Genomic DNA, 113,370 nt, shown 5'->3' with positions numbered 1-113,370 from the left:
GGGTTTTCAGAGTGTCTCACTGACTTCTCGCTGACAGTGGGCTTCCTTTCTCTATAGGTTCAATATCTCCACTGGCTTTCCCTCCCTCTGTGCGGTATAGCTGGTTACTCTACAAGTCCCAGGCCAGCACGGCTCTGGCAAGCTGTTCTCCTCTTTGCTTAGCGGCGCTCGCTAATTTACTGAGACGCTACACTGTGTTGGGTCGGCGGTGCATTTCCCACGTTCCAGCTGAGAAAATATATCATTAGTCCCTCATCGTGTAATGCTTGCCACGTTACGTTATAAAAGCTGGGTGTAAAGCGACCTGGAGAAAACAGGAGCGATTTCCAGTGTGCCTCATTTTCACCGCCTGCGCGGAATAAGTGGTGGGTGTTAAGAATTTGAAAAGGGGACAAGATGCGGTGTTGAAAAGGACATTTTGCTTACTAACTACTCCTGGGTGGCTGGAAGACTAAGCATTTCCATTGCAAGTGTCTCCACTAACATATTACAGCCATATGAGTGAAGGTCTTTATGGGCCTGCCTTGAAAGTTATATAGATTAATTAAGTTTCCAGGCTAATTAAGATGCCATGCTAATTGTAGTCTAGGTAAGTTTTATGAGATCTAGACAGAAGATGGGTACTACACAAAAAAAGTCTCTTTCAGCGCTCAATTAATGCATAAAAGAGGTTTGTTTACTTGAAAGGCAGAGTGAGTAACTTCACAGTAAAACAACATCTGCAGGACTGTCACAGAGTGCGACCTACGTGTTGCTCTGTCATTACCGCGCCGAGAGCGACTGAAGACCCTTTTTTGGCACAAGACCACACTTTTCTGGGTCCTTCTCTTCACAAACATTTTTACAGGCGTGACAGGCCGCGACCGAGCGGGCCGCAACAGACAGCTCTGTCACCTCAAAACAACCACTGTGCAGGGCCACACGAGACGGCTAAATATATCGCCTCCCAGGAAGCAGAGTGAAGAAGAAGGAGAAAGAAAAAAAAAGGAAACCTTTCGGGTCTGACCGGCTATCTTGTGGCTTAATTAACTCACACAGGACACAGTCATGGAAAATTAGAGGCCGATGGAAGCTCTTTGACTGGGTGCTTTGTAGGCTTCACCACATGGCAGCCACAATGCAAATGGCCTCTTATTTCACTCATTATTTCACCATTTCATTTCATCCAAACAGCAGACTTTTCCACTCGCTACACATGTTCATGTTTACTTTCTGTTTACCTTTTCTTACTGTCAGGATTACTCACTGATCATCCTCTACCACTGCATCTCTACATTTCCTTAATCACAACTTAATGTTTGTGTTAGCAGTTTGGGTCGTCTGAAACCCAGACATTCAGCTCCTGCTGTCACCTTCACCCTGCAGAAAACCACATCTATTACAGATGCAGAGCACATAGCTGGACTCTCCGTTTCTGCGTCTACATCTTTAAATTTGAGGTATTTCAAATTGCAAAATGTGTAAGGCACAAGTAATGACGACACTTAGCATCTTGTGACTTGTATTGTCCCTTTTTGTGCTTTTATTGTGTTTCGTCCCTGGTTTGTGGTGTGTGGAACAATGTTTGTGTGTATATATGTATCAGGATATGTAACGTATGATGTAAAAAAAAAAGGAAAACCTCAAGTTATCCTTCCTTATCCTTACATCCTCACATAAAAAGCACTTTTTTTCATCTGAAGCAGCAACACACACTTTTTTAATGCGAGGGCTCCTGTTAAATTGTTTCATTACCACAGGAAAGCAGTGGCCTTTGACTCTGCGCAGAAGACATCATCCGCTTACAAGCTCCAACAATAAAACCCACGGTTGCTGTAATAAGCCCCACTTTGTTGCGCATACATCCAAGTGAAAACATTTATTGGACTAATTACAATGAGCTGCTATTGGATTTTCTTCCTGTGTTACACATGCTTTGGCAAAGTTCCCAGCATTGTGCCGCCTGTCTCTCTCTCTGACTGGTGGACTAAAGGACACACATGAGGCAGAGATGGAGGGAAGAACGGGGGCAAAAAATTGGGATACTGCCAGAAAGTTCAATAACACATAAGAGAACAAATAATGTGTTTTTCTGTCTGTAAATAATGTCAAAGAAAAAACAGTGCCTGAAAGACAAGCTGGTTCCCGTTTGATTTATTTGTTTAGATAAGACACTATGAGGGCCATGGTCTAGAGAAAGTCACCTCATATCTCTGCTAGAAATCCTTTATGGAGCAAGTTGAACAGTAATAAGGAAGCAGTAAACCTGCTGGGAATAAAAAACATTGATGCAGGCATTTCTTCAACTAAACAGTATCAAACCAGCTTTGATATCACATACCAAAATCATCCATTTGCTTAGACACATTAATAAAGTCATTTCTGACATCAAGTTTTCATTGAAGTACTGTGTCAATAACATCACCAAAATCTCTCCTTTCACTTCACTTCACTTAACTTAAAAAAAAGAAAAGAAAAAAAAAAAGATAGTGTTGCTCTTATCAGAGGCTTCAAGATTGGACTCTTTTATTATCATTTATCACTTTGTCCATACAATAAAAGCGTTTTGGAGTTGAAGGAAAGTTGTTTGATGCCACAAGTATGCTTGAAACCACTTTAAGACGCTCAGACATCAGGATAAATTTTTTTAGACGTGATTTTTTTAGGGTTTGACATCTATAAACTCTGCCTCAGCTGAAACCTTTCTTTTTAATTTGTCAATTCTATTTTTTAATGTAATGATTGTGGTTGTGACAATTTCTGCTGCTGCTGGAAAAAAAAATCATTCATCCATTCATTCATTCATTCATTCATTCATAGTAAAGTGCTTCCAAAAATCTTGTGGGAGGATGGGGCTTGAATTGAAGGGAAATGTAATATCATGAAGCCAAGCTAACTCTGAGGAATCATTACCCATGGTGCTGTCTGGCTGTGTTCTGGTGGCCAACCTGCAGCTCATGAGCCACATGTGGCCCTTTGCCTTCCGATGTGCTGCTCTTCTGTCCACTATATACATACTGTGTGATTGATGGTGTGCCGATCAATCTAAAATGTTGATATACTGATGCCAAAGTTGGGCTCAGTATTGATCTGATTGATACTTGAGGAATGAGATTAATACTTAAGTCTCAGTTTCTCTTCTCTACACGTGCTCCTCTCAATAGCTCATAGATAGATAGATAGATAGATAGATAGATAGATAGATAGATAGATAGATAGATAGATAGATAGATAGATAGATAGATAGATAGATAGATAGATAGATAGATAGATAGATTGATTGATAGATTGATAGATTGATGGAACTTTGTCTCATGTGCAGTAAAACAGACATTTGTCTTTGACATGACTCCAAATACGAATTTAAACACGCTTATCTGTCCCTAAAACTGCCTCTGCTTGGGGGTGTAGCACTATCAAAAGGTCCCATACTTTAGGTGCAGGGCCTGCAATGCTACTTGTTTTTATTTCACCTGCTTTTTACAATAACCTAATGCAAAACTATGATTCATTTGATTAAAGATAGTAACTCAATCCCATGGTATACAGAGTAAGGAGCCAAAACAAGTACAGCAACTTTGTGTTCATGACTCTTGGCTGGATTTGATCTTGTGTGTTTAGTACAAACACTTTATTTTATCATTTCAACAAATGCAAAGCAGAAATTTGTTTTATACACCCATAGTATACTACTGGGCTCAAGACACTTACACTAGTTCAAATCTGATCTGTTTCACAGGTTATTTTTTAAAGGTGTTCTGTGACATATTTCTGCAGCCGTCTGGTTCTGATTTAAGATTCATTTTCATCATTTATTTCTTGTATATGTGCTGTTCTGCCAGCCCACAGTTACGCACCAGAAAGGTGTTATAATATAGTTAATCAGTTGGTACTGGGTGTGGCTAAGACAGCTTGAGGTGAGTAAAGGAAAGTTTCAGCAAGTTTTCAGGAGCATTCCCCAATAACAAAAAGTCACTAATTTCATTGACAGACCTTACTCTGTAGGCCGAGTTAGTGGTCATGAGATAACTTCTGTTATATGTAATATGCAAATAAAAAATGTATGTGCATAAAAACAATTGACTAACTGTGGTCAGTTGTCTATATTTATAGTTAACATTAATTTGATATTTTGTTTTTATCAAAAATAAAAAAACTTGCTCACAAAACAGCATGTTAAAGACTACAGCATGGGTGCTATTGCAATTATTTTTCATAGAAAAGTTTGTTTCTCATCCACTCAGTTAATTGCAGCCTTCAGTAACTTCTCTTACAGTTGTGTGTTGTAAAAGAAAGCTGTAAATGCTGTAGATCATATAATGTTTGGAAGATAAGATAGTCCATGGGTATTCAGTCTAAGGTCAACAATGGAAATAAAAACAGCATCATATTAGACATCAGTAAAGGTGAAAAACATTTTCAATAAGTAAATTATCCTGTTCACAACTGCCCTGATAAACTTTGACCCATAGTCTACAACTCTCTGGTTTCGCATCAGCATGTTGTCATATATTTTGAAGTTCTCACTAATGTTCATGGATTAAACACTGTGTCTTGATGAATAATCATTTACTGTGTGTTGTGAAATGGATTTTTACCTCTATTAATTCTACATTGTAGTTGTACTGCTTCACATTAATATCCCTGTGTGTTATCAGGCAAAGGCAAGTAACGTTCCAAAATAAGGTGTTTATCTTTCCTCAATGTTACGCTCCAAATCAAATAGTATTCGAAAGATAAGTAAGTTCGCAGCCAAAGGGCAAAAGATGCAATTCTAAACTTTTCCTGTAAGTTGATATTTTTGTCAGGGATGAGTAAGTAACAGAGTCTCAGGGGGTATAACAGCCTTTTTCTTACTCTGTTAATTTTCTAAGAGTTAAGAGCTCAAATCAGATACATTATGAAAATATGTATAAACAACATTAAACCTTTTTCTTGGTACAGGATGTCACCTTTTTTCAGGCTCATCTTCCTTCCTGCTCTCTTTGTGCTTTCTAAACAAACACTTGACATTTTATCAGAAGGATATTAGATAGAGAGATTATTCAAGAAAAGCTGAATCCTTCTTGGTCAAAGACACCTCACACTGAAACATGCACTTTGTGACATTATCAAAAATGTTTTTGAGCCCATCAGTAACAATTGAGGCATTAAACATTTGGTACTGGAAATAAATTCATGCTTCAACTTTTACCCCCCAAAAATATTATTTGCATGGTAGTATATATGCCTTTTATATCATTTTTTAAAATTGTATCTATGAATTAAGCCATGGATAAGTTGTGCAGCAGCTCCTGTTTCGTCATGAACTCCTGCTCCTCATCTGCAGCATCTTTCTTCAGTAACAGAGCTAGAAGCATGTCCGTTTTTTTTTTTTTTTTTTTTAATTTATTGTTTTTGCTTTTTTGTTTGTTTATTGTTTTTTGTTTTGATTTTTTTTTTCTTTTTCTTAGCTCCCCATTTGTTTCAGTTTTTTTGAACTGGTCGCCACTTACTGCAGATGCAATAAATAAAACATTGATAAAACACTGACACATAATTAACCAATATTATACAAGTTTATTATCTTATGGCATTACAAAACATTTTCTTTACAAGTATTTAAGTCACTGAGAGAAGAGATACAGAGCATACACAAAATTCAACAAAAGTATTTCTCTTTCTTTGTGTGAGTAAAAATCTTCAGAATCTGCAGCAAATTCCACAGAAATTAGAAAGTCCGCAGCAGTTACAGCAAAGTAGACACCTGATGCCACGGTCCTGTTTGCTGTCATACAGCATCTGTTTAGGGACAAAAGACATGAAAAGCCAAACCAACTTTTATCTAGATTATCTCAGAGGTATTAAATGGACTGAACATACCAACAATGAATCCACTGCGGTTTCAGTCTGCTGTGCAGGTTGGATGTCATTGCTCAGTGCCTCCCCTTCTCCCACTTCCTCCACTTCCTTCACTTCCTCTGCTTTTTGAACCTGTGAGGATAAAATCCAGTTTAACGTCTCTGTAAGACACAGCAGAAAAAGAAGATATCTTAGAGAGTAAAAGTGACATTTTTACCTCAGTGAGTGGGACAGCAGAGCTCTTCTGGATGAACATGAACGTGAGCAAGACGGCTACAACAACTGTCACTCTGAACGTCTTCATCTTGGTCTGAGAGGTTTCAGTTTTCAGATCCTTGGACTGGTTTAGTGGCTGATGTGAGCTCCTATGGTTTCTGCTCCTGTTTGATAGTTGAGGTGGAAAATGTCCCGATATTTATACTCAAGGGACCAGTGTTTCCATATCGTATAAACACTGAACCAATAAATTTTTTTACTCTCCTTTGTTTTGATTTTTAGTGGCTTGCTTTATTAATTTACAGCAGCTATAGTATATGCTGTCAGGAATGGGCGAGCATCTATCAATGAGGGATGCTGGGAAAATCAAGAAGAATTTCCTCAAGAGTATGGCCTTGAAAATCCCTTGTTTCTGTTTGGTACACTTATCAATTACCTTTATCTTCACACGTGACTGATTTGTGTGAAGAACTTTAATCCCAGAGCTCATCAGCACTCTCACTTAACTTTGTGAGTACACTCTTTAGCTTGGTAACATGCTAAACCTTCACAACAAAATCGGGAAAGCAGAGTCTGTAAGACTTTTGTTGTGATTCTAGCTACAGTTTAAGTGACAACCTGATGATTTGTGTCAACAACACACTGACGCACAGATCAAAAGGTGATACTGATCTTATCCTAAATCACAGTCAATAAATGCAAACAATTATTTCAGGTGCATATGAATTTGCAGGATTTCCAAATTTGTTTCATGCTCATATTCCTTCATTTACTCACTTTATTAAGGGAAAACAAACCCTCTGCTTTATGAAACTTGCTTAAATAATCAGCACTCCTTTAATGGATTCTTCTGCATGAAAAAGTGGTTCATCTGCATTTTGTGCAAAAATTACTGAGCACAGTAAGGACATTATTTTTCCAGTTTAAAGTTAACTTTCAAAGGACTTGTGCATATCACAAACTGCAGCGGCTGGGCTCTGTTTATCTCAGTGGGTCAGGTGTCTGTCAGGTCACTGCCTGATGAAACAGAGTCACGTGACATAAAAAAAAGGGATTCATTTTATTGTGCAAGCTTTTTGGAAAGAGTCCAGTTAACCAAATCTTTGATTCTCCTGTCTTTATCAGTGTTAACTGCACACATTGAGTCTTTCATGTTTGCCTCTGTTTTTTTTTTTTAACATCATGAGGGATGAAAAAACTTAGTGAAATAATTTGAAGACAAATCTGGGAGTCCACTGAAGCAAAAGTTTGTTTCATGAAGGAACAACTAGATGCTTATGGTCATGTTTTAAGTATGAAAAACAATAGGCTGATTGTGTTTATTCCGCTGTATTTATCATCAATATTTATTTGGTATTTGTTTTTACTTAAAGAAACAAAAAAACAAAACAAAACCCTAAAATCATCATGTAAAAGAGTATAGCATAGGAGCTTTAGCATTTTTTATTTTAAAAGAATTCATTGTAAAGTTTTTTTTTCAGTCACTCAGTTAGCAGCAGCCTTCAGTAACTTCTCTTCCAGTTGTTTGTTGAAGACGGAAGCTGGTGTCCTCAGTAAATGCTGCAGATCATATAATGTTTGGAAGATAAGATAGTCCATGGGTGTTCAGTCCAAGGTCAACAATGAAAAAAAACAGCACCATGTTAGACATCAGAAGGGGTGAAAAAAACATTTTCAATAAGTAAACAATCCTGTTCAGAACTGTCCTGATAAACTTCAGCCCATGGTCTAAAACTCTCTGGTTTTGCATTGGCATGTAGTCATATTCCTTTTAATGTTCATACATCTGTGTCCCCGGTTTCATGGTCTGAATGCAAATTCTTCTTGATTTGTTATATATATTGTGAAATGTGTTTTTTTAAAATCTGTCGATTCACTCCTCACAAACATTGGATCAGCACAGCATCACATCATTAATCTTCTGTTTAATCAGATAATAAGGCAAGTCACATTTTAAAGTTAGGTGTTTATTTTTAATGAGAATTACGCTCCAAATCAAAAAGTTTTGAAACCGAGATAGTTCAAGGTCAGTCCAAGGACCAAAGATGCATCTCTTTGCTTTTTCTGTAAGTTGATAAATCTGTCAGTATTGAGTCTGTCACAGAGTCTCAGGGGGTATAACTGCATTTCTTACTGATAAAGCTCAACCAACAGACACACAGAGCACGTTTAAAACAGCTGCAGTGATCCTCATGCTCAGCTTATTGATATTTATAAACCTCTGCAACTCAGAAAGTGAAGCTGGTCAGTGCTGAATATATGAACCTTGTTTTAATTGAAACGTGAACATTTTATTTCATCGTTGCTTTGCTTTGAGTTATTTCAATGCCAGTTTTCATTCTCTGTTGATTTTTTTGAGAGTTAAGAGCTTAAATCAGATACATTATGATAAATGTAAAAACAACTTTACTTTTGTTCTTGGTACAGGATGTCACCTTGTTTTCTGGCTCATCTCCTTTCTGCTCTCTTTGTGCTTTCTAACCAAACACTTGAAATTTTATCAGAGGGATATGAGAAACTGAGATTATTCAAGAAAAGCTGAATCCTTCTTTTATGGTCAAAAATACCTCACACTGAAACATGCACTTTGTGACATTATTAATAATGTTTTTGTGATTAGCATTAACACTTGAGTTATGAACTGCTCCTCATCTGCAGCACATTTCATAAGCAACAAAGCGAGAAGCATGCCCTGCTTTTTTTTTTTTTTTTTCAACAGTTTATTGTTTTTGTTTTGATGTTTTTTTTTTTTTTTTGCTTTCCATTTGCCTGATTTTTCTTTAGCTTGGTGGTTGACAATTGCTGCAGATGCAATAAATAAAACATTGATAAAACACTGACACATAATTAACCATTATTATACAAGTTTATTATCTTATGGCATTACAAAACATTTTCTTTACAAGTATTTAAGTCACTGAGAACAGAGATACAGAGCATACACAAAATTCAACAAAAGTATTTCTCTTTCTTTGTGTGAGTAAAAATCTTCAGAATCTGCAGCAAATTCCACAGAAATTAGAAAGTCCGCAGCAGTTACAGCAAAGTCGACACCTGATGCCACGGTCCTGTTTGCTGTCATACAGCATCTGTTTAGGGACAAAAGACATGAAAAGCCAAACCAACTTTTATCTAGATTATCTCAGAGGTATTAAATGGACTGAACATACCAACAATGAATCCACTGCGGTTTCAGTCTGCTGTGCAGGTTGGATGTCATTGCTCAGTGCCTCCCCTTCTCCCACTTCCTCCACTTCCTCCACTTCCTTCACTTCCTCTGCTTTTTGAACCTGTGAGGATAAAATCCAGTTTAACGTCTCTGTAAGACACAGCAGAAAAAGAAGATATCTTAGAGAGTAAAAGTGACATTTTTACCTCAGTGAGTGGGACAGCAGAGCTCTCCTGGATGAACATGAACGTGAGCGCGACGGCTACAACAACTGTAACTCTGAACGTCTTCATCTTGGTCTGAGAGGTTTCAGTTTTCAGATCCTTGGACTGGTTAAGTGGCTGATGTGAGCACCTTTGGTTTCTGCTCCTGTTTGATAGTTGAGGTGGAAAAGGTGCTGGTATTTATACTCATGGGACCAATGTTTCCTCATCATATTTACAGTGTACCAATAAATCTTTTCAACTCCCTTTGTTTTGATTTTCAGTGGCTTGCTTTATTAATTTACAGCAGCTATAGTATATGCTGTCAGGAATGGGCGTGCATCACTCACTGAGAGATGCTGGGAAAATCAAGAAGAATTTCCTCAAGAGTTTGGCCTTGAAAATCCCTGGTTTCTGTTTGTTACACTTATCAATTACCTTTATCTTCACACGTGACTGATTTGTGTGAAGAACTTTAATCCCAGAGCTCATCAGCAGTCTCACTTAACTTTGTGAGTAAACTCTTCAGCTTGGTAACGTGCTAAACCTTCACAACAGAAAAAAGAAAGCAGAGTCTGTAAGACTTTTGTTGTGATTCTAGCTACAGTTTAAGTGACAACCTGATGATTTGTGTCAACAACACACTGACGCACAGATCAAAAGGTGATACTGATCTCAACTAAAAATTAAAGTCAACAAATACAATGATTTGAAGTGCATATGAATTTGCAGTATTTCCAAATATGTTTCATGCTCATATTCCTTCATTTACTCACTTTATTAAAGGAGAACAAACCCTCTGCTTTCTGAAACTTGCTGAAATAATCAGCACTCCTTTTATGGATTCTTCTGCATGAAAAAGTGGTTCATCTGCACTTTGTGCAAAAATTACTGAGCACAGTAAGGATATTATTTATCCAGTTTAATGTTGACTTTCAAAGAACTTGTGCATATCACAAACTGCAGCAGCTGTGCTCTGTTTATTCCAGTGGGTCAGGTGTCTGTCAGGTCACTGCCTGATGAAACAGAGTCACGTGACTTGAGTCCCCTGTCTTTATCAGTGTTAACTGCACACACTGAGTCTTTCATGTTTGCCTCTGTTTTTTTTTAACCACCATGAGGGGTGAAAAAACTTCCAGAAATGATTTAAAGACAAAGCGTGAATCCACTGAGGCAAAAGTTTGTATCATGAAGGAACAACAGGATGCTTATGCTCATGATTTAAGTCCTGAAAGACTTGGAGAGCTGGATGAGCTGAGACTGGACAAAAAGGAGAACTTCATTCACACATAGGAGTTAATATCGACTGAATACTGTCACAGCAAGCACTACAGGCTTTCATGCTGATTCTCAGCGAAGATGATCAGCATCTATTATGGCTAATGCAACAACTAGTGTCGTACCTCAAAGTCAAAAAGGGTTTATATCCCTTTAACAGAGATGAGTGCTTCAAAAAGAGAATCAACAATCAGTAAGTGAATGTTTGTGTGATTGGGTTAACAGGACATAAAACGTAAGAGCATGTAAAGTGATAATAAGAAAAGCCAACTAAACACACAATATTCTGTTTTCTGACTTAGAACTATGGTTCAATAAATTATGTCTTTCTCTTCTTCAAAAACAACTAAATCATGGTTATTAAAACCTATTTTACAAGGAATCTTAATTCATCACAATTTTCTTATAAGCTGAACCAATGAATCGTTCATTTTCAGTGCATTTGAAAATATGAAAACCTGAAAAAAAAAAGTAAAACATCTGTTGATGAATAACTTATTACCCCAACTTGGTTGAGGTCTTTTCAAATGCTGCTGCTCTTCTGTATCACAACAGTGTGGTATCAGTTTGACATGTGTGCATCCAGTCTTTAATTGAAAAGGTTTTTTTTTTTTTTTTTTTAACGGTCCATGACAGCCTACCGTACATTATGTTACATTTTGTATGTTGTTTTCTATGCATATGAGAACATTTTATGTAACCCAAAACTTACAGGGTTTCACCCCTGAGGAGTTTCCCATTCTTTTTCCCAGCATCCCTCAGAGTGATGAAAGCTTATTGATAGCAGCAGATACTGTGCAGTATAAGTATCGGTGAGTATAAATATCAGCACTTCTCCTGCCTCAACCATCAGTCAGAAGAAACAGAGAAAGGATTTGAGAAGAGTCACCAATAAACAGAGCATCTCAGAGATGAAGACTTTCAGAGTTGCTGTTGTTGTAGCCGTCGTGCTCACATTCATGCTCATTCAGGAGAGCTCTGCTGTCCCTCACACTGAGGTAAGAGCTTTACTTTTACTCCATTAAGAGAAGATATCTGCTTTAAATGTTTAGCAAAGCGATAAAATTGGGTTCTCATTCAACAGGTTCAGGAACCTGAAGGCATGATGATTATTGACAATCCAGTTGCTGAAGATCCAAAGACTTCCTGGGGCTCATGGACGGTACATTCAGCTAACTGAATGAGTTAAGACAAACATCAAAATTAACTCAGACACAAGTGGAAGTGTTGTTTACAGAAGAGCTTTGAGGCTCAGAGGGTAAAAAGCAGAGTGATTGATGCTTCTAATAAACTCTTTGTTTGTGTCTTTTGTCCTCTCACAGATGCCGTACAACAGCAGACAGAAGCGTGGCACCAAGTGTAAATTTTGCTGCAGATCTGGTGGCTGCGGGCTGTGCTGCAAGTTCTGAAGATTATTCGGAAAATCAATTAGTCCTCATTTGATTTGAAACCATTCAACAACCACTTTATGTTAAAATGAGTGTTTACTGTTGACCATCCCAAATAAATTGAAGTAACAAACAGGCTCGGTGTCACTGAGTCACTTCATCAGTGGTTTTCCAAACATTGTTAGACAAATAATGATCCCTTCTTATGTTTATTCAACACCTACTACAAATAAAGTTTTAATCTCTAAATGTCCTTCTTTTCTCTGCACAAACACTAACCATGAACATATTTAATGTTCTACAATGATAACTTATAAAGCAAAGACCACTAGGCTATCTGCGCTCCTGTTACAAAAGATATATATCACTGAAACTTAAACTTGTGAATACAGGGTGGGCCAGAAAGATTTACCCATCGTATATCTGTATTTTGTTCGCTTAGCTTTTTTCCTAGAAACGTACAATTTTTGGATGTTTTTTCTTAAAAGGCATAGCCATTTTGATGTACCTGAGTTACTACTTATGATTGTCGAGTCAAAGGGTAAGAGCGACCTGATTGTGGCCTTGAAGGAGGCTGGACTGACAACAATGCAAATCATGAAAAAAGTGAATGTTTGTTGTAAGACTGTCTACAATGTCATGAAACGAAACAAGGAGACTGGCAATACCACCAGCAAGCCAATCCCTGGAAGAAAACGTTCAGTCTGGACCAAAAGTGTTGTTGAGATGGTGAGGAAGAGAATCCGAAGGAATCCTCGCAGGAGCATGAGGGCAACAGCAAAGGAAGTGAACATCTCAAGACCTTCACTGAGAAGAATCGTCAAACAGGATCTCAGACTGAAAGCACTAAAAATGCAACACAGACAACTGATTTCAGCCGCTTATTTGAAAAAAAAAAAGGACTTGACAGGGGGAAAATGATGCTGCAGGAGATCCAGAGTGCCACAGACAAAGTCCTGGTTTGTTCTGATGAGAAGATCTTCACCGTTCAGGCAGTGGTCAGTTCCCAGAATGACAGGGTTTATGAACATAGTGCAGAGCATCTACCCGAAGACTGCAGAGCTCATTTTGGTCGTCAGAAGCCAGCTGGAGTCATGGTGTGGGCTGCTGTTGCATCCGATGGCTCAAAGTCTCCTGTGGTCTTCATTTAGGAGGGTGTGGAAGTGAAAATGAATAAAGCGTTGCCTTGGTGTACCAATGTGTTTGGAAACCAGTCTTCACACAGGATGGAGCACCAGCTCACACATCCAATGTTACACAGGCCTGGTTCGAGCAGCACTCTCCTGGCTTCTGGGACAAAAGCATGTGGCCTCCATCAAGTCCAGACATCAATCCAATGGACTTTGCGATCTGGTCTATCCTGGAGAGGGAGGTCTCAAGAGTATTTCACAGCAGTGTCACCGCTTTGAAGACAGCTCTGATGAAGTCATGGTCAAAACTTGATGCAGTGCGGCACTCATGCCAGGCAGTGCCAGGTTGTCCCCAGGCTATGATAAAGGCAAAGGGTGGCCATGTTGAGATGTTAATCTTTTTGGTGACAGAGAATACAGTATATAAACTGTGTTCAATGTTTGTTATGTTTGTCTGCAAGCGCTTTTGAATGGTAACACCCTGTGAAACAAAAGTGATTGTTTTTGCTTTGAATGCTACACTGCCTAAAACATGTGTGAGAAGTTTCTTCAGCTCTGTCACAAGAAATGTTCATGTTTGTGCAGAATCTAACATTATCCAAAAGAAGTATTGACTGACCCTGACTGTCAATACAACTGTGTGAGAGAAAGATACTAAGATGTAGACATCATAGAAAACTGCACCGGCGAGTGTCCTTTTTTTTTTTAAGAACACAGATTTCTGCTTTGCACTGTCAAAAGAGGAGCTCAGTGCACCCTTAATATTCAAAGACAAGCAATGTTTGCAAATCCAGTGATGAAGTGACTCAGAAACACTCAGTGTGTTTGTAACTTCACTTTAATAGGCTCAAAAATAAGAAGTTTTTAGATTAAGTTTTATTGCATCAGGAGCAAAAGACTGGACATTTTTAATTTTATTAATCCACAACTTTTTTTAAACTATAAAAGTTTGCCAGATCAGTTGTTCATGTGCAACTTGAAATGCATACAATGAAGAAATCACGATACATGATCAATAACATTTATATTCAACTTTTACACTTGTGGTTTTTCTGACCAACAATTCATTTCTGAGCAAACTAAGTTTCTTTTTTTAATTACATATTGAGCAACAACCAACTTTCTCCTACCCTTTTATCAACACAGTGTTTCAACATTATTTCCAGTCACACTGACCTGTCGTTGTATTGTGGCAGGTTGGTGAGTACAGTCAGGCTCAGAGTCAGAGATGGTTATTCACAGTTTCACAAAGGACAAGAGACATGAGATGAGTTTATCTGAAATAGCATCCACATTACTGGGTCAAATTTGTCACCTGGTTTTAAGTTCTGCCACACAATGAAAGTGTCACAAAACATGCAGACGTATAAAATATCTTAATTTTTTTAAACACGAAGAGACCCCACAGAGTAATTCACCTTTTAAGTTACCCAGCCATGAAGATCACACTTGTCTTTTCTTACTGTCTGACTATCCAGTACTTCCACTGCAACAACCCAGAACTTTACCTGTAACTACTGGTCAACATCTGGAACCAGGCTGGATTATAAAGTGAACACTTGTTGGCTTTACTTATTGTGTAAATACCCACTATTAGTGTGCGCTTTATAATTAAAAAATGCAAAACTATACAGAATAACTGTAATGATACAGGACTACACTGTAAAAAAAAAAGCAACGACAACAAGAACAACAACAAAACAAACAAACAAACAAAAAACGACAAAAGTGCCAACAGCAAAGTTTCCAGATGAATACCGTAAAAATTACAATCAAACACTCTAACATAGAACTATGTGAAATAACATACAGGACCAGATTTTACAGTCAACATAGATTAAAACATGGTATTTCACAGTTTTTAATTGTTCATTATACTGGAAAATAACATATCAATTTAGTCAAAATACATGTATTAATATTTAGTTTCAGAGAAAAATACCATTATTTAACAGATTTTTTCTGAATTATTACAAACACCTTCAATGTAGTGACATTGCAAAGAGTTCTGCAGGGTTCTTGCTGTATTTTACAGCAAAATACTTTTTGTTGTGGTGGTGTTTTGTAAACGTAAGTAAGGAGGGCTCACAGAGGATATAAGACTGCTGAACATATTAGTATTGCATTGGGGAAACAGGCTGCCTGTATAACACTGCATGGAGCGGCTGTGTAATCTTTATTACATTGTTATTAAAAACTGACCAACATAGCAAAGACAATCGACACTTCTGGTTTATTAACACAAAACACACTGTAGAAAATCCCTGGATACGTGGTCTGCACCATGAAACACAGACAGCTGATCTGCCCCCTGGTGCACAGATAGCGAGTCTGCCCCTTGGAGCACAGACAGCGAGTCTGCCCCTTGGAGCACAGACAGCGAGTCTGCCCCTTGGAGCACAGACAGCAGGTCGGCCCCATGGAACACAGACGGCCTGTCCAGCCCCTGGAGCGCAGACAACCAGTCCGCCTCTTGGAGGAGAGACAGCCAGTCCGCCCCTAGTAGCACAGATAGCTGCTTCTTGCCATGGAGCACAAACATGCTGTGCCCCTGCACAGCAGGGTTTCATAGCCACAGCCCCTCCCTCCTCACTCTGTGCTTTACTGTAAAATAACAGGGAAAAGTAAAATTTGGGACAAAAACTGGTGGAGGACAAAGTGACCAGTAGCGCATGAGAGGAAAATGTTTCCAGGAGAAGAGTAGTGTGTTCTGTTTGTAGGTTTTTGGTTTTAAAAACCTGTCACTGATCAAAGAACAATTCATTCATTTTTACAGATTTTTTTTTTTACTTTTTACAGTGAAGTCCTGTACTTTTACAGTAACTTCTGTAGTTCTGTGTTTTTCCAATGTTTGACTGTAATTTTACGGTATTCGTATTAAAACTTTGCTGCCAGTGCTTTTACTGTCTTTTTTGTTTGTTTTTGTTATTTTGTTGTTCTTATTGTTGTTGCTGTTTTTTTTTTACAGTGTAGTATCTTTACAGTAATTTTACGTAGTTCTGCATTGTAACAGTTTTTGAGTGTAATTTTATGTTTTTTGTCTTCAAACTTTTCTGACAGTGCTTTGACTTTTTTTTTTAATAGTGAATTGCAACCATGAGTAAGGAGGGTACAGAGGGCAGCAATACAGTTTTGTATCCTTTATTTTATTTATTTATTTATTTTTTGAAAAACAAAAAAATTACTTTAAAAAATTAAGAGTTAAGAACATACAATTAGTTTTTCTTTTTTTTACAGTGTAAAATTACTGAAAATATCTGTAAATCTGCTAGCATATTGTTGTTTCATAAGAAAACAGGAAAAATCTGTTAAAAATTACAGACCATTTCTTGTAAAATTGCATTTTTTAAACAGTGTTGTCTGGATCTGAAAGGACATTTGAAAAGACTTGGAATCTATTTTTGTCAAATGTCAAAAGCACTGACTTTCACTGTAAATTAGACCAAGAACCAAGACTGAAAAATCCTGAAACTCTAATTATTGTCTTTTGTTGTTGTTGATCAAAAAGCAGTTGCACACGCTACATAGATGTTTGCAATTGGAGCTGATAAGGGTAATATGTAATAGCAATGAAGAAAGAGTTTAAAAAAAAAAGCAAAGACAGAAAGAAAAAAGAAATGTGGACAGCAGGTTAAACATCGTCTTTTTACATGGTTTTATCTGGAATTCAACCCCTGTTTAATATTTTTATTGTAAAAACCCTAACTCTGGGGGACCTTTGGTCTAAACCAGAAACTGCCACATCCTGTTTACCAGAGCCTCACTTCTACTCTTCACAATGACAAACAGGAAAGCTTGAAGTTTGATCAAATATAAAACTCTATCACACTGATGACCTATGTTTGAGATAAAGGACAGACATTGACCGGCACTGGCACTGACTCATGTTGAAAGTGAAAGGATTAAACTCCTGCAGTCACACCCTGCACCAGATGCAGTGATGAAAAAATGGAAGATGGTTTCCCCCAATGGTTAAATCTTTATAAAAATCAAACCTGACCTTCTGATGTGAAGGAACATGAAGGTTGGAACTAGGGATGTACGTGACTAGTCGTTGAATCGTTTAACTGCCTACTCATTTATTAAACGTTTAGTATTTTATTAGTCGGTTAAACGCTGCACGCTTCTGCCTCGGCTGCTTTGTATTCAGACAGGGAGAGAACTGCTCCTTCTCCCCTCCCCCCATGCTCCCCCCACACGTCATGTAGGGGGCAGGGCATCAAAGTTTGGGGAAGAAAGTTGGGTGAAGTGGGGAAATGGCGGCGCTACCGCGCAAGAAAATCAGCACTATTTGGCAGTGTTTTGACGCAGCAGATGACAACAAGGTCGCCTGTCGGCTGTGTAAGCAGACACTCGCTTATAACCACTCTACCGGAGCGATGAGAAACCACATTCATAGTAGACACCTCGATGTTGACCTGCAAGGCGAAGATGGTGAGACCCGGCTCGGTCACACAAAAACACCGCTAAATAAGGCTCTAGTTCTCATTGTGTCGCTTCGTCCTGGCAGACTACCTTCGTTTGTTTATATCTGGCACGCTGCGCGCGCGGACTGATACACTAAGTAGCGAGAGCTTCGTAGCCAGCTGTGGCTCTGCAGCGGAGGTAGCGCCGTTTTACGACACGATGAGAACTAGAGCCTTATTTAGCAGTGTTTTTGTGTGAAAGTAACACGCTGAAAATTCTCTAAATAAAGCCTGAATGCAGACCGATATCAGATTTTTTCGGTGGGAGTCTGTTTACTTGTGTTTTTGGTCAAGTAAAATATGGCCCCGTCTGAGTGCAGAGGAAACCGGCAGACGAGCAGGGAGGGGGTGTTTGGTGCGAGTGCTCTGGGCTTCTGCTGCACAAAATCACTGCTGTAGGGGTCATTTCTGCCCTGAACCTTGTGATAGGACCCAACTTGTTCCATCCCGGAGTATGTGCCAGGGTTTTCAGGGAAATTCTATTCTAGGCTACTATGTTGTATGTTTGGAATTGTCATTCTGCTGCATCCAAGTTTCATACTGAAACAGAATTCATAATAAATGCCATGCATTGCATTAACAAACGCATCAGAAATGGATTTCTCTTTAATTTGTTCAACTTTATTCAGTCAGTTGTTGTTACATCAATAAGATTTAAATAAACAGTCTATCCTGAATGTTTGGGCTAAAATAGCTCCTAAATACACATTTGCGTTTAAAACTTTTAACTTAATATGTGTATTAAATTGCAAGTTTTCTTACTTATGTTTGCTTATAGACTAGTCGACTAGTCGCAAATAAAATTTGAGACTAGTCGGCTAGGAAATTAGTCGAAATTCCCATCCCTAGTTAGAACCAGACCTGTAGGTCCAACACAATAATAAAAATACTCAAAAGTTGATTGAAACCAAAGTTTATATCTAAAATCACCTGAACCCAGAGGCAAAGGTGAGGATCAGATTGCAGAGGGATGACCATTGGCTTCTGACTGAACTGCAGGGCTGATGGGAGGAGAGGACAGGCCAGGTGAGTAATGGGTAAAGGAGTAACTGGTGGGCAGGTGGACAATAATAGGAGGGTTAAAGACAGATGAGAAGACTGAGTATGAATTTCCTGAAGTAAACACACACACACCAAGTCAATAAATCAATCAACAGATAACTAACTAACTAACTAACTAACTTACTAAATAAATAAATAAGTATTGATGTATTTTCAGAAAAAAAAGTCTTCTTAGTCTTATTATGGGTCGCATATTGTTGCATGAATTATTTGTAATAAATGAAAAAAAAACGATCTTCCAAAGAGTGAGAAAAATTCACAGTTTACTGTCTCTAAATTAAAATAATGTCTTAATATAAGAAACTCAAGCCTCGAGTGGTCTGCTTGTAAGTCACATGACAAAACAGAAACTAAACTCTAAGTGAAAGTTACTCTTTAAACTCAGCACCCAGCTCTTGTGAAGACTCACTGAGACCGGAGCTCCTGAAGAAAAGGTAAGACTGACTTTAACTTCATCTCTGACATGACCTTTATCTTTTCAATTAGCAACACTTTTAGACATCAGCCCCCAATAGAACATGCTCTCTGCAGCTTCCTTTTCTTTCTTTATCAAACCCACTTCAAGTGAGAGTTAGATAGAACAGCTTGATAGAAACTGGATTAGGTTTTTAAAGAAAAAGTAGACTTGTTGGTTTCTGTTCTGCTGTGATATAAATGTGATCCATATTGCTGCATGTTGTGAGTCGCAGAGTCACCTGAACAGATTACTGTGCACGATTTCACTCAGTGATGTTAATGTTTCTTTACAGGCATGGGACAAAAAAAATCAAAACCATCCCCACCACCCCCACCACCTTCCCGTAAGACCCCTCTAAATTACAAACATGATTTCAGTCAGAGAAACATTTAGTGATGCTTCATGCTGTTTCTGTCTGTCCTTCAGCCTGTCTGAGGCAGCCATGGCGATGTCTGTCAGAGTGAGTCTTCTTCTCAGTAACACACTGGCTCTGTTAGCTTATCAACAACCTGCTTGTAACAATCATAGTGCTGCTTTAACAGGAACTCACAGGAACTCCTCAGCTTCATCAGATCTTACCGACCACGAAACAGAGACGTTTCACACCTCCGGATCCTGCTCCACGGCATGGTCGGTGCAGGAAAATCCAGCTTCATCAACTCTGTGGACAGTGCTCTCCGAGGTCACATCACCAACCGAGCTTTGACTGATGCAAACTCAGGGAGCAGCTTTACTCTGACGGTAAGATAGACAGTAGACTGATGGTTCAGAGCTAACATTGCTCTTTATGAAGCTTACATAGTCTCTAGTTTAAAACAAAGCATCTGACTGCAGGAGACACTGATGTTAGTTTTATCTGCAGCATTAATGATGTGATTTAACAAACCACTTCCGATAAATTATGTTGTAAACTCAGTTGATTGGACCTGATTTGGAAAGGCACACACCCTTCATGTAACATCTACCAGATTAAATTTTGTTCACATGAGGAATGTAATCTTATTGTGTTACATGAACTTATTTTATTTAAGTCAATTCAAAGACCCACCAAGAGCTGTTTTTTGATTATATCATACAGGAGAAAGTAACCTGTATTTTAAGCTGAACTGTTTATCTGATAATTTCGTTTTTGGTTAAAGACATTAAAAGAGACAACAGTGAAGCCTCTGGTGTGTTTCTGAGAGGAAGTCATGAAGATAGCTCTCCCTGCACTGTAAAAGGCAAATTTTTAATTAGTTGAAGTAATGTAATTTTTTTAAATAAATCAAACTCCACATGTATTTTTGTGTATCATATCAACTTGAAACTCTGCGTTGCCATAACTGAAAAAAGGACACAGTTAGACCAACATAATTGAGTTGTTTTAACTGTTAACACCTAAATGAATTAAGTTCTTTGTAAAGAAGTTAATAAGTTTAATTAACTAACTAACTAATTTACTAAACATTTTTAGCAAATTGAAAATTTACATCCGTCCAACTTAAAGTTTTCAATTGTTTCAACTCAATAATCTTCAAAACCCATGCTACGTGGAGACAGTGTGTCTATGCTCCAGGGCACAGACCAGCTGTGCTCAATGGCATTGATTGGCTGACTGTCCATGCTCTACTGTCAGTAATGGTAATTTAAATATAACTGAAAAAAAAGTTTATAATTTTTAATCATATTTTCAAAATAGCCCAACATAGCATAGCCCATCAACATATCAATTAACAATAAAACACCAAACATGCTGGGAAAAAAATCATTAGGTACATGGTTTATGCTACAGGACACAGACAGCAGATCCTGCCAAGCGGAGCACAGAAAGCATTTCAGTATAAAGCGGGGTCCAATATCAACTGCATTCCCTCCTCACTCACGGTTAGTATTAAGTCAATAAAATAGGCTGTAAAGTAAACTTTACAAGTAGACTTACAGTAAACTCAATTTAAAAGGGCATATTGAAGGTTAAATTTTTTTTTTAGTTAACGCTCAACATGGTCTAATAAAGGCAGTAGATTAAAGGTATAATTGGTAGTTTGATTTAGATACTCTTTTTGTTATGCTGGTCTCAAATGATCTATATGTCCCGATGGCAAGAAATACATGATGTGTTCTTAAAATAGAGCGGAAAATATCCGCTATCTACAGCAGGAGTAAAACAGGGAAAACACCAACCAATCGTCATCCAGGGACACCTTGTTTGTAAACCAATCAAATCCCGTCGCCGTTCTGCCCGCCTCCTGCACGTACACTTCACTGGCGTGCACATGATTCAGTGCGCGTGGCCAAGCTGAGAAGGAAGGAGCAGCGCTGCAGAATGGCGGAGAAGCTACCTATACCTCGATTGCCCGTTGCCGCTCCTCCAGCTAATCAGAGCAAGAAAAGAAAGAGGCTTTCTTTTCTTGGTCTGTTCCCCTGCCTCTAACTACTGCCCCTCTCGCTCGACCTCGGGCCTGTCCCCTCTGACCTGATAGGGTACTTAACTCTGGGCTGTAGTTCGGATCAGAGTCTAATAAACTCTCACCACAGGGGCTCTGACAAGCAAAAAAAAAAACAAAAAACTGTAATATTTGGTAAGTCCTAGAGAAAATGTACATATACTGTTTGTATTATAGCTTTACTCCTGATATCGTGTCACAGGTAAAAGTGGACGATTCTAGCATGACAGTCGCGAGTAATGACAAAAGTCAAGTTTGTTTATTGTTTTTTTAGCTTTACATTTTAACGTTTTGGTGTTTCCTTACCTCCAAATGAGACATGACTCCAAGTAGTGCAAAACATAAAATGATGTGCTGAGTCCGTCTTTCAGTCATTCACAATCATAGTTGTGAATCAGTGGCGCCCATGCATGTGAGCAGGGGCGTTGCTTTGAGGGAGCCCCAAGGGGAGGGGGAGGAGGGGCTGACGAGATGCTACATTCATATTCATGCTAGATTTTCAGGACTGTCAACCCTGCCTTTAAGTCAATCACTGATTTTGTGTGATATGCAACAAAAAATGCTCAAATTTAAAGGAAGAAGAGGCTCTTTTGGATGGATGGATGCAGAAATATTAGCTTATCAGGACATTGAGTCCACTTTTTCCAACTTGGTGAGTTAGCTTTCGTGCTAAGATTCGTTTTTGTGCAGCTGACGAGAGGGTACTTTATTGCTGCATTGGTTTCAAAAAATACCAGTCTTCCGTGCTGCCCGTTTCTCGACAGGAAGATTGATGTGATGGAGTCTATTTTATAAAGTCTATGGATGGAGTACATGATGGGATACCGAAGCCAGGTCCGGGTGAGACTGACGCGGCTGCTGTCCCATCAGACAACTACTGCTTCACCGGCAGCAGCAGCCTCTAGCCCGGCTCCTGGTGACAGACGTAAACAATGATTGCCATAGATTCAGCCCGAGGTTCAACCCAACGGGAACGTGAGCTAGGTCTTGGTTTTTTGACACTGGATCAGTTGATAGACTTCTGATAGACCTCTCTGTCTTTCTCTCTATGGGTTTTACCATGACGGTTCAAAGCACGTTGCTGTACGATCAGCTATGACACATACTACTTATTTTTTTAAGTCAGTGTATCTGATTTCAAACTTTAAATAAGCTGATGTGAACACAGCACTAGGCTACATGTCACTTGCTAACAGCTGTCACTCACAGACAGTCTGATCCATGTTTATTAATGTTAAACTGAGGCAGAAGCAGCGAGACTCCCGACTGTGACGTCACGTTCAAATGGTGTTTTTTTATGCGGAAGTACAAAAACTCATACTAAAATGTCCCCTGGAGACCCTGTGGTTTATTGATTTAGGAATTTCTTTCAGGATATTGTTTTTAAGTTATTTTCCTATCAATTTCTCAACAGTTGCCTTGAACTTGCAATATGCCCTTTAAGACTATTAGTTATATTTACTAACTGTTTTTAGTCTAATTGGTTTCCTAGATTTTTTTCAAGTAAGCTCAACTTGTCACATTTTTACAGTGCATAAAGTACATAAACACCTCTTCAGATTTTACTAAGGGGTTTTGCAGATTATTGAGTTGAAACAACGGAAAATGTTGATTTGAGAGCAATTAAATTATCAAGTTCATTTGACTTAATCATTTGTGTTGACTGAACTTATTAACTTCATTTCAAATAACTTAATTTATTTAGATGTTACCAAATGAAGCAATAAATTAAGTTGGTCCAACCATTTTCTTTTTTCATTGTTGGTTTGAGAAGAAATATCCTTCTTAAATTATATATATGACTCTCTCTCATTCCTCTTCTTTTAGTACAAAACTTACAAAATTGAAAAAGATGCACAGAGCTCTTACTCAGTGGTGTTTAACAACATCATGGGCTTTGAGGAAAACACCAACAATGGAGTCCAGGTGGAGGATGTCATACTGGCCATGAAAGGGCACGTGAAAGAAAATTACAAGGTGCTGTCCTTAAAAAAAGATTCATGCATGTTTTACTGATCCCTGAGTTGAGGGAAAAAAGGAATGATGTAAACACAGTGTCAATCTCCCAATAAAATAAAATATTTAAACAGAATATGTTTCTGCTCTGATCTCTGAAATGAAACAGTATTTATCTGTGTTTTGTTGTTTTACAGTTTAATCCTCTAAGCCCACTGACACAGGGGGATCCAAGCTTCAACTCAAACCCCTCTGTGGACGATAAAGCCCACGTCCTGGTCTGTGTGGTTCCTGCAGGCTCTGTCGCTCTGCTGAGCCAGGCCAAGGTGCAGAAGTTAAGACAGGTCAGAGTAGCAGCCAGTGAACTGGGTAAGTTATCTCTGTGGATTGATCCAGGTGTGTTTATGAAGATACCTCAATAGCTCATGTCGACTTACTGAAACCTGCAGGGATTCCTCAGGTGGCCATTCTCACCAAAGTGGATGAGGCCTGTCCTGAGGTGAAGAAAGATATCAACAACATTTACAAGAGCAAGTTTCTGAAGGAACAGGTGAGTCTGACTTTCTAAATATTATGATGTAATTTTGTTTAAAGCTTTGAGGATAACCTGACTGTGACCTGTAGGTGGAAAAGTTCAGCATGCTGCTGGTTATTCCAATAAACTGCATCTTTCTGATGAAGAACTCTGAGTCAGAAATCTACACGTCTGAAGAGATCAACAGACCCATCCTGACTGCACTGAAGCAGATGGTGACCTACGGAGATGACTTTACCGTGGACTTAAAGTGTGAAAGAAAACAACTAAAAAGAAAACACAGCAACAATGAAGGAAACGCAGAGACAAATAAGAAAACATAACAAAGGCGCAAGCGGCGGTAAGCCTGCCCCCACACCCACTGCTTTACCTGTAAGTACCGTATTTTCCGCACTACAAGGCGCTTCGGAATATAGGGCGCACCTTCAATGAATGGCCTATTTGTAAACTGTTTTTCATATATAGCGCGCACCGCATTATAAGGCGTGCACACTAGTAGTGGGTAGTTACACAACGAGTAAAGCCAACAAGTGTTCACTTTATAATCCAACTGTTAACCAGTAGTTACAGGTTAAGTGCTGGGTTGTTGCAGTGGAAGTACTGGACAGTTAGACAATCAAGATGTGTGATTTTAATGGCTGAGTTACTTAAAAGGTGAATTACTATGTGGGGTCTCTGGGTGTTTAAAAAAATAAAGATATTTTATACGTATGCATGTCTTGTCATTATTATGTGAAACACATACTCATCAATACATTACAGCATTTAAGTTTATCATTGGCCTATATAATCTGTATCCATGCTGATTCTTAAGAGGAAGTGACACATCAAGGTTTGCACAGTAAAATCATATGTCCAGGAAAATTACAGTTTTGATTGAAGTTCATGGTAACACAGTAAAACTACACTGTAAGACTCCAGAACTTACACTGTAAGACGCGAGTTTGACCACCCAATAGATACTGCAAAATGTCATGGTGTGTGTGAGAGTTACCCCAAGAGTTGAGGAAACTACAAATTAAGACACAGAAAACTACAATGTAAGACAACAGCACTTACGCTTTAAGACACAAGTGAAAGTACTACACAGGCTCTGCAAAATGATGTGTACATTTCAGAAAGTTATCCCAAAAGTTGAGGAAATTACACTGTAAGAAACGGAAAACTACACTAAGACGCCGGCCGTTTTATAAAGTGCTACCTAATATTTATGTATTTATGTCTAATTGATAGTAACACACATAGGTGAGTTGACCTATCCTCTAAACTTTCAAAGTAAAATCAATGAATCTTGAACAGTTTTCATTCAAATCTTTTCAATCTACAGGTGACCACATGAGTATGAACTCTATTGCTTTTGGAGGTAATATGACCTTTCCTGTAGCGCCACCATCAGGTCAAACTTTCATCTTTGGAGTCAGTGAATTTTGAAAATCTTTCATCCAAACTTTTATTCAGTTTAGTGTGCACATTTATGACTTTCACTGGGTGAGGTGTTGTGCTTAATCAATTCTACTAGATTTTTTCTGAATGATAAACATTAAATGGCGTAAAATTTACCCCAAGAATAAAAGGGGAGGGTTGAGATGCTACAGGTGACTGTTAGATAAATATTCTTCAATTAGAGTTATTCCAGTCCTGCTAACTAACTCTGGGTTAACAGGAGGATAGGGGGATGTTGGTTGTTGCTCGATAACTGAATTAAATCTCAGAAGTCAATGGTCAGTTAGCCAAACCATGAGAGTGAAAATAGAAAGTAAAAAAGTGCTTAAACAATCTGCTCCTGTGCAAACGTTGTTGCTTTATGAAGCATGACTTTGAAGTGCAATGTAATGATTGCACTCCCAGCTAACCAGATCAAAAATAGTTAATTCATGAACAGAATAACAAACAAAAACTCAAAACTTCCAGGCTTTCACTGCTGAGGAGTTTCCCGTTCCCATTCCCAGCATCCCTCAGGGTGATGTAAGCTGATCGATATCAGTAGATACTGCGCAGTTAGTGAGTACAGGTGAGTATAAATATCAGCACATCTCCCGTCTCAACCATTAGTCAGAGGAAACAGACAAAAGATTTGAAAAGAGTCACCAAAACTCTCCGTTTCAAAGATGAAGACTTTTGGAGTTGCAGTTGTTGTGGCAGTCGTGCTCACATTCATGTTCATCCAGGAGAGCTCTGCTGTCCCTCACACTGAGGTAAGAGCTTTACTTTTACTCCATTAACCCCTTGGTGCCTGTTGTTGCAAATTTGCATCATACCCTCTTGATGCAGCTGAGATGACCTTTGTATCCCACTAACACCTATGGATTCATATTCTACACACACCAAAGATCTTATCAGATTCACATTGTCGCAATATGTTGGTCAGGGGATGAACTTCTCATGTCCATATATGATATAATTAACATATGTAAGAATGCAAAACCATATAAAAACAATCTATTTTTTTGAATTGTTTATAAATTAAGGCAGTAAGGGGTTAAGAGAAGATATCTGCTTTAATGTTTTGAAAAGACAGTAAAATTAGGTTTCTTACTCAACAGGTTCAGGAACCTGAAGGCATGATAAGTATTGACAATCCAGTTGCTGAAGATCCAGAGACTTCATGGGGCTCATGGAAGGTATGTTCAGCTGATTTAAGACAATCATGAAAGAGAACCCAAAAACACAGCGGAAGTGTTGTTTTAAGTAAAGCTCTGAGGCTCAGAGGGTAAAAAGCAGAGTGGTTGATGCTGCTAATAAACTCTTTGTTCATGTCTTTTGTTCCCACACAGATGCCTTATGGCAGCAGACAGAAGCGTGGCATCGATTGTAAATTCTGCTGCGGCTGCTGTACACCTCATGTCTGTGAATTCTGCTGCAGATTCTGAAGAATTCAGCTTCAAATACTTTGTTGCTGAGTTCAGTGTAGATCCATTGAGATTTGGCGTTAGTGTGCACTCTGGGGTGTGAAAGTATCATCCATTATATCATCATATTATGTGCAATACTGCTCGTATTACAGAGTATGGCCAATAAATATCAATTGTTCCTTAAAACCTGAGTATTTGTCGACGACTTTTACTTCAATCCAGCACATCTCTCATTACAGTCTCCACAAATGACACAGTACAGCTCTCTGAAATATACAATGGTGACAATTAACCTGCATTACATTACAGCGGATTACTGTCATTAAAACTGTGTTTTCAAACACAAAAAAGAATTTGAACCTGTGTTCAAAAAAGCAAAACTCACCTTTTTGTAATACAAACCAATATGTAAACACCACTGACCTCCATGCTGGGACTTACCTACCACTGAGACCACACAAACTGATGTCAATAAAGTTCAGTTTGAAGATCAGAAAACAGAAGCCCGGCAGGTTAATCTTTGACTGAAAACCAAAGATGAACTTATGAGACTGGACAGAGAAAACTGAGGGTTCAACACCATTTCTTGAAAAACAAAAACAAAAACAACATGTAATCAAAAACTAGAATCATATTCCTGAATAAGAAGACACATGGCTGCAGTCTGCATTGCTCTTGGCCAAATCACACTAGATCTGTCTGTGGTTTATTGCCGTATTGGATGTGATAGGTTGCAAGTCGACGTGTCACCTCGTACTGGCTCGGCTCTGTTGCAGGTCAAAGCCCTCTGAGCTTCAAGACATCTTTTTGTCTTTGCCTGGTGCCACAGTTTTCAATCCATCAATTGCATGGAGCAGATTGAGTGGAACAGGAAGTTTGGCGCTAAATTATCTTACTTTCAAAATAAAATGCACTGTGGTGACAACAGATCATATATAGCTTTCATAAAACAAAAAACTGACATAATGAGTGCAGTCAGGCCAGACATCAACTGCTTTGGGGTTATACAGATCAACATGAATGAGAAGAGGCTCACCATTGGGCTTGGAGACCAGGGAAATCCTTGGTCTTAAGTCTTCAGGTGATTGTGGTCCTGCTACATGCCCGACTGAATACCAAGTGCGACTTGCTTTTCAATAGAGTAAAATAGAATACAACAAATTACAGTAGAATAGAATGTATTTCACCAATCCCCAAAAGGAAATTCAATCACAGCAGCAGCAATTCAAGAAAGTGTATAGTGCAAAAATGTCAAGGATATATCAATAGAATAATATAGAAACACCTAGAAAAAATGTCCATCTGAGACAACAGCATGGCCATAAAAGTCCTATCAGCCACCACCACCCTAGGGTCCAGGATGGAGCTAGTAGAAACACCATTGCAAATGCGACTAGTTTGGTGTTGATGGCCAACAAATGAACCAAATATGAAGATTCCTAAAAATATAAGAAAACAACATTGAGAGAGCTGTTATAACAAGCTGCCACTCAAGCGGCAGTGAGTAATCTAGGCTGTGTTGGGTATTGTATTTCCTAAATGTAACAGCATTGAGTACAGAGCTGCTTCAGCAAGTACACATGCACATGTGCAAGGTAGTGACTGGCATGTGCTTGTTGCTGCCAAGTTGGGAAGTTGAGAGGTCTGATGACACATATCCTACACTGTTCTTATGAACAAGCTTTTAAGTGGTATCAAGGTGATAAATCGGGAGTAATCACAAATCAAGAGTTCAGCTGAAGAACGGGTTTAATAGTGGGAGACTCCCATCGCAATCTGGAGTGTTGGCAGGTATGTTGTGTGGTGTACAGGAGCACTGATACTAATAAACTGATTATGAAGAAGTGCCAGAAACGCTTCAAACTAACTGAACTATCCCTTTGAGGCATTTGTTGAAAAATAAAAATATCTTATTTTACTGGAGTTGTCGTTCTGTGGACAGATAACAAAATGAAGTATTTTTTATATAGCGATAACCATAAAGATTAACACAAGGCCTGTTGGATAATAGATGAATGTGAAAACACTTCCACCAGCCATACACATAACAAAGTATCACAGTGTTAAGGATGTAATATCCTCTGCTGGCCTCAAACAAACAACACCTCCAGAGGCAAGTTCTTATTCCAAGGGTGGTCTGCTGTCCAAGTGCTAAGCAGGCCCGGCTCAGCTCTGTGTGCTCTGCTTGTTATCCTGTACAGCGAGGGGAGGTATGGCATCCAGCCACGGTGGTATGCATGCTATTGTGTTACTCTCAGGATGGCTGGATTGCACCTCACAATTATAATGACCGCAAAGGTCAAGTAAATGGTCCAGTGTTAATTCAATGCAGAAATGATTGGGGAACACACACGCACTCAGATAGACTGTGTGATAGTGTTCTGAATGTTGCAACAACATACAGAGAGGTCAACGTATTGCAAGTGACAAGCAGAACAATGGTGAAACTGTGGCTGCTATTTAAAATGATTTAATTACACCCCCTCCCCTCCACACGCTCACAGAAGTACATGTACACACCAAAACACTCACATATGCTCACAGTCACACACACGCACAGACTGGCAGTCTGGAGCCTGGCGGACTCCAGCTCTGATCCCACCCTCATGCAGCCTTGCAGGGGGCTGAGCGGCATGCCAGGCCTGCCTCGCGCCCAGACGGATGCCCGTTGCACGCCCCCATACCAACAGAGCTGCTGCCAAACCACACAAGGAGATAGTAAATGGGAGCAGAGGGTTCTGTTCAGCTTCCTCACACACAACCACACACCATGTGGTTTATTTTATCTGAGTCACACACACACACAAAACAGAAAGAAGGCAGGCTGCAATTAAGGGGCCTGTTCATCGTTGAACTTACAGTATACTGGGTACATAAATCTCCAAGCTAGCATTTGAAATTGACTTAACTGAAGAGGTTCTGAAGTAAGCAGAGGGTTCGTATGATGTTGTTGTTGAGTGGTGGGGTGGCATGGTGATTTCGTTAACCTTAGTTTATCTTAGTGGGAATACAGACTAAAAACAGCCCTGTGCGCACAGATGAAGGAGAGTCCACTGGCAATGAGACACTTTATGTGAAGGGATGTCAGATTCAAAACACTACAGGGTTTTATTTCTTTAAACTCAGAAGCATCAAAAAAAATGTGGATTAAATTTACAAAATCATCACTCAGTGTGTGTGTTTGCTTTTACATCATAGCTCAAACCAGTATTTTGGGTTGTTATGAGGGGTAAGCAGAGATTTCTGTCTGTTCAGCTGAAAAATCTGAACCTTCTTGCAACAGTTATCATAAAAGATGAGAAGAGACATAATGAAATTACGAGTGATTATTAGATTTAAGAAAGTCATGTTAATTCTGGATATGCAGTCTTGTGCTTTCAAAGCATCACATTTATTTACAATTGTCATTTAAATAATTAAGAAACACATCTCTTCCTCCTCATACAGTAATCTCATCTCTCTTTCATCATCATTTCTTCTTCTAAAACTTAAACTGACTTAATTTTTTTTGCACATATTTTTTTCTTTTGTTATTTTTGTACTGTGCCAAGTTTTAAAGCTAATGTGGGTTAGAACTGGGAGGCAAAACTAAAGAAAAACAGTTGTACAGACAAAAACAATTAACAGTGAGGAGTGGTTTCTCCAACAGTGCATTAACTTCTTTTAACCCTGTAAATCCTGACCCATCCAAATACAGCCAGACAACTATGATTTTTTAATCCACAATAAAAAATAACGCTTTGCCACTTTGTTTATAAATTATTATTTATCACACTTGATAAACTGGACAATTTTGAAAACTTTATCAGTAAAATTTTTAGTCAATATCCATCTTTTCAATGCAGAAGATACTTATCACAAAAAAATGTGTAACAATTTAGATGTCATTCTTACCAAACCTTTTTGAAAACTAGCCAGGATTTCCCTGAAGAAAAATAAAAAAAGAAATGTGTGGAGTCATTTTTGAAAAGAGCCAAAATGCAACTTCAGCTGCCTGTAGTGGTATGAGGATCCTCAAGGGGATAGAATACATGCTTTCAATTTTTGTCACAGGTTTTCAGGGAACTATTTATCATGTTAATGAGATTGGGGTCTTTGAATGTCATGTGTCAAAGATGATATGTTTGGAATTAAAGACCCTTACTCCAGGCTTTCATGAACTAGAACTTCTCTGTAATCAACGACATCTAACAGAGAGTTTCTACTGCATATAAGGGTGCATATAGATCATATGTTCCTCAATGCCAGGGTGAGTTTTCATGACAGTTAATGCATTTGGGGAGTTTAATAGTTGACAGTGATGATGGCAGCACCACAGATGTGCAGCCTGCTGCCTGGGAGCAAAGAGACAAGGTCCCCAATGTACAGGAAATGTCCTCAATAATGCGGACTAAATGACACAACTTTTGAACAGAGCTTTTTCAATTAGAGAAACCTGATAACAACTTATAGGGATGGGATACTTTATTCTGATTTATAATAGGGTTTGACTTAAATGAATCTACACCATCAGTGGATGACAGAGCAGGGAGGGATGAGGGAAATTGTCTGGAGTTGAAAGGCCTCAGGTGGCGCGTGCTTTGTCCGTGAAGTACATTACATAAAAGTTTACTTTTTTTTTAATTTCAAGATACTAATGAAATATTGGTGAGTTATTGATGTTTTGAATTAGAAATACATCATATGTCTATCCCATTACTGATGCTTTTAAAAAAGCTGTGAGGAGGAACTGTTTTATTTGTACTGCCTCGCCACCTTCTGGCCCAGGGTCTCACACACACATAAAGATGTGACTACTAACAAGGCGTGTGTTTGGTTTGGAAATAAATGGAAACATATTTTCTTTGTTCAAAACAACTTTTTACTTTATTGATAGACTCTCAAGTTTGAACAGACCACTGCAGAATAACTGCTGACTGTGGGTTGGATTGAACATTATCACAAACAGCTTAGCACCTGTTTTAGCCTTTAGCCCATGCACTATCACTCTCCCATTTATCTTTCTGCTGCTCTTCTGTCCTTTTTCTGTCTGACAGTTTGGCTCCTGTGTCCACCATCACTACAAAATTAATCACAGAAATCGTTTTCAGCAGAGAAAAACACAGATCTCTTATCTTACTTCTACACTTCGTCAGCTGGTGTGGTGTTGTCATAGAGACTTAGACGTGCCATAAATCAATTCAGTCCTGCTTGACCTGATCAGGAAGCTAGGAAGAAGCATTCAGAAATAACCAATATTGGTGCTGATAATCTCATTTTAAAGTGTGGATTACGATCAGACATGTATCTAGAAGGGAGACGTTTTCAGGATCACTTAGAAACTCCTCGCAGCCTCTTTAAATTAGGGCTCGGTCCTGGTTGATATGACTCTCGTGGATTAAAATGGTATTGACCTGCTTTTGAAGTTGTAGAACCTTCATCAAATACAACTCAAATGTGACACTTTGATCACTCCTATGTAAGGGAAAAAACAACAAAAAAACAGTCACTATGGAGAGCAAAAAGAGGCAGACCTCAGGAAGTCTTAGTCTTTCTAATCTTTAAAACCACTAGCTACACATCCGGGCATTGCTTTTTCTTTTAGCAACGATAGCACGAGTTAAATTGATCAGCTGGCCAAACTTCCTTTTAATGTAAATTGATGAACATATGATTTAATGTTTGACTTTAGACAACTCTGTGGTATTTTCTGTCAAAACATGTTCACTACTCCGTGGTCGGGGAAATGCAAAACATTTTCTGACTAATCTCAGCGGTGCATGATGAATTGTGACACTTCTAAAATGAAAATCTAACACATTGGAGAAGAACTCTGGATTTGTTTCTATAAATGTTCCTCTTGATTGGATCCAGAAGGCCACATTATATTCAATATTCCCTGTAATATGTCATTTCACTGCAATTGTTTCAGACTCACAACCAACAGATTAGTCATCACTTTCTGCAGTTAATCACTTAAAATAGCAACAGCGGAGAGCTGAGTGTGAACCAGAGGCTCCACCGCAGGTCACACTTCATGGCAAAGGCTGGGAGCCATTCACAGCTACACTCACACACACTCACACAAAACAAACAGAAACACACACACACACACACACACACACACACACACACACACACACACACACACACACACACACACACACACACACACACACACACACACACACACACAGCCAAGGCATGGAACCACTGACATGAGGTCAAGACCTCCCGACAGCTAAGTTGATTAAACACGTCTCTACAACCCACACATTGGCCAATAAAATGAGCAACATGCCGAGGATGATGGCTGCGTGGAACACACCGGGAGCATCGCCGGCTTCAGTCGTTCCAGAGCTCAGACCGAGCTACAACACCCTGCTGCCTTGGCTCCGCTTCCACCTACTCACCAAACCTGGAGGGAGCAATCAACCTGGCTTCTTATTAAGAAGATAATGCCTGTTTGTACATGTGTATGTGTATGAATGAATATTTCCTCCATAGACCCTCCAAGTGGAGGCAAAGGTTGCTCCAGAACCATGGCGCTGCATAATCCGTCCCTGAATGAAGGCAGGGGGTGAGATAAACATTCCTGGACAATGAGACCCTCCTTTACCCCCTGCTGCACGCAAACCCACTTAAAATCTGCCTACCCACAATGCAACGCTTGGCTCAAGTGAATAGCCCTCCCTGAAACCGGTGCAGTGGCACTACAGAATAACACAGCCCGCTCCTAGGAGCCACAAGTGTCAGCTATGGCTCAGATACAGTCCCTTTGGGCCCTTACTGGGCACATTATATCCACTTCAACTGGCCTTAATATACTTTAATAAGACCTGTTTCCGATTAATTCTCCCTTGAAACCGGTAGTAACACGGCTACTAGGCACATATAAAAATTGAATGAATGGAGTGGGCCTGCCAGAGTCAGGAGGGGGAAAATAGGAATCCTTGTGGATTTGTCCTCACCAGCTGGCTCCTGAGTCCAATATAATGGTTGTGCCCATGGCTCTGAAAAAGCACCAGTTAGAGGAAATATTTGCGCTGCCTGTAATGCATTTAAGGTGCACGGTATGATTCAGTAAAGTCATAAAGCCTTTGCGTGTCACATCCTGCAAGAAAGGATAGAGCAGCTCTGCCCATATTCCTCTCAGGAGATCAGGGACAAGGGCTTTGTGTTGGGTTTGAATCCCACTGCAGAGGAAAAAGCAGTATACTTTAGAGCAACGTGGGGAGGAATAAGCCAAAAAGTACTAACAGCACCCACAGGAAACACCACACCAGGTTGGTATAGAAGTGCCTGTCTGACATGTGATGGATGGCAGAATAAAGTCCAATGTCCCATGCTGCACCTGCTGCTACGAGGTCTAGCTGTAAAAACAGAACCACAGAGAATGAGTCATAAATACATCTCATTTGACTCAAAGAATGAAAATACTCATGCAACGTGAATGTATAAGTGAAGGGAAGTTGAAGGAATCTTTTCTGCTTCCTGTCCAGCAGGTGAGGCAGCTGTGGAAGAACTAAAAAAACAAGATCCCTGTGTTCTTCCCGCACAGCTGAGCTTTTTTCTTCTTCGTTTAACAGTTTCCCTTTTCAAACTTCCCTGCAGCAAAGCAAATAACTGTCACAGACAATTAGCTTTTATTGAGGTACTTATTTATTTTTGGGATTAACTTGTTACTTAGCAACTCCACATGGAGCCAAAATCTGCACTGAGAGTTGACTTTGGATTGCAATTTAGCAATTAAGAGCAAGTTTAGTAATAAAAGTCACTCATTAATGCCACCATTTGGTGGGCTTGTACACACCATGACGGCTAACATATGGCAAGCTTGTTCAAAATATTAAGATCTGCTCCCTCTTTGACACCACTATGTTCCTACTCATTGCTGTATCGGCCTGTGCCAAACACCATGGCTAACCCATTTAAAGATTAATGATTCCAGATTTCCCTCAACTCAAAGGGCAGGCGATGGCTCATTATAAAGTTATTAAAAACAGCACATTAGTGCAACATTTATTTTCCCGGGCAATCTTATTTGCCCCACCAAAGTCATAACTTCCATTTGGAAGGAACAAGCGTGTCACATGTGCCACAACTGCACACTAGAAGAAGGCTGCAGTTCATGAATGATAGCACAGAGCTTTACTCCATTCCCTTAACGTCCTGCTCTCGTGTTTGGTGTATAAAATGTGTACAATGGATGCAGTTACGCGCCGACATAACCTGCTTTAAAAGCCCAGATTGGGATCACCAATCCATACAGTTCAAAGCCCACTGGGTCATTTCCTGTTAGCGGTTTCACTTGTTGTGCTTTGAAGCAGTCTTTAATAATGGGACCCAACAGAACTAATGAAAATGCTCTCTGTCAGATTAAAAGGGAGCTTCAGTCTCAGCCACCTAACCACATTCAGCACAAACATTAAAACACGCGCAGACACAGGCATGTGTGCGCAGATACACACAGTTTACAGAAGTGGTTTACACAAGGAGGCCATTCTCTCTGATGTGTGGACGACTGCTAACCCTCTTAACAACACTGAGAATACCATCAGTGTCCCGTTTCTCAGAGCAGTAGAAAGAGAGCGGATTGATGGCGAATGCGAAAGGTGAGGGGAAATACGGAGTGACCTGTTCTCAACAAAAACTGCTGTGGTGTGAATATTTTACACACTTTTTTCCTGTTATGGATGCTGCAGTGTGTTGCTGCAGTGGTGGTCCTGAGCTTAATGAATCCACTTCAGTGCAGTTCCTCTTCGTGTAAGCCTTAAGGTTTAATCCTCCAGTCTGGAGCAGTGATAGTCTGGCCCAGGGGATGACATCTGTGAATCGTTCATTAACTCGTAACCAGCAGCAGATGTTTTTCGAAAAAACAACACGCTTCATACAACGTAGTGTTACTGTGATTTTTGCCTTTTTTCGTTCTCTGGTCGACCCGTTTGGCAAATGTTATCTGCGAATAATTTTTTGATGACAGTGTAGCACAAAATGTAACTTCAGGATTTCAACGACCAAAAAAGACAAATATGGGGAAAAGAGAGCAACAGTGCAAATAATGAATTCAGCCACATCTTAGATTAGATTTCCTGTGAGTCCTAGCTAGACTGCTTTAGCTGGTGAGGCGACTTTTCACTAACATTACATCAAACAGCATTTGTGCTCGTATTCATGCACCACTTCCAAATTAAAACTTAAATTTCAGGGACCTAAATTGATAAAAACGACCAGCTGAGAGGACAAACTACCTGAGTGTCACTGTATTTAACAAACCAAAAGCCTGGCCTGTACTTCTGTGAGGACTGACAAACGCGTAAGCGCAACATATTTTTGTGTTGATGTGTCTATCGCAGTGCTCTTCTAAAACACATGAGAGCAGTGTCATCTGGATGATTATCAGATCATCTGTTTCCAGTCCTACTAGATTTCCACTTGATATTTCAAAGCATTGGACCTATGGCTAAGTCCCACCCACAAACGCAAGGAGCCAATCACAGTGCGTATAGCCTTCCCATTCACTGGGACATTGTCTGCTTGCAAGTCTATTAAAAACATTGCACAAGGTCAGTTTTCGTTTGGTCTTGTAAGGTTTTCTGAGATTTTTACTTAAAAAATGGTCAAACTGTTCATGAGGTACATGCAACTCCAACACAAGGTATCCCGCAAGGCTCGGTGATGGGATGTAGTTTTTTACCCTTCCACAGAGAAAAGTGTCTGCTTTGGATAACGTTGTGTTGTTGACTCCAACATCAACTCAGCATAAATGACACTAACAAGGATGTCTACATCTGTTCTGAGGTAAGCTGACGTCATATTTAGGGCAGTTGTCACTCTGCTGGTAAGAAATGTAAAGTTATCTTTAACACTAAAACTGCCACTGCAGTTAGACAGTGATTTGGGATTCTCTCTGGCATTAGCTTAAGTTAGCCTACTTTTAGCTCCTAGCTGTGTTGTTCATCATGTCTCTTTGTTTGTTGGGGGTTCATTGACCTATTTTGTTCAAGTTTTTGTTCTTTAGTGATCGTACATCATTGTTAGCTCCTGTCCAAAAGGCTCTAGATAAACTAACGTTAGCTTCTGGAGCCTAGCTTCATTAGCTTATCTGTAATAGCAGAGATAACAAGGGCTGGCAAGCATTGTTCTGAATGATTCATTGTAAATACTGTAGCTCCAAACTAACATAAACACACTGGAAACACATACTTAAGCCAGCTTACTTTGGACAACACACACACACACACACACACACACACACACACACACACACACACACACACACACACACACACACACACACACACACACACACACACACACACACACACACACAAACATATTCATATATTAAACAACCAAACCCCAAATAAAAAGTGACAACCAACCCCAACCAAGATTTCTTGCTAGCATCAAGGGTAACAACTGTGCAACAACTCATAAGGTGGGTAATTACAATCTAAACTGTAGCTTACCCTTAACACTTTTTAAGGTTAACTGTATAAAAGCCTACAAGAAAAGCTCAGAGGAGCTGAATATTTACAATATGACATTAAAAAAACACATAAAAAGTCTTCTCACCTCAAGTTTAACTTTCCAGAAAAGTTTATGAAGTGAGTTCTGATCTAAAATTCCATAAATTTCCATACCACAATTTGAGAGACAGCGCCCTCTGGTGGCCAGACATAATGAGTATGACACCCTACCTGTGTAAAAACTGACCTAGTTCTCACCTGTGTATGCTTTTAGAAACTTTTACAAGCTTTCTCTTGAATAAACAAACTGAAAATTGATTAAAGAGAAAGAGAAGGAATGACTGCATAACTAAAAACCACTGCTATACACTTGCTGGCTACTAAGCTTTGCAGATATTTTATAATGAAACTCGAAGTGTTTATTCACAAAGCCAACAATCAGTAAGCCAGTAACAGTTCACAGACACGAGAGAGCCTATTTTTTTGTCCTTCGTTTAGTTGTTTTTGGTTTATTTAAACGTTGGGGTTCAGTGTTTCCTTTCCTATGATGCATACCCTGTTAATGTGTTGCTAAAAGTTGTCAGCCACCGAATGCAGTAATGCTACAGAGTGTGACACTTGATCACACTTCAGTAGAGTTTAATGAAGAGAGTTTATTAAACAGGCTTTAAAGTGTATATAAGTTTGTTTGAAAATGGAATTAATTTTAATTTTTCAAAACTTTTTCCAACTTTTTTCCAAGACCCTGTTGTGTAAATGTCAGAGGGGGAGCACTGCTGTGAAACACCTGTGAAAGATGTTCAGGCTCTTAAAACTGCAGTGTCTTACGCCTTAGGGTGGACGTGGAGAGTATAAAGAGTAAGATACTTCAAATCTGACAGATTCCCTATGGAAGTATCATGTGTGATTCCAGGGGAGTCGACCCCGAGCAGGAGGGCTGTGGTCTGCGTCTTTCAGGGTGATATATACGTGACAGAACGTGATTCATCTGCTACTGTGCATCCGTAAGCTGTCTAGCAGATTCTGCTCTTTTTTCTCTGCTGGGACAATGATTATACTGTGTGGATCTCAGGTTAAATTAGCCATGACCTGCATTACAACATTTCTCTCTGCCTATATGGAAGGAGGATTAAGCTGAAGGAAGCAGAAAAGAAACACTTTCAGATGTTGTGTATTTTCAGAGGAGAGTATTGAGGCCTATAGAGAAAAAAGGAAGATTCCAAAGTTAAAGTTTATTTTTGAGAACAGACTTTTTCAATTTTAGGTCAAACATGTATGAGAAATGACCTAACATTTTAGTTTCACATCTAGCTTCATGTTTTTTTGATGGGGCAGTTTTCAGAAGGGACATGATACCAGGCAGGCTATGCACGCTTCTACAACCACTGTTTGTCCTCTCCTGTTGTAAATGAGATCAGAAGATACTCCATGTTTTTAACACTCTTTTAGGGGCCATTTACACTACAACGGTTTTAGGGATGCGTTTCATCCATCCTAAAACGCAAACTTTTGGAAACGACCTCCAGAGTGGGATTTTTCTGAAAAGCTGTCGACACCGTTGCCGTGTAAACAGTAAGGCGGCGTTTTCAGTGGAAACGCTGACGTCACACTCTGCCTCGCGCACGCATACAACAGGACAACAGTACCGTTGTTACGATCATCACAAACTACCGTGTTGTGCTTGTGCTGCTCAATCTGCTGACTGTCTTTCAACAAAATGTGCATCTGTTGCTCCACTTTTGAACTTCGTATTCCCCAATACACCAGATGATCGGCTCAACTCTTGGTGGAGATCTCCCTAAAGCGGCTTCTGAACAAGACAGTTATAGCACCACCTACAGGCCTGGCATGCTTACTACAGCATTTTCAATCCCTCTGCATTTCTGTTTTAACGCAGATTTTTTTCACCGCATTTAAGCATTTTCAGATGAAACGTTGTCGTGTCAATGGGGCCTTAATCACGCTATATGTTAAGTCGACAGATAGATCAACAAAAGCCTGTGTTTACAACTTCTTACTCAAAAAAACTAAAACTTTATTGCCCTGATTACAATTTAATTTGAACATATAACCGTAATTATAAGACTCTCTCAAGATTGAAACTTCATTTTCATAGATTTACGAGTTTATCTGCAACATGTTACTATATTTAACTTAAAGATTCACAATTTTGTGTAGATGGCATACTGATTGAGGTTGTAATCCATGAGGTCTGTCCCTGCGGGTGGCCCAGCCCGTGGCCTCTGTTCCTCATGCAACCCCCCAATCTCGCCCTGTTTCCTGCTCTATCCACTGTCCTCTTCTCTCTCTGATTAAAGGCCTAAAAGCCCAAAAAGTCACTTCAAAAAGAATAATAACAACAGTAAATTTACAAAATATGACTTTGTTCTTGGGGATTTATGATTTTTCTTTTGAACTCCAGATTTATTTCCTGGCCCTAATTTGATGTTGTGAATTTCTCATTTGCGGATCCTTGGAGTGAAAAACACACAATAAAAAATGTCTGATTTAACGCCTGTGCTTGGAGAGAGAACCACAGCCAGTTACATGCAGCTAAAGAACCAGAGTATGGTGTTGGAAATGAGTGCGCCATTCAGGGATACGTCATTGTGAATTACAAACCCTTAACGGTGCAGTCATGCTGGTAAAGCCCAATTGACCATATCCAATCCTTTGGCTGAAGGTAGCACGTGTGTCATGCAGCGCCACATGATGGATTTCACAAATGGTTTAAAAATCACATAATTGCACGCTGAAGTGAGACGAGGAAGTGACAGTTTCAGAGTTTGGCCACTTAAATTAGTCTTAGACAAAAACGAAAGGCTTCATCGTACAGTCACATGAAATGTCTTTTAATAAAACACAATGTACACATATGCAGTCCTATGACCATACATTTGCTGGATCCTAATTATTTGACCTAGAGTGTGTTAAAGCATAGTTTTATTTGTCTTTTTTCTTCTTTAAAACATTGAAATCAGTAGATGAGGTCAAATGAACGTAACACGACACTGCGTGACATCAGACAAAAACCTTTTCCACGTGTTAAAGATATGCACTGTTATAAGAACTCAAAGAATATTTCAGCATATAAGAGTAACAGTATGAGGCAAAAAAATCTCACCCAACAAATAAAGTACAAAATAGAATTAATAAATAAATCAAATATATACCATATAAATGAAATAGCTATGTGGCGGCTATGTTTATTATTTGTTTTTAATCATTTTAATCTGTAGCTTGGTATTACGACCTTTTTATCTCTAAAACATTTAGAACGGTGAACGAGTCAATACTGAAAATACAGTAATAAGCTTTCTTAATTAGATAAACTATGTACACATGAGTCTTTTGCCATGCTAGTCGAACAACTAAATTTCTTCTTTTTTATCCACACTATACAGTTAGAGCATAAAGCGGTCTAAACGTAAACAGTTTGTGCTGAGAATAAAATACTTTGCAACTATTCATGGTACTTTTTCTTAATATTACTCTCAAAAATGTACAGAACATAAAGGCCACACATGGGAACACTCCGTCTCCATTTACAGGGGAAGGGTTTTGACATAAATATATATAGGAACAAAAAAACAGTCTCTTTCAGTTCAAGATGCCATTTTCTTGTCCATCAGCATCATTTGCTTCAGTCAAATCTCTTTGTCTCCTCATCCTCCTTTTTCTTCATCCTCCCATGCCCCCCTCTTTTCTGAAAGCTGTTCAGCTCGCCAGCTCCCTCACCAACCTCAACCTCCCATCCACCTCCCTTCATCCGCCTCCCCCGCCCCCACAGTCTCTGGTTGCCTCTCCGTCTTCCATCACCCGGCTCATTTAATGACATTGTTAATGACGGGAAATGAGTTCAGTAATGTCAACTGTAAGGTCCACATGGCTTGGCGAGGGGTGGGGCAGAGAGAACAGAGTCACCTGGCCTGTCACTGCAGCAGGGGGAGAAGCAGCGGGAGGCGACGGCATGAAGAATGTGTTGAGTGTGGTGATACTGATATCGCACGTTAGACATATATTTGGAAGTGGCGGATTTGTGAGTCATGGTTGTGTCCTGGTGAGAAGGAGGAAGGAGGGGGTGGGCTTGGGTGGGGAAGGTGGTAGTCGTCAGTCAGATTATGGGTGCAGCAGTGGCTAGCAGCTTTGCGTTGGTTCTTTGTTAAATGGGAAGTCCGTAGGTTCAGTTTTCACTGGCTGGTGCGGGCAGACGCCAAGTGGTCACTGTGCTGGTTCTGGGCGCGAAATCGAAGCCTCTGCTTGTTCTTCTTCTTTGGTTCTTTGGATCGTTGTTTTCCTGAGCCACCTGGGGGTAGAGGGGAAGAAAAATCAAAGTTGTTATTCCTTTAAATACCAGCCAACGAACTTACATCACAGTCACACTGATCAATGACATGTTGTTTCTTTATGATTGTTACAGGAGGACTGAGGCTCTGAACTACAACTTGTTTTATCATTTAAAAAATTGTAAACACCAATTACCTAATTTAAGAGAGTTTTCAGTCATATAATCCTGGTAGGTTTTTCTTGATCTTGGCTTTGTATTATTTGTTTTTTTACACAACTCTCAAAACTACTTTTATTACAGAACCTAACCTACAACTTATGTTATGCACTATATATCACTTAAAGTCTACTTCTGGTATATAGTACGCTCCTGGGGCTCTGTGTTTTGGGAATCATTGAGGAAGAAGGCTCAACAGGGGGTTCGTAGCTTATTTTTTTGCCCTGTGGCCCCATAGAAAATTGATCTGGCCCTGCATGTGATCCAACAAGCTTTTATTTCACTAAATTTCCTGCCTTTTGGACTAAAATGTGATTTACTGTTGGCTCCACTTTTATAAGGGGGAATTACTCAAAACTATGAGGCCTCAGCGAGAAAAAAACATCACCGACGTCAGTTTTTATCAGGTATTTTGTTTGTGAGAAGATCCATGCAATTTCACACAGAAAACTGTTCCATCGTATAACCTCATTGACCTGGCCTTAGTTTAAAGAGACTGCTGGCAGCTGTGTGGTGCTGTGCTGTGCACATTTCCTTTTAGTGCATTAGGAACATTGCTGTAGTACTCTGTGCTCACTCTGCTGAATATCCATCAAAATCAAAAGTGGGAAATCTTTGCAATGTTGAATTTGATCGTCACACAACTACTGAAAGGATGATGCAGCATAATGAAGGATATAAATGAGCGCTTTATTTCTGTTGATTTCACGGAGAAATTGTGGTTTCTTCAGCATATGGTGCTGCCCTGTTGGTTGTGACTGCCTGTTAAAGCAGCTCCCTCTTCTTTGTACGTTTATTGTAATTTTTTTGTCTTTTTTTCATCATCTCTGCATTTGGAGTGGGACGTTACTTTGTATGGTCATTGACACCAAACTGGTTTTGTCTTCAGCAATAATTTTACTACTTTTTTCTCCTGTGTTTGTCTGGGGATCCTGTAACCATGGCTGCATTGTTTTCATGTGAAATCAGCTGTTAGAAGCCTGCAGCATGCCAATGCTAACTGGTGCAAGGCCCAATGTTTACCCACAAGGTAAGGAGAAGGAGATGAGGACAACGTGCTGGTTCTCTGGTGAGAGCTAAGAAGTGACGACATTGACCTGTTCTTTCATCCATTGTTATTGGGAATGTAAGTTCTATCTCCAATAAGATGGGCGAGCTAGCCGTGCTAACCCAGCAACAGAGGGAATACCAGAGGGCAGAGTAGCATTATGCTATTCACAGACATGGCTAACGGAGCTAACATCAGACACCAACGCCACATTGGAAGAGCTTCACCTGCTGTGAGCAGACAGGAGACAGAGACTGAACAGACTGCTGAAGAAGCTCAGTCCTGGACCCTGTGGAGGTGGAGGCTGGCTTAACTGGAGAATGATGGACAAGCTGTCATCATCTATTTTCTTATGGACCTTTTTGCACTTTCTATACACTTTCTTACTCTTGTTTTTTTGATTGCTGCTGGGACTCCTCCTGAATTTCCCCTTAAAGACAAATAAAGTATTTCCTATTCTATTCTGTTCTACTCTATTCCATATGCATGTAACTACCAGTGGTGCAAAGATAGCACAGAAAAAGCTCATTATGTAACTTAAGTTCTCAGGATAAGGATGTTGGATGTGATGACACTATCCAAAATGAGAATGAACCAGGCTAGTTGAATACGAATGAGCACAAGTTATTAGAGACAGTTTAAGTGTGCTGGCAGGGTAAGGGTAGACGTTCACAAATAAAAAGTTCAAAATGATGGCTTACAAGTGTTGAAACTCAAGGTAATAAAAAGATTGCATGGTGTAGAGAAGTAAAACTCATCTGAGGCAACATCAGATCTTTGGTCCTCGTTTGCTCCAGCCCTAAAGAACCAAACAAATGTCTGCTCAGCTCAACACTCTTAACTGTCACTGCAGTGGATAGGGGAGATAAGTACGGGAGTTTGCGTAACTCTCTTTCCAAGTTGGAAAAGTCCCCCAGCCCAAGGTTAATCCATCCCAGGTTTCACTGAGATGGGCAAAGCATGCTGGGAACTGACTTCCTGCACTCATGGAAGCTTGTGCGGTGGAGGTTCTGCACCCACGGCTCTCTGTGACAGAGAAAACTCCGGCTACTGAACCACAAGGCAACAAACCGGCTGCCAAGGCCGCAAATAAGATAACGAGGTGTGTGTGCGAGATGTATGTGTGCGAGGGGGAGTGAGTGTGAGGGAATTTAAGGGAAAAGAAAATCTAATGGGGGAAAAGTGGAGTAAGGCTTGGATGATGGGACGCTATCTGGATCCTGATCTCAAACGAACGAAGGAGCTATGCGATGGTGTGCTGAGGGGAGGAGAACGAAACATCGCTACAAGAAACAACCCCTGCTATTCCCTGAGCCCACTCTGGGTCATATTACTGCACTTGTTCAAGCTGGTGCTCATGAAAAAAAGGTAACGGTGTGTAAAATTTGGCTTTATCTTTAATTGCCTTCTCTGGTGGCATTGCTGTGGCCCTTAAAGTACTCTTACAATAGACCCATGTCCCATTCTCAGGGCTATGAGGTCAATCTGAAAATATTCACCAGTCTAAGCCGACACGCTCGAGAGAGTGAGATATTGCTCGGCTAATAGGCTCTCTAAATGAAAAATACAGATGCATGCAAACATCAAACCATCTCAGAGCTATTTCCTGCAATTAATCTAATCTTGGTATTTTGAGTTACATTGCCAACCAGGGCCATGGCTCTTAACTTTCTCGCACACAGCTCCTTGTTAAAATCACTCTTTGAAAACAACCTCACATCTCCGCCATCAGAATTTAACACACGTAAATCAAAAGGCATTACCAGGGCACTTTGTACACTTGCTCAACTGACGCCACTTTGGATTTCTTGCATGACTGAAAGTACGATAATGTTTGTGAGAGTAAATCTGGAGCTAGAAGGCACTTGGCCTATAGGTTCGTTTTCCTAATAGCGTCTTAAAAGAGGTCATTTTCATGAAGCGAGTGTTGTTAAGTGCCTGATAAAAACAGTTTTCAGAGAAATCAACCCGAGATAAAGTACATTTGACAGAGATTAAGCACATTGTGTGACATTAAACCCTCTCTGTAACCCCAAAAAATATTCATGGGCCATTCCTTGAAAGCAAGGCTGCTTCTGGCGTGAAAGAGGCTCCAGTTACAGCAACTTCATGACATTATCATGTACACTTTGGGTGAGGGGTTGGTTTAAAAGAGACTGGTGGACCCATTTTGGGATGGGAACCTTTCACATATGAAACGATACGGAACCAATGTCCAGTACCTTGCAATCAGTACTCAACAGTACCAATCTGCGGTACTTTTGTGTATGTATAAGGTAATACATAGGAATTTGTTTAATAATACAATTTCAAAGTTTTTCAATTTAACACATTTATTTCTTAATATATAACCTTGCAATGATGTGTCTATGTCCAGCATGGAAAATCACCCACTCTTCTTCCACTCCCTCACAGTAACAAGGATGAGTTTAGGTAGGGATGGGTACCATTCACATTTGAAACAGACAGTACATACAGTACAGATGCCCAGTACCTGGCAATCGGTACCGGTACTCAACGGTACCAAGTTTCGGTACTTTTTTGTGTTTATGTGGTAAAAAATATCAATTTGTTTAATAATGAAATATGAAAAAAAAAAATCAATTTAACACATTTATTCTTCAATATATAACCTTGCAATGCTGTGTTTATGTCTAGCATGGAAAATCACCTACTCTTCCACTCCCTCACAGTCACAAGGATGTGTTTAGGTACCTAAACATGGTACCTTTTGATTTTACATGAATCAATACCCAGTACTTTTGACAGAATTCGGTCGGTACCTATAAAAGTACCTAATTCGGTACCCATCCCTAAGTTCAGGTACCTAAACATGGTACCATTTGATTTTACGTGAATCAGTACTCAGTACTAGACAGAATTCGGTCAGTACCTATAAATGAACCTGACTCAGTACCCATCCCTAAACCCATTACAGTACACCACACTAGAGTTATAAGACAAACTTAGAGTGAGGTTTAGATTTGCACTACTGTGATTAATCCTTTCCTTTTGATGTTTTTTTTTCCTTTCTTTTTTTTGAAAAAAACAAACAAAAAACTGATGTGTTGATTTAACCGTGAAAAGCTGTGACACTTTAGGCAAAGGCAAAACAAACTAATCTATCCTACCACAGGAAAGTGCAGTATCTCAGGCTGCTACGCCTGGCTGAAACAGAGTTTAATAAACAGTGCTTAACAAGTGTATTACACCACCACCCAGTGTAAGGTGTTTGCAACCTCTGCCCTAAATTAACAGAATATTACAGATAATATATATTTTTTATGTTTCTATGATGGCTAATACACCTGTGTCCAAGCTCTTTACTCAAATTGATACATTTAATGTTAAAGTTTTAGTAATGTTGTCACCCATGAGTTATCAAATGTACTGTTTTACAAGCAAGCAGAAACCCCCACAAACCCCCTTCCATCCGATTGGCCTGCCCTCTGAGGGCCTGTGAGACCTGAGTTTTTAAGGCTTTCATCCCCAACGTGTCATGAACCAGTTAGGAGATCCTATGTTGAGATGTGATGACCTTACCATTTCTACAAGTCTCGTGAAGATCTCGTACAGATTTCATGCCATTATTAGAATGGGCCGTTAAGAGCAGTTTACAGACAGATTTGGGAATTTCTACAACATGCACATATGTAGTAGTTTTAAATCAGCCCAAGTTTAGTATAAACATCTAACATTGTCACTTGAAAGTCATGTTTCAAAATGGGAAAGCAGAATACCCCTCTTTAAATTAAACCAACCAACTAAGCTACTTTCAAAATTTATATCAATTTAAGAAAGGGTTTAACATTTCTATAATTGACTTTTATATAAATTTTTTTGTTGGTAATCACTGAGTTTGTCACACATTTTTGGTGATTCATAAAATCTGCTTCCTTGGACCAAGATCTTATTCTGAAATGTGTTGTTAACTTTGCTGTGTGACGACGACATAAGACAAATTCAATAAATCCAAAAACAAAGTCTAAGATAAGGGCTAATATTTTGGATAGATAAGATCATGCATTCATTTGGTTTCTATATCATGACACTGATGAACATTTCCAACCTTGATTGCTAAATAACTTGTTTTTCTTAAGAACTTAAAATCTATCAAAAGAAAAACTGGTACATTTTAAATATAAACATGGTTAATAGCTGTAGCAGTTATCAAGTGATCAAATGAACTTGATCCATTGACAGCTCTTCTACTCTCTACTCTCTACAAATCACCTGATTCTAAATATATTTAAAATCTATATTTCTTCTTTAAATGTCCAGTTGAGTGACAGGTCAAATCAATACAAGTGTCTGCTCCACACTAAATATCACCCACAGACAACCTTAGTCCAACTTCTAGGAATTATTTAACGTCACAGTTTTGTTATCTGGACTCAGCTCAAAGTCCCTGAACCAACTGAGTACACTTCATAAACTCACCTTTAGAACTATTCATGACAATATTTCATAACCAAGTCTCACAGCTCACAGCTAGAGGGCAACCAATCCCCACATAAAGCCCTTCCTCCTGCATCTGATACAGACATAAAGAGATGCTCTGTCACATCTACCCATTTAGCCTTTGCTCAGGGCACCAGGCGCTGAACTTTCATCATCTCATATTTACGACCACTGTAATCACTTAAGCTGATTACCAGGGTTCACAGAGGAAACCGTTTAATTTGCCTGGAAAGAAATGATTAAGTCATCTCTATTGCTTTCAAAACCAAGAGCAAATTCATAAATCAAACAGCATGTAAGATAATTTTGTCCTGGAAGGCCCGGCAGGTCCAGAATTAGTCTTTGTCTGTTTTGTGCTGTGACTGGCGCGGTGAGGATCAAATCAGAGGAGCTGGGCTTTTATCAGAGAACTACGACCCATCCTCCCGCGTCTCTCTCCCTTCTGGCTGCAACCACAATTTCACCAATGTTTAGTTTTCCTCTTTCGATACAATCTTCTTCTTGCTTCGCTTGACGTTTGCTTTCGGGTTTGAAAAAGAAAAGTTAATCAAAAAAACAAACAAACAGAAAACTCAAGAGCAAATCAAAATGTTTTGTGTTTGTGAATCAGAAGCAGAGTCTTTGCGGTGAAATCCTTGTTTGCTGCTGTCAAAAATGACCTTTGTGGAATTCTATTATAAATCCCCATGAGTGTGTGTACACATCAGAGAACGATAAACTTGGCCTTTCTGCTTGAGTGTCAGTGACTGGGAGCTTCTTCATCACCTACGTGAGCTTCAGAAATACCCGCTGTCATTACCAATCTGCACGGCTGCCAAACCAAATATTAAACTCCTCTGCACGCACTGTGGTGGACGTTCCTCAATAACCTCTCAAACCAGCCGGGATCCAGAGCTTTTTCTCCTTCTTCCCTCTCAGCGTCCTGGTGATGCTATTTGAAGCGCTCAGCAATAATCGAGACGACTGCATGGTGCAGATCCAACTAAGAGTTAAGCACTATTAGACGTATCATATTATTAGGCTCGCACTCCAGGATAATATCTCCTCGTGGAATGGCAATATGACTACTTGTCCAACTGATGCACTGAAAGATAATCAGTCAAATCCATATCCAGAGGGAGGGAAGCCAAAGCCAAAGCTCCCTTCATCTGTGTCAAAGCTAATATCTGTGCTTTGGTAAAGAACGCAAAGTTTACAGAGGAGAAAGTCTGTATGATACAGCAGTTTCAGATTTCAGTGAACTCATTTGTTTACTGTTTGGTCACCTGATATGCTTTGGAAAATGTCTCTGCTTGAAATGAAACTTTTTTTTTTGTCTGTGCTGGCCTGAGGCTTCTGTGGGGTGTCTATATGTTACCCTATAATCACAGAGGCCGTGACCTGCTAAAAAAGAGCAATGCACCGACTGTCGGCACAGGCCAAGTGATTTCATCCACTAACGGCTCCGGCAGCAGCGCAGGAATCGAAGTCCTAATCTTATCTCCATTGCTTGTGGTTTGAGAAAAATCGATGGCTGACCTCGAGAAGGCATTAAGACATACGGTAAATGGGATCCTATACTGCTCAAAACTCTCCTGTTACCCCATCCCTCCACTCGACGCAGACGCACAATTAATAACTTTCATGGGACACTGGAGGGGCAGAAAAAGAAAACATCCAAACAATTTTGAAGAAGATTCGGGCGGACTTAAGGAAGGTAAAGCCGGAATTTTTGGCGGTCCGTCTTTTTCATAAACAGGCCAAAGTGAGGGCCATTATTTGTGAGGGAAGGAGAGAACTACTGGCGCCAGTGAGATTTGATTTCAGTGGCAGAAATTGGATTAGCAGCCATTAAGGGCCTCCTCACACATACATTTATAATGCTGTGAAGGGGAAAGGATCTGTAGCCAGCCTGTGCTCTCTTTACTCACACACCGACAACTCCTCAGTCTGGGAAAAGGTTACGGGTGCTAACAGTGGCCTATACTGCTGCAGAACTTAGTTTTCAGTTGATTTATAGGTGGGACACAGTGCCGTGACCTGTTGTTAATGAAGGCGTTGGCCAGGGGTGGGACAAACTTTAAATGACGCGTTGTGCTTTTGTTCGCCTGCAGGGAAATACCATAGGTCGGCGATTTGGTATTTGAGGGAAAGGAGAACATGATACAGACGAAAATAATCATACTTACTGTAAGTGAACAAAGGCCAACATTTGTAACAGAGTCAGACCTGGAAGAAGTGAAAAAGCTACAATACCAAGGCGGAAAACTACTGGGAAATACTGCGGCAGAGGCACAGACGTCAGCTGTAGGAAAAAAGAAATCAGCCTTTTGACGGAGAGGACAATCATTTACAAGAAGCTCATCTTGCCAACCAACTGACAAGAGGCTCTCTGCACAGCGTCACTTAGCCCTAACAAGGTTACTCTGGATCACACTCTTTCATTCACTCTTTCATCCTGTCGTTCCCTTTCCCCCATGCTCTGCTTACTATCACCACGCTGCGAGGCGAGAATGATTTAAAACATACGCATTCCGATTTTAAAAGCTAATGTTGGGATTAGGTCGGTCATTATTTTCTCATCTATGACCCGGTGGAGGATCTGCACAGAAATTAAAAAAGCAGGTTAGCTCAGCGCTCAGCTCTTTGATGCTTCGTCTCACTGACAATAAGTTAAAGTGAAAACCCGGCTCGGAGATTAACGTCTCTAAGCGGAGAAGTCCCGGCAAAACATGCATGACTGGCACGCTGATTAATATAGCTGATGGTTGGGGAAGACAGCGTGTTTTTTCCCCTCTGGAGAAGGTCGATCCCTCCAGGAAGAGGCAGCCACAACCTGCCCTGGATGGAAGAACAGAACAGATGATGACCCGCAAATTAAAGTTCTTCTGCTTCAGTCTACTCAGAGTTCAGAGTCACGCTCTGCTGCGTTTCAGAAAGGGGGAACAATCCCCTATGTGCTGTCGGTGTACTGCCTCCGGCTCGATTGCTCAAAGGTACATTATCACTCAGACGCCTTCACGGCAGATGTAAAATTAGGCCAACTTCCAAACAGCCCGAAACGAAAGAAACTTCTTTCCAGAGCTATTTCCTCCACCACACCTTCACTTAAATACTAATGAAGGGTTTCAGAAGAGTTGGAAAGTTGGGAATAACTTCTTGTTAATGTACTGGGGAAACTTAAATTGAATAATCCTTCAGGTCAGATTTCCAAATTGGAAACTTGGGGCACGATTTCTCAGGTTTCCAAGATCCACTTTGATGTTGGCATGTCAACATGGCACTGTAATCCTTCAATACTCCTAATGGCAACTTTCTGTAAACATCACGTCTTATTGAACATAAGTATTACAGTGTAGAGCAAGTTAAAAACCATGATGGATTAGTAACTGAAAAAATAATTACTGTCGTGACTTTGAATATCGTTATCCATCAAACAATCTGCTAAAGCGTTCAAAAGGATTCGAGACACATCCCATCTTTCACGTGTTGTCGAGAAAACCGAAATAAAGAACGTAGACTGACAGAATTTGAGACACTGTTCTCATTATTCCAAGGGCAATGGTTTAAGTTGCACAATATGAAAGCCGTAAATACTGTAATACACACCAGAAATTAAATAAATGTGTTGTGCATTTCAACAATAATTTAGTCGTATCAGTTCAAAATGCTGAGATGTCTGCATTAGCATCAGGAATTATCCATATCTCAGAATCTTGATCACACTTAGCAGATAACCAGTTAGCCCGAGGCTAATTTGCAGCTAAGATGACAAACTTTTGAATACCAGGAGATAATTTCTTCTTCTTTTTGTTGTTTTAATAAAAGTTTGATGTCTTTATCCCCACACTTCGTCTCAGTGCTTTAATACGTGATTTATGCTGTGCAACATGAGCTTTAGCATTTAGCTTCTTAGCTGCTAACTAACAACCCCACTCCGAACACTCCTCACTAAAATGACAACTGTCGCTGTTACAGATCACACACGGTCTCATGATGTTTATCCCATGATATCCCATGATGCATCATTGACCCATTCACAAGGAGCCTTTCTTAAACTGCTCTTACTCTACGCCCTCCCCCAACAAACTTCCCCTCCGAGTGCTGGCGCGGAGGATTCACCACACTGTCCACCACACTAACCCTAAGCTCTGTGAGCAGAGTGAGCGTGGGGGTGTTAGATCCTGCAACAGAGAGTCTGGGAGCTACTGACTTACAGACGAGGGATGGTGATGCTTATTGTTCATCATGGACAAAGCTTTGTGAACTCATACATCAATCATACACATTTCTAGGAGTACGCTTTTTTCCAGTGCACAAAGTAGTTTTGTGCAGACTTGCGCCACGGATCAAGCTTTCTTTTTTCAACTTTTATAGAATAGTCTTTTTTGAGCTCTTTTTAAAAACTGTGAAGCGAACTGACTTCCTCTGCAAAAAACAACCACTGTAGCATTTAGTCTTCTCACTTATCAAATTTCAAAGACAGAAACGCGTCTCTCCAGGAAGTTTCAAATCAAACCATGTCACATGTATGAGTTTGATATCACTCTGAGATCATCTCTTCGGTCAAAATTAGAATGACATCCTATCCTTGCTGTATTCTTTACAACCATGCTCATTTCTACAAAAAGCTTAATTTACGCCTCATGAGCTTGGTGTTTTCTACTAATCTCAATATGTAATGTAAACTGTCTTCTTAATAGCAATACCCTGTCCTGACAAAGCAGGACCCATCAGTGAGACAGCTTGATTTCCTCATCCCGGCGGTGCAGTGGTGAGCCATTATTTCTAAACGTCTGGTGGTGCTCGACACAGAACAGAAGAAATTAGGTCTGAGGAGTTAAATCACATGACGTAATATGGTTTCTGGGATGTGACCTCCTGCCAACTGTTACGGTTTAACCACTTCCAGCAGAAATACAGAAATTGTATCTTGGAGTAGAGCTGTGTGTGCACGCTGTCGCCCCCTGCAGCACTGAAAGGTACTTCAAATGGAAACCTGCTGTTTACGTGTGTCAGCCACTGCTGGTGATTTTTTTTTCTTTTTCAGTTTTGAATAAAAGCACATAACTGATCATTATCGATTTTTTCCACTCAACGGACCCTTGCAGTATGGCAGTGGCTTTGCACAGCTAATGGTGTCATGAGGGTAGCGTCAGCAGGCAGTGAACAGGCAGCCCCGGCCAGCCTACAGAGTCTGATGCGCCTTGAAACCGCAGGACTCAGAGAGAAGTGAGCAGCCCCCTCTGCGGTTTGCTATCTCCCGACTGACTCATCGACACATCTGGGCCTAAGTATATGGGGCTCTCCTGCCCCGTGGGCTCTTGGGTAAATGAGGGATAATTAGCTGTAGTTGACTTTAATGAATGGCTTAATGTTGTGTTTCATTTCTGATGAGAAAAATATAAAGCTCGGCACTTATCAAAGGGAGGCCCCGCGCTGATGTTCCTGCGGGCTTGCTGCTGGTGTGGGTCTGTTTGTTTTTGTATTTGTTGTGTGCATGAAGGCAAGGCAGAGAGCTGAAGATAGCTGCAGAAAATGAGGGAGTGGCTTGAAGTGTGACCACAGATCCAAAGAACAGGAAACCTGATGTGGATAAACAGTAGCAAATCCATCCTTCCAACAAGAAGCTTCATACAGATGTGATCTCTGTTTGTCTTCAATCAAAGATAGAAAAGAGCCGTAGCTATCCACTTTGATTTCTGAACTCTACCAAGGCTTTGATCCATCCTATAATTCCCATATGCTGTGATTTAAAGCAGGAAGTGTCTCACAGAGTTATGACAGTCATTCATCTTAGTTTCCAATAAGTGTATTGCACTAAGCTGATGAAATGAATCATCTAAAACAGACACAAGATCCAACAAGGATTGATTTCTTCCACTCAATCTTTGATAGCGGGCAGCTCTCGTGCTTGCTGTCCGACATAACTGTCATCCACCTTACCGGAGCTCTGTGTTGCTCTGTATCAGTGCTGCGCCATTAGGAAGTAAAAGCCAATAAAAGCTGAGCTTCTTCTTTTACACACTCTACCTTCTCTTTAACAACGAATCAGGCCTGGCATGCTTTGACAGACAGAATAAAACACACTCACTCAACAGCCTCAGCAATCTTCTCTCCTCTGTGTAAACCAGCACCCCACCAGGATTAACTGTGCACTCTAAACCCCGCCTCATGCTGAAATTGGACCAAAGCAGGAAAAAATATGTTGTGCAACCCCTTCTCGTTGCTATTAACAAACAATTGGAACACTTATCATTCATCTAAGGATGTAAATCTGCATTTCCAGGATCTGTTCAGGATAATATGTCTCGGCCTGGAGGTACAGGGATCTACCCCCAACAGAGCGCCCTGGCTCAGGGATTTACCTGGCTCAGCCCCCTCCAATGCACCTTTAGGACTTCCTGAAGAATACCTCTGCATTACAGAACCCTGACCCACTTAAGGTAGAGGAATAAAACGGTTGTTAGCGCAGACATGAGGGGGGCATGCAATAGAGCAGGGGGGCTTTCTGCAGGCTCATGGCTCTGGAAGAGGAAGGAGGAAAGGATGTATGACTGTAGGTAAACACAACGACAATTAACCCAGCTCAGTTTGCCATTGCTGCAATAAATGAATGGGGAATTGCTGATAATCAAACTTTTTTTAATGTTTGTGTAATGATAAATCCACCAGGATGTTCAAGATCTTTAATCAAAATTATATATTTGTGCGAAAACACTTAATAGTTGTTGTCCATGACTATTAAAATTAACTGTTTTAAAAGAAGCAGAACAAAATACACAGGCTGATTATTTTTTATTGTGAAATTCAAGTTGTTAAGTTCCATTCCTCAACAGAAAACTTTGTTGAGGTAGTTGTAAATTATTCTTGACTTATTTCTGAATTCTTTTGAGTTTTGTGGCTCAAATCTGGGAATAAAAAATGTGAATTCAGTTTGAAGCTCTTCACTTCTGTTCAAAACGTTAAGTACAGGGAACCCACTGAGAAAAAAAAAGAGTCTGAATTAAAGCACTTCATGATGCTGGATGGTTTTCTTGTTTTTATGACACATGGTCTATTAAATCTGTTCGGCACTGAAAGTATTCTGTTGTTAACTTTCTCACACGATAGGCAATAGATACTGGTCTGCTTTTAGGATTTGTGTTCATTTCACTTATATTTAGGAAATCTGGTTGAATCTGAGGAAGTTCCTAACAACCAAAGTCTTCCATGACGTTGACTGACCTGCAATCAGTTGCCATCTTATTTACGTAACTGTTTTGGTAAGTGCTGTAGCTCATAGTCACCAAGGAACTGTTTCACCCACAGGACTGTTTGATTGGCACACTACACACAGACATCAGTCTGATCAGCTGCACCTGTATGCTTAGCTCACACACACAAAACCGCAGCTTTACGTCACTAAAAATGATGTTTTTTGAAAACTCCAGCCAAAGTAAAGATTTTGGAAAACTCTGGTTTCATGGTTTTGTGTAGATGCCGGTAAACATGGTTTTCGGTTCTCAAACGTCACAGCTGAATGATGGGGACTCATTCTGATTGGCTGGCACGAGTTTACGTCTGGAAAACACTTCCCATTATGGGTTTGGTATGTTATGACCCAGACTCACCAGCGCTTTTATGAAAGTATTTTTCAAAAAACCAATGAGGGGGGATACTCGTTTTTGAAAATACCTGGCTATGGGTGGACATGGCCCTGGACTTGAATAGCACATTACTTTGATTTGTGGACAAGAAGATTTTTTTTAAATGAAATGTGCCATTTAATTAAAAATGTGGTGTTACTTTCTGTCATGGCAGCAGCAAAAGAAGGGTTGCTTATGCTGATCCAAAAGAGACAAAAAGATTTATGCAAAAGAAAATATAACATGCTAACTATGTCAAGTATAACCCTCGCTTGTGATTTTTTTTGCTTTTCTCAAATTCACAAAACATCTCTGAGATACAGGAACAATGCTGATCCTTGATTTCTATATCTTTCGCAGAAATCAACAACTTTCACTACTTGGGAAGATAGCTACAGCTGTTAAAATCCAACAGCCAATGAAGGGATTTGACCCTTTAACACTGAGTCTAAGCTTAAACTGAGGTACCTCTAAGTCACTTTGTCCAACATCATTCACTAAATAAATGAGTAGAGGCACATCTTACAGTTTAAGCACTTTAAACAGCGTATGTGACACAAAAAGCTGCAGAGAGAAGGCAACATTAATCCAGAGGGTTACGCTAAAGTGAGACAGAACAAGGTGACCGTATGAGCCACGCTCGACACCTCCACAGGTCATGAACAATATAATGTATGTCCGTGCATTAGTGCTTTTGGCCTGTGTTTTGCTGTGCACGCACACATTCTTCATTCTTTAATTCCACGTGCTCTGCATCCTCCCGGTCTCTGTGGGTCTGTAAGGGAACGTGGAGGATATAGGAGGAAATTGTCGGGCATGATTCCCTCTTTATATCTCATTTCTACACAAGCCCTTTTATCCCCCCTCTCCTCTACTAGGAAACCCCGGGAGGAAATCCCTCACATGTTTGGACATGGAGCACAACTGTCCCAAAACAGGACCAGACCCTAACAAGCGGGGAGCCAAGCTAAGTCAGACGGGCTTAGACACTAAAACAAAGACAGGGGCCGTCAGGATCATGCTGCAATCCCCGTGCAATGGCCAGTGATGAGGGAAAAGTCTGGCTGGCGCTTTTTTGTTGTCTTTGATTGTTCAACTAACTCTCAAAGGGCGCTGTTGCTCTGTCTCCTCTGATGATCTGACAGACTGCACATATTTTTTGATAAAAATAGTTTGTTAGTTCACACTGGAAGAAAGGGGGGGCAGAGTGTGTTTGATGTGTTCACAGAGCTCCTGTTGCACAGGGGGAGAGAGGTAAAGCCAATTCAGGAAGGGCTTTATCCTCTCTAAGGCCTGTGCTGCATCAAACACTTGTCAAACACCAGGCAGACAAACAGCTGAGTGGCTCTGACAGATCTGATCACAGACACGGGCAATGAGAGTCACCGCCACTCGGCTCGTCTATCCCGGCACCGCTCTCCAACTCTTGTCAATAATCCCCCTTCAATTCTCTAAAACACAAACAGAGGGCTCTGAGGCATATGGCAGACATTTTCTTGTTGTTTTTAGCTGCGTATGATTACAGTGCAATTTCACCGGTCATTTCAGGGTCTCACCTCACGGAGGAGAGGTTTGTGTACTCCAGACGGCAGCAGCATCTGTCAGAGATGCAGCAGGGGAGGGAGAAAGGAATCAAATCAAAGGGAGAGTTAAGCTCTCACTAATCTGTAAGAAATGTCTCAAGGCCTGTCAGGATCATGATCCTGAACCTTGCCACCCAGCGGGAAGGAGCGTTTATGTTGGAAGGGATTGGATATGGTACCTGGAGTGGGTTGAGTTTCATGACAGCGACCGCTCAATCATGTCTCGGGATTTTACTCAGAAAACCGTTCATAATGATAATGTCAAGCAAAAGAATGAGACTCTTAAATTACAAAATTACATTTGAGGGAAAAAAAAAGACTGTGAAAAAAAAGGATAAAAAAAAATAACCCAAACCTCCTTTTAGTTACTGCCTCATATTTGCTCTTTCTGAAGGACATAACCTCACAATTAAGATTTTTTTACTTCTCTTTTTTTATTTCATAACTTTGTAATGTTGAAATAAAAAAAATGTTTCACTGTGGTTTACAAAATAAAGAATTCATTACACATTTTTCCATTTGTATTATTAATATAATCAAGCATAAATACATAATGTAGATTGCTTTGGCATATAAAGCCTGGTTACCAGCAACTAATACAAGGAAGGATAAAAAGGAGGAGATGAATTGTACAGACAATATGTGGCAAATGCTATAAATACAGGAAGCACAGTCCTGCTTAGCAGATCAGTCACAGGTCTCGGGGTCCACATGGTTTCAACGTGTAGTTAGGGGTGGGAATTGATAAGCTTTTGTCGATACCGATGCCCTTATCGATTCTGCTTATCGATCTGATTCTTAATCGATTCTCTTATCAATTCCTGTTGTGAATTTTATAGGTACAAAAAGTAGCTTTACAGGTTTTCTGTGCCAACAACAAGTAGGCCATCTAGTGTCTCAAAGTGGTTATAGCAATGGTTTAAGTTGTCTGGAAGCTGATGAGAGAGAGATAATGTACATTTCTTTACAAAGTCAGTTCTTCAGTAAAACTTCAAGCTGAAAATCCTGAATCAGAGTTTTCTTGGGAAACATTACCTAACTGCCAAGATAGCTGCAGCAGACTAGTTGACACAAGGCCTGGCGGCTCCGGCACAATGGAAAGAATTGATAAGGCATAAAGGCTAACAATATCGATGGATTGAAACATTTCTTATCGATTCTCAACAGGAACCTGTTTTCGATCCCCATCCCTACGTGTAGTTGCAATAGGAAGGAGGTAACCACAGAGAAGCTACGTCGATATGAGGCGCAGAGTACGCTAGAGGTATAAACCTGGCTGGAGTAAAGATCTCTACAGGAAAGACTTCAGACTTACTTCCTGAGTGATGGCAACGCTCAGCACAGTCAACAATTACGCCTCAAATACACCAGATGCATCTGAATTCCAGCTACGCTCCCTTGCACACTGCAAAAAACCCCTGAAATCTTATCAAGTGTTTTTGTCTTATTTCAAGTAAAAATAGTCTTGTTCTACTTGATATGAGCCACTTATCAGTTTAGAAAAATGTCTTGTTTCCAGTTGTTCAAAGACAGAAATGAGGTCTGAATTGCTAGTAAGAAGTAAATAAAATCTGCCAATGAAAGAATTGACTAGAAAATTTGCTTGAAACTAAAATAATGTCTTGATACAAGTAACTTTTTTTATTTTATCATGGGCATATTTTTTAGATTGCTACAAGCAATTCAGACCTCATTTTTGTCTTTTAATAACTTGAAACAAGACATTTATAGACTGGTCAGTAGAATGTGACTCATATGAAGTCTGAAAAGACATTTTCTACTATAATAAGACAAATTACTTCACAAGATTTCAGTTTTTGCAGTGCAAGTTGACAGTTTTTTTTTGTTTTTTGTTTGACACGGTTTGTTTTATTTTGAAAGTCACTGGGTGTGTTAAGTTAGTTCCCGTGTGCTACCTCCTGACCGGCTCAGTCGTCCCTACAGTGAATTGAAGCGTCACAGCTCCAGCATCTGTCAAAAATAGGATGGCTGGGTATTAGATGTGACCTGCCAGACCAGCCGTGCAGTGGATCCAGTGTAAGTTGACACACTGACTTGGATGGAAACCTATCTGATCTGGTGCTGTAATGTAGTAGAGACGGAATGGGGATACATTTGGTGTTGCACTGCAAAAAATAAAATCTTATTGTGTGTTTTTGTCTTGTTTTAAGTAAAAATTGTCATATTGTACTTGATATGAGCCACATTCAACTTATCAGCCCAGAAAAATATCTGGTTTCAAGTTATTTAAAGACAAAATGAGGTCTGAATTGCTTGTAACAAGTAAAAACAATCTGCCAGTGGAACAAGAGAAAAGTTACTTGAAAATTTGCTCGAACTAGAATAATGTCTTAATATGAGTAATTTTTTTTTTGGTCCATTGGCAGATTTCTTTTTACTTGTTACAAGCAATTTAGACCTCATTTTGGTTTTTGAATAACTTGAAATAAGACATTTTACTGGACTTTTTAGGGAACGTGACTCATATCAAGTCTAAAAAGACATTTTCTACTGAAAATAGGACAATTAAACAAAAATTGGTAAGATTTCAATTTTTTGCAGTGTTTCAGCTGTGAGTGTTTCAGTGCAGCTGGGGAGCTCTTTCTTTTTACTTCTGTTTTTTGACATGTGGGGATTCAGTCACACTGACAACTGATAGTGAAGCTTAACTTTAAACAGACCATTGGGTAGCTTCAATGTTTGGGCTCATTGTCTTAAGTCATCATTAATAAACAGAGAGGAAAGCAAGGCTTCACAGTTTTGCTCAGGGGTCATATTTATAGATGGTCCTGTGTCTGATGGGTTTGTGCACTTAATGAATTGAGTGATGAAAACATATGAAAGTCCCAGACTGGTTTCTGTATTTGTTCAGTTAAACTAAAGTTTCCAAACGATGACATCACCTCTGTATTTTGAGTTTTTGTGTTGATGGAGGTGCAGCCCTCTTGGTTGTTCCTGGTCTCTACTTACTACGATAATGGCTGTGCTTTTAGTCTGCGCCCCCCTGTATTTGTCACTGTTCACACACACACACAAACAGAAAAAAACACCACCAAAGCATTCAGACGTACACACAACCAAGGGGCAGCAGGCCTATACTTGCTGATTTGTTGTGTCTGCATGTCTGTGCGCTGGGTCTACACTCCTGGTCATGAGTGGGTCAGAAGCCACAGCCTCTCTCTGAATCACTGGCTGAAATTAAAAGCTATGATGTCTCTATAAGAAGGCCCCACTGTGATGGAGAAAGACAGGGAGGGAGGGCAGAGGGAGAGGAGGAGAGGAGAGGAGAGGGGCTTCTGGTGGCTGAGCCAGTGCAACTGTGCACCAGATGTTTCCAGGCTCACCCGTACGGCTCCTCGCCCTCCTTCTTTTCTCCTCCAGCCAGACCACTGAAGGAGGGAGGACTTGAGTGCATGCAGTTCTGTCTCTAACAATGTGCGCCACGCGAACACATCCTCCTCTGCGGCATGCTCATTGTTCCTCAGACAGGCCTGCATTGTGATATGTGATACACCAACGAGAACGCGTCATTCGAGTGCGAGACAGGAAAGGAGAATGGAAACATGGGCCAGAAAGAGTAGATAATGTGGTGACTTGTTCTGCCTGTGAGGTCTGTTTTATTGTTTGTCGGTGTCTATTACGTGAGTCCTACACTCTGACTATGTCAGTGTGTGTGCGTGTCTCTGTGTGTGTGAAAGTGTGTGTGTGTTTGAGCATCCTCATGCCTGGTGTGGTGTGGAGATGAAAGCATTTGCAGCCCACAGGAGAGCTGGCAGCAGAGCAGGACTAGAGGTCTGGCAGACAGAGAAGAGGTGCAGGGATGCAGCTCGGTCAAACAGAAACAGCTTGGGTTATCTAAATATGAGGTGAGAAGCTCAGTGCTGGAGCCGACTTCCACCTCAGGTCAGGGAAACTAGGACTGATGTTTTTGACTTCTACAGGCAGGGGGAAAAGTCAGGCTAGGCTGATATGCTATTCTCGCAGTTCTATTTTATTAAGATTTTTGGGATTCCGATTCGATTTAAATTGCGAGACTTTGATATTTACAATTTGTAAGTTTGCTTTTTTTTTAACACCAGAGCATGTGAAAAAGTGAAATGATGATGATAATGTCTCCAGACTGTATCAGGAGCCATATTTTCCCATAAAATACACATCAGGTGAGTCAGAGAGAAACATATCACCCTTTGCTGGAGAATAATGGTAACTTTTTTCCAATCCATTTTTTTTTTTGTTTGTTTATGTTGTCGTTATTTTTTCTAGTTTTTCTTCTCCTGTCTTTTTTTTTCTTTCCCTTTTTCCAATCTGGTTTAAAAACTTGCTAAATGCTGCAAAGTCCTGTACTCATGGTGGATTAAGATAAGATAAGACTCCTTATCTTGTCTTGATGTTGGGTTTCTGCTAATAAAATTTTATTATCTTTTACGGGTCTAGACCCGTAAATGTTTTTGTAAAGTGTCTTGAGATAACGTTTGTTATGATTTGGCGCTATACAAATAAAGACTGATTGATTGATTGATTGATTGATTGAAATGAAGAATATGAATTTACAAAAAAACAAAAACAAAACAAAACTTTTTTGACAAATAATACCAATTTTGATATTATCAAAAAAAACAAAACATATATCGTGTATTGTTTATTTTCTCCCACCCCTTGGAAAAAGGGTCTATTTGTGTCTCATTTTCATATCTTTACACTGAATCACTCAAAGTGTCTACAAGATTCAGTGTTGCCTGTTGAGGTGAAAGAGACTGTAAGGCAGTGTTTAAAGCAGGGTGACTACGCTTCATTGTAGGATTTTATAGATTGCAACCCCTAAAGCTGAACTGTAAAATCTTTTCACACCTCCCTGTATCAATTTTCTGGTCAACTTTCTGATCTAAAATAAGGAAACAATTACCACCTGCAGTACGAAGCCAGCTACCATCACATAACATGAGGACAGTTCTGGCTGGAAGTCAACAGATATTTTACAGCAGACTTTAAAAAAGGCCCATATATGAGATGAACCCTACTTCAAAGATTTCATCACAAGCTGTTGCCATACATCCCTGTAAAGACACAGACCATGTCTCGACTGCTGTAAAAAACCACAGGGTATGTCAGCACGGACGGCCTATCAAGGGAGCGCTTCCTGAAGGTGCGCTTTACGGCTCCGGCTATGTCATGGGCAATATCAGCCCATATACTGCTGAGCGCGGGGAAATAGCTCCCGTTTGTGGGGCATGAGAACATCAAAACATTCCACTTCTGTACAGTAACTCTCCCTCCTCCTTTATCCTCCTGCTCCTTGTTCTTTATCTTTCCCATTTGCCGCCACTTTGTTTGTTTGTTTACTCCGGTTTTTGATGGGGCTGTTGATGCCTCATTTCCTCTGCCAGATGACGACAATGGTTGCCAGACAACCAGCGAGGAGTTCCCTTTCCGACAAAGTCACACTGAACGATGTGTGTAGAGATATATATAAGGTTGTCAAGCTTCAAAGTGTCTCCATCAGGTCATGTTTAAAAGTAAAATGATCTGTTTCCATGAGTTTAGATTCACTGGATCATGTTACCATCAGTGCAAACTTCTCAACACCACAAAATGTGCTCATGCACTGCTGTATCTTGTGTGTGTGTGTACATTAGTCTACAAAAGCAGTTCAGCAAAACCACAACTCAACTAGGCCAAAGAGTGTGAAAAAAAGCTTCACTCACACCCCTCCTCTTTCTTCTTCCTCGGAAAAGACCAGATGACAATAATGTGGAGTATGGAGCCCCATTGAGCGCCACTGACCCCTCCTCTTCCACCTCCCTCCTTCCATCCCTCCACCCCCTGGTCTTTGAAAGGCCTCCACATGTTTATGGCTCATGCCTGTGGTATGACGATGGATTCTCCATATAAAAGCCAGCGGGATCATGGGGTGTTTCAAATATTGCTCTCTGAAGACAGTTGCTGACAAAGTGACAGCAGCCATATTTATTTTGGTCAGAGAGCAGGGGCACTTAGTGGGAAGTTAATCAGAGACCCCAACTCCTCCTTCTCCCCATGGCTCCCAGCACAGTCCTCTCCCCCCCAACCAGGAATGTACCCAGGGCAGAGAAGTCTCAGACACTTCTGGTAATGACTTTCTCCTAGGATGGAAGATTTATCGCGGCTGAACTGCATGAGAGGCTGAGAAAAACACCTAAAAGTTTGGGCTGAGAACATCATGTGTTGACTGCCTGTCCAGACACAAGCTGAGACAATCAATTTTCTTCTGGTTAGGAGAAGATATGAAACATAAGCACGAGGACGAGTACGAAAAAAAAGGTTTTGTAAAAGTGGAATAGCTGAAAAAGAACTTGTGTTAATTTGTGACTGTGACCACAGCAGTGACCATAACTGCCATTGGCACTGGGATGATGAAGACTTGGCCAAGTCAATGACAGGTTGATGTGTCTTTCCTCTTCAACCGTCTTCTTATTCACTGCTGCACACTGTAACGTTCCAAAACACTCGTCTCAGCCCCACAGCTCCATAGTGTGCGTGTACAGTATGTGGAAATCATCGTCACGTTTGTGCAGTTGAGAGTTCGCCATCTTCATAGTGAGCATTATTCATCTGAGTATACGAGTGGCACAAGCTAGTGCAGTGGGTGGTGGTGTCCAGGAGGGGTTTTTCCAATAAGACATCAGCCAAGGCGTTGTGTCCAGAGCCAGGTTGTCTATGTTGTCCAAAGGAGGCCGGGCACTTCTCAGGCCTTCCTCCAGCTCCTGTGTCAGCCCCCATGGAGCAGCCTTATTAAATGAAGATTAAGCTGTGGCTCCCCCAGTCACAACAGGCTGCAGTGTGAGGATCACATAATCACTATGACAGGGAGGCTGCCAATTAGGGCTCTCCTTCTGTCCTGGGAAAACGCTCCTCACTCTGCTCCCGCTGGCGGGAAGAACTGATCTGGATTGTCCATGATATTACCCGGGCCAGAGATCGCCGTTAATCACCACCCGTCACTCTGCTGTGGCAGAAATCAGAATGAGACTTGTCATCTGTGCACCAGCTCTGTCTTGCACTAGCCCAGACTTCCCGTAGAGCGAACCCAGGGAACACTGATGGGAATAATAAGATAAGTACAAGAAGAAACAGAAGTGCAAACCTCTGTTCTAAAGTGCCTTGGGTAGTCTACAGAGTAGGGGCTTGTGGAGAGCTTGGTTGTTGTTTGGCTTGACAAACTGCACCATGAGTTCTTCTGCAGGGACAAGTAGAACACACTCCATCAATTAGCCGCAAGTTGAAAGCTTGCATGTGTTTTACAAAAAAGCAAGCCTCATAGTGGAGGGCTACATTTGACAAAAACACATCCAGAGATGTGTTTGGATGTTGGGTTCCCGAGCCAAACACAGGCAAGACTTATATGTGATTATGCTGAGTGGGTAAGTAAAATGCTTAGAAGTGAATGGCCTCTTTTGCTGGGGCCTAAACCGTTTTGGAACAACCAGTATAAACACCAGAATTGTGTGTCACACGCATGCATGCGCATTAAGTGCTTTCTTTTACAGAAAGACCGCCAGAAACCAGAATTATTTGGTGTCTTGAGTGGTGTGTGCCACAGACAAGGCGGCTGAGTTTCCTCTAGAGCGGATCTGAGGCAAACACCAATGTTGTGTGCATCCTCTCTCAGGAGAAAAGACTTGGGAGCAGATGGTTTGCAGACGGTGAGAACCAGGAGGTCCACAGCACAGTAGATTCACCACAGACCCAGACCAGCTTCAGACTGAACCTGGCATTATTCCTACTAGTCAACCAAATCCCTTTGGTCAATCTGGAGCTGATCTGGGTTTTACTTTGGGCTCCTGCACCAGGGGCTTGGGAGTCCACTCAACAAGTGCCTGCCTCTCTGTGTCATGTCCAGTGGCCATAAACACAGACTGACGCCCTAAGATTTCACTTTACAGAGGATTGATGAGGTGGATTTATCCTCCCACTCGCCCCAGCCACAGCCTGTGTAACGAAGCGTATTTATCCACGGTTTCAAATTAATGGCGCGGGGAATCGACTGGGCATTCTGGCTTCTAAAGGTGGTGATCACAGTTACAGTATAAACTCAAACTGCACACACAGTTATGACAGACAGTATTAGTGGTGACTGGATCCAAGCACTGGGATGACTGATGGGATGGGGGGCTTGGCCTCGGTTGAGCCCTACAGCAGAAAGGGTTTCTCTGGTTACACGCACAGGGAGATCAATACTCCCACACAGGCACGAAGCTCTCCAAGTGCAGGTAGATAATCCAGTGGCTAAAGAAAATCATGATATGCCTCTTATTGCTTTGCCCCTTTTCTTTCCAAGAGGTCAATAGCGGCGGTGAGTCAATATGGGCTTGTAGAGGAAGACAGAGCAAGAGCGAACATTGATCGGCATTGTCCTGGAAACCAGGTCTTCAGTATGTTCCTATCACTGGTTCCAATATTTGCTGAGCTAAGAGCTTCTACTGTTCCATAACTTCACACTGTAAAATTTGTCTTCTTCTTTGATTTAATTTGGGGTTTGGCTGCCTCCTGCTCTACAAATGCCCCTGAATGAATCGACCTCCAACTCAAGCAAGCACAGCTGCACAAATGTCCCTTTGGCCTGCTAGCATAAAGACTTTTGTGCCGTCTGAGAATCTGAAAGCCGATTTGTAAAACTGTTGGAAATTAGCCTGGGTTGAAACGGTGTGTTTGTGTTGGACTTTACTCCCTCTTAAATCTTGAACCAGGGATTACATTAAGAGCGGGAGTTGTGAGAGATTTAACATTTTAAGTTGTTTATACAACATCTAATGTCAGTGGCATTGCAGAGGCAGCTGTTGTTGGAAGATTATGGAAAGGTGGGTGGGCACGGGGAAAAAGGAAGGGAAACACACAGATGGATTGATAGTTCATGCTCAGCTGCAGAGCAAAAAAAGGCTGAGAGAGATGAATGGAACTTGTCACACGTGTCTGTTTGTAAACCAGTGAATCTGATGACAAGGGTTGCTGGGAAATCTCCGTAGGGAATTCCTTAATAGCATCAATATGGAACAGACGGGCGCTGCAGTGTTATTGCTCTCCTCACCTTTCCTCTCCACTCCTCTTCTCCCATCAGCTCCTAAGACTGAGAGAGGGGGGAAACCAGTCTGTCAATGCTGATAGTGCTGGAGGAGCTATTAATAAAGTCTCTTTATTGTTTATAGCCCGTTCAGAGCACCACTCCTGGGATCCAGAGGATAGAGCTGTCTCCAGGGTACAATGCAGACGCCTGGCATGCTCGCCAGCCAAGAAGCCACAGGACAGGACTTCTTTATCCCTCATGAGATCGTCGACCACATTTTCCACTTTAGCATAATAAGAATTTGGAAGTAAACACAATATCAGTAATATACAGAGGGTCCTCTAATGCTTTGATGTTAAAGTCATGTGATAAATAGCAATAAAGACTCAAAATAAGCTATTCATTGATCAGATTTTTGACACATGTATCCACATTCAGCAGTCCATTCTAGCCACGTCTTCCCTGGAGAAGATTACCAAAATACTCCATGCAACCAGCTGATTAAAACAGACCAAATTCTCATTTTATGTTTGCCAAACATCAATGATAAGCTTAACATCAGAGTGACAGTCAAGTGGAAACAGTTCTTGTCACAGAAAAACGCCACCAGTTTTGTCTATTCCTGAGCACCACACAATCTTTCCCCACCATTTGAGGGGCAGAGTGTGTTTTTAGGACACAGCTCCACTGGCAAACACAGCTCAGTACAGCAAATGAATCCCAGCAGTGTGAATGATATACTGTGTTTACACTGATCGGCAACTAGTACGGAACATATCAGTCACGGTTTACTCAACTCTTTACGTTTGCTGTGAAAACGCCTCTCCTCCTGACATCATCTGGGCTTTGCTCTCCCTGCTCGTGTACGTTTTACGGAGGGATTAGGTCGGCGCAGACACAGAAGGAACAGAAGAAGATCATTTGTGTCGTCCTTGTGTGCGGCGGCTAAGCTGGGAGACAGGGATCTGTCAGTGACGTCCAGTGTAATTTAAATACGTAGATATGTAGAAATGCAAGCCAGGGTGATCAGATAAGCATTTCCATAAATAGTGCGTACCTACATGCTGCTTCCTCTGACTCCATTTAATCCACAGCATCTTTATGGTCTGCAGTTATATAATCCTGCGCTTATCCTGAACGCTGGTGTCTGGTGTCCGAGAAGGAGGAATGATAGAAATGTTCATTTTAGACCGTCTTAAGTTCCAAGTCATTGCAAGCATGTCTTCTTCATTCTGTATTATTACCCCCGCCAAGGAGGTAATGTTTTTGAGAGTTTGTCTGTCTGTTTGTCTGTGAACAACATAACTCAAAAAGTAACAAATGGATCTTGATGAAATTTTCAGGAAATGTTCAAAATGGGATAAGGAAAAATTGATTAAATTTTGGAGGTGATCTGGATCACCGTCTGGATCCAGGACTTTTTTAAAGGATTCTTTATCATTGTGAGATAGGGCTGTTTTCACCATATGTGTATATAACTCCACGATAAATGGTCGGATTACTTTGCAAAACAATACAAGACAAGGTCACCATAATTTCTGACAGATGTAAAAGCACAATCCAGATCCTGGCAATATTCTGGAAACTAAGATCTGGAATATGAAATATGTACCTGCAACTAACAGCAAATTGTAGCAGACAGTCTGCTGAAAGGGAGTATAACATTAAAGTAGGACTAAAGTGTTGGTGACAATCACAATGTGCTTAGTGGAGGTCTGTGCTTTCTGAGTGCTTTTTTAGTCTTCTTAATAAAATATTTAAATATTAAAGTCACAGCTGCATTGCCAAACTGACATTTTAAACAGAAGTATGTCTGCAGCGTGAACAGTCCGTGGCATAGAGCTGTCCCTCAGACCTGCACTTCCTGATCACCTGTAAAATAAAGAGTGGCCTCTCCATCTGTGGAATACTCTTTATTAGCACTCATGGGAAGTGATTATTTTACAATGTCAGTCAGTCGCCTATGCAATGGTTCTGGATCCCATCCCATTAGACTTCAGCAGCTTGTATTTCTACATTGTATTTATTTGAACTGAGGAGTGTTGCATTTCACTGGCTTTCGACGAGTGGGGAGTCTTAACCAGCGGTCGAGCGGTGGGGAATTAACAACACATGCCTAAGTCTGAAATATATCTTTATTGAAAGGCCACCACAGAACTTCATGAGCCCAAAGAGTCCTAAGATGCACACACAGTGACACTTTTACACACAGTTTGAACCACAGAGCTTAGGCCACTGGGATGTAACTCAGACAGTGGATTGCAAACTGTACTAAGAGGTTTCCAATGGATGCATCAGCAGGGGACAGTAGCTCTGAGTAAGATGGATGTGGGTGTCAGGTCTTAAAGGTCCGAAGAAGGATGGTTTTGCTATCACTCTATTAAAAATGCAACACAACTTCCCATCTGTGACTTCATGCTGGAGTTAATGAACGACTGGATCCGTGCACAACAAAGCCGTATTTTTAATTAAAGGAGCTCATAAAGTTTCTTGGAAAGGTCAAGTAAGCATGTCAGAGTAAGCATGTAGGGGTGTGAGGGGGGGCTGGGGAGACTCTCAGGAAGCTTCAGGAGCTAAATGTGCCATAGAATCACAGTTTCCAAAGAGCGGAGAGCAGAGGCTGCATGGGTAGTGCTGAAATATGAGAAACTATCAGGGTTTATTTCAAGTTTATTTACTCTTTCACCACTTAACGAAATGATCCTCCCAGTCAACAGACCCTGCCAAAAATGGAGAAAAATCCTCAAGCTTTGAATATTTTCCTCTTTCTGTTCAACAATGTTTTTCTTCTTTTGACAGCCTGAATGATATCTGCCACTGTAATTGCTTCCTTATTTGGAGAATTAAATATTTACACTTGGCCTACCCTAATCCAAAGTTTATGAGAGACGTAAAAGTGCATTAAGGGAAAAGACATTTATTTTAAAAGCGCTGCTAACTGAGACCATCACCCCAAATGGTGTGTTTGGACCATCTGAAGAAAATGGTTTACTCTCTGAAAAAAAAATATTTCCCTTAGCTGTGTTCAAACACAGAGAAATTCCAGATTTGACTGCTCATTTAATGGCCTGACATACATGCTGTGTGCACCGCAAATATCTCTCAAGCTGACGGGAGGAAACAGAGAAGGCCATTGAGGAAACCTGCAGTTCGTACTTTGAAGAATTCCACTGAGGAGAGGAAGAGAGATGGGTGAGAGGGGGGAAAAATATACCTCAGGAAAAATATCTGGCTCAAACAAGTCAGCCATGGAAAAATACTGATATTTCATGCAAGGAAACGCCACCGCGCACCTCAAAAACGCAGACGGTGAAAAAACAAAGACTGAGTGCAAGGTAGAGGGGTTACATGAAACAGGTGGACGTCTGAGAAGGGGAAGGAGTTCCCCTATGGGCTAAGTGGGCTGTTTTCTTTAATATTCACCAGAGCAGTGTAAAGTGAACATGGACAGAGTCGGGACGATCTGACAGAATATCTCTCACACATATCAACATATGGCTCTTTGGCATCCTTACCTCTCCTGCAGTGCCTCATGGCCATTTTGCACATCCTGGACTCAGCGATGGTGGGACAGGGTATCGTGTCCTTGGGTGGTTTCTTTACAATGTGCCGCGTCCGGGTCTCCAGACCCCACTTATAGCCACAGGTTTTGTTTCTCCTGGTGCACGCTCCCCACTCGCTCCACTGACCCACCTCACAGCCCTCTGCAGAGACACAGAAACAGTGACGTGCAGTGAAAACACAACAGAGCGCAATTTAGAGGCAACTCAGAGACCCCGGGTCAAACTATAATACAGGGTGAAGGAGCTTTACTGGGATGCTGTAACCTCTGTGTGTGTGGTCCCAGATGAGCTGCTTGTTTTTGGCCAGAAATAAACAGGTCAGCTGAGAGGTGAGACCAAACTTTGTGCAGGTAAGGAAAGGTCTCTCAAAACTTGATGTTTAATGGGGAATAGGTGTCAGTGTTTCTGTACGTACCTCCACACTCCATGGTCTCCTCCAGGGGGGCAAAGCCCTCGGGGCACTTATCAAAGCAGCGCCCTTTGTGTAGGTAAAAACCCGACTTGCACTTGGTGCAGAAGTCTTTGCTGAAGCAGGACTCGCAGTTGTCTATCCTGCACCCTGGAGGGAAAGGGGGAGAAAGAGAAGAGTCATCAGGGTCTGAGAAACCCTCTCATCTGGAGTTGATCGAGAGCTGAGGGGTTTGGGGAGGGGGTTCTTGAAAGGATTATACCGTCTCTCCCACAAAAAAAAAAAAAAGGAAGAAGAAGAAGTGGATGCCCTGTGAATCATTTCTCTCTGGGGCTCAAGTGTATTTCACAAAAAACTTGTTTGCCTCAAAGAGATTTTTCTTTCATCTTCCTGCTCTTGTTTGGAGCGAACAAATCAACAGTGTGAAAACACAACAACAGAGACGAAGAGAAATTATGTCACGTCGGCCTCTTTCAACAGATTGCCCTGACATCCAACAGTCTGTTTTCAACATGGTGTTCTGAAACAGGAAGAACACATCCCATTAGGGATTCTTAATATGTTATTTTATCACTCCACACTGCTCCAATTTGTCTCTTTCCATAACCAAGAATTATTGGAAAGTCAGGTTTTCATTAAAGTGTGAAGGAAGGCTCAAGATAACAATGCGAGCCAGCTGTGTGTTGAACTGAAGTTTTGGCTATGATACAAAGGAAGAAGGTGAAACAGAGAGGGCGGGTAACAACTTTTTATGTCACCTTACCAAACAAATGCTGATGCATTCAGTCAGCAATCATAACAGCACCCTTATCCTCCCACGCCACACCCTGCTCCTGCACATGTCATACAGAGCCTCGCTCGCAAAGAAGTGCACGGCAATGTGTCATCAAGCCCTTACTCTGCAAATAGCAAGTCAGACAGAAATTACAACCACCACGCAAACAGGGCGACAAGCAGGCCCACATGATTAGAAGGAGCCTCCCTGAGCCGTCTAATTTATGATGCTTCTCTGAAGCTCCTAGGGGCCTTATTGCCCAATAGGCTTCTAATGTCAAGCGGTGACAATCTGTAAGGTCCCCAGGTAGGGTGTCATCTGCTCCCCTGACACTGTCCTGCTCAGTGACAAACACACCCAGCCCCACATCAACGTCTCTTCACACATAAATCTGCTGCTCTGTTTTTCTTAGTGTGAGCGTGATGGAGGCGAAGGGCTGCTGTTTAATCTGTGACCCTTGCAGGGCCTGAGGAAGGCAAGGTTCTCACAATCACACCCCTTAATTACACCATCTCCAGCTAACCATCAGGCCTCCTCCTCAGCATTCCTCCAAAACGAGGGGGTCCCTCCCCGCTTCACTTTGAACCCTAAAGTATGGCCTCTGCCCACTCACTCTGGTCTCACGCTTTTCCCGACCAGTCTAAACAAACCATGGACATGCACGCACACACATGCCAACACACACATATGCATGCACAAACACACATCCCAATCAGATATGGCTGCAGATAGAGCAGTGACGCTGTACTCCACATTCTGAAAAACATACACACACTGACCATCAATCACTGATCTCTTTCATCATTTCCTGTGTTTTATGCGATCAAATCAAGCATCTGATATCATTTAACCATATTCCTGTTGGTGCATTCGATCTCATATCCTAACACATGTCTTGAATATCCGCAGTTACGCGGTGCTGGAGAGATTTGTCTGGAATGTGTAAGTTTAAGGGAGCTACAAGCATACTTTCCTGTCTTTTCATAGCTCTACCTCTAAACCTCTAAACCTCTTCTCTCTGCGTAAAACTCAATCAGTCAGGCTTAAGTTTGATACAAGACAAGCCCCTGGCTAATAAATCACCAAGCTAATTGGAAAGCACGAAGCTGTCTATTACTCCACACACTTCCCAGGCCCTGTCATCACCTGAGAGACTTTTAGCTCCCAAACACAAAAATAAAAGAGCAAGCGGGGGAACTAGAAACATCTGGCAGTACTCTCCAGTGCTGGACTTGTTGTGCAATCCTCACTTATTGACAGTAAATACAAGAAACACAGATGTGTGAAATACTGTATCCGTGCAGCGGCAGAGACACTTGACACAGTTTTTGATTAAACAGTGTTGGTTTCAGATGTGGCGTGGCGATGGTGCAAATGCTCGGGAACCTTGTTTTCTAAACAAAAGATAAGTAATAACGTCCTCCTGTGAGATGGATGAGGTGGACAACACATCAATGCGGCTTCATGGGAGTTAGAATGCTGGGAGGCAAAGCTGGAGGGTCAAAGGTCATCAGAAACGAGGTGGGTCGGAAGGGATCACCATGACAGACATTCATCCCTCCGTCCAGTTACTGGCAAAAGGCTATCTCAGAGAGTGTGGGCTATCTGTGACACTGGAGATGCTCCCACACTGATCTATGGTGAGCCAGTAGTCAGGCTGTGTGTCCAGCAGCTCCAGAAACAGATACAGGGGAGCGGGTTCATTCCTCACGCAGGATTAACCTCTGGACCACCTTTAAAGTCTTCATCGAGGTGCCTCGGGGAGACTAATGAGAAATAATGAGGTCATCAGATCCCATTGAAGGCCTGGTGTTCCTGGGACTTAAACGTATTATCATCATTATCTACAAGGCTGCTTCTGGACATGAGTTTTATTATGAACACAGGAGGACAAGCCTTGTGTTGCTGCTCTGAGAGGAATCTTAAAAGTTGGCTCAAAGAGATGTTTTCAGCACTGTACCCTGTATCACTTTTGCACTCTTTAGACGTTTGCTTGAATTTTCACTTAAATTTTATGCGGTTTGTGCGTCAAGTGTACTTGAAGTAAGGAGATGAGTCACAGAGCGTTACGTGTGACCTAATGGCACATGCTTGGCAGGAGCAGATCCCTCTTCTGTGGTCTGGATAAGAAACCGACCGATTTTTATCATGGACACTCAAAGCCACATGTCAGCTTCAGTCGACTGCTGTTCCTCTGCAGGCTGACAGCACCATGTGTAAACACTCTGTTTAATTACAGGAATATTCACTGTGTAGAGAAAATGTGTTAAACCTGTCCTAGAGATTAATGAATCCCTCACGTTTCATACAAACTCATTTATGCTACCTGAGATGGAGTTGGGATGTCTACTGAGAGTCCCAGCCTCCTACAGAAAGCTAACCAGACCCGATATTGCGCAGCAGGAGTGTCCGTGTCATAAAAGACCTGGCAGTGTGAAGGGAAAACAAGCCCTGTTTTTCCATCCCTAGCCTCCAAGTTGAGTCGTACAGCTCTGACCTACTCCCTAGGCCCTGGGTTTGGCTGACATGGAAGCTTTGGCTTGCTCGCTGCCACCCAGCCATGTCGTGTGGAGCTCCGTATGGCAGAAGTTCATGACAAAGGCCAGAGCTGCCATGTTCTTCCCACCCCTCTTCATGCTGTTTTTTCCACTTGGGTGCTCCTCTGCATGCTGGTGCGGCGCTAGCTGAAGCAGGGGTGGTGTTCCTGTCAATCAGCATCTCCCAGAGAGAGAACGGAGATGACAGATGTGTCAGCAATCCTCCTGGCTTCTTCAACCCAAAGAATACAGTCTGTGATGTACCGGAATCTGCTCCTGTAAGTGTTCAGCCAGCTCCAGCATAAACACAGACAGCATGAGATTCAGACAGTGGTCAAGCTTAGAAAGCCTGGTCCAATCCCACTCCAGTTCCACTCATGTCTGCTTGCAGTGTCATGGGAGCAGGGCTCTGTTTGGTGTGTCCATTGTATTGTCTGGCAAATCTGAAGGCGCAGTTAGTAGAGCTGTGATGATTAAATGTCCCTTGGTAAAATCTAAGGGCCAAGAGCAACTGGTCTTTTGTTGGTCAGTGCAATGGAAATACCCACAAGCTCAGATTTAGAGCAGGACAGAACTTGAATGAGAGGTGTGGAGAGGCTGAGCAGGAGAAAGAACCGCCCGCCCTGCCAACATAAGGTTACGAAACCCATATTAGTTTCTTTACACAGCTTTGGTACAGATTGGGCAGGAGTCCATAATGCATGGCTCTTATCCATCTCTAACCCTACAAATTCCCATGAGATCCTTAAAAACTAAAACGATCTTGGAAAAGATGCACCCAATCAACCCACTACTTCCAACCCTAATTAGAAGTGACAAAGCAGCGAGAAATACAACAATGGGATTTTGTAACAGACTTCCTGAGTCTGACAAATGCAATAAAAAAGAATTCACAATTAAAAATCCAAAAGATTACTTCTGACAGAAGAGTCCCCAGTGGCACATTACACTGGCACTGATTGAGCCGTGATATTTAAACCACATTTCCAGGATATTGGCAATCCCAAGCCTTGATCGCACTGGCTGTTGGTTGGCAGCATACAGCTGGGGTTTTTGGGGCCTACTGCATTCAGGCGAGGCAACTGGGTTGGTGGCGAGAATGTGTGTAAGAGAGTGTAGCAGTGGGGGGTCTGTAATACACCCTGAGGGAGGAAGTTTTGAATGCAGCACTGCTCCCATGCTGACCCTCTCAACACTTATTTCTTTTTAAGGACAGCTCTGATAGTAGCCTTTCAGCTCGTAATTCTTTTTGCCAGAGAGCTCATGATGAAAAATGACAGAATATGCTTTGGCTTGGGAATGTATGTAAAAACAGAAGTATTATGAAATGTGACTGAGGCGAGAGCATGACTGCACCACATTCACACAGATTTGGCTGTACATAAAGCAGCACACTGTGTGACCGTTGCTACAAATCTTCCCTGCAGAGCAGTGGGTTGACACCCACAGACACTGGTGTGGGGCCTCTTCTGGGTGGCTGATAAGAACCCCTGTGGATAACGCTGGAGTTCCTGCATATGGTTTATGGCTCATATCAACCCATCCATTAGCTGCTGAAAGAAGCCTCACAGAGCAGGGACCTTGGAGCATTATATATGAACATACAGAATGGTATTATGCAATGAAAAGGCACTGCTGAGAGATACGTCTTGTTAACACTGTGGCCTCCATGTGTTGGGCCTCTAGGAATCCAGCTGATGAGTAGCTGTAAATTCTTGTTGTTATGTTGAGGTATGCAAAGTTACTATTCTTGGGGCTTCTCTGCAGTGCAGGGAAGCCCCCAGAAAAGTCAAGCCTTTTATTGTAAATCAGCTGAGCACTGTTTTCCAAATGGTCACTTTAGTAGGTCATCTATGGCAAGACAAGACCAATTAATTGGACTGATGAAAAGTTTTAAAAAGTGATCTAATTTACACAGCTATGCCCTGTGTGAATGTGAACATATATGTTGATCTAGAAACTCACTTATGTGTCTTCACACAGTCTGATTATGCCAGTTGATGCACCATCAATACGAGCATCAACAGAAGTGAAACAGAGGGTGATGTGTGTGTTTTCACTATTTTCACAGTGGGAGAATAAGTTAAATGTACTGGCTTAATCCTAATGTATTTAATTTAAAAGCTTTAACAGCAGTCTGCCTGCAGGCGCAGCTGGCTCTTGAAGAGAATCACAGAAGATATACTCAGTACATTTACATACATATAGCAGTCTGAGTAAAGTCATCGCTCGATTGTAAAGTCACAGCAGAGAATCCAGTCTTGTCTGTGTATAAATTGAATAGAATAGAATTGAACTGAACTGAACAGAATTGAAGTAAACTAAATTTAATTGAGCTAAACTGAACTGAATTGAACTGAACTGAATGAAAATTAACTGAACTGAACCAAACTGAATTGAACTAAAACTGAACTGAACTGAATTGAATTGAACTGAGCCGAACTAAAATGAATTGGAGTGAACTGAACTGAAGTGAACTGAAGTGAACTGAAGTGAACTGAATCAAATTGAATTATATTAAAAAAATCTTATCCCTGAGGGGCAATTACAGCTTGTGGCCCAATTGCGGCATGCAAATACATTCAGAAAAAAGAATTAGACTTCCGGCTGAGAGCATCTCACTCCACTACGACAGGACTACGATAGGTGGCACAGTGTCTTTTTCTGATAAGTGAAGCTGCGTGTTTTTAGAATTAGTTTTAAACAGAGCACCATTTTATGTTTTTTTCCCGTCCATATATTTAAAAATGTTCAGTTCCCTGAGCTGCGTTCAAAGGAAGGTTGTTTCCTCCTGGCTCCTAAAGCAAGACCTATTTCTCTCTTTGTCATGGTGTTTGTTTTTGCATTGGAGCTCAGCGACCCTATTCATCATAGTAATCTACTCCCTCTTCCGGGTGAAACTTGTTCACACTAAACGCTGAGGGGAACTGAGACCTGCTGTGTCCTGTGGAATCTGTTTGAAATGGATAGCAATTGCATTTTCTATGTATATCGATCAAGCTATGTTCAGTCAGTTCTCAGTCTGACTAAGCTGTTTACATGCATTTTAATAGTCCGTTCTTGTGCTGACCAGGCTCATAGTTCATTTTCTTATGCTGCACTTAAACGTACTGACTAAATGGTTTGCTTCATTCATATGTGAAACACATATACAATCGGTGGACTCATTCAGCCTCCTACAACCCTGAACCTCACGTTGCAGGTTGTGAAATGCTTGAGCCGCTCTTGTTAATTTGTGACATGTCCTTTGGATCACATGTTGTATATTGTAAAATTGGACCTTTGGTGATGAGCAACTGTCTGATAGGTTTCTGAGTATGTCTATCTTCAACTTCCCCCTAAATTTTGTATTAATCTATTTTTTCTCTTGTCCAAATATGACAGCACTCAGAGTCTATTTATCACTTGTCTACACCCTTAGCTCTCTTTCACATGCTTCAGGAGGCCAGTGCTAACAGAGAGTTTGCAACTATAAAGTGGCTGAGTATATAAGCCTCCTGCTTGTCTAGTTCTTGTTTTTCTTTACCCAGGCAGTCCACAAAAATTCTTGAATGAGATAAGATCACACAGACAAGCTCTGGTGTAATAATAAGCAGCTGCTCCTTAAGTGATTTCAGAGCCTGTGTTTAAAAGCTCATGATAACAGAGACGTAATGCCACGTTCCAGGCCTCTTCGGTAACCAGGAGCACACGGCAGCTCTGATCCCGTCTTCCTAGAAGCCCTCACCTTCATTTAACCGCTGTGTCTTTGAGCTCTTGCTTACCAGTTGCCTGTGTCAACTCACAAATAATATTCAGTGACCCAGCAATTAGCATCCAACCCAATAAAATATCCGTTTATGGGGGCTGGATGTGGACTGTTTAGTGAACATGGCATGCAGAGCACAGCTGAGAAAAAGGTCAAATGGGAAACTGGATTAGAGAGTCATGACTGTAGCAGTGATCACATCAAAGTGGGTCTCTCTCTGAGATCTGATGCTACGTGACAATACAAGATGTTGTTCTTTGAGCAGTTCGTACGAGTGGGATTCAGATTAACTGGCCACACATCAGGATCGGTTAGAGTCAAAATCCACTCAGCATAGGAATACAGCAGTTTGGGTCTTAGAAGGGTTAAAGTAAAAAAAAAAAAAGTTTTACCAGAGAACAAGATGTCTTTCGCCTCTAATTTTCTCTGAGTCATGAAATTACTTGCTTTGCAAGTTAAAACTGCAAAGGAAAGTTGTCTAAAAATTTCTGTGAGCAAATGAAAAAGAAAATCATCTGTTACAATGAAGTTTTGAAATCTATTTCTTGTAATAAATAAGATGAATACCAAAAACAACAGGGGTTCTTTCTTCACAGGGAGACTGAAAGGAAAAAGAAGGTCTGACTATGAATATTAGCAGCCTGTTCAACAGAAGACATCTGGCTTAATGTGCAGGAGGAACATTATTCTCATTGGATTCCAACTCCACCCTTTCACCTGTGCTAACAGACAATCGAGCGGTGAGTTATGTGCACATTATCTCACTTATCAAAGCAACAGTTTGAAGGCTTTCTCTGTACCAGAATTACTTTTCATTTGAAAAAATGATTAAAATGTTGCATGCTAGTAGCATCTGTTAGTCAGCTGGGGCTGAAGCTGTTGGTAATGGCTGCTAATATGATGCCCTAATGCTCTACAACCCTGATGTAAACAAGCACAGATGACAGATGGCATCTTGTGGCGCAGATGAAAAGTATTTCGATCCAGAAAACAGAGGTAAAGTTCTACATGACAGGCCACTGCACCACTTAACCAGAGCAATGTGTATCTAACCCGGATGTTGACCTGCTAAGAGAGCTGAAGGCGCATAGCGCTCACTCTGCTAACCTAGGCTGCACTCAGTAAACTATTCTGACATTGTTTTACTTACATGCAAAAGGCTTTGATATCCAAAATGATAGACAAACTCATTTCTGGTGCTCAACGGTTTAAGGGTGTAACACAAAAGTATTGTTATGTGTCAGCCTCGCATTAGCACGAAAAAGGCTAATAGCTGACCTAAAACGTAACCTTTTGAAAAACGTCCCCCAGAGTGGAATTTTTCTGAAACGCTGCCGACGCCGTTGCCGTGTAAACAGTAAGCCAGCGTTTTCAACGAACACGCTGACATCGCGCTCAGCTTCGTCTTGGACTACCGTGTTGTCCTTGTGTTACTCTTCTCTATCTGCTGACTGTCTTTAAACAAAATGTGCATCTGTTGCTCCACTTCTGCACTTAGCGTTCCCCGATACACCAGATGTTCGGCCCAGCTCTACTTCAGTGGAGATCTCCCAAAAGCAGCTTCTGGACAAGACAGTTATAGCGCCACCTACAGGCCTGGCATGCTTACTACAGCGTTTTCATGTAAGCACAGATTTTTTTTACTGAGTTTAAGTTTTTGAAAGAAACGTTGATGTGTAAGCAGGGCCTTAAATCTTTTTCTTCCTGTCACTACCCACAGCTCATGACCTAATGTAAAGGCAGACTGTAGCTGCAGAGTCAAACTGAGAACTCTGTCTTCTGGCTTAACCTCTTCAGTCTGGTACATTGCCCATCACTCCTGACGCTGCAAGTCTACAAGTCCATCTCAAGTTGTATTTTACCCTAAGTCACGAAAGGGGACCTGAGATACTTGAAATTCTTTTCTGCATCACCTCACGTCCAACTCAGCCTATTTGCATTTGATTTCCCAAATTGCAAAGTTCCAATCTCTGACTTTCAGCAGCAGTTTGTGCCAACAGATGTATTTGCATGAGGACAGAAAGTGATTGGTTAAGATGAGTCGAGTAGATTTTCCTCTTCTGCTTCAGATTGTTATATTACTGGGCCTGAGAGTTCGGACTCTCCTCTGGGGCTTTATTTTAGTGTGTCTGTCAGGAGTTTGGCCCGGGAACCAAATGAGTTCAAGTTCCTCTCTGTTTTCATATGAAACACTCAGCCAACACCTACGGCTCCGGGTAAACCTATAAATGCTCTCTCACTCCTCCTCTCCTGCTTTCTCCGTCTCTCAGAACGTAGTCCATGTTAGAATAAGGTTATGAGAACCGGGTGCTACATGAGGAGTAGAGGGAGGCATTTCAGTAATTGGATTTATTATTATTCTTTTATGAGAGGCATGAGAACGTTTAAAATTTAAGAGTTATTAAACCAAACAGAGTTTTCCACAAAAAAGAATATTGAAAAATTATTTCCTGAAGTCCTTTAGAGAAGTTTGTGTCTGCTTTAGATGACAACTTCATTTCATCACAGAAACAAAGGAAGTAAAACAGAAACACACCATGAGTCTGAAGTGTTTATGCTCTGTTTGTTACTCTTATAACGGTACTTTGTTTTTCTTGTTTAAACTGCTTTTAATGCACAGTGTTGAGTGAATCTGGACATTTAAAAGGATAGTTTTCTTTTCTTTGAGTGAGGGTTGTCAATAGTGAGTAATTAGCCACAGGGGATGAGAATCAGCTTGGTCCCTTGGTTCAAAAAGCTGTCTGAGAAGTGGAAACATCAACTGCTGCAAACAGAGTCAGCTTCACCACAAAATTAGGCTAAGTTTAACAAACTCAAACTGCTGCATTTGTTTGTTGTATTAGAAAACGTAAAGCCCCCAACTTTACCACTGGAGAGCCTGTTTGATTTTGCAATCATTGTGGAGGTAAGAACCAAGCAGAAACTTCTGGTTTAGGAATATACGAAGATGCAAAGTGGTAAAACCTGCTGTTTCTTGAGTGTCCACTTAAGGCTGGAATTTCTTAGGAGTAACATACACACCAAGCTAATAAAAAGCCATTTCCACAGCAGGGATTAAAGGGCTGTGAGAGTTTGAAAGTTAGCTTAAAAAGGCCTTCCTTCTAAATATATGCCTGATCATAATCCACACTTTAAAATGAGATTATCAGCACCAATGTTGCTGAGTACAGGTTACTTTAAATTGCTTAGGAGTTTAGAAATGACAAGAGATAAATCACAGAGATCTGTGTTTTTCTCTGCTGAAAACGATTTCTGTGATTAATTTTGTAGTGAGAGACAGAAAAAGGACAGAAGAGCAGAAAAAAGCTGAACGGGAGAGTGATACAGCCTGAGCTAAATTCTAGTTACCCTTTGGCTCCGCCTGTATCACTCTATAACACAGGGGCTAAACTGTTTGTGCTAAAGTTCATTCCAACCCACAGTCAGCTGTTATTCTACAGTGGTCTGTTCAAACTTGAGTCTATCAATAAAATGAAGAGTGAGGTCACTTCCAATATGGCCGCTTTAGCCAATTTGCTTCAAAAGTCTATTTCAGAAACAAATAGGTGATGTCAGGGGGGGTCTACGTTCATTAATTATACAGTGACAGTCTATGGTAAGAACAGTGAACTGATCAGCTGTTTAGGTTTGTGAGCTTTACAAAAGTACAACCAACTTAAAAAAGTGTTCTAAAGCAACAATTATTCACTGCTTGTGCATAAGAGAACACCCTCATGAAGAACACAACTCAACAAACTGAGGAAAAAGAGAGAAAACTTCTGGGCTAGCTGGAGAGCAGGCGAGATCCCAAGTTACCCGGTGGTGTGAACGAAGAGAGTGACAGCTGTCACGATTGGGACTGGGCAGTAACAGCAGTTCAGGACCTTTCTGAGTCAGAGGAAACCAGAGGGTCACAAATGTCTGCAGTCTGCATCACTCACCATCCTGACTTCTCTGTGCTACTGGACACTGCTGTTTCATCTACTTTCTGAAATATTTAGAAGTTACATCAGTAAACACAAAGAAGCTGAAGGAAAGTGAATCTTTAAGGATTCAGCTGTTTTTTTTTTTTGAAGCTAAAACTGACACAACCATGTTCGTCTTGTCAAAATACACAGTTAAAGCTTTTCAGTAATAAAATGGTTATTATATTAGGCATTTGGTGATCAAAACATGTCAAACAAAGATGCAAAACTATTAATGTAGTAGACTCTATTAGTCTAGTCTGAGAACAGTTCTCTGATGGTGAAGTAAAACTTAAAGTCTCCATACACTTGTAGTGAGAGCAGTTTGTTTGGAGTTTGTTAAAATTAAGTGAATAACATGATACAGTTAGCTTAGTTTAATTTTAGGCGTGGAAGCCCAGATACTTCCCCTACAAAGTGGCCAAACTGACTCTTGTGGCCATTACACCTGGTACTGACAACTATCTCATACAGCTTCATGTAAAAAAAACAACTTATCCCTTTAAAGTTGTGACAGGCTTTCTGTTTCTTCTCAAAACTACTTTCACTGCCAAAAAATTTCACAAACTGTCCCAACGTCAAATCGGTGCTCTTCATGCTCAAGCCACCATACAGTCGTTTTTAGAGTTTTGGTGTTATTATCGCAATTGTATCTGAGCTGCATTTGCACCTGGACTTTATTCCTTTAAAAAAGAAAATCCATGAACGTATAGGAAGTTTGGAAATGCTTGTGTAAAGGGAGTGTTAAACAGAAATCAGAAACAGGGCTGTGTCTAGCTGGAGATCTCTGTTGAATCCTGAGGGAGACGCAGCTAAGACGAGGCTCCGCCACTTACATCCACCTGTGTGAACAGATGAGCCGTTCAAATCGTGTGGTATGTGTGTCTCCTCAGGATAATTGACAATAAATCACGTTTTGTGGGAAAAGGGCATGTCAAAGGAGCGTGTGTGTGTGTATGTGTGTGTGTGTCAGGGGAAGACGGGGAGGGGAAGATGGAGTGGAAGGGAAAATCTCAGAAGGACTTACTGGAGCACATGTTGAGTTCAGGGCTTCGCATGCCGTAGTACCCGGCTGGACAGTCGTGAAGACACTCCCCGTACTGCCTCATCCTCTCCCTCCGCAAAAACAAGAAGAGCTTGGGCTGGCAGTTTACGCAGCCGTTGTCTCTGGAGCACACCGAGCAGCCTTTACAGATGGGGTACGCTCCATAGCTAGCTGCAGGAAACACAAAGATAACCGGCAAAGATGGTTAATAACAGAATCAAAGGGGTCAGCATTGTTTAGATAAAGAGCTTTTTGGATGGTGGGACAGTGTCTGAATCCCTATCCCTCCCCCTCCATGGATCTATAGACAATTTATACATCTGAAATCTACAACCCAACAGCAAGCTTGCTTTATCCATCATAAAACTACTTCAGTCAATTTCCCTTATGCTAAAAAGTACCTTAATGACAACAGTGAGATGTTTTTCTGTCCACAAAGACTCAAAAGCTTTGCGATGCTACATTTGATATTTGCTTTCATTTAATACCTTGAAGTTTGGATGAAACCGGTTTTATTTTCAGTATTGACATCTTGTATTGATGAACTGTCAATGAGAGACCAATAACATGGTTACATCCACGATTTCACATAAAAGGAACCAGTGATAGCCTGGGAAAATGTCAGATTTCATTAAAGCCGCTGTGGAAGATACATCTAACACGGTGGTTTGGAGAGTCATTTCTTCTTTACTTGTGAAAGAAAACCAGAATTCTTTTAGATAGTTGTATCATCATTCAACTGTGAACGACCCTGACTTCACCCGATGACAAGGACAAGGGTGAGTTTGAGGCAACAGACTCGACTGTGGGAGGGCTAACCAGTGAAAGACAACCCAGCTACACAGATAAAACCCAAACAACCATAATAGACACATCAGCGAGATATTCTATAATTCAGAGTAAATATGTTCAATTCAACAATTTGTCATTCATGCAAACTCTGGCTCCCCTCTCAACATTTAAATGCTGATTGGTTATGAATGTGAATATTGCATTAATTCTGGTCAAAGCTGGCCTCCTGAGCGATTGTTCTGAGACAGCCGATGAAAGACCCCAAAACCTCAGAGCCTCTGGCCTCAGCTCGAGTTGCCTGCGGAAGACAAAGGAGCCAGTAAAGAGACAGTCCATTCCCAATGAGTGACTTTCAGTGTAAACTCTTTAGCGACCCGTTTACAGGAAAATGTCCTTAGGCGAATCCAATCTCTCAGAAGGAGAGACACTTAAATTGGTGGAGACAAAGTCTAAAATATCACTGGGAAGCAGCATCGGTCAAACTGAGCGACCTACCGCAACGCTTGAACTAAACACTGCTCAACAAACCCTGAGAGACAGAGCAGAGCGTGTCTGCGTTACTGGCCGTGGATCCTTGTATTAGATTTCTGCGAACAGATTCAGCCTGACAAAAGTGAGTGTTAAGTGGGCCCAGTGCAAGCATCGGTTTGTAATCATGTGAAAATCAGTCGGTGGATGTCAGACACATCTTTTTCATTTCTTTTCTTCAGGTTCTTGGAGGATGTCCTCAGAGACCAAGAGGGGGAGAACGCCAGCGCTGCCAAACTAGACTCATTCCCCTGAAGTCGGGGTTGATGGAAGAATGATAAAGTGCTAATCAAAACGTGTCCGTGTTGGTCCTCGGGGATGAGGCTTACAGAGACATCCCACTGATCACAACAATACCGAGGTGTGGGCTCCAAGTCCATTCATCACACTGATTGTTTCTCTCCCGCTGGCACTCACTGGGCGAGATATAAAGAATTCAATCCTCTGAAATCATGACAAGTTTTGGCCTCAGATGTGATGTAAAATCTAGTGTTAAAGTGTCAGTCCAGCACCTCAGGTAATATAATTTCCTCTTCCAGTGCCATTGCAGGTGGTCTATCAATATAACACAATCTCCATGAATCAGCTGGCTCGACTTGTTGGACACAGGTGTTGTTGATCAGGTTTACAACTGGCTACAGTACGGTATATCAAATTCACAGCTGTTCTCTGACTCTGTAATAGTTTCTATGTCATGTGCCTGACAAAAGCTACTAAAATAATATGCAGGCGTATCTTGATGTACTTACTGTATGTAAGTATTAAAGTCTAAATGTTCAATGTCACTTTTATTCAAAGGCTTTTGCAGCTCTATAAAAGTGCTGTCAGGTAACACCACAAACATAATCCCTCATACGTATCTCTTGTTTCATTCTGTCAGTCCTTCCATTCAGTAAAACTAAACTGCAACATTAACCCAAACCTCATACTTAAACATATATTCCTGTAGTATATACAGCTCGGGTGTGTTTATACCAAACTGACACTCACATTAACTTGGTCACATTTGCTCTCTCTGCACTCGCCAAACCTGAACACAACACTGGCTGGAAGGGAAAGCCAACTTGGCAAAAAGAAAGTGCGGTGAGGCTGGAAAGCTGATTTCCCCCTCCTTGTTTCAGTGGGCTTGAAGCTATAGCTAATAACAGTGCGCTTACAATGCTTCTCGAGATTGACATAAAGAAAAAAAAAGATTAGGGGATGCACTCCTCTTATATCACTGACCAATCAATCAGCAGAGGAATTACTGTCTCACAAGTATCTTCCTGGCTCTGGATTAAATGTCCCACTTGCTTTTTGCTGTCAATCATCCACGTTGCAGGTTGCTCCCTTTGCAGTGCACACTAACATAATCACATGCAGTTCAAATACAGTTGATCCCACATCCTGAAATGAGTACAGCAGGAGAGGGGAGGCGAAGGCTGAACATGATGCATAGAAAGTCTTTTGGTGCTGATCTATGGAGATTAGATTGTGTGAGTGTGTGTCTGTGGAAAGGTTTGGAGGATCAGGCCACAGGTATGTCAGGAAGGAGGCCACAATTCACAGTGTCTGCAGCAGCGCTCTCCAGCTCACGTCCTACCGGCATAATGTCCTGCTCACTTTTACATCAATCTGTCAGCTGCCAGCTGGTTTCAGCCGCTCTGAAAGAAAACAATCGTCCATGTGAATGTGATTCCAGAGACGAGACAAAGTATAAGAGTATCTCCTTCACTGCAGAAGAGAAACAGGGAGAAAAAGTGTTTAGAAGACGGTTGTGCTTATGACTTCAGTGGGCTTTATGGGTATGAAAATGAAAAACACTAAGCCAAAGCCTGCAGTGTTTTAAAGAAAGCCCAAAAGGAGAAAATCAAAGGGAAGTGCAATAAGTGTTAGCTCTGAAGCCTTTATAGATCAATGCAGCTTAAACTCATTTGGCAGAGACATAAAGCTGTATGTGTAGTGTGCTGGGGATGTGTTCTGAGTTATGGATGTGGTTTGAGTTTTAAATATTGTGTCTTTCTCCTCTTCTCAAACAGCACATTCTAAACTCGTCCATCCAAACACTGCAAAACACACCATGTGTCATGTTTTGACACATGCTCCACTGCCCTTTATGGCTTCTTCTGTTCCCACAAATCAGCCAGAGCTTAAAGACCTCTAGTATTTCTCCTGTCAATCACACTCGAACTGAAGTGACCCAGACGTAAAGAGAAGCCTTGCAGAAAGCGGTCATTGTAAGAATATGGATTCCAGGTTTATGCATGTTTGAAAAAGACAGGAGAGCAGCATGCATGCCTTTCATAGTGCCACTCCCTGCACACGATAAACCAACGCCGTTTACAGTTTCAACCACAGGACACATATTATGTGAAACAAAACAAATCTGCTGTTCCCACTACTGACGGATAACTGCAGCTCCATCCGAGCCTCAAGGATTGTATTTACAAAGACTGCAGTCAGTGTGAGTGTCACCGAAGAAGCTGCTGCAATGACTTTTTTAATACAAAGACTCAATAATTGTCTCAGTGTGTCATGTCTTTAAGGCAGACAGCCTGTGTGGAGCTGCTGCTGCTGCTGCTGCACAGGAGCCACACAAAACATGTTTACTGTGAACTTTTTCTAACTCATCAGTATAATATCATCATATCTCCACTGATTTTGAAATTTTAAAGAATCTTGTATTCATTATGGCTGTCTGAGTAAAATCTAAATGTTACTCCTGTCAGTCAACCATAATACATAAGTCTGTAAATAATGTGATGACAGCCAGCAAAGTTACAGTGTCTACTGACAAACGACCAATTCACCGCAGAAAGCTAAGCTGTCCTCTTCCACTGCTCCAGTTACTGTCCTAATGAGTCTTTCATTAAAACCAGCACTTTAAAAAAAATTAGATACCTAAAAGAACACAAGTGTTTGCTTTGAATGCATGGTTTTGGCACAATGAGGGAAGAAACTCTTTAAAAACTGCTGCTTTTGTACATAAAAGTAATGAATGCAATGCGGTACGAATGAGAGGAAAACTTCATATTGTTCACACTGCATTTAATGGGTGGGCACTGTTAGTTTTGCCTTTCATTTCTACATATCGAAGACATATCAGCAAGTAGCCTAGCTTTATATACACGCTGTTAGAATTTTACAGTTTTATCCTTTGTATAAATAAAATATTTTTTCTTTTGCTTCCAGCAGGTTTTCATACCCTCTGACACAAAAGAGTTGGCTGTCTGTACTCCATTTTCTAGGTTAGGCCCAATTTACATTCAACATTTAATCAGAAAACACTAAAACGCAATGAGATCGAAGTGAAAAAAAATCCACGTTGACTCGGAAACACTGAGGGACTTAAAACGCTGTAGTGAGCATGCCAGGCCTGTAGTTGGTGCTATAACTGTCTTGTCCAGAAGCAGCTTTTGGGAGATTCCTACCGAAGTAGAGTTGAGCCAATCATCTGGTGTATTGGTGAATACTAAGTGAAGTAAAAAGTGTAGCAACAGATGCTCATTTTGTTGAAAGACAGTCAGCAGATTCAGCAGATTGAGCAGCACAAGCACAACATGGTAGTTCGTGACGGTTGTAGCACTGGTACTGTTGTCCTGTTGTATGTCCTTGCGCAAACAGAAAGTGACGTCAGCATTTCCACTGAAGACACCGGCTTATTGTTTACATGACAGTGGTGGTGGCAGTGTTCCAGAAAAAAAAAAAACGCTCTGGAGGTAGTTTTCAAATGTTTGCGTTTTAGGTCGGCTTTAACACTGTTTCTCTGTTACCACGAGGCTGAAACGCAACAATACTTTCGCGTTTCACCCTAGAACTGTTGTCGTATAAACATCCCCTTAGTCCACTGGCATATACTATACAGACATGCACTAGCTAACATACACCAAAATATTCTTATATGCTGATAATGCACTTATCAACTTTGTCCAAAATGTGACGTTTTTGGTCAGCATTATGCAGTACAGTGACTTTTTGTTCAATTATCTTTGAAACTTTGCTTCTGATACACAAAAAAGAAAGTCCTTGGACCATGAAATTTATTACACAATCAATAGTGATCAATAACCAAGGCTCTTTCTGCCTTCTACAGTGTGCTCTGTCCAAGGGGCAACACCCAGTTTTTGGAAACTGGAGCCTCTGCAGAAGTGCTAATAGTTGTGATTCATTGATGGTCAACTTCAGGCCAGCTACAGAAAGACTGAAAACCACATACACGCCAAACAAAAAAACAACTGAACTTTACAGCATTGATAAAACTGTTTAACTGCCTGGTTCAAAACAACTTCGGTCTGAATTGCTAATATCACATCAGCACTGTAGGGAGGTGAGTTGTTGGCTAATTGAGCAGTTTAGGAGATATAAAGATTATTAGGTTGTCCAGTCAGGGGCATAGCTCACATGAGGGAAAGGTCTGGTGCCTCACCGCTGTTAGTGAGGAAGCTCAAACCCGCCTCTCGAGCCAGCTTACCAATATGGCTATGTCCATATACTATCTAGTCTATGGTTCTGTCATATCAGTGTCATTAACCAATGAGCGCACAGAAAGCTCTGAGTGATGCGAAAGAAGAATGAATTTGGTGCTTCAACATGAATCTATGAATGAGGAAAAATCCATAGCTGACTGAAAAACCAAACCTGAAACAGTGACCATTCCACAAAAAGACAGAGCAGTCTGACCTCTGCATTACTCTTTCAGTAATATCAAACAGCCAAACCAACAACAGGATGAATGACGGCATGTTTGGAGCATTTCTCTTTCATTCTTCAGCCGTAGGCTTGCTTGGAGGTTTTCTCTGAAGCAGCTCAAAAACAATTAGGGCTGCAGTGTGATCCAGCAGAAACCTTAACTCCATCTCAGGTACATTTTTATGAGTCCAAAGCAAGCGTGACAGACTGTTCTGGAGGCTGCCAAAAACCACCACATTTACAGGGGGTTCCACCCACGCCCGGCTCACTTCCTGCCTTTCACTCACCTACTGTTACCCATGAAATCATTCACATTGACCTCTTCCAACTTTCTGCAACCCGAAACCCTAACAAGGCAAATTGCACATAATTTTGTGTTTCTTTTAGAGGCTTGAACTTAACGTTGAGAACAAGACGACATCCTTATGCAGGGTTTCACTGATGTGGGCTCTTGCAGAAGACTTTGATTGGAAAACATGTTACAGTTGTGGCCCTGTTTTAAACAGATACTTTAGAAGACTTCTAGGTCTTGAAATTTTACAATTACACTTCAGTGTTGATGAGAACAGAAGGAAAATTCATCACGGGGATGAGGAATGTGTAGTCGGGTACTAAAGTTTAAGGGTTGGGCAATAAATTGTGTGATAAAGCATAGTTGTTGATGTTAGTGAACGGAGGCATAGAAATGACAAAGGTTGTGTTTTTGGGAGAGTTTGTCTGTTTGTCTGTGACCAACATAACTCAAACATTAAAAAAAAACGATCTTGATGAAATTTTAAGAAAATGTTCAAATAGGATAAGGAAGAACTGATTAAACTTTGGAGGCGATCCGGATCACCGTCTGGATCAAGGTTTATTTTAAAGGATTCTTTATCATGGTGAGATAGGGCCGTTTTTCACCATATGTGTATATAACTCCATGATAAATGGTCGGATTGCTTTGCAAAACAATACAAGAAAAGGTCACCATAATTTCTGACAGATGTAAAAGTACGATCCAGATCCTGCCAATATTCTGGATACTAAGATCCAGCATATGAAATATGTACTGGGTCATCATAGTTTTCATCACTGTCAGGAAACAAATTATCGTACAAACCTGCAACTAACACCAAATTATAGCAGACAGTCTGCAGAAAGGGAGTATAACATTAAAGTAGGACTAAAGTCTTGTGTCAAAAATCACAATATGCTTGGCGGATGTCTGTGCTCTCTGCGTGTTTTTCTAGTTTTATCTTGTATTATTCTGAGACCAGGCTAAATGACAGCAGAGGACACAAGCAGGACGAATGTCTGAATGCTGAGACAATACTACAACACAGCAAACTGAAATTCCACACCCAGAAAAATCAGGACACAAGATTATATGTAAACACAACTTTTTCTATACTCGCAGTTGTCCTCCGTTCCTCCGAGGGGCCCTGGTATGTAAATCTAATAACACAGACTGTGAATGCAACTGACCAGCAGCCACAATGCTTGTTGTAATGAAAAGACACATACAGTACAGCCGGTACAAAAACTGTGGTGTCATCAAGTAACGTGACTGAAAAAGTCATGCTCTTGTCTTCCTGTGTGTGTACTATAAATGTCATGAACTGAAGAGGCAGCGAAGGCAAATTCCCAGCTTTTCGTCTTCATAGCAGCAGCAGGTCATGAAGATTTGTGCTCTCATGTGGAAAGCATCACACTCACCAACAGAATTATACGCTTTCCTCATGGCACTGAGACAATTACTGTTTATTGTCCACCTCCCTTGTTCTCTCTAAATGACGGTATAAGCTTTCTGCTGCTCCACTCCAGCGAAGAAAGAGAAAGCTTGGGAGAGACAGAGAAAGGGCAGATGCAGGACAAGGCGGCTATGCAACCACCAGCCGACGGGTGGCGGACCGAACCTTTAGAAGCAAAACAACCACACTCTGGATCTCTGGTCAAACCACGCTACTATCCAGGCTTACGCTGTGAAGCTGAGCGAGGCAGCAGAGCCAACAGTGTCACCCCTCACACTCAGAGTTCACCAGCCGTAGAGCCGTCTCAACATTGTTAAACCTTGTAACAAACTGGTACATGGAAAATTACATTAAACCGCCCACTTTCCAGGCCCGTGACTTTATTTGTCATGGAAGTGGAAGTTGCACTTAGCTCAGAATTTTTGAGGAAAAGCAGAAGGGGGTAAGAGGGGGGTACTTCAGGCTTGTGTGCTGAAGGCACATTTCTGCTCCAATTTAGCAGAAAATATGCCGGACTTGCCTCTGACTCCTTTCCAGCTGGAAATAGTCAACTTTTAGGATCTACTTTTTTCCCCCAGTTTACTTTAACAGATCATACTGTAAGCACATGTTTATAATTTAGGACCGTCCTGCTGCTTATAATGATTTTTCGGCACAAGTTGAGCAAACACATTTGCTGTCAGATATATTAGCTCGCTCCTGTGACACAGATCCACCAGGCGAGGCGGGCGTCAAAGAGATTTGAGCCTTCACTTGAAAGGCGGTGGTTTATGAAGTCAATGGGTAAACCAGAGGGCCGGGGTTCAAACAGGCAACAGAATAATGGAGGCCAAATTAAAGCTGCTTTTTAAGTACACAATAAAACAGAAGCTCGAGGTAATTTACTCTGGTATGATTCAACAGATTGAGCCACAATAACATGCAGGTTGGAAAACTACATGTGACTCAAAGGATGACCGCAAAATCATCCAAAAAGCTGCTGGTTATTAGAGAGGTCGGACATGATGGGAAATATGCTCAGAGTTGAATGAGATGATTGAGACCATATTCAGCTCTTATGGTAAATACCATGCCTTCTCAAAGTCTCTGTTGGTTGCCTGTAAGTGCTCTTAGGCAAAATATAGTCCTTTAAAAACAATTTAGACCAAAACGCTCAGTCATGGAACAGAAATGTCCTTGGTTTAGATAGTTTCTTTATTTTCTTTATTTGTTCACATTATTGACTCAAATAAATAAGATCATTAACATGGCCTCACCTTTTAAAGACTGATTCAGCACTTGTAGATTATGCTGGCTTAAAAGCTGTTCCTGCAACTAGAAGTGACTGTAACAGTACAAGTAACTCTTCAAAGGATGCTATCACTCGCACGGGGCTCTTTGGAAAATGTTGATTTCCTTTTAGGCTTAAAAGCAAAGCTGTCTGATGTTGTTTGTCTTTTGGTTAAAACCATAGACTGCATAAAGAGTGGACAGCGTGGCTCCGCCATTCACCATTGTATAGTTTTGAAGCCAAAATACCCCCATCACAGGCGCCGCCATTGGCAGCCATTGGGCAGCGCAGTAGAGGCTATGAGAGAATCTGAGAGAATCTGAGTGGAGCCGGGTGACAACAATAATAATAACTATTATTTTTTTGGGAGTCTAATCTCTTCTTGGCTCTTTCTCTTATACAACCCCTGAAAAAAATACACAAGAACAGCAGCTGTCAGTCGTTAAACGTAATGTAAAGTAGGGGTGGGCTTTATCACATGCAATATTATCCAAAATGTTGCATTAATGATGTGCAAGTTTACATTATCAATTACTGTTTTAAAATAATACACAGACGGTGCATAAATGGCAAAGGAGAGGTGCTTCAAAGTCCTCATTCACTGAATGCTTGTCTCAGAAGCCAATCAGCAGACAGGGTTCAGTCATGTGACTCAGTGGAAACCAAATCACTGCATAGTTGCACATGGAGGAAACATGCAGGAGTCTCCTGTCTCTGCGGATGTTTTAATAGAGAGACTTGGGTCCATGTCCCTTGCCTGGAAATGGTTTGGAGCAAGTGTAGCACCTTCATAGAGAAGGGGTTGTACACATAGGCTGTATCAAACATGGACGTAGTCTCCCCAGCGTCACCCGTCTCTTTTTGAAACGGAAAATGAAGCAGATCAACTATCACAGCCATATTGGTAGTGGTAAGGGCTTCGCGTACAGCTGTAGGGCACCTGTTGGTCACAAGACCCTGAGCTGTGCCTCTGATTGGGCGAGCTTGGGATCTTGATATCTTGTAAACCGCCGAGTTTGAGAAAAAAATTCAAACACCCCGTACAGTGTGCCAACAATAAAATCAGTGATTCAGGCTGGAGACAATTTTTTGACACATACTACAGCCAGCCACCAGGGGGGGGCAGTTTTTATGTCAACCTCACTTGGAGCCAAGCAAAATGACATCCACCTTTTTTTTAATGTCTATGAACCAAACAACAGCCATGGCAACACTTTTGGTTGACATAAACAAAGAAGTGCTGCAATCAGAGGGATTGATATCTGTTTTGGTGAATCTGGGGCTGGGATTCTCAAAACTTGGATATAACGGTGTTTAAAAGCTATTTGTTTCGATTTGTGAAACATACGTTAAACTGATATCACACAGTTTGCAATATAGCAGTATCAATTCAAAAGTAGCTAACTAAGCTAGCATAGCTTTTCTAACCTTTTTGCTATTGTAGACAAAGTAAAGCAGTAACAGCCTGAGAGTCAGTTAAAATTAGTTATATGGTGTGTTTTGTTACTCACACACTGAACTGCTTTCTTATAAAATAAATGTAAGCTAAATGCTCCTCTAAAACTGTTAAAGTTTTATTTAAGGTCTCCTGTGCTGGTTTTTCCACTGACTCTGCTTTAAGTTGGATCACTCAGAATCAATAAGATTTTTATTAAATCAGTTCAAAGTGCTAAAATTATAAATGCACAAATTTCAGTCATTGAAGGATGTGATTTGTAGTAGTTACAGTATTTTTTACAGTATGTGTGTGTGCATGTTTCCTGTTGTGAACCTGCAGACAGTCAGATCGGGACATTGACCGAGCTTTTCTGAGTCAATCTGGAAACACTCTGTACACCTTTCATCCATCTGTCCAGCTGAACTCATCATGGCTCTCACCCCTGCTCTCCTCTAAACTCTATATGAAGACCTTAGGTGAGTTCACTTCCTTATTAACATCTTTATGATGGATTATGTCTTAAATCCCATGTCCTGGGTCAAATCCAACATCTGGAGCGCCTGATGTGAAAGAGACCTCATAATTCCTGTTTGGAAAATTAGAAATAAAAAGTGACCTGGCTGACCTGTTCTCATGGTATGCGCAGCAGTCCTTTTAACACTTTCTGCCTTATTGTCGGACTCTCAAACCCCTGACCGTAACGGACATGTGACCGCCTTGGAAAGCTCTGTGCTCACAGGGAAAAACAGAAAGAATGACCTTGATGTGGTGGTCAAGTAACAGCGTTGCCTCTTCACTGTGGCTTGCGGTCCAATAAAATGTTTTACAGCTCAGTTGTGCTTTGAAAACAACAGAATATCTGTTCACAGTCAATTTCAATGGAGCTCAAACAATGCACGCTCTAATCAGGTTAAACTTTTGTTCCAGGGGAGGAAAATCTATGCTAAAACACTTTCAAAACAACTGCTGGTGCTGCGTTTATGGTTCACGTTATTTTTGGTTGATTCTCTTCTCCAATGGTTCATTTATTAATGGCACAGCTTTTAAGTGGGCACATTAAACAATGCTTAAAACACAACACTTAATCCTAACATAATGAAAGAATATCAGTGGGATTTTCTCTAAGCTGAACACATGTTGAAAGACTAAAACCATAATTGTGTTCACACGCTTTTTTTTATTTTATTTTTAATAAGAATTAACCAGCCACCTTCAGCTATGTGTGACAGAGGCCACCGCCCACCATCTGTCTTTGATTTTCCTGACATGAACAGTCAATTCATACAGCTCTGGACAGGAGGCACAGGTGTAAAGCTCTACCTGACACTCAGGAATGGAGGCACTACAGGAGTTCATCAATGCGTTGGATGGATTGACTTTATTGCTCTCTGGGCACGCAGTGGAGGAAGAGCATGTGGTTTATGTTTCTAGCCAGCTCCCTCCCTCACCCGTGTTTCAGAGAAGAAGGTTGAAGTTCATATGAAACACCTCAGTAGTTTTAAAAACAATCACTGTCAATATTTAAGTGGATTTTTTAAAACTGACATAAATGAGACAAATTTCACAACTTTTAAATGCTGCTATTCCCAGTAGGAACCCCTAATAGTAAAAGTAGAGGACGATGTTACAGTGTTGTAGCTTCAGCCAAGACATTAAAGGGGCTGTGTGGAGTTTTTAAGTGATCTTGAAAAAATCTCCCTGTTAGATGTTCGCATGTTTGTAATCCACACTTTAAAACAAGTGTTTCAGCGCCAAAATAGGTTATTTTGAAATGCTGCTTTTTAACTTCCTGATCAGATCGAGTAGATCCGTATTGATTCACGGCACATGGAAGTCTCTATGACAACACCACGCCACCTGACAAAGTTTACAAGTGAGTAAAGAGATCTATGTTTTTCTCTGCTGAAAATGATTTCTGTGATTAGTTTTGTAGTGGTGGTGGACACTGGAGCCTAACCGTCATACAGAAAAGGACAGAAAAGCAGAAGAAAGAAAAACGGGAGAGTGATACAGCCCAAGCTAAAGGCTAACACAGAGGCTAAACTGCTTGTGATATTGTTCATTCCAACCCACAGTCAGCAGTTATTCTGCAGTGGTCTGTTCAAACTTGAGAGTCTTTCACTTAAATGAAGAGTGAGGTTACATTAGCTCTGCTTGATAGATGACTGACAGGACATAACCAGGATTCACTAACGTTACCAACATGTCTTAGAGCACTGGGCTGCCAGTAGCACTACATATAGCCAGCTACTGGCGTATGGCACAAACTTTCAGCATTTGCCAGTTGTCATGTTTCAAACCATAACGCTACATAACTGTACTGCTAAATAACTGTACTGCTAAATAACTGTACTGCTAAATGACTTACCTTGTTGCTTTGTATCCAGTAAAAGTTATTTTGAACAAAGAAAATTTGTTCCAAAACAAACACACGCCTTGTTAAACGTCATGTCTTCACAACAGTGTTGTCAGACTCCAGGCCAGAAGGTGGCACTGCAGTCTAATTAAAACAGCTCTGCCTTGCAGTGTCTTTAAATTGAAGTAGATGTTTGCAGTTTTCCATACTATCAAGTTTCTCTGCTGTATATTTTAGGCTATGTTCAAAAGTAACAAATGACTACTTACATGGTGCTTTACTGAGAGATTTTTCCATGATAAAATGCAACTAAAGGCTCTTTGTCAGCATAGAAACAAGGAGTCTACGAATTATAAGAAAGGTGAGGTTCAAACAAATTTAGAAGACAGAAATTTGTGAGTATTAAAGTGTTTTCTACTTTTCCTGTGGGGAAATATGCCCTGCTACAGAGGACAGAGAGGATAAGATGGATGGATGGATGGATGGATGAAAAGATAGTAATCAATCATAGTTTTACACTCAGATATTTAACACGATCTGATTTTTCACAAAGTTTCTGAGTCACCAACTGACAGACACTACAGCTCAAGAACAAGAAGTACAAAGTCACAAATGAGCCCCAAAAGAAATAGCAGGGTTTGGAACAGATTGTATTATTTCAATATTTACACTCCTTCAAATCCACTCAAGCTGTGGGAAAAATGTGTTTTCCCCCAAATGGAAAGAAGAAAAAGGAAAAGAGAAAAGGTGGGTGGAGAAAAAGGTGGAGTGGCTCCGATTAGCCCACATGTTGGTAATTTATCACACATAAACCTCACACCTAATTTTCACACCTGTAGCTCAACGTGCTGGAAGTCTAGTAATTCACTCACTTACACAGACACACACACACGCACACCCACACTTCCCACACATGCCACTGAGTAAGACCGAGCTCTCTTGGTGCAGAGGGAGAACAAGGACATCACAGGATCAGAGAAGTCAGCGGGCATATTCTGCATACTTGCACCCCATGTAGCATTGCTTCGTGTCTCCAAATCCAATTTTTTCTCACTCTTTATTCCTCATTTGTTACCCCTACTAAACTCACTCTGACCTCGAGTGCACACATCTGAATGTCACAGGCGCTGGATGTGGACACTCCCAAACTCGCCAAAAGGAGGGAAAAATACTAAAGTGACGAATTCAGATGGGAGTTCCTCATCAAGTGATACATTAACACAGACTGTAAATCAGACAATTATCAATGTGTACACAATAAAACTGTGCTTCAGTACTTTCTCACCCTGATTGAAAGAGCTGAGAAAAGAAACCCTTTACTTAAAGCTCCAGTGAGGAGCTTTTGGTTTGATTTTGGCGCCCCCTTTGGACAGATCCCTTTATCCAACAGCTAACCCACCACAGCAGCTCAAGGCATTAAATTAACCGGATAGATGTGATAAATCCTGTTTGGTGGTTGAATGTTAATGAAGCTCGAAAATGAAGAACAACGCAGACCAAATCCCTGTGATTGGCCTCCATATTATCATCATATTTCCTTCATTTAAAGCATTCCTGCTATTGCCTTCAACCTTAGTCCCGTCTCCTCTGATGTCTCCTCTCTTTTCTTCTTTGCATTAAAGGTAGTATGGTGAACAAACTTTTGCATAATATGATCAGATTTCAAAGCCCTTTTCCCATCCTAAACCAATGGAGAACATCAGGACTGGAAACTCTCAAACTTGAGAGCCTATCAATAAAATGAGTGAGGTTACGTTAGCTCTGCTTGGTAGATGACTGGCAGGACATAACCAGGATTCACTAACGTTACACATTATAGACATGTCTTAGAGCACCAAGCTGCTTGTAGCGCTACATCTGGACAGCAAGTAAACTCCTGTACAAACTGACAAATTTTGCTTGTCATGTTAGCCTACTGATACATCATAGCACTGGGCTGCTAGTAGCGCTACATATAGCTGGCTACTGACAAATTGTATAAACTTTCAGCGTTTGCTTGTTATCATGTTTTAAACAATAGCACTACGCAACTGTACTGATAAATACCTTACCTCAATGCGTTGTATCCAGTAAAAGTTGTCTTAAATGAAATTATTTCAAAACAAACACAGGCTTTGTTAAAAGCCATGTCTCCACAACAGTGTGCGTCAGACTCCGGGCCAGAAGGTGGCACTGCAGTTCAATTAGAACAGATCTTCTTTGTAGCAACTTTAAGTTGAAGTAGATATTTGTTTTAATGATGTGCAATTTTTCATACCATTGAGCTTCTTGTCTGTCTATTTTGGGCTACTTTTAAAAATAACATATACACATGGTGATTTACTAAAGGATTTTTTCCTCTAAAGGCTCTATGACCACATACAAACAAGAAGACTGGAAACTGACGACATGATCATAATAAAAATCTGATCACCAACTAGTGTTCCGGCAGAGAACTGCAAAGGGATCTGGACACCCCAGTGTGAAAACATGTTGTGGTAAGAACATCCACTGTTGACTCAGTGCAGAGGTTTTAACCAGATTGAATCACTGGTTAGCTTAGCGTAACTTAGCACTAAGTCTTGAACTAGTAGGATGGCTGGCCATTCTCTGTTGAACAGCTATTAGATGTAAAAACCAGCACCAATGTGCAGTCTGTGTGTGAAGCTAGGCCAGCCAAATGAAACAGCTAGCTGTTATCAGTGTTATTTTTTTAGTCCATACTTTTTAGTTTCCCTTAAAGTTCTGAGTTATTCCTCAAACAGTTACAGCAGATAATAAATGGTGAGGTAGTTAGATCTCCAGTAACAGTAATGCCACATTCAAATAACACACATGGTTCATAAAAGTTTATATTAAACATTCAGGAAGGAAAAAAATGCAGATGTTATATAAGTAATAAATTATCACCAGTAAGTTAAGTTGTGAAAAATGACATATTTTGTTGTAACCAAGTGTTAAACATGTGATGTATTTTAGAAAGTCATATCTATTGCTGCGGTAAAATTGGGACGTCCTGACAAAGATTTTTCCAATCCGATTTTTCACGATGTGTTTTGTCGATACCGATCCAATACCGATACCTTTCTCTAATAAATCCCGTACTCTGTTAGGTGATCCCGTTGTAAATGACAAATCATATTTGTTGTTTTAAAGTGAGGCCTGTTGGTACCTCCTCGGGGAACACTCACTTTACAAATGTTGCAAGATGCTGTTTTACTATCATTGTTTTCCAAAGAGAAGTATTCCCACATGGCCGACATGTTTGTAACGTGGTTTGTTTTACAGCAGCCATAAAGCGTGATGGTGCTGAAAACACGTAAAAAAATGGATCAGTCCCGATCATGTAACGAAATCTGATGCTAGCTAATTCTCCATAAATGTCCAATATCAGGCACAGATTACCAATCTTAACAAGTTCTTAATCTTAATCTTTATGAACCCAGATTACATTTAACTATGATTTGAACTCTTTAATACAAACTGTAATGCTTTTCCATATTTTGAAGATAAGTCACACTTTCTGTGTGAAATCTTTGTCCTGGAAATATCTGAGAAGTACATTTGACCTGTGTGAATGTGTTGAAGTAAAAAAACTTGAAGAGGAGTAAAGAGGAGTGGAAAAAGTTGTAAAACCAAGATAAAAAAAAAATAATGATATATATGATGATGACAACTGTTAGTGCTGGATTCATAACAGGAATGGGAAGGAAACCGTCGAACCCTCATGAAGCCCTGAAAAGTGAAAATCTCTTGGCATTAAACACAAAGACAAAACAATGAAGAAAGCCAATCCTGACAGACGACACACATCCATCTCCCTCTGTACTGATTTCAAGAAGGCTCAACATGAACGTCTGCTCCAAAGTTCTACCTCATTAACCCTTTAACAAGACACAACCTCATACCTTACATCGCCCGCCGAGGCTGACGGGGAGATGTGAGGTGATCACCAGGGTCAAAAGTGGAGTGCACCACAGGGGACAGCTGACAGAGACCTGATCTCACTTTCACACATGGTGCCTGCCCCCCAAAAACACTAAAACCTAAACATCAAAGCCCTTTAGCCTTCCCCCCAAAAAACTGGGTTGGATCCAATATCTACATTAAGATCTTCATGGGAAAAGAAGACAGCTTTGCGTGTTTTGTCACCTAACTGGAGTCTGTTTCCGAGTACAGACACTGCAGCACAGTTATTTTATCAATTAGGGAGATCTGTGGGTTGAGATCAAATAATGTTGGTATTTTTCTTCAGAAGTGGCAAACAGTTCGTATTTTGTTCCAGGCGCTGGAGGGAAGTTGATCTGAGCTGTCTCACAGCTCTGTAATATACTGTTTGTTTTAATGTGAGCTCTGTATCCAGATGAGAGCAGCCACGTCCTGCTTTAGCAGGTGTCTGAGTCACATCTGGCCTCATGTTCTCGCACCACCACAAAACTGCACCTGAATGGCTGGCACTGCCCGCGCTTCTTAACAGAAACCGGCTTGTGTTGGCTCTAAAAGGCCAAACTCAGCCCTCGGGAGAACACATTTATTTTCTACAGTGCCCTTTGAGAGAAACTTGGAAGAAATACCTTCATAAAGTAAAAGCGAGGGAAGAGTGGACTCCACCTGCAGAAATGGAGAACATATTGCCAGAACAGTGGTGCAAACACAATCGCCTTCAAGTAAAAGAGCTTCTGGGTGTGGAAACATGATGTTTTTCTGCAAAAGAATCAGAACATTGGTACGCAATTCTGACAGAGATGTAAGACCTGATAAAATCAATTCTTAGGTAAAGAACGCAGACTTGCTTCCAAAGTCACTGGGTGGTATAAAAAAACCAAGTGTATCATTACATTGGAGCAAGAGCTGCACAGATCTGTACCTGTCTTGTGCCTACATGCCGCAAAGTCTACTGCTGGGTTTTCACATCATGGTTGTTGTTATAATGTTTCTTCTTCTCTAAACATTCAGAAAAATGTCATGAAATCAGATCTGATTCTCTCCGAGCAGCCGCCATTTCTCATTCTTTTTTCTAAGCCATGTTGAGGCACTCATATTAATTCCAGTCCATTTCACAACCTGTTAAATTCTCCTCACAGGAGCTTTAAAGTTACTGTTTATACGCTGTTTCTTATGCATATGAGACTGTGCCCTCATGCTTGGTGATGATAACCAGCCCTGCACAGTCCATTACACTTCACTACTGCCCATTACTGCACCAAAGCAGTACCATCTCTAAAGTCATTAACCAGTAAACACGTAAACTACATGTGACCCCTGTCTACGGGTGCCTATTAGTTATGACTCCTGCTGGTGACAGCTGTTTACACAGCTAAGGCTGCTGCTCCTGAGACCTGGCTCCAGTCCAAATAAAATAATATCCAGTTAAGGAGAAGTCAGCCAAGATGTAACACAAGTGCATAACTAGAGGGGAGAAAAGTGGGAAGGAATCTGAGAAATGTTAATGGATTTCTTCTTCTTTTAAATCTTTGAACTCTTTTTTTGTCCAGCATCTGTTTCCACCACAGCTTGTCCCATTGTCTAAATCCTGAAACAAAACGAGTGAGAAACCCTGATGGAGAAAGAAAGTCAAAACCAAAGCACCACAATTGATGTTCTCGTTGACAAGGAGCAACATAAATATGTGCTGTTAAAATTATAACACTGCTTACAAATTTTCCCCTAAATTAGACTTCCAAACACTCTCTCCTCTTACGCTTTCTTTGTGGGTGTGTGTGCGTGTGTGTGGGTGTGTGTGTGTATGGGGGGGGTTTCTGTGAATCTGTGTCCTGAGACTTCATGGCGTGCATCCAGAGCAAAGCGCTGAAACATACACCGGTTTAGACAACACAGACAACAACAAGAAAAACAACAACAAAGACCACAACCACACAACCACTGGTTCAGACATGCACTGTATGCTGAACAGGGCTGGGCTCATCCTGCTGGATGTTGGGCCCCAAAGAGGAGAAACATGTTGGTTTGGAAGGATTAGCGTAAGATATATAAAACATGCAGATCTGATTACAGCTGTAGTGGGCACAGTTTGGTATATTTTGTGTTTGTAGATGCAAGTTTTCCAACACATTGACCTCAGTCTGATCAGGTTTTGAATGTATATAAATATTTTGTTAGAAAAAAAGCTCAACCTTAAAGCAAAAATAAACATGTTTACAACTGGGGTTAAAGAGTAATTTAGGCCCCGTTTACATAACAATGTTGCATCTGAAAACACTACTACGCAGTAAAAAATATCTGCGTTTACATGGAAATGCTGAGGGATTGAAAAGGCTGTAGTGAGCATGCCAGGCCTGTAGTCGGCGCTATAGCTTCCTTGTCCAGAAGCTGCTTTTAGGAGATCTTTACCCTTGTGGAGTTGGGCCGATCATCTGGTGTATTGGTGAATACTAAGTGCAAAAGTGGAGCATTAGATTCACATTTGCATGAAGACGTTCAGCAGATTCAGCAGATTGAACAGCACAACATGGTAGTTCGCGATGATCGTAACAACTATAATGTTGTCCTGTTGTATGCACTCGCGCAACTGTCTACACGGCAACGTTGTCAGCAGCGTTTCAGAAAAATCCCACTCTGGAGGCCGTTTTCAAAAGTTTGCGTTTTAGGTCGGCTGAAACCCCTTTTCCATGTAAATGCAAGGCTTAAATGCAACAAAACTTTTGCGTTTCACCCTAAAACCGTTGTCGTGTAAACGGCCCCTCAGTCTGAATGGCTCATTTCTCAAACAGCACACACAGTATGGAGGGGGGTCTTATGACTAGGGATGTCCCGATCCGATACACTGATCAGTATCGGCGCCCAATATGGCTATTTTTGGAGGATTGGATAGTATCAGATTTTGTTACGTGATCAGGACAGTTTTCACATGTTTTCAGCACTGTTACGCTTTACGGCTGCTGTAAATCAAACCATGTTGCAAACATGTCGGCTGAGTGGGACCACTTCTCTTTGGAAAGCAATGATAGTAAAACTGCGTCTTGCAACATTTGTTAAGTGAGTGTTCCTCGAACAAATATGATTCATCATTTATAACAGCATCACCCAACGAAGAAAGCTATCAGATCGGTATCGGCAAAACCGGAAAAATCGAATTGGATCGGACGTAAAAAAATATCTGTATCTGTAACCTATAAGAAATTTGAATTATGTGTTTTGTGCAACCAGAGGAACGGCTGACCTAACTGACAGGTGGGCATGCTGTAACTGTTAGGGAAAGCTAGCTGGCTAAAAACACAACTTGGCGCTAGCCTCATATTCAGGTTTGCTCTATTGATGGGACATAGTTTTGCTTTTATTTTTGTGTAACACAGGTCTCATACATGGTGGTTTTTTGTGCTTGGCTTGAATTTCATATTTGGCTTGTCTTGACATTGATGTGCTGTAAATGACTACAGAAAGTTATAAGCACTGAATGACTTGGATGCTTAATTCTCTGGTTTACTCACTGGTGTCTAACTCCAAGAGTGTCCACTTGCCAATGTCCTCTATCCACTCACTACCACACTGACCTAGTGACCATTTGTCAATGTCAGTTTGTTTAGGTGGCTATCACAGTCTTTGGTGGTGGATCCCCCTGAGTAGCTTGGTCAATTATTTTGTCCTGCCATATTTATTTAACCAAACTATGCTTGAACGCTGGATAAACTATGGGTGCAAATAATCCATTACATCCAAAGATGGAGGGATAAAGAAGTAATAGAGCTTGTAGTACAGCAGTAACCTCTTTTCATTAGCAGATAAACGGACAATCATCCAGTCAATAGACTGATGTAGAGGGGGTGTCGGACTATTATGGAAACAAATCACAAGTTTTCATGTTTGTTACCTGTTAATGTAAACTTTGACAGTTTTGTTTCCAGAAACTTCTACTGTGAACAAGCAAGACAGAGAGAACAGGATAGTAGATGTGTGTGGAAGCTGTCACTAAGAGTGTCTAATCTAAAAGAGATTTATTTCACCATTCATTCAAACTGTATCACATTTCTTACCATGAGATCTGACAGGTAACCACAGTGAAGAATCAGATATTAGCAGCCAAAATGACACACATCTCCTCAGGAGTTTGGGGAGACCAGATTAAATCTTAGTGAAAGGTTTATAAATGCAACTGTTCAGACTAGGTAACTGCCAATAAATGCTAAAGTTGCAGAAAATTTGTTGGATTTGTAAATTAGAGAGAGTTTGCCTGCATATTTGCTAGACCAAGTTTCTGAGAAGATATTATGTCAATGTTGTGTGTTAAACTCATTTTCACTGCCCCCATGTGGCCAAAATTTCAGTTGATGCAGCGTTTGTCACCTTGAAGACTCAACCAAACGCACAAAACCTCCCCCAGGTGTTTGCTACCTGCAAGGTAATCACGGCTGTGTATAAGAGGACAACAGAGGAGATAGGGAGAAAAGTAGGTAACAGCTTTGGGTGTGCAGTATGTTAAATTTTCAGCTGACACGTGTTGTTTTGTACTTTCAGTGACACAGAGCTCTAAAATGGCTTATACGCGTATTGCTTAACAGCTAGCATGCTAGCCAGTTAGCAAGAATTGTCTCAACAGACAATAGTCCTTTCTTATCGCAGAGGTAAACATGCAGCTTATTTCAAGGAGTGACGACTTTCAGAACAATAGCTCAAACAACTCTGATGGAGCAAGCGATGGACTCTGCTGCCTTACAGCCAGAAACTTGGAACTGTAGCTGCCATTCACATGATTGATGCCAAATCTTATTGCTTTGCTCTGATAGCAGACAGATGCATGCCTTGTTTTATCGCACCTCCATTGCTCTGTGCATCCCCAGAACCGTTTTTTCTCTTTGCCTCTTCTGCTCTGACCACATAAATCTTCAGGGTATGACCCTTTAAGACCTCTTTACAGCTGACATGCACGCTATGTTGCCCTCTCTGCCCCCCTCCCTCCCCTCACCCTCTGTCCTCCTCCCTCCACAGAGGGAGTCAGAGAGACAATGAGCCCAACATTGAGGCCCAGTAATGACTCCCAGCCTTGTTCTTGATTAAAAACACGCTGGGTGCTTCTGCACTCCGCAGGCCGCCATGAGGCCTTCCCCTCCTCACACCAGAAGCCCTGAGAACTATGAGATATGAGTAAGAGCCAGCCTCAACAAAGCTTCATGCCCAAGAAAGCAAAGATCCAGAGTGAGGCTGACCTACTGGGGCATTCAAAGCTCCTGTTCCACTTAGTCCAAGTCCAAGTCTTTATTCTAAAGGTGCTAAGTTAACATTATCCTAATGTGAGCCAGAATCACATCAAAATCATGACGGAGCCTAATACATATCCTGGCTCTTTCACATCATCATGGGGCCAAAAATATCCTATAACTTATTGCACCTTTATGTTGTTATAATGTCAGAGTAGAATGGTGAGAAAACCCTTTTCATTACTGATACATGTCAGTTTTAACATGTTTCCAGCGATAGCAGAGGCTCAGTGCGTCACACAGTCAGCAGGCGACAGAGGGCAGCTGCACCTTTACCTGCACCTCTCCCACTTCAATACTTGGGCGGCCAAATTACAGGCAAGCTCTGCAGAGAGACCCTTTATTGCATCTGACCAGCTCACTTCCTCTCCATACCAAAGGCATTGCATGCTGGGCCTATTTTGATGTGGCGTGTAAGCATAATTAGAGGTCCCATAAAGGCAGGGAGAGGGAGGGGGTAAGAAAAAAGGGTCCTGTCCATCTGTCGGGTGTTAAGGGCTGGGTGCAGGAGGCAGCGATCAGATCTCCATACCTAGCTGTTGTAAGGATGGCAGCCATTGGAACGAGCAGGGATGCAAGCAAACCTCAGCGTCAACTAAGAGTTGGTGTGTGTTTGCATCTGCACAGGTTAGTGTATTTTCTCAAGGGGCCTCCTGGAGTTTCAGATTTCCAGGCTTTGCAGATCGATGCAAAGTAGGTACTCAGCGGCACGCACATGGAAGAATATACTAACATGGCAAACATGCATACACAGAGTGGCCACTGAAAACCAAGCACCCCTCATTCTGCAGGGCACATTTATTCATTTACAGGTGGGGAATCACATTACACTTAGAACAAAGTTCATAATAAGACTTATTTTTATGAAATCCAATAACCTAACTCAAAGTTGGATAACAAAATCAATACAACTTCAAGGACTCAGATGACCAGCTTTGCTTTTCCTGAAGAGACTATAAACCAGTCACAGCCATGTCACTTTTTAAACCTGTATAAAAAAAGTTGAACTAGAGATATGAGTTGGACTAAAACCCTAATTCACAAAAAAGTTGAAAAATCACTTAAACCCTTCATTTAAAAGAGTAAAAAGCAAAGACAACATATCAAATGTTAAAACATTTTTTTATTATTATTTGTGGAAAAAAATTATGCTTTTTTAAATTTGATGCCAGCAAACCAATGTTTACAAAAAGCTGAAATAAAGGCTACAGAAAAGCCAGTTTAGCCCCTAAACTCTCCAACTATGTTGTTGTGAGTTGTGTAGAATGAGGTTCGACGTTGTCTCACTGAAATATGTGAGATCTGTCCTGAAGAAGTCATTGTCTGGACAGCAGCACATGCTGCTGCTCTGCATTAAAGGTGCACTAACAGATATGTCACCAACACATGTCATGGGATCTCATGCATCCCCATACCATCATGGATGGTGGCTCTTGACACATCACTGATAATAAACCAGATGGCCCCTCTTCTTTAGAGCAGAGGACACAGTGTCCATGACTTCCAAAAAGAATGATGAATTTTTTTTTTTGTCAGATCACACTGGTTTACTTTGCTTTAGTCGATCTTTAAAGGGCTCAGAGAAGTTTCTGGTGTTTCTGGATCATGGTACAGTTCTAACTTGCTTGTGAGGATGCAGCAACAACAAGGTTCACAGACACGTTTCTGAAGGGATTCTGAGCCTATGCAGTGATTTCCACTACAGAGTAGGATTGCAAAATGACGAGAATTTTCAAAGTTGGAAACTTTGCATTGGAATTTTTGAAAATTAACAGGAATTTGGGGGAATTTATATCAACTACATAAACCTGGTCATATACATGTATATTAATCATGTTTGTTTGATATAAGCAGACATGTATGTAAGCGTGTCTAATGCAATATTTTTAAATTACATTATAAATGAATTTCCTGGAATTTTCACTGAATGGGTCTAACTATCACAAATATGTGAAATAAATGAACTTCATAAGCAAACATACATGCAAATATGCCTAATAAAACATTTAAAAATGACACTAATCAGTTTTTTAGAACTGTAGAACTTTAATGGTTTCCTTCATAGAACAACAAAAACCCTGAATGGTGAAAAAGTAGTTTCAGGTATTTACAATATCATAGGCATGTAAAGTTTAGCTTCTCTTTAGGTTTTCTACACATCAAAGAGCTGAACTTCATGGTCTTCACTTGCTGCTGTCTCATTATGATCAGTCGTCACCTTCGGTGTCTCAAAATTGGCTCTTTCACAGACTAATAAAAACCATGAATGGTGCAAAATACAATATTTTAACAAGCCAATCTTTTAGAGAAATGAATTTAAGTTGACAGAAAGAGAATCCTGAAAATGTTCAATATTCCTGAGCAAAAATCTTTCTCCAGATTCTCTGAATCTTCTAATGATCTTATGTCCTGTCGACATTAAAGTTAATGATGTTTTTGCTTTGTTGTGCTGGGGAACATTATTCTGAAATAGTTGAACTATGCGCTCACATAGTCTCTCAGAGTGATGACACTCAATATTTCTGTGGTGCCCTGTTTTATTTTGTGACTATTCATGTAACCAACCTGTTGCAATTTATACCAGTTAGTTTTTGTTGTTGTTGTTAGTTTGTTTTTTAATAACTACAGTTTTTCAGTGTTTTGCTGTCCTTCTCCTACATTTTCTGATCTTTTCCTGGTATCATTTTTTTTTCATCAAACACTTGAATTTCTCTCTTTCTACATTTTATATGTTTATTTTGCACTGGGTCAAATTGGATTTTATCAGAGTGTCTCACTGTGTCACAACTTTGTTGAAAAGAGTTTGTGTTTAAGCAGCAGTGGTAAGAATGTTTTCCCAAGTGACAAACTTTTTTTTATTTAAACGGTGTAAACAGCAAAGGGGAAATTGTCAATCTTTAACAATCCCAATGACTAAATTCAGTGGGGAAAAACACAATGAATGCCTGTTGTATCTACGTCATTACCTCCAAACAGCTCTTCATTGAGGTGTGTATTAGTAATGTGAGAGGTAAGTAGTCTGGAAGTGCATTTCAGTGTAAGCCTGAGGGGCTCCATCTCCGGCTCTGGGCAGCTCTCCTACCTGTGAAGCCCTCGTATGAGTCATTTTTTCAAAAAATACTCCTTTTGTGTTGTTGTTTTATGTGTGGCACTTACAAATGATTCCCACATTAGATTTTTTTTACAGCCCAATAAACTTGAGAGAATCAGACCAAATTGGCTGGTCACATTTGGTAGCTTTATAAGGAAACATATTAAGGTGTAATTGCTTCGGGGGAGTGTGCAATTGAGGGAACGGGCATAGGTGAGGGGCACAAAAACCGCCCTCGCGCTTTTGAGGGACACTGCAGTTTTTGTGTAAGGCTCAGGAGTTTCCAATCACAGTGAGGAAATATGGAGCATATTAGAAGATTTCATACAATAAGTAAGTTTTATTTCACATTTCCGAAAAAAATGAAGTTTTACAGTGTGGTAAAATGCAGCCTAAAATAAAACCATCTGTTTGGCATTTAGCTGTGCGAGCAAAATGTGAACCACTGGTGACAATTGAGGGTTGGAGAGAGAGTTTAAGAGTAAAAACAACAAAAAAACAGACGACCCAAATAAGCTTGCAGTGATTGTTTGCTGTGAAGTGTGTTCACACAACGTGATTTCTCATCCATGTGAAATGGAAACATCAAGAAACAAAAAAGGGTCACCTAGCCTGATAAACTGAGAGGGATTAATTCATTTGTTTCTGATACAGGAGAGACAGGTGATTTTTTTAAAAAAAAATTTGCCAGGGGAAAACCGAGAAACAGTGAAACAGAACATCCCTACTTTATCACATGGCCCCCAAAAGAATCTTTCTCTGTGCCTCGCTCAAGAGAAAGTTCATGCCACTGCATGTTTTTTCCTCTGCTGGGCTTTTTCGGCAGTGTAGCATGGCATGAGCGCACTGAGGAGCCTTTCACCGGCTTCATCTGATACTGCTGTGACTCGGAGCTGGAGCTGCGCTACAGGCCAGGATCGACATGCATGGGTTAGTAGGTCAAACAAGGAGCTAGTCTTTCGACAGAGTTCGGAGGCTGGGTCAGACTAATGTGATTTATCAATACAGCACATAAGTGAATCATTGTCCTTAATGGCCATGATAATCCCCGAGACAGAGCGTGGATGTGATTGGTGGAGGAGCTGGGGGCGGGTGAGGCTTGAGGGGAGAGTGTGTCACTCTGGACTTGATGTCTTCATCAGAGCATCAGTAAGATGCACCTGTTGTGTATCTGTGGGTCCTCTCTCTGTCCTCTCTCTCACACACACACACATACACACACAGACTTACACTTATCGAGGCTTGGCTGATGGGGCCTGGGAGAGAAAAGACAGAGCTCTGTTCCTTGACGCCGGAGCTCCGGCTCAGGTCAAGACTCGGATCGCTGTAATCCCTCTCAGGTGATGCTGTTCACATTCAGCCGTTTCCAGCTGATCTGCTTAAATGCGCCTTCCTCATCCCCTAAAAAGCCCCCACCTCACCTAAACCAGCACTAACACTGAGAACGACCAAGAAGAGGGTTTTTCTTTTCTTCTTCCAAGCTGTCAAATGTCACTTTGCTTTTCAACATTTCCTATAAATGACCAAACTGGTGTTTCATGTTTGTAGAATAAACTCCTTCTGTTTCATGGAATAAAAAAAAAACAGGATGCAGGGCTCACATCACCTGGATTAGACGGGCATCATGTGAGAAGGCCTTGTTAACAGACGTGCCATCTGCAGGGCTTTTTCACTTTTTCCAAAGGCAACAGTGGCAAGGCTGGTTTAAAAGCAGCCTCTTGGAGCGCTCCGTCTCCTCACTAGGCACTTAATCAACGTATTATATTGCACTGAAGTACCCAGTTCCAACATTAACACTTACACCCACAAACCTGGGATTTTGTGTGAGCTTTCAGCACACTCAGGCCTGATTTCCTAGGGCTTAAGAGGAGAGGCAACTGTTTAAATGCTCATCTGCTCCCAAGATGCTATAATTCTTATATTTCAACAGCCAAAAATAGGATTTGACTGACACATAACTGCCAAATAATGTTTTTATCTGCTCTGCTTTCTACAACTAAAACCACAAGGTCTACTCAGTGAAGTGAGTAGACTGCTGAAAAAAGTGAATATTAAGCATCAATTCTTGACTTTTTGTGCATAATTTGCCATCACAGTCTATACAAACACACACACATGTTGCTTACTGCCATCAGCAGCACAAACAGTCATACCTCCCTGACCTCATTCCCTGCACTGGTTTCATCTAATCTACTTTGTCCTTCAAAGCATCTGGGATGGTTGTTAAAGTCACAGATTACACAGTTGAATATGATCTGAAACATGCCGCAGCCTGCTGGGTATTCAAATTTGGGATTTCTGATACATACAGGAGGGTTAACAGTATCACATGGCAACTTTTCACCACTTTCGCCTGCTATTACTCATTCATTACCTGTTTCAAATTCTTAGGGGCCCACTGTGTGTCTCTGCTCCTCCAGGCTGCGTTGGTAGTCCAGCCTGATTTTATGTTGTCAGCAGGTGGCATCATTAGCCAGAGAATAAAAATGAAAAGTTATACCCTTGTGTCTAGCTATGATATCATAGAAAGGCTCATTGGCATCACTTCCCTGCTTCCAGCGGGCAGGATAAGGGGTAAGGAGGTGTAAATTTAATATGTTTTGTCATCTGTTTTACATGAAAATAATGTATATTTACAGCTACCACAGCCAAATGGGAGGTTGGGTCATGCCATGCAGTGAGGGAGCAAGACAAGATCAGCCCAGAAAACCACACAAAGATCCCAATCTTGCCTCCACTCGTACATTTCAGGAGACCCAAGTCATAAGCAATGGCTGTTTTTCTCCTTGACATCCCCTAATTATAACTGCATCACAATCTCTTACACCTCACTCGGTTATGTGGCTACACACGCACACTGTTTTTATGCCAGACTTTTTTTTTTTTTACATGCATGTTAAAATGAAAGAAAAGGAAAAGCATCTGTTGAGTTATGTGTTTTGTTACACATAAAAAAGTTGTGCCTGTGGAGAGCAGAATAGCCAAATTGAGGTTCGAACATGTCTGGGTCTCAACACTCCTGAACGGTTTGGATTGCTCCCTGTGCATGCCAGACAGGCTGTGTATAAAGCTGTCACAGGAACCTTGAGGGCTAAGAAAATATTCAAGCATTTCTGGGCCTATTGGACGATGATCTCTTACACATGCTTCTTTCAATATAACCGTGATAAATAAAGGAAGGAAGCAAATACCGAAAACTTGGCTGACTGCCACTGCTTGCAAGAATGGCACTTTTGGCCCAAAGGGATGTTACCCCCCCAAGAGCACACACACACACACACACACACACACACACACACACACACACACACACACACACACACACACACACACACACACACACACACACACACATTTTAACTCTCAGCATCACTGTAAAGGAAAAACCTGTACATATTTGCATGGGATTAGTTTGACAAGTGTAACATCCGTTCTGGCTGTAACAATGTGTAGCTTATAGTACTCAGCCTCAAGCTGTTCTTGAGGTCAAATGTGTAAGTTAACCTCCTGATCTCATCCGCACTGAGCCCCCCTCTAGCGCTCTCCTCTCTGCCTCTCTCAACAAACAACACATAAAGAAGCACCTTGGTGCAAACGCTAACTCTGGGTTTACTGCTGGACCATCCAAAATACCCTCCAGATTCAAACAGTTCCAGCAAGAAAAAAAAGATTGATCATACCAAGAAAATTACATTCCAGCTCCTACTATCTAAGATCACACAGTCCTGAGAGAAAGAAACACACAGAGGAGCTGAAAAACGTGTGTGTGCCAGTACCCCGCAGTGATTGCCTGATTATTTGCAGATGGGCAGTGGAGGGCTTGCAGAGTGTGGAGGTTCCCCCTGGCACGCAGCGCATATGATTAAATTTGCGATTGCCTTCAATTTACAAGACCCCGTCTCCCCTGACTTTAAGTGACTTTTTCTTCCGTGCTGCCACACCGTGGGCACGTTTAAGAGCTGTGTGTCACAGTCCACTGCGAGGTCCGCGCGTGCGACCGAGTCTCCTCTCATGGTGACCCTGAGGATCGCGCTGATGTGTTATGTCACAGGTCTGTGCAGGGCTCAACGGGGGCTACGCTCCTAATCCCACTGTCTCCTCATTCATTCAGAGTATGGAGTAGTATTTACAAAGGGGCTGATCCCCTCCTCACCCCTGCGCCTCCGCTGAGTGATTGTCATGCGGGTTTCCTACCAACTGTTCAAAGTGGTTATGAGATCAATTAAAACCAGCTTAGGGGGCTGGAGTGGAGATGTGCAATTCATAAGTCAAAGGAAAGGGATTCCGTATCTATTCATTAAACAACTCCCACAATGCGACCCCCTTCCTCCCTATAAGCCGCCAGCTCTCTATAGACGGATCCGCGCCAGCAGCTTTTTAGCAGCTTCACATGTAAATAATATAGGGAGCTCTTTGTTGGGGCCAAAGCATCGGGAAGTAGCGTTAATAGCCCGTCTGACAGCGTGGTTTAAACACTAATAGCCAATCCACTGACGCAACATGTTTTAATGTTAATTTTGGAAAGCCACACGCGTGGCCAATTTTGCGCACATTTTACGCATTAGCTACCGGCTCTGAAATCGTTACATAATGCTGAAAAATGTTCTTTTAAGAGGTTTTTAAGTTGCATCAGATGTTGAAGGACTGAATTGTGGTTTGATTCTTTTTCAGGGTGAATTTCAAGAACCAAAGACTCTCACAAGTGTGTTAAAAAAGAATAGGTATCCACCAGTATGTGAGGGCATTTCAGTATCTCATCTGCTTTGTGCGCACGGGGGTTTGTGGGAACCTACAGAGGGTACACTAGTGCAGAGGATTAATAAGACGGACTTTGACAGAACTTGCCAGACACCCAGTTCAGGACTGCTGCCGCTGCCTCCTGTGACCCACACAAACCCCTAAGTCCCCCCATGATGCGACCATAAGACCTGCACGCTAAAAACGTGTGTTACCTCTTTTGTTTCTCCTCCAGCGGTGCGAAGGCGCCTGACAGTTGCTGTACTCCATACAGTTCAAAATGATCAGGGCGAAGGAGAAGAGTCGAAACTGCATCTGGACGGCGATCTGTTGTTCGGACTCCAGTAAAAAAGGTGCCTGCAGGGCTCGGAATGAATATATGAGTGTGTTATGTCCTCCTCCAGTTTCTTTAGACGCTCCTCAGGTGTGTCAAACATCAGATGAGATGCGACATGATATCACGTCGCCGATTGGGTTCATTTTAGGAAGCGCGCGGATCCTCCAGCTGCTAAAAGTGTCCGTTTTGGTGCGCTGCGGGAAAAATGACAAATGGGGTTACTGTGAAATCTGCACTGAAATCAACACCTCACTAAACAACGATGCTTGAAGGTGATAAAGGGGCAAAAAAAAATCACAGCTCTTCTGGGTGTTAATGTGGTGGAACAATCAGAATTTAAGGGCAATGCGTAATGCCCACCCTTCCAAAAACAAGCGTAACCGTGCGTAATAGTCGCCAAAACGCTCCGTGAAATAACGTGTCGGTGTATACCTTGCATCAGATGAGGTGTAAATCCGCTCCAGTCCACTTTTTAGGTTCCCTCGGAGTGCAAGTGCGGCTCGGGAACATGCAGCATCCCTCTTTGTGTGAGGAACTTGTGTCTCCAGAAGAGAACAGAGATTTGAGGAGTAGGAAAAAGGTGGTCGGGGTGAAGGGGAGGGTGGAGGGGTTCCCTTCCTCTTCTGTGGTGGCAGCTTAGATTCCGTTTACCTGCGTTTCCTCACTCAAGCTCGTGCAGTCCGTGTCCTAAAGCGCTGCAAACACTCACATGTGTTGCTTGATAGAAAGCGGAAAACAAGAGCCGGTGAGTGAGTGAGTCAGTGAGTGTGCGTTTTGCGCGCTGCTGAGGTTGATTGAGTCTCGACTGGTCCTGATGCTTGCTCCCTTTTTCCTCATATAGCACTCAGCCGCTGTCACGTGCAGAGCTTTCTAGTTTTGTGTTTTCCTCTTATTTAAGATGTTGAGGATGACATTTAGCGTAGTCTCCCCCCGCCTCCCTCAGACCCCCGCGCATTCACCCACACTGCCTGATACGAGGCTGCCTCTGGGTCCTAGTGATCGTGTAGAGCATGAGACAGGAAATAACTTGTTTTTGTTGGGGATATGAGGCTGCAACTTGTGCACAACACTGACTTTGCACTTTCAACTTTCAGGATAATCCTTTCATAAACAATCTTTCATGTTTATTCCCAGTGTGCGACCTTGCAGTTACACTTTTTTCCCTCCTCAATAAGTCATAACATCAGTCCACATTTCACTTCAGCAACCCCTCAAAAACAAATTGAGTAATTACTATACAGGCAACCTTGATATCTCGGATTTGGTTTCTTGAATCGACGACAGCACGTTATAATAATTTAAGATTCGCCAAGAAAGGCAATTATCTGCGTAATGAGGTGAGCCAGCGAGTCAAACATCTCGTCACGCCTCCTATATTGCGCACCCTCCCCCTCTGCTGAAATGAGTGATAATGGCTGGTGAGGCTGTAATTGAGGGACATGAATAAATCATTCAATAAGATCAGGAGTTTCCAGACTCGGGCCTTTAACTCTGACCCGTGCGACCCCCATCCAGAGAAACACGGTGAGCTGTTCAGCGGAGACAGAGATTCTCCTTCAGTGTGA

At 41.1% G+C, this 113,370-nt stretch overlaps 4 protein-coding genes across 5 annotated transcripts; 3 read left to right on the top strand and 1 right to left on the bottom strand.

The window, feature by feature from the left end:
• The first annotated feature begins 11,588 nt into the window (after positions 1-11,588).
• Positions 11,589-12,095, top strand: LOC141801132 (hepcidin-like). The gene is made up of 3 exons (XM_074684066.1): positions 11,589-11,684; positions 11,771-11,848; positions 12,009-12,095. Exons 1-3 carry the CDS (start codon positions 11,598-11,600, stop codon positions 12,093-12,095), a joined length of 252 nt encoding a protein of 83 aa, XP_074540167.1. The 5' UTR covers positions 11,589-11,597.
• A 5,365-nt stretch (positions 12,096-17,460) lies between these two features.
• LOC141800568 (interferon-induced protein 44-like) lies at positions 17,461-24,426 on the top strand. The gene is made up of 9 exons (XM_074683177.1): positions 17,461-17,638; positions 19,118-19,166; positions 19,482-19,532; positions 19,616-19,649; positions 19,718-19,930; positions 23,440-23,589; positions 23,766-23,937; positions 24,018-24,118; positions 24,193-24,426. Exons 1-9 carry the CDS (start codon positions 17,461-17,463, stop codon positions 24,424-24,426), a joined length of 1,182 nt encoding a protein of 393 aa, XP_074539278.1.
• Positions 24,427-26,211: 1,785 nt separating this feature from the next.
• LOC141801120 (hepcidin-like) lies at positions 26,212-26,973 on the top strand. The gene is made up of 3 exons (XM_074684044.1): positions 26,212-26,298; positions 26,647-26,724; positions 26,878-26,973. Exons 1-3 carry the CDS (start codon positions 26,212-26,214, stop codon positions 26,971-26,973), a joined length of 261 nt encoding a protein of 86 aa, XP_074540145.1.
• A 13,322-nt stretch (positions 26,974-40,295) lies between these two features.
• rspo2 (R-spondin 2) lies at positions 40,296-112,703 on the bottom strand. 2 transcript variants are annotated; one of them, XM_074683861.1, is made up of 6 exons: positions 112,238-112,703; positions 111,684-111,999; positions 81,650-81,838; positions 69,625-69,768; positions 69,162-69,350; positions 40,296-41,712 (listed from the first exon to the last, which is right to left on the bottom strand). In XM_074683861.1, the coding sequence occupies exons 2-6, from the start codon at positions 111,781-111,783 to the stop codon at positions 41,597-41,599; spliced, it is 738 nt and encodes a 245-aa protein (XP_074539962.1). In that variant the 5' UTR covers positions 111,784-111,999; positions 112,238-112,703; the 3' UTR covers positions 40,296-41,596. The 2 variants fall into 2 exon arrangements, with proteins under 2 accessions (XP_074539962.1, XP_074539964.1); XM_074683863.1 differs by having other exon boundaries at positions 111,684-112,703.
• Between the last annotated feature and the right edge of the window lie 667 nt (positions 112,704-113,370).

The sequence above is a fragment of the Halichoeres trimaculatus genome, unplaced genomic scaffold (genome assembly GCF_033239565.1).
Source record: "Halichoeres trimaculatus isolate MK-OKI-2021-1 unplaced genomic scaffold, fHalTri1.1 fHalTri1_scaffold_12, whole genome shotgun sequence".
NCBI lineage: Eukaryota > Metazoa > Chordata > Actinopteri > Labriformes > Labridae > Halichoeres > Halichoeres trimaculatus.
This window is presented reverse-complemented; position numbering and strand designations above follow the sequence as displayed.

What these genes read in the sequence shown, in the direction of transcription:
- LOC141801132 (XM_074684066.1), top strand. Translation starts at nt 11,598, where the DNA reads ATGAAGACTTTCAGAGTTGCTGTTGTTGTAGCCGTCGTGCTCACATTC. An exon ending in CTGCTGTCCCTCACACTGAG is followed by an intron (nt 11,685 to 11,770) that starts GTAAGAGCTTTA and finishes CTCATTCAACAG; the next exon opens with GTTCAGGAACCTGAAGGCAT. An exon ending in CTTCCTGGGGCTCATGGACG is followed by an intron (nt 11,849 to 12,008) that starts GTACATTCAGCT and finishes GTCCTCTCACAG; the next exon opens with ATGCCGTACAACAGCAGACA.
- LOC141800568 (XM_074683177.1), top strand. Translation starts at nt 17,461, where the DNA reads ATGGCGGCGCTACCGCGCAAGAAAATCAGCACTATTTGGCAGTGTTTT. An exon ending in CCATGGCGATGTCTGTCAGA is followed by an intron (nt 19,650 to 19,717) that starts GTGAGTCTTCTT and finishes TAACAATCATAG; the next exon opens with TGCTGCTTTAACAGGAACTC. An exon ending in GCAAGTTTCTGAAGGAACAG is followed by an intron (nt 24,119 to 24,192) that starts GTGAGTCTGACT and finishes TGTGACCTGTAG; the next exon opens with GTGGAAAAGTTCAGCATGCT.
- LOC141801120 (XM_074684044.1), top strand. Translation starts at nt 26,212, where the DNA reads ATGAAGACTTTTGGAGTTGCAGTTGTTGTGGCAGTCGTGCTCACATTC. An exon ending in CTGCTGTCCCTCACACTGAG is followed by an intron (nt 26,299 to 26,646) that starts GTAAGAGCTTTA and finishes CTTACTCAACAG; the next exon opens with GTTCAGGAACCTGAAGGCAT. An exon ending in CTTCATGGGGCTCATGGAAG is followed by an intron (nt 26,725 to 26,877) that starts GTATGTTCAGCT and finishes GTTCCCACACAG; the next exon opens with ATGCCTTATGGCAGCAGACA.
- rspo2 (XM_074683863.1), bottom strand. Translation starts at nt 111,783, where the DNA reads ATGCAGTTTCGACTCTTCTCCTTCGCCCTGATCATTTTGAACTGTATG. An exon ending in TGAACTCAACATGTGCTCCA is followed by an intron (nt 69,769 to 81,649) that starts GTAAGTCCTTCT and finishes CTTTCCCTCCAG; the next exon opens with GGTGCAGGATAGACAACTGC. An exon ending in GGAGACCATGGAGTGTGGAG is followed by an intron (nt 69,351 to 69,624) that starts GTACGTACAGAA and finishes GTGTCTCTGCAG; the next exon opens with AGGGCTGTGAGGTGGGTCAG.